Genomic DNA, 144179 nt, shown 5'->3' on the forward strand with positions numbered 1-144179 from the left:
CCAGTCAGCCAATAGGTTACAATCATGTTAATGAAATTAAGAATACAAAGTAACTTTCCACTGTTCTTTATTAGCGTACGACCGGTTTCAACGCTCAAGCGTCATCATCAGGTGTTGAGCGTTGAAACCGGTCGTACGCTAATAAAGAACAGTGGAAAGTTACTTTGTATTCTTAATTTCATTAACATGAATTTCCACAAGGTTGAGCCAGAAACAATTGAATAGGTTACAATCATTGCTGAGTGCATTAGAAAATCAATTTTTATGACATGTGGTGATAATCAATGCAAAAACTACATAGCTTATGAAGTTTTTGAGAAAGAAGAGGTATGAGTTAAAAATTTACATAAGAGGACAAAGACTAGAGCTGCTGAAACAGTTGACCTATCGTGGATGTGTTTTGGCCCATGATGGTCAAAGTAGTCGGGACAAAAGAAGTAGAATTTCCCTAAGCAAAGAACATTTCTTAAGGAGGGAATTGCTAAAAAGGACATTCAGGATGTTAAGAAAAGACTTGTTAAAGCTTTGGCCATGAATGTGCTTTTGCGTGACATGAAAACTTGTCAACTGAAGCAAGATGATAGGCATACATTTAGAGACTTTTGAGATGTGGGTATGGAGAAGGTAAAAGGGATAGAAAGGAAAACCAATGAAGAGGTAATAAACATGGTGAGAGAGGGAAGAAATTGGGAGAAATCTCAAGAAAAGCAGGAGGCAGGAAACTTGGATGCAGAGCATTTTAATTGGGGATATAATGCTGAAGACTGCTGAATGTTGGTAGAAAGTATGAAAGAGTTGAAGAACAGTCAATGTAGCATGGGGAAATCACGTTTTGCCTGCCATAATGCCATCCAAAATTTGCCTTAAATGTTAGATTACTTATAGTTCATACATTTAATCTGAATCTAACCATGCAAGAGACATATGTATTAAGGTGTACATGTACAGTTGACGAAAACATATCGTTATGTACTATCATACGTTAACTCATCCAAGGCTTTTTAGCAAATGTTAGCAATGTCTTAAATTGGGACATTTGGTGAGTATATTGCCATTGTAATAGTTGCAAAGATTCATTGCCCTATCTAGTAGAGTATTATTAATATAATTTGTTCTGTGCCTGTTAATATAGAATTGGTCATTTGTTCTTTTTGAGCTTGGGTAGGTGGCTAAGAAATTAATTCGTTCCCGAAGATTAGAGAAATCATTGTCACTGTTCACTTATTTAATAATTATGACCATGCTATTATTATACTTGCACCATAATGACAAAGTAATCATTCCAATTAGTTCAAGAAGACTTTTTTAACTAGGTTTTTTAATAAGACACGATAAGAATATAGTCAAAATTTTATAGAAATAGTAAGGTCCAAGAGCCTTTCCTTCTTATGCCAGATGGTCTGTTTAGATTTATTCACACAGGCTGGTTTCGTAAACTGTCTGAGCAATCCACGCTGGTAGTTGACTAGGCATAGTCTTAGTCTGTATTAAGGATCTCTAATCTAAATGAAGCAGCACCAAAACTTATTGTATTAACCCCGATGGCTACCAGTTTCTTTATCCCTTCCTCATCTGGAGACATTCCTGTACATTATTTTGACTGGGTTGCCAACGATGCACCTATATTTCAAAGAGACCCATTATTTTCAGATACTGAGCTATTATTTAGTTCTGTATGTATTTTTAGTATGTATGCTTAACATCTCCCATAAGGGATATATTTAGGATACATTAAATAGTAAATAAAGGTCACTTAGTGTGTATAAACCTACACACATCACTAGTTATCATTCTCTCTCTCCCACGCCACTTCCCATGTATAAGACTTTAACATACTCATGTAGTGGTAGTGTTAATGCATCTCAATTCTCATGTAGCATAGCCTCCAAGGCATTTTTTTGTAAAAATCTTGATGTCAATCCTGAAGAATTTATTGAAGCTGATTCTATAGCATCGCTAATAACTATTTATGTTTATTTCAATCTGGAAATACTTCCTGCTACATTAGTGAAACATTCCCAAATCAACTAACAAAACCAAAGCCACATGTTTTTAATGAAACAGTAAGATGATCTAAGGCAAGGTGAAAACTGCTGTAAAGGTAAACACGATTACTCTAAATGAATGAAATGAACAATATATGAAAAAAACTAAATAATTACAAACACATTTTGTCTTTGCACAACCAACTATCCTAAATCATCATACTTGGGGGATTACTAAGACTTTCATAATTGGCCTTTGTTACAGGCAGGTACAAAAGCATATCAAGTTGCCTTTCTCATTTTGAAATCCTGTTTGTTTAAAAAATATCAAAATTTCAACAATTATTCATTCAGCTTCACAGAATTTTTAAGGTGCTTCTACGCTGAGTTTTTCATGTAAAGCACTAATCAGCAGCAATACAATGTGTGTCAGTGAGCTTAAATCTGTGAATTGTTCACAAGATGGGTGAGCACACAAATTGCTGAATCCAGTTGTCTAGCAGGTATAAATGATTGAAAGTGCAGGACAGAGCTCTTTCCCCAAGCTGTGTCTGAAGGTTTGAGATTGGTATCGACTGAGAGAGGAGTATAAGACTGGTTGACATATCTTAAGAGACTTAAGTTGTTCAGTCTATGCAAATTCAAGGTTTCGCCTTAACAAAAATAACACTATGAAGCTACTATGTAACAGCAATCACAAAATTCTTACATTTGAACCCTCGGACTTGTTGAAACATGCGAACACAAAAGAAAGATGAGAGGAAGGTGATAAAATAAAACCAATGGCTACACAAAGTGAGTGTTTATGTAACTTTTATATAATATTTTCTTACACATTATGGTTCAAAACATTAAGTACATAACTTTATTTGTACATATATCTCTTTTGACTTTACATTTATAAATATAATTTTGCTATTCTCAAGAAGTAAATGGTGGTAGCCCAAACAATTCTGGGCGAAATTCCTCGAGAGAAGAAAGAGTTAGTGTTGCATCTTGAGTAAGGGCTTTGCTGACCAGGGGATCAGGAACCATGATCACCTGCATCCCTGCTCCCAATGCTGCCTTAACACCATTTGGTGCATCCTCGAGCACCAGGCACTGTTGAAAAAGGTGAACTTCATGAGATCAAGTTTGTTAAGAAGTACAAATGCCCCAGGGTAGAAGCAGTTCTGTACAACTCCATGTTTTGTACTAGCTGGAAATAATTTGCACCATTATCATTATTTCTTTGCATACTTATTTCATGCTAAGAAATTTATATTTATTATCAGAATAATATTTATTTTGCAACATAGTCAAAAATTTCAGTAATGTCTAGTATATCCCTTCAGGAATTGTATTCTTAATTGATTCATCAGCTATCTTTATACCTTAAATTGATAAGTTTGACAACTATGAATTAACTAGGATTCCATGAGGGGTAAGGATAATGAATATTCAATTGAATTAATGCTTAAGAGAGGTGTCTGTGTCTTAGGAGGATTCTTTGAAGGAGACCCAAAATGGATAAAATTCCTCAGTTAAAGGTTTTTAAAGTTAGGACTCGCTTGTGCTAGCACTTGTCCTATGAAAGGGATGAAGAGCAATGAAAAGATGTTGAGAAAATATGTAAAACTAGGAAAAAAAAACAAATTGTCAACGAGGAATTTTAACTTTTGAGCTACTTGCCAAATTTGACCAAACCTGTAGCATTTAGTTAAAGTTGAAGTTGTGTCATTGCTACTCATTTTGCCATCTAACCTGTTCTGGTGATGGCTTGTCAGCAAATCGAGAAGCACAAACCAGGAAAATGGAAGGATCAGGCTTTCCAGCTTTCACTTCGGGATCTGAGGATCCATTAACTATATGCTCAAAAAGAGCAAAGAACTCTTTATGATGATTTGTTTTCAAATTATATGACTCTATACTACTGCTGGTTGCCACAGCAATATGTACTCCTTCCTTCTTCAGATGACGAACTAATTTTTCAGCACCTATTAGAAAAAAGGAGGCATAGTTAGAGGCTTAACTCACTTGAATAGTTTATTAATAGTAATACACATCACTGGTGACCGCAGGTTATTATACACAGTGAAAAACATGGGAAATTTGAAAAAGAACTGCATGGATCACCCGAGAACACTAACAAAATGGCTGCTGTTTCATGTCTCCATAGTACATTTACACAGATTATCAAAGAAAAATACATGGTAAACAATATTCCACTCTATGCATATTGCTCAATACTGGGAGCATCCAAATTATATACATACTAATGCAGCAAGAAAAGTAATTAAAATTACTTAAAGTGTCTCCAAGAAGAATCATGTTCTTTTTTAAACTACATTAATTTTGGAAGCTCCTAAAAAGAAATATCAAACTTCCTATTCGCTAAATCATATGTGTACAGCAAACATGACCCAAACTTATTCTACATCTACTTAATATCTCACAAGCCGCCGCAAGAGCGTGTGGCGGGGGGCAATCTACCAACATTCACTGATTTTTGACTTAACCTAGCACTGAAAGCCATGGTTGAGCAAATCATGGCTTTCAAGACCTGTTTGATAAAATTATAGGTACATCCAAAATCCTTTTTCCTCCCCAGTCACTGTAAACAACAAAAATACTGCAAGTAGTTAAATCAATCAAATGTCATAAAGTCTACACGATTTGAGAGGGAAAAAACAAGGCTCGAGATTAACACTTGACTTGGGGTATATCAACCAGACCACTTCGAGCATAGGGGATTCTAAGGCCGCGAATGCTAACTGCCAGTCATCAATTGTCTTCTTGATTGTTCCAAAGAGAACTTAGGGAGAGAAAAACAATGAGAATGAAAAGCAGCATGGACAAGATCAGCAGGAATAGCTGCGGAAATCAATAGCATAAAATTGGTTGTCGATACAGAAGGAAGCAGTCTAGATATTCACTGATGTCATATAAAGGGTAAGTGCAAATAGTTTTGGGTGTAATTATGGCTTCACACAAGCAGATTCGAAACTTGTAAAATGATGAGCGACTGTTAATATTTATCTTTTTGCAGTAGTCCGAAAACAGCACTTCGGCCTTTACATCGGAATTTGAACAATGATTTCACAATTGCATACACCAACGCCCTAGGGGAGAAAAAAATCATCAGGTGGGAATCGAACCTACGACCTCTTGGTTGGCAGGTGAGGAACCACTGGGACCGGCGAGAACTCTTGGAAAACCGTCATCTCTTCCTTAATAATATTTTAGTAACACTTATACTCGCTTAGTGTTATGACTTCTTATTTATAATTTATGTGGACTAAATGAAGTACACAAACTAAACTTCTACATATTCATGTCCCTGGGAGCTCCTCTTTCAAAAATGAAATATATCGATGGTGCTTAATTTATACAATAATATATACATAAATGCCAATAGGTATTCACCTTCTCATGCCAATTCCTCTGTGCACCAGTTGACCGATAATGAGATATCCTAATATCATGAACCGAAGCAATAGAAAGTCACTCAGCAGCACAAAGCCATTGTACATCTCCCAATCAATGAAACATGTATTACCTTCATTACTTTGGATGCAAGTAAAAAATACTGAGAACTGATAGAACGAAACATCAATTCACGTTTACAACTTACCTGGCATCATTTCGGACTGAGGAAACAATTTTTCATATTTTTCCTGAGCCAGCTTCAAATAGTCTTCAGGCGATATTGGCAAATCTAATTCCCTCGTTATTTTCTTTGCAACTTCGAAGCCAGTCATTCCCATAAGAGTTTGTTTCAATTCCCAAGTGTATTTCTTACCATATGGATCACATATTTCTTGTGTTGCTCGGGTATACAAGTGCTCCGTGTCTGTAAAATTTATGACATTACGCAAAAGTATGCATATTGAATTCTTCGGTTCAACATACACGTTGAATTGCATGTTTCTTACTTAAGAGTAAGCCGTCCATATCAAATATAACATGAGTGACTTCTTTGAAAGCTGACATCGTCACTTGCTTATTATTATAGCAGAAAACACGAAAGAGATAAGCAAAACAATTTGTATATAGTATGAATTGAAGAATATATCGGTATTCAAGATATCTCGGGCTTGGGATGCAAAGTTAACTCTATTCTGCTTCCGAATTTTTTGGACACTCCCGACAACTTCAGTTACTACTAAGTTCCAGAAATAAAATTGCAATAAAAATTTATGATAAAGTACCGCCACATGCCGAAGTGCGCTCTACTGTCTTCTTACGGATGCGTGTAGTTTGATATATTGGAGATGAACATTATCATATTTCAAATTTTCATTTCTCTGACTGAATAGTCACAAAGATAAACTCCAAGACAATAATTAACATGTATGAAAAAGGTAATGTTAGGTGGATTTTTTCCAAAAAGATGACACTATGTTCAAATAATATATTTAATCGCACGCGTGTCTTCTATTCATATGTACGTACGTATTTAGTTTCAATAATTGGAGTAATTTTGTGCGATACTCAAAATTCCGCTGTGAATATTGGAGAAGGCGATCTTTGGAGAGAAAACTGGACATCTGGAAACATTATGAATGGTGTCATCAAAGAAACTCCTTTCAATTAGAGGTTTCTTGAACTTCATCAATATCGTATTCATTGATAAAATGGCAACATAGTCATTGTAATATATATCACTCAAACATTAACATCGACTTACTCAATGTAAATCAGAGTAATAATGGTAATAATCAGTCTTCATAAGTATATTCAGGTTATTTATCCTGTTTAAGGGGCAATAACCCTGTTTGTAGGGACGCTAATGTGCTATTGTAGTGATAAACATTTAAATAATGTTTTTAAGGGTAGCAGTTTTTCTGATAATTAGGCTCAATTAGGAATATTTTTAATTCTAGCGTATCTCAGTCAGCTACTTAGTCCACTGAATTAATCTTTCAGTAATTCTTTCATCTTTGGCGCCTTTCGCTCGTTCATTCCCATTCTATCCACAAGTGTCGTTGCAATCGTCATCGCTTTAACAAACATGGCCGCGTTGTTTATTTGTGGCCTGAAGTGCAAGAACATAAGAGGGAATTTTTAAACTGTTGCCACCCATCGACTGATTAGGGAGATATATATTACGTTATCATAACCATTATAGTGAATTATAGTACTAAAATTAGCGCGTGTTAAGCAGCATGGCTGAGGATAAGTTATTGTCAATGTCCTTAGGTATTGAAACAAACCCTTTGATTAAATATGTATAACATTTAGAAGTTTGTGTTTCGTTATAGTGTCGAAAACGTACATTTTTTCACAGATGACATCATTAGATTGAATAGGGCTTCTGGCAAGGCTGGAAGTTCTCGGAGTTCGTCCCAGACTAGATCAAATATTGGGACACGTGGGAGAGGCAATTTCTCGACTTACAGGAGAAGAGGTCGAATTGGAGTGGCCACAAATAGAAATTTAAGGAATGGTGGAGTTAAAGCAGATGTAAGTGTTACCTTCAATTGCGGTGCCTCTGAATCAACGCATCCTAAGGTAGTTTGCATTCAATTTTTTTGTCATCGCCAATGCTAATCGTATTTGTTGATTATAATTCTCTCTATTTAGCAATTTGGAAATCGAATATGCAATGCGGTGGGTCTTTGTGTTTTACTTCCTCGTCATTAACAAAGTGATGTCACAAGTAGTTCTGGTATCTTTACTTTATTCAGAGTGAATGTGAAATTGATCATTTCTCGGCAGATACTCGTTTATGTACCAAAATGTAGTAAATATTGTTGCAATCAGTTTGTTTACCATATATTGCATCCTTTTCAGTTAACTTAATTTATTTAAGGAGTACTCGAATTAGCTGAAGTGGTCTAAGGCTGTGTTGTGGCTAATGCTAAGTCTGTTGTGGAGACCAAACTCCGATCTAGGATATTCAATTGCGTAGTAAAATATTTTAAAGTGGGCATTTGCATGTATTTGAATAGTGATTGATGTCAGTTCTTCAGTCCGTTACATGTTTATGTTTCTGCAGGTTCCTTACCGTAATAGCAGAGGGACCTTTCGGAGAAGAGGTTACTATGTTGGGCAAAGAAACGTACCTTTGAGGATTCAGGTGAGTAGATACTATTATTTTGAATTGTTTTGTCGGTAGTCACCATTTACGGTAGGGTTTGGATGGATACAGACTACTGATCACTAGAGTTGTTTGCGTCGTATACCAAGACACAACCTGGCACCTCTCACTATATGAACTTATTCATTTCCGAATAATTTCAATCTCTCTTAATTATGACCGATTTACGAGAGAGCCAGGCAACCGTCACTATATGGACTGTTCAATTCCGAATAATTTCTACCCCCTTCATTATGTCCTATTTACTTATCCTTTTCCTCTCGAATGCTATAAGTCTGGTTACCATACACAGTCTTCTGCAGCCCATCGTCAGTCTCACGAAAACGCACACCCTGATAATCTGGAATGATGCTGGCTGTGAAGTATGGGTGGTTTCTTACTAGGTCACAAGATGGCTGCACTGTAGTACTGTACGTGAAATACGTTTTGCTTGCAGTGTCTCTGGGCGTGGACGAAAACTATTTGTGTCCATCTAATCAATCATAATTTTCGCTGTGTTATTGTAAATTATTAAATACCAGTGTTCAAAGTTAAGCTAACAGTTTACATTTTCAGCTGTAGAATGCTGCGCGTTGCGTAGTCGCGACACATTTGTTTACGATAGATTTACCTCTTTTATCCATTAGGTTTTGTAACTTCTGAAGGACACCTAATTGTTTAGGGTTCATCTGGCAGTAAAACGGTGCAACAAAATGCCATCGAAAGTGTTTGGTGCTAAAAGGAAAATCATAACTTTGAACATTTTTGTCCAGGTGAGGGTACTTATGCAGTTGGAAGCTGGGGTCCCTCTCTCTAGTTTAGTTCTTGTGTGTGTTCTAGCTGAACAGATTGTGTCTGACCCTAAAAAAATAGTAAATGTTAAGAATTCGCTCTCAAGTTTGATGTTAACGCCCAGAATGCGGACGGAGGTGCCAACGTCATACTGCCGATCGTTCGTACCTCCAGGCCAAACTGGCATTGAATGAGCCTCTTGTCCGGGCTCTCCGGAAATATGTACGTTTAGGTTGGAAGTTAGCCGTCGCGCACTTATGTCAGGAAAGCACGGCCCGAGAGGACGCAGGATTCTGGCCGGGGTGCCCAGGTCACAGTTTGTGGTCTTTCGTATTTATTTATGTTAACATTCATCTCAATGAGCTCTGGATGAGCACTATGCATAACACCGTTGCATTTTCTGTGAGCGTGCATAGTCGACTGGTTGCCAATAAACATATTAACATGTATGCAATCCAGATTCAAATAATTTAGTAAAAGAATAACTTGTAATAAATCCTTGAAGGCTGTGTACATATTCTGTCATTGATGTGTCAATCCTCTGGCACTGCAAGCTGTCTTGAGATGTCCCATTCTGGGACCAATGCCGCTCCTTGCATTGGTTGGTATCTGTATAAATGCATATTGATACCGAGGACCAGGCTAAATGAACTTCTTAAGCAAATACTTCAACCTCTAGGAGCTGCACCCACCATAAGTTCTCAAGTTGGAAAATTTGTGAAATTAGAAAGAACAGAAAGACCTGGTAAACACAAAGGTTACTGCAAGATGAAATGTTGTAGGCCACTGTCGTTCGGTGATATGCACAGTAGCAATCAAGTGGTGTAGGACTTTGTGGCACAGAAATTCAACATGCATCGCAAAAGCTTACCAAACAACTGCACGTTGCAAGCACCTTCATTGCAAAGAAGTGGCTGGTAATGGGGATTGGGATGGTGCAGTGGCTAATGTACAGGCTTCCCACCGAGAGGGCCCGGGTTCAAATCCTGGAGACAACAAATATTTTTCAGTGGTATCCCGACCCCCACTTGAGGTGCTTTGTGGAGAGCACTTTGAGTGAGTAAGACGACCATCGGATGTGAAATTAAACTGTGGACCCCTTGGCACCTTTCGACAAGATGCCGATGCTGGGCTTCTCTCAACCCTTCCTTTCCTATCCATCCCTAATGGTGCACATGACCTTAGCTGTCGGTCGCCTCCCCTAAAAACTACTACTACTAATGGCAGGAAGAGGCATAATTTTTGTGATAATAAAAGTCTGTTGAAGTCATGAGTGCTGATGAATATGCAGTTGAACTGTTTAGGATAAAATGACATGCACTTATGATTATGATTTACAATTGTCAACTGTATAATGTGGATGAAATGGGCTTGGAAGCCCATTTCATGGAGAAGGTTGCCAAAAATGTACAAGCTTTATAAAGTTAATCAAAGGTTAATGGCCAAAGAATCAGTAAGGGTGGGTCTCTACTTGTGTGTGCCAATACTAATGGTAGCCACAAGTTGAAGTGTTGTGGCAAAATTTCGATAACCCCAAGCTCTGCGGATAATAATAACTCCCAGTACTTGTAATAGGCATTCGCAAGTGTATGGTTTACTGATGTTATCACAATGGAATGGTTCATTGTAACTTTGTTCCCGAAGTTGTGAAATAGCTGGCTGGTTTTCTGGGAATTTCAAAGCATGAGATAAAAGCACTTTTGATTTGGGACAATGCACACACCCATCCTGGCAATGACAATTTGTATGGTGGGGACAGACAGGCAGAACAATAATGAATATTTTAAAAAACTATGATTTGAAATTTTGGTCTCTCTACTAAGCTGATTCTTGAAGTGTAGTGAAATATTTCGCTGTTTCAAATATTTGGGAAAATATGTATGCAGAGGAGGATAATTTCTCCTTTGCAGGATTTGAACTTGAAGATTATCTGGAACTTAGGCATTATGCTTGGGAAACATCCTTGACTATTAAAAAATGTTGTGGATAGTCGTTATGTTGATAAAGGGTATCAGGTTTACAAACATTAACGTAAGTAGAAATAGGTGATAGGGTTAAAGCTGGTAGGAAATGCATCTTCGGAATCTGAAGAAGGAACCTGCCTAAAAGTCAGTTAAAATCTCAAAGGTCCCCGAGAGCCTCAATACTATTGTAGATTTTTGGATGAAATGTTGGATGCAAACATGCAAAAATATTATGGACATTAGAGAACTCTACAGGAGATGGTAATTAGTAAGCAACTCCGGAGAAGGAATCAGAGTAAAATAAGTAGCTTTTGCAAAACAATTCTCTCTTATCCCCATACATTTCCACTGCCTTGCACACCATATGTTAATGATGCAATGCAGTTAGTCCATATGGATGTATGTATATTACAATTATTAAATCTTTTCCTAGTGTGTTTTAAAAATACATATAAACCAGTGCAGTAAAAGCGTAGGATTTGTAGGATGTAATGCATATTTCATTCTCAAACAAGCCCCTCTGAGAGAAAGTACGCTCTTCTTACAGGCCATGATTGCTTGCTTATTCACTAAGGGCACTGATTTATTTATCAGAGAGTAGGCATGTATATAGGGTCTCTCCCAAAAATATCTAGAATAAATCCGGGCAAAAAAATGTATTGCAAATCAAAGTACCAATTACTAGAATAATTCAAATTAGCACTCTTGTGTATCAGCACCTCTGCCATTTGTGGTACGTTTCCTGGAAGGCATTGACAGTCACTAAATTCAGGCATTTTGTCGAGGCCCCTTTGATGTTATCTAGCAATCCAAAATCGTTGCCTTCCTAGCTCCTTTGTGTTCTTTGGAACAAAGAGAAGTCCGGCAGTTCCACATTGGGGCTGTAGGGCAGCTGAGACAGCATTGCTACCTTGTTGCTGACCAGATACTCGGTCATGAAGGCAGTGTGGGAGGGCACATTGTTGTGGTGCAGCCTCCAATTAGCAAAGATTTCCTACTAGTTCTACGTGGGGGCTAGCCAGATCGGAGGAGTTTTTTATTCCAAATTTTGGGGCGAAGTAGTTGTGTTCCTTGAAGATGGTGTTTGCTCTTCTTGCCAGGTGGTGATTAGGGGTCGAAACGTTGGAACATATAAAGATATGTGGAAGAACAAAGTATTTTCTTTTCTGATATGAATCGCTCTCACATAGTGATGCCTCAATCCAGTCTATTCTTATTTTACATAGTTTTGGGACAGACCCTGTAGAAATCAATCCACCATGGGATGTAGTGGGTTGGTGAGATGGTTGGAGTAGCTTTCAGAAGAGCCCATAATCAAAGGAATAATATTAAGGGTTTGCACAAATAATGGTGTTGTATCAATTTAAAAATTAATGGCCTAAGCAAGAGTGAATGAATCTATCCACTGAGATAAGATAAACCAAATGCTAACCAAACACGTGCAAACATTTCTGGTTTTCTTTTAGTATTTGGAAGTTAGGTGTGTCAACAAAACACTTATGCATACAAATTTGGGGGGAATTCTGTAAGCCGAATAGTTTTTACATTTTGTGATGTTTCTTTTTGATTGCATATCTAATATGAATGAGATAAATGTGTAACGTTTGTTTGCCATTTAATCATTTTGTTGATACTGTCCTATTTTTTTTAACCATACTCCCTCATGCCATGTTGGTTAAAATTCATCTTAAATTGATACTAAATTGATTACATGAAAAATTTACATTTTTGAGCATGGAGGGGTGAGTAGTTTAAAAATGATTTTGAGGGAATATGTTAATTACAGAAATAATAGGTTTGTTGTTAAATGAAGTAGTGTGTATGATATTTAAGTTGGCGATTATTACAGGTTTTGGTGATACAATCAAATAACGAAGATAAACAGTGCATATTTGTGAACACGGAGTAAACCTTTCCTTTTAAATGAACAAAGGCTGGGTTTTAATTGGTGGTTTTGAATCCCCCTTTTTCTCCATCTGTTAAACTGTCTCAGATTGGTATTGATGATGTGAGCTGCATTGTCTGTTTAATAAATTTCAGGTCAATGAAAATGCTTGATAATGTGTTATCAATAACAATGGGAAAGGCTCAACCGAGAAGCTCTGGGACATAGCCCTAAAACCTGGTGCAGTCGTTTTCCTGCATTAAAGGGGCAAATATGGGCTTCATTGGCTGATATTTTAGTTGCTATATTTATACATAATGCATTTCTAGTTTAATTGTATTATTTTTCAAAAAAAACTTTACCTCTTACAGGATAGAATACTGCAGAGGCAGCAGAACATTGCTTTGGCCCGTAGTAGACTGCAAATGGCCAAAAGATTCTTAAACAACAGGCAGAGACTTAGAGTCATTGGCAGCAGAAATATGGTATGTTTTTTAAAATTCATATTTCATTCCAGTTAATCCATTGCTCTAATAGGAGTAGACGGTGTGCCATAGTGTACTAAGTGCTATGCTACTTCATTTATTTGCATTCTGTGGTAAAAAACATCTGTGAATTGTGACGGTAATGTATTCCTTGTTGTCTGCCTACCTTGTGACAGGTTTCCTTCTGAGAATCAGCTCTCTCCTTTCCCTACTGACAACTCATCCACGCCTCCTCTTTCCTTTCATTTTTTACGTTTCTTCCTTTCCACTTATATATGCAGTCCAAATGAGATAAATGTACGCCCTTGGCAGATGATGCAACATTGTAGCGAACCTAGTCAAGTGAATTTACACATGTGCTAATAGCAAAATGTTCATGTTCCCAACCGAAATAGAAAAAATTATCTTTAACAGTTGGCAATATAGGAACATACTATATCTGCCACAATAGAAGTTGACGCTGAATTTGAGCCGACACCCCAAAAATTACCATCATATTTTGGAAAAAAGTAACATAAATGTACATTTTTGAGGCAAATTTATCTTTCTCACCTATTGTAAATCCTTAAACCTCTGGAAGTCTAATTAATGTTTACCGATTGATTTTTAATAATATTGAGATAATGAGTGCTACAGTGAATAGAAGTTCAACCAGCCTCCAAGCCTGCCTGCCTAAGAAGAATGGTGATTGTTATGTAGTTTCCAATTGCCACTTTGATTTTAATTCAGCATTATTATTCCATTCCTTCATAACCATGTCCTATGGCACTCCTGCCTGAGTAAAATATTGAATGCTATTGCTTTGTGTAATCCTTTCTTTCCACATTGCAATTCTTCATCAGTATATCCTTTGCAAAGGATTGATTCTTTAGATCACATGATCTGTAAGTAATTTGTCACGAGTGCTCTGGTATTTCAGTCCAGTATTCTCAATCACCCCTCATATAATCAAGTATAAGCATTGTGTGTAGTGTCCATCTGTTCCGTATCAGAAAGCATGGGGTTTGTTGAACCCATGGAGTGCAAATACATGTATGTTTCATTATCAGAATTCAAACATCCAAAATTATTAGCAAAAATTTGCTCAGTGGGTAAATAGAATTTTCATAGAACCTGGGAATTAATGAGAAATGTAATAAAGCAATGCAAGAGAAATCAACTTAAAATTTCTAGATTTTTTTCTGCATTTAATGAAAACAATTATTAACCTAATGTTGCATTGAGAAATGGAAGAATTTTTTCAGAGGCTCAATGACAAGCCAGTCATTTTTTTAATTACAAATTGCAACTGGACTTTGGCTTGTGATTATTAGAGTAATGCAGTGATACCTTAAATGCAAATTATTCTTATTTGTGGTTTGTGTCATAAAAAGTTCACACCCCAAAATCCAATTCTCCATTTTATTATATTGGAAATCAATTAATCTGTTCTCATAGTTATACATTTTGGAATTAGTTATACATTTTAGTTTCCCTCACCGTGTCCTTTGCCCACTATTAAGAGTTCATCTGTTTTCAGGGTGTAGTCAGCCACTTGCAGTACAGAAGGACATTGGTGAGGGGTGCACGTCGGGGAATGAGAAGAGGAACTGGTGGTTTTCGTATGCCATCAAATCTTATCCTGAACTCTTTCAGGTCAAACCAACTGGCTCGTATAAATACATATAGGAATAAGGTGAACCGTACTCAAAGGTGAGTAATACTTACGTTAGCAATGTTCATGCTGAATTGCTTTGTTTGAACAGCTACATGATGGCTAATTGGGGGTTCCCTAATATGCATTTATGATGTTAACCTGTTCTTATGTAAAAAGACATACCCCCCATGTAATGAGATTTTATTTATCCCTTTATTGATTTCACCGTTAGCTAGTATTTAGCATCAGTAAATTATGAGATCCTATCTGTCATGCTATCCTTAGCAGGGTAAAATATTTAGGAATAAAAATTAAATATGCAGTATGCTTTGGGTGCTAACAGATCTTCATTACATACTTCCACTAGTATCGACTTGTTTACTATAGGCTTATCTTTTCAACACCATCCACCATGTTTTTGTTCGTAGGGCGAGAGGTTAACTTAATTTTATTGTCTTTTAGTTTTTAAGTTAATGTTAGGAATATATTTCATTGTATTTAGTTGATTGAGTAGAGCATTATTCACTTAAGGGTCTGCACCTGTGCATATTCTGAGACTTTAATAGCGTCTGGATTTGTCATCTCTTTCTCCAGTTAGCCACTATCTTCAGCAAAGTGTTTGTTGTAGCCCTTAGAATTAGGCCATAGATGTACCTCCCAAGGAAAAACTATCATTACTCCCACCAGCAGAACTCTATGGGTACTAGGAATATGCCTCTTCCATCATTTGAAGGATGTGGTCGATGTGGTGGAGGTGTTTAATAGATTTACAAATTCTGAGTTAAAATTTACGGGTTTATTATTTTTTGTAATTAGCTAAAGGAGCTTGTGTGATATTTTTTTGTATTCAATTGGCAATTGCAGGCCTTGAGGTAGATTTTTCACTATAAGCATTTTCCTTCATCTCATTAAATACAGCAAAAGTTCAATTAAGATTCATGTGCATATTCTTCAAATGTGCATGCTATGGAAGGGTTTTCAGATATGTTTTACTTGTTAATTTAGCTTTTTATTCATGCCATGTATCTTTGATTTGTCTTTTCACCAATGTGTTCAGATGTTAGTGTGTTGGCGTATGAAGCCTGTTTAATAATTTACTTTTAATCATCAATTCTTAATTCTTCACAGTGCTGTACTTCGTAACCAAGTTCAAGCAGCCCCAAGTTTGATTGTGAGCATAGAAAATGACCGTGCTGGCTCATCATCTGCGTCTTCTGGGTTGAGAGGCGGTCGAAGAGGAATGAGGAGGAGGGGCAATCTGAGCAGAGTCAATACACCTATACAGTATGTAATCATGTTTTCTCCTTAGGATTGTAATTACAGCGAAGCATCAAATGTACACACTCATGGGTAACTCGATGCTCAAATTTACATATGGTAAACCCTCCCCAATCTGGAATATATGGGCTGGTTGTTGTTAGATTAGTTAAATCTGGATCATCCAGAATTTTGGCCCACATAAACGAAGGAATCATTTTTCCAGTCTTATATTGTGTACTTCTAACACTCCACATCATGCATTAATGCATGCAAGATGATCCCCTTTAAATATGAAACTTATTTAATTGAAATACATAGCTGATTTTCTCTAAAAATGTCAGTGGTAATTTGTAAGTACTTCTGAAAAAATCAACTAATGTCTGTTTATTTTTCATTCATCAAATCTATTTCCATTATTAAGATAATTGCTGTGAATAAGAGTAACATTATTTTGAAACATTGGGTTCCAACATATTTTGGATAGTGTCACTTGAAGTCCCTCAGATTAAAATGAAGCTCTGTGAATTAATGTTGTTAATGGAGATCAGCCATTGATAAGTGAATATGTTTACAATTTTTAGTGACATAATTTCAATGGAAGTGATTAATTAGGAATTTTTTCCTGTTGCTGGTAATTGTAAAAAAGCACTTATTTTTCCTTAGATATTCCCAGAACATCAATTTGGTATTTCATATCTTAGGGAATGAAATAATTATGGAGCCAGTCCATTGTGTCCATAAACTATGTATTGATCAATTGCTTTCAAGAAAGAAAGACATCATCCATAACCATCCTCGGGAGTTTGAGGCTGTTGATATCATTCCATGGCAGCACTCTTTTAACCTCTGGCTATAATCAGTGTTAGGTCACAGAAAATTTAGACATCCTTAACCAATTTTTCATCCCAGAACCTTGGATTTACTTGGTAAAGCTCTTGTATTTTATGTCAGATAATTAGCACCATCTATTGTGACTAGATTTTATTTATGTGTATGTAACATACATATTTTTCAATTGAAGAATTTTTAGTTGGGATTTTTATTATTAAGCTCATCACTATTTTGCTTACTCCGCTTGAATTGCTCTCCTCGTAGCACCATAATAATAATAATAATAATAAACAATTTTTATTGCTCTGGGAGCAAAGTCCCTTGGAGCAGAATACAGGTTACATTAGGTTTAGAAACCTATGGAGTGAAACTGGTTTACATAATCCAAAGAATAAGGTAATTAAACCAGTCACAAGACATAATTTAACGTCAGTTGAAGGAAACATATAGTACAATACATACATACAAATACAAAGAACAATAGTTAAATATTTAGCCTGATAGAACAGTAATAAGGTCATTTTGGTAGTGTGGTAGACAGATATTCAAACATTTTCCTGTTGAATTGGGATGTGTTCCTGGATAATTTTACTTTATTAGGCAAAGAGTTCCATTTTAATAAATGAAAAAGAAACACTTTGTTCCAATCCACCACTTTATTACAGGTATGACTAGTTTCGACGCTACGGCGTCATCCTCAGGTACAAAGTTTAAAGTCACAATCATTGTACGAGGGTCATCCGGAAAGTAGTACCCGTTCGTGCCGCATGAAGTGCTGACGACGCGAGTAGCCGCTGGACGAGGTCAGATAGCTTCAGTGGCTTGTCTGCCTTCTCTGAGCCAAGTTGCGTGACGCTAGCATTGCCTGTGTTGTTTCTGTGATTGTTTACAATGTTTAAAAAAATTGAGAACGCCGCCAGTTGTGAAGTGAGGGCAGTGATTAAATTCCTCAATGCAAGAAACGTTCGCCCATGTGATATTCATCGCCAATTAAAGGAGGTGTATGGAGACAATGTAATGGACGAGTCGTCTGTTCGGCGGTGGTGTCGCAACTTCAACATGGGGAGGGGGAACACACACGACGATGAGCGTTCGGGGAGACCGTCTGTCATTACAGACCAACTGGTGAGCTCAGTTGACGAATTCGTGAGGAACGATCGGCGCGTCACAATTGATGACATCTGTGAGCATTTTCCCAATGTTTCTCGAACAATTGTTCATGAAATTGTTAAACACCATCTGCATTATGCAACAATTTGTGAAGATGGGTCCCTCGCGTATCTCAATGAGCTGGCGGCGAAGGACTATGCAGCAGGAATACAGAAACTTGTCACACGTTATGACAAATGCCTTAATTTGCTTGGAGATTATGTTGAGAAGTAGTTTAAAGTATCCTCTTTCAAATAAAATTTTTTATGTTTGTTAATATTTACTTTTGTCTTTTTATTTCACGAACGGGTACTACTTTCCGGATGACCCTCGTATATATACCCTCTTCTGGAAAGGGTGGGGGAGTTGTGGGAAGAGGGGGCGGGGAGGGGAGTACGGGGGGGTAGGTACGAAAGAATGTGGGAGAGGGTAGGAAACACCAGGAAAAGCGTTAGTGAGTGGGGGGGATTGGAAGGTGGGTTAAGAAAGGGGAAAATTTCATTGGTCGGTATAATTTGAGTCAATGGCTAATGGGGATAAAGGTACGGGTTAGGAGTCAATGGGAGTTAGGGGGAAGGGGTTAGAGGTTCTGTTTTTCTGTTATTGCTAGGGAGGCTTCCAGGAGAGGTGATACATTCTCAAACAGAATGTCATTGACTAAAGGATGTTTCTTCATTGTTCTCCGGATCTCCAACTCTTCCTTCTTGTCCAACCTCCTCCCTTTTTCTTCACGATGTAGAATTTTGGGGATGAAATCACTGGTGTGATTTTCCTCCCACAGGTGTTTGGCAAAGTGGGATTGGGCAAGGTTACACTTCTTGTAGCACCTCTTGTGTTCCTCCGCTCTGTTCCTGCGTAGCATCGAAACTAGTCGTACCTGTAATAAAGTGGTGGATTGGAACAAAGTGTTTCTTTTTCATTTATTAAAATGAACTTCCACAAAGTTGAGGCTGAAACTATTGAAATAATAAAGAGTTCCATAGTTAACAGGATGAAATACTGAATGACTTTTCATATATAGCCGTGCGGTATTTGGGAAGATGGAATGTTTTTGTAATGTGGGTTGATCTCTTTGTCGTAAGTGAATTGAATATAAAATTTTCATATAAATATGAAGGGGTTTTTGAATTCAGAACTTTAAATAATTGTGAGGCCTTTTGAAGCATTCTCCTCTAATCGAGTTTTAGCCAATTCAACATTTTATAGTAAGGAGTTACACGTATTTTAGATGAATCATAGACAAGAATTTTGGAGCCTTTGTAATTTTGTACTTGGCTCCTTGTTCACATCAGCGTAATTAACTGAGTAATAGTCGAGATGTGGTAATACTAACGTTTGAACAAGCTTCTGGTGTAAAGTTATAGGGATTAGGTGTCTGTAATGCTTCATTGTGTAAAGAGTTTTATGAACTTTATTAGAAATGGCATTTACTTGCCCGCGCCAGGTTAAGGTGCTGCTTAGATAAACTCCTAGGCTTTTCACTGTATTTGAGTAGTTAATTTGATTATTTAAAACACTTATTTTAGGGAGATCACTTGGAGCAGCATATGTACATTAGCGGTGCTTCCAAAGATTATCAACTCGGTCTTTTTGGGATTCAGATTTAGCCGATTTTCAGTCAGCCATTCACTGATGAGTTGGATATCCTTGTTGACCAAGTCAATGGCATGGTTAAATTCAGAGGGGTAGGACTCAAGATATATCTGTAGATCGTCAGCATAAAAGTGATATTTACAATAAGTTATTATGGTAGCTAGTTCTTTTATAAAAATAGTAAATAATTAAGGTCCGAGAGTTGACCCCTGTGGAACTCCACATAGGACCGGTTGGAAAACGGATACATTCCCATCTTCATCTTTAACAGCTTGCTGACGATTAGACAGATTGGAGCAAAACCAGCGTAGGATAAAGTAAGAGAACTTGAGTTTGCTCATACGTTCCAGTAGTATGCCGTGGTCTACTGAGGTCTAATCGAATTGGACTAAAACTGTTACTTTTTTTTTTTTGCATCTATGGATCTGCGTATAGCATCAGTTACCTTTATCAAAGCCGACTGAGTACTATAGAGTTTACGAAAGCCTTATGAACAATTCGTTCGAGAGGTTTGGAAATAGAGAAAAAAGGGCAATAGGTCAGAAGTCAGACATTTCTTTCGGAGTTGTTATTTTCATTATTGGTCGAACTAGGGCAAATTATTACCAGGTAGGAAATATAGAGTAATTGAGTTAACAGTCACAGATGTCTAGTATCATAGGCATTACAACTGGGAGAATAACATTTAGCTTTCTTGCAGTGATTCCATCGACGCCTGTTGAATTTGATTTTAAAATTTTCACTGGAGTTATCAGCATTTCGGGTGTATAGTGGGGGAAATAAAGCCTTCCATCATCAAAGTCGGATAATAATGCATGAGCTAATGAAGTGAGATTATTTTGGGTTTGAGTAGAATGTTACCATCCTCGACATAATGTTCATCCTTGAAAGCAGATGTGAGAAAGTAGCTATTTTAATCATCCAAGGGGAAGTTCATTTTGAATGGGTGATGTCTAGACTTTACAAGTCGGAGGCGCCTCAGCTCCTGCCAAGTGGACTTTGTCCCATTTATCGGAAAAGCATGAAACATAGTATTTTTGTTTAGCGGTTCGGATTCGGTGCTGCACTTGATTGCGAGCTACTTTGTATTGTTCGTGAAGGTTTGGGAGTTGAGTTCTTCTGAAATTGCAGCAAAGACGATCCCTAACCACCATGATGTTCCTAATTTTGGAGGTTAACCATGGAGCTGGATGATGTTTTGGCTGAATAACTTTTTTTTGGTGCATGTATAGCAAAGAGTTGCATGAGTATTGTATTGAAGATATTAATTTTTTTATCCATCAGGTGGGTGTTGAAAAGTTCACTTAGTTTCAAGTGAGTCTGCTGCAAATTTGGACAAATCAAAATTCTTGAAATCACGAAAACATATATATAATTCGGTTTATAAGTATGCAGTTTAAATCTAAATTTAATGAAAACTAGGTTGTGTTCAGAGAAAAAAGAGAGAGGGAGCTGTCCATACTCTTCAACCTTGGACATGTCGTCGACAATAAGGAGGTCTAGGAGGGTACTGCAATTCACAAGATTATGGGTGGGCTGGTAGGGAATGAGGAATAGGTTACAACTAAATAGTAGGTCACTGAGATAGGTGCTGTTGTGCATTTTCTTCATGATATCAATGTTGAAGTGACCACACAGAATTATGCCTTTGGAGCTTGGAAGAAGACAGATCAGAGAAGGCCCAAAGTCTTCAGACATATAGCTTTTTTTGGGGGATCTTTACACGACACAAAACAATAGAGCTTTTCATTGTTATATTTTGTTAAATGTGTGCGTATGAATTTAATGTGTGTACTATATTTTGTTGCAGAATGACGAATAACATATATCGTCAAACAACTGCCACACCTTTTCACACTGGAGCCCTCAATCCGGCCATACAAAAAATGATAGCGGACATTCAAGGGAAATCGATTCCTGCAAGTGAAAGAGTCACCGGCAGATTCTCCCAAAGAGGTGCGACAAGAGGTTTTGGTATGGTTCGCGGATCGCTTGGTTTGGGCAGAGGTCATATAGTTGCCAGGCAGCAGAGTAATCAAGCAATTGATGGCCTACAAATGGGCCATCCCATGGCAACTAGTTGCACATTAAATGAGAGGTTTGGAGGTAGGAAGTAGAAGGAAGTTGCCCCTATGTTAACCAAGAGATGGACAAGACTTAAGTTTTTCCAAGTGTGTTACATATGTACAGACTAGTTGACTGATTTTTTTGATATGGTGCAAAGTCTAATATGATGTTTAACGTGGAAAATTCAGGTGCTGTTTTAAGAAAACAGTGGTCCAAAGGATTGGCATGAGAGATGAAGTTGAAACAGTGCTGTGCCAGTAAGTGTTTCAATATGTATGTATGTTGTAGTACAAAAGTTAATTTTAAAACCAGTTGTGTAAGTTCAAGTTTTCTAATTACATATTGTGGCTAAAAGTGCAGTTCATGTGTCATTGATGAGAAATATTCTAATGCTTCTTATTGCTCTGAACTCTGTGGCCGTGCACATAATTGGTAAAATTTAATCTCTATTTTGAAAATATTTCAACTGTGATGAAAGTATGTGAGAAGAAGTTAAATGGTGTCCAATGAAGGAAACTCTGAGTGATCATTTATGTACAAAATACTTCAATTTTTGTAATACATTTCAGCATTACAACCAGGATTGTCATGGAAAGCATATATTTCTGCTAATCATTATTATTTTGCCTTCAATTAATGAGAAGCAGTTTTCTCCCATGAGGTTTATTTGCCTTCACTGTTTCATGCACAAACGGAAGAAGGCTTCACATTTGACGTGTGCTTGAATACTCAAATTAAACCCCTTTCTGTTTTAAGCTCTCTGTGTTCATAAATTGTGTTAAGAGTTCAGTGTGTCAAAAACCCATTAGGGGTTTTAAATGTTGTTTACATTGAATGGCAACTAAGTACTACTGTTGTGACATCATTCAAATTTGAATCTTTGTTTGGCTTTATGATTGTCATTGTGATTGTTTGTTGTAAAACTACAAATTTTAAGCGAGACTAAATATAACCAATCCTTAAGTTGTGGTTCATATGTTTTTTTAACAGTCATTTTTGTACTTAATGGAATGTCAGGATGTATATATTTTTTAGACCAAGGAGTGATAAGTATTGTAAGTAAATAGGATAGTATGGTTGTACAGTTTTTGCAAATTTAATTAGTTTCAATTTAATGTACAAACAAGGGGTCATACTTAAATTATCCAGGGCCATTACCAGTTATTTTTACTATTTCTCCCTTTTTGTTAAAACCACTTCCTACCCTGCCTTATGAAATTATTAGTGCTATTATGATAATCATAAAGATATTTAACCTGATTTGAAACTTTGATATACTTCTTATAAAATACACAAGTTTGAACTACCGCGCGTTTCTTTTAACACTGAGTACTGACCTTGGATTGTTGTAGACCCAATAAATATATTTTCGAAAATAATTCATTCAATGTTATTTGCAGTAGTTAAAACTTCATGCGTTCTGAGAGAATCATAATTAGAAAAAAAATCTACTTAACTTTTTAGCACTAAGGGTCCTTGGGGATGCAGCTCCATACTCTGCATCTTATAACTTGTATCACTGTTTTGACGGGATTGTTTAAAAGTTCTGACAAAGCTCCCACCAGCGCCGTCACTGTAATGCACTGTCTATATTCTCTAAAGTTTATATGCCTTGATTTTCAGTTTTCTTGTTGTGTCTCAGCCGTTCACATCATTGTTTTCCTCCTAAATTTAATTGAAATGTTTGTCTATTTGTGGCCCTAATTATTCTGAAATGAGGAATAATATATTTGAGGAAAAAAGAAAGTTTTGCAGAATTTATCCATCAAGAAATTGAAGAACTTTGTGATATCTTTGGAAGTAATAGTGATGAAAGTGGCTGAAGTGGGTGATATTGAGGGTGAAATCAACTTGAATGTGATCTTTGGGTGTGAAATGAACGAAGATGTGATGCTGGGTCGCTGTGAAGAAGTAGAAGGAAGGCTTTTGAGGTGTGTTGCCCCATAACATGCAAGAACTATACCCAAACATTTAGTTAATAATATCAATAAAGTAACTGGCTACTGCTAAGATGCTTAATCAGATTGAGTTATTTCAAATGTTATATTTGATAATCTACATTTAATGGCTGCCAAAGGCTAATATAAGGGCCCATGCACATTTCTCCAAACAACTACATGTGGATCATCAAAAGGTATGGACTGATATTGACAGTGTTGAAGTGAAGACCTTCATTGACATTTTGTTATAGATAGGATAGTTTTGTGAATCTAGTAAAGATGTTCAGCATTTGTGGAACAAAGACAATGCTTTTGCAAGTCTAGTCTAGTATATACAACTGACTTGTCTTATTATCGCCTCATTGCTATGATGAAGTTAATTTGCTTTGATGACCAAGATCTGAAATATGGGAGGTCTAGGTCTAGTTGCCAAAATGTGTACAGAGAATTGTCGAAAAACCTAATACACTTTAGCATTTGGAAGCATCAAGGAGCAGCTTTTGTCCATCCGTGGATGGTGTCCTTTCAGTGTCTATATGGCAAACAAACCTAAGCAGTAAAAAATTGAAATTAGAGGATTTTGCAATGCAGAAAATTTTTATTGTTTTAATTTTGATGCTTGCCTTGAAAAGTTTAGCTGTGTGGTCGGGAGAAGTAACTGTCACAGTGAGTAGTGAAGCAAGTGTGAGTTTTGGTAAGCAAGTGGCCGCAATGCCACAAGTGGCAATTTCTTTACAAACTCGTTTCTAGTGAAAGAACTTTGGCTAAAAGAAATAAAACAATGGTTGGAACTGTTCGAAAGAATAGAGGTGGTTTGGCACCATGGTTGACTTCCACTTATGGCAGAGAATGGAATTCCTCTATGCTCTTGTTTATCATACCTCACCCTGGTTACATAAATGGCAAAAATCAAAGAATTATGTCCGGAATTCTGCTAAGATCGGTTGTCACGGCCTGATGTAATGCTTCAACCGAGCCGTGCTGATGTACTTTCAGCATGGATTTGAGGCGGGGGTAAAGGAAGTATGTTTTCGGTCACAAGTCGATGCAAATCAAGTTTAGGGATACTAAGGCCATCAGATAGCATGCAAGCACAATCTACGCTACCTGTTCAACAAATCCTTCACTCTTAACAAGATTTTTTCACTTTTTGAGGTCAAAGGGCATCCTGAACGTTAAGTGTTTTCAACATCTGCACCCTCCCGAAAAACTTGTGCCACTCAAAAAGAACCGATCTACCCATAGTGTTATCACCATAAGTTGCCTTTAGCATGGGCATGAGAATGGTGCGAGTGACTTTGATGCCGTGAGTCCCCTCGGAAGAACAAACGGAAACTCGAATGCGGATGTGCCAAGAGCTACTAGACCATGCCTCTGCCACCCTATAACTCTGATGTTGTCCCACCAGACTTCTTCCTCTAACTCCGCCTCAAATCCGTGCAGAAAGGATGTCACCACTGCTCGGTGGAAGCATTACATCAGGCCATGACGAAGGATCTCAGCAGCATTCCGGATGCCGCGTTCCAGAAGGCAAACTAGGCGTAGAAAACCCATTGGCAGCAGTGTGTGAGCTCACAAGGGTGCTAATTCGAAGACTTGAGTGAATGTATCAATTTTGTCAATAAATTATTTATAATCGACTAAGGCCTACTACTTTTGGGACAGATATTGAAATTAAGGTTTAGGAACACTTGAGAGCAAGAGTCTTTATGGACTAATTTGTAGCATTTATGAGGGAGGGTTTGCAAGTATATTCTAATATTTCAGGCTTCACTTCGTGGAAGTACGGACGAGGGTTTGCAAGCATTTCTGAACGCATTGCATAGTAAGTATTATAAGAATGGTATGAGAATTAATGTCAGCAAAATCAAATTTAAATCTGTTATCGAGAAAGAGGAGAGCCAAGTTATACATGAAAATTGGAGCTTTTAAACGTAAGCAGGTTGAACATTTTGACTATCTTAAGGTGTTTTGGACCAAAATAGACGAATTGGTGGGACAGGAGGAGGTTTGCAATAGGTAAATAAGAGTTCACATGGAGGAGGGGATTAATGACTGGGACGCTAAGTAAGGATGATACAAAAAGGCGCGTCAAAACTTTGATATGGAGCATGATTTTGCATTGTACCGAAATATGGTCATTGAAGCAAGATGACGGGCATAGATTGGAGGCTTTTGTAATTCGGATGTGGAAAAGATGGAATGCGCCGACATCCATCTCAACATTTTAACTGGTAATGGGGTGTTGAAGACTGATAGAGGGGAGATCGTTAGGCTAGCAAGGAATGGATAGGATAGGCATGTTGGACGGAATGAAGGGAGGAAGGAAGTATGCTGGATTGAAGGGGATCTTAATGTGGAGAGGGATGTCAGGTTGCGTTTCTTGGGAGAGGCAAGGGAATTGTCACTACCGTTTGGTAACTTTTATGTATCTATCAACTTAAACCAGAATATCAATAATAATACTAAAATAGCACCCTTTACTATTTTTCTCTATCAGGTACTAGAGGGATTTGTAAATAAAAATGTACGCGAGTGAAAACGTTATGTGACGATAACATCTAACCAACATGTCAAATTATATGGTAATATGGATATATAGGGTAATCTAATGGCGAACGAACTGGTTTCTTTCCGTGGGAATCGCATCGCACACAGTTCACATCCCCCGTTTCTGTCGTGAAAAAAACGATCGAATTATGGTATCGATGAAAACAAGATCATGTGGAGCATCTGATGTTATGATCCTGTGCCTTGGTATCGTTTTGCAACACCGAGCCGCCCGCTTCCCTATTTTCCAATTTATCTGGTAATTTACGACAATTCCCAGACAACAGCCTGCCGCAATCAGCGTTCGTTCCGCGATAGCCTGGGCAATGACACGCGGAGTGGGAAATTATTGCGGGAAAGGGAGAATGTTTGTGTTTTGAGGGGTAGCCTGGACGCGTAAGCCCAACGTCATGCCTACTAGTAAGCCAAGGTCATGCACAGAGACTGATTCGGGTGAGTCCAAGTGCAGAATGTTGCACATCGAAGGGAAGTTTTTTTTCTAGTGCTCTACGAGTATGCATTTCTCTTATTATACGCCTCTTTACTCCACGGTAGTGCTCTCTTCTTACCGGTTCGAAGCGAGGGTAGATTTGATGCTGTTAACAGAAGTCTACCGGGTTAGGACAGGTTTTCGACGTAGCTAAGCACTACGCATTTGTACACTTCCTCACTCCTAATAGTCCTGCCTAACACGACACTAAATATCCTCAAACCCCATGTTTCAGTAACTCATTCTTTAGGCCTGCATACTTTCTAGTGCCCTTATTTCCATCCAAAATGCCTATTCTTTTCCTCCTCTTCCTCATTTTTCCAGCGTTCTCTCCTCTATTACCATCTCCAGCATCCGATTTCTTCTCAGTAACTCCTGCATTCACTTACCCCGCCATCTTCGATTTTCTCCCAACAAACTTCTTTCTAACGCTGCTATGCCTAGAAATTTATCATTAATTTTCCTTTCCGTCCATAGGATTTTGTTCAGTCTACCACACAGCTACATCTTATAAGTCTCCAGTCTACATTTATCAAAGACTAAGTAAAGATCTAATATATTCTCAGTTATGGGATGTCTTTATGCTAATTTACAAACTTAAATATTTAAGTATTTTAAAAATGTTAATTTAATTAGAAAATTAAAAAGTTGGCAAGTTTGATTTGGGTAACCTGAATTCCCGACAAGTAAAACTTTTCTCTTAATTGTGCGATGAATTCGTGTTTTCAGTAGTTCCGTCACCAGACCTATAAAGTTTATACACCAAAAAAACCCTAGACATGTGCGCAGCTTTTACTCTCAACTTATGGGAAAGAAATTACGAGACTTCATATGACAGTAAACTATTACGTTTTCGTATTCTCTGCCTATTGTCACTTAATGTAAATTTATGGGCCGATAATAACCTTTCAGCATCATACATGGCTAAAATTTAATTTGGGATAATTATTAGCGTATAGCACTTCCGGAATATCACTACTTTTCCGGGGAGAATATCACTCTTGAGTAAATTTTTTTTTTCTAATGATAGGATTTTTTTGTAAAATCCCTAGATGAACATATTTTTACCGCGGCATGACCAATCAGTCTAGGAATTATCTCAAGTTTATCAATGATAACCCGCAGATGAGCAGCGGGTGAAATAGACCCATGGACTTCCCTTCTCCTGAATTTTGCTGAGGGCCATTCTTTGAAATGAGCACAAACGTGTGACAGCTTTGTATTACCGGGAGCCTATCTTCTTTGCCTCAAAAGCAGTTTTCATCTAACTGATCAACTACATGGAACAAAAAGATAAGAAATATTGGTGTTACTTGCATTTATTCCTTCAGTAATATTGCTATGGTACGATTTCTTTTAACACGGTTTTTATATATCTTCCACATGCTCAGCATAAAATAGAGCCTCTTAAAACAACGGTCTCCATCTTCGGAAAAGAAATAATTAGTCATTCCGCATATATTTTATTAAACACGGCATAGGAAAACGGAAATAAACCTAAACAAACATAAAATTAAAAACGGAAATATTTCTTCCAATTTTGCCCAGCACCTTATAGAAAACAACCACTCCAGTGGCTTTGTCCCTAAAATTCTAAATTTAGAGAAAAAAGGCTTAAGATTAGATGCCTTGGAACGGTTTGAAATTTCAAAGAACAGTCATCATAAGGGTATGTTAGTTAATGACCTTACAGTTTATGACATCAATAAGTTAAAACTTATTCCTCCCGTTCCCCCCTCCTGGACCTCCCTTTGTTCCACAGCCCCTCTCCCCCCCTGACGCCATACCCGACCGCCTTCTCCCCCTCCCCCAAAGCATACGCTCAAGTTTCCCTTCTCTTTCCCCATCTCCCACTTCTCAAACACCTCCCCCCTCCTCTTCCCTGTATACTATTTTAAGTGTCTTCTGTACTTTACCTGATGATGACTTTGTAAGTCGAAACCTAGGTCGTGTTTAATAAAATATATGTGGAATAACTAAGCATTTCTTTTCCGAAATGAATCGCTTCCACAAAGTGACGCCTGAAACCGTTATATTCAACGGTCTCCATCTTATTTTAATAGGCTGAAGAAGGAATGGCAAAATATCTCTGTAAAGTTCGATTACAGGTAGAGCTGTAAGAAACAATTTTTTTTCGTCTCATTTTCCGAGATACTACTTTGACTTCTGGGAATAATCTTCTAATGTAGTATTCTGATACACTCCACATGGATTAATTAGCTCATGTCTTTAAATATTCTTTCGAACTATCACACATGTTCCTGTTGTCCATTGTTAACAAGTTATCGAGCCAGCCATTCGCTGGGCAATATTAACGTGCCCGATAACTTCCTCCCCTCCTCGCTTTCTCCCAGTTGTGAGGGAAGGAAAAAGGAGGGCACTGGGAGTACATCAATCAATACTTTTACAAACACCAAATACATCCAACAGAGATAGCATTTCTAGAACAAAGGTATGCAAGAACAGGAATGCATCTGATTCATGCTAACATAAACTGATGTGTGTCGTGAATGACCTGCAGAGCACGCAATTCTCGGTGGAGTGGAATATTAGTCATGTAATTTGTAGTATCTGTTTCATATAGTATGTATAAACGAACATATCTTGACGTTTCTTATGCACACATTCATTACAGTTAGTCTAACTAACAGCCGTACTTTTCTGGTAAAATATCTCATAATTAGCGAGGGTATACTACTTGTATGGTGTGAGTTTTAAATAATTCAGCCTTGCAAACTTAACTATGCAAACATTGGCAGAAATATTTAAAATATGCTACACGACGCCGAAGCTCGCAAAATGTGCAGCTTAGTATCTGGCTTCAATGGCGTGTTTTTACTTGAAATAGATATGAAGAAATAATCATGGAGTCATGATTAATGCCGCGGAAGTTGTATACATCCATAATAATAGGAGCAACGTAATTTTCCACAGAATTGTACTACTTGTTGCAGCGATTATCGCGGTGATAAGTATGATGATGTAGATGATCCCGGCGAAACAAAGTTGTACTAAATAGGAAAAATTCTTTGGAACGGTTTGTATTTATTTCTGTTCATATCTTACGAAAATATGAATGTCCAATATAAATTTACTATTACATGGAACTTTCGGAGTCCGGTCATCACTCCCACAGGTCCTAGTAAACACAGAACCTCTAATTTGGGACTGAATTTGGTTTTACCAGTGGTAGGAAAAGCGATGATGTGATAAACAAAAAAATACTTGATGAAATTCCAAATATTTCGGAGCTAAATCGGAAAAAACGGGTCATTCGTCGGGACAAAGTGGACATTTTTAATCCTTTAAATGGGATGCTTCCGGCGTTGGAGATTTTGTGTGAATACGAATAAATCGAACATAAAATGTTATCATCGTATAGTTGATATAAAAATGGCACCAAATAGCCTGCATTTTGCAGGCATTTAAGCAGCTGTAAACAGGCTTGCCTGTTGTTCCTACACTTCACGATGTCCCATTATGATTGCAGTTCGATGGTTTACTCCTGAGTAAATAGCATCTCACCCACTGTGAACGAGATGAAGCATATATCCCCCCCACTCAATGCTTGTACCTTAATGAGTGCTGAAGAGGTTATCTGGGCTGTCCTTATACTAAGTGAGGCTTTTGGATGGGGAAATGGGAGTTCAGGAGGAAGCTTAGATTACGATATTATTGAATTATTTCAGCAATTGTTAATGAGGATTTTTTCAATAACTCCTAATCGTCTAAGGAGAAATCATGCGCATTCAAAGTCTGTCCCAAAAGTAGTACGACTTATTTTTTCCCGGATAGACGGACGGACGTGCGGTGGTTTCTCTGGCTGGGTTCGAGGGAGGGGAGTCGCAGGATAGGCTGGAGGCCGGTGGAAATTGGGTCCAGTCTTTGCGGAATGAAGATTGTTCGTTTGCGAAACCTCTTTAACATGAAACGTTACGCTCCGCCATGAATCAGTTATTAGATCAACGCTACGCCATCAAATTTTGCGTGAAATTGGGCGAAATCGGGAAAGAGACTTATGCCATGCTCAAGGCAGCTTATGGTGATAACGCCATGGATAGATAGGGTGTTTTTGAGTGGTACAAGTTATTTCAGGAGGGGAGAGAAAATGTTGAAGACGCCGAACGTTCAAGACGCCCTTCGACCTCAAAAAATGACGAAAATCTCGCAAGAGTGAAGTTTTTCTTGGACAGAACTTTCTAGACCAAATTTCTTACAATTAAAAACTATAGGTTTGATTTTTACATTTTCAGGAAGAAGTGTCACACAGACGAAGTTATTCACCATAATTCTAGGCACTACTTCTCTAAAAGATTATCGGCCTTGCACGTCATGTTGCACCGAGCATGCTCTATCCCCATTCTAAAGAGAACTCAGCATCATAAAACAGATTGCAATGAAAAATGGATACAGAGAAGTGTTAATTGAAAAACCTTAAAACAAGAAACTATCCCGTTTAGCCAAGTTAGCCTTGTATAGTTCTTCCACATCTACAGAAAACCAGCCACAGTGGCGGAGATTCCCTTTTCTTGGCCACTTGTCATTAAAAGTGCAAAGAATCCCCCCAAAAGAAAAGGTGAGACCGGCCCTCTACAATAAAACAAAGTTAAGCAACCTGTTATGCCACACGAATGACCAAGATAAACCCATTCACAAGAGTGGGGTGTACAGACTCCTCTGCCAAGACTGCGACCGGATATACATAGGCCAGACGGGAAGGAGATTTGAGATGAGAGAAAAGGAGCACCGAGCATGCTTTAGAAACAACATCCCCACGTCACTCTCCGTCTAACACCTGATTAATAGTGGCCAGAGAAGCGATTTCATCCCCGAAGTCCTCGATGGAGTCGAACCGATATCCTTTGAGCTCCTTTTGAGCTATCCTTTGAGGTAATAACGTTATTGAGAGAATCTTCATCTTCCTGGACGCAGTCCAAAATTTCTTGCGAAATTTTCACCCGCGACAGAATTTGTTCCTCGCTCAAGACTTTCCAAACAGCTTCGCGCACACTTTCCTCATCGCAAGATCCTCTGTTACAATGGTGGGGACGGTTCCGACTGAAAGGCCGGTCTCCTCGCTGATAAGGGCGATGGTTAAACGCCTGTCAGAGTCCAAAACGTAGTTCACTTTGACCACCTGAGCATCGGTTCGAGCGGTCGTCGGGCGTCCGACGTGGTGCTCGTCTTCGACGAGCTCCTGGCCTTCCTTAAAACATTTTGTGCCACTCGAAAACTTTGTGCGGCTTAAGGCATCATCCCCATAAGCCTATCAATGAGTTCAGGGGTCTTCGACGCGGATTTCCTGAGTTTAGCGCAAAACTTCACAGCGTAGAGTTGCTCGACGGTGCGCTCCATGCTGGCGTGACGACACCACAAACAAACACACGTCACAAAAATCCACCTCCTGTCTCAACGCATGCCCGGACTTGACTTGTATTTTACCTGATGATGTAATACCATAACGAAACCGAGGTAGTAAATAAAATTTTTTCTTTGTGGAAAAGCCAAGTGGTTTAATTTCAATTTCAAAATGAAGATCTTCCACCAAGTGACCCCCGAAACTGTTTTCTTCTTAAAAAGTACAATTTTCTGCACATGTGACTCACTATATTTTACTTCTGGAAGCACTTAACTCACATGTGAGTATCTCACAATCAGGGCCGAAAGGCGAGACAGCACTGTTCATTCCCATGAAGTTTAAATCGAGCTCGATACGGAGGCCAGCATGCTTTAATCTGCGGGATGTCGGAGAAAGTACGTTAGGGGAGGGGAGGAGATGCATATGGTTGAATCACTACGTCAGGCTAGCTGCATGAGAGTTTAACTTAGAAAGGTGCCCGCCTAAAGGAAAATGAAGGCACAAAGGGTTAGTGGAGTTGGGGATCTTGTGAGACCAGAGTTTAATGGCGGTCAATGTTGTAACATTGACACGGTGATAACTGACTTACCCCTTGGGCCAAAGGCAGCTTAGGACGAACTTTGACAACAGGCCACCTTTACACTCGAAAATTGATTGGCAAATTTATGGCACGACGGCTCAGACGAACTGCGGGCGTATCGTCGCCGAGTAAAACGCCGAGAATAGAGGAACTAGGCAACTATCTACCAAGGGAGTGCCATGGTCACGTATGCGGAAATGTTGAACCCGTTAAATTCCGCGCTCGAATTGGGAGGAACGGCAGCATAGCCGAAGGCAGTATGCGAGCATCCTCTTCGAGGCCAGTGAAGTAGCATGGCAATATGCTCTGGACTGGGTAGTCGCGGGGCTTGAGATTCCCCTGCAGTGGATGGGGAGTAGGTAGATTTTTCCAAGCAATTAGGTTTCGAAATAAGGGACCGAATGACAAACAGTACCGAAGTCAAAGCAATAAGTAAAACATCGAATACGATTTGTTACGATCTGCTTTATGTGTTGGGATTCCTGTGAACCATTACCCACGGAGAACTAATGTAAATGAATGGGAAAGTGCTGTCAACAAATTTCCCACCACACCCTAGCCTTCTCCTAAGATCCTACCCCGCCCCCTAATTATTAGCCCCGTATCCAAAAAAAGCGCAAAAGGTATCAGATTCCACTCGCAGAAATGATAAAAGGCTTCAAATTCAATTGAATCAACTTGGATAGCTAACTTCGGTGCCCATACACATGCCAATGGTACATTGTATCGACCCTTTTCTTGAAGGCACATGTCAACTTACGTATATGTATTTACGAGGGCAGTCCAGAAAGTGACCTCCGTTATTCTATGAAAAAATACACTGGAATAGATACAGAAAATTTATTATTTTAATCTCATAATTTCAATATTTTATAATATGTTTATTCTAACATATCTCTACCATTTTATTCATATTCGTCAAACAGATTTAAATGTTTGTCATATTTCGGAACTAGTTTTCAAATTCCTTCAACATTAAATTCTGCCGTCTGAGATCGCAGCCAACTGATGACGGCATCTTGAAGTTCCTTATTGAGACGAGCACAAAACATGTATTAGTAGTTCATGGAATGAAGAATACAATGTATTTTTACACTGTTCTAAATTTTTGTTTGATGACGCCTAACCTTTGAAACCAGTATTGCCAAAATAAAGGACAGTAGAAAAATACTTTGTGTTCTTCATTCCATGAACATGAACTTCCACAAAGTTGAGCCAGATACCATCGATTACATATAATAGTAGCCTAACTTTTCATTCGTGCTCCCATGTAACATGAGTTTTAAAAATCTGTGGAAACTTTCTAAAAATTTCAGAGATCATAAAACGCCGGTTTTTGCATACTTTTCGTCAATTTTCAGTTGCAGTTCACCTTTCACCACAGACGGGCGGGGTGACTCTGCAAGCAGCGTTTAAAATTATAAGATGCATTCCCGCCCCTAGGGATTCGCATTTGGCGCTCCCCCGCCATTTTACCGCCGTATGCTGCCGTCCCGCTGATATGCGAGAACCTTCATTTTGACAGTTCAAAACTAATCTAAAACACTCTTAATTATTAATAAAAAATTCTGAAGCGCTTCCCATGAAATGTAGGCATGATGAGCGTTTGAAACCAATATACTCTTGTCGGAAGGAGCCATATGAAAAACTATAAAGACTAAAACATTAGTTTTTAGCTTTGAGAAATAAGAAAGCCCGTGGGTAAGACTGTTTGATTAGCTCCTAATAAGTATAATTACCATACAATTTAGCATTTCAAAAATATCTTGACAAAATCATCTATCGGCTTAAGGTGAATCACTGAACTCAATTTACCTAATATTTTTTATTAGTGGTAGTCTACCGCTTTGAATGAGAAGATAGACGGGCCCTGGGACTACACACTTTTTTACTTATAAGCTCTAACTAAAATGGCATGTCCGTTAACCCCGTACTACATATTAAAATAAATCATTCATTAGATCTACATATTTTCCACCTCCCTAAATTACAATTAAAATATCTAATATTTTCCTCCCCCCACCTCTTTCTCAACATTCTACCCTATTTTGTTGCATTAAGCATCTCATTGTCTCTCAGTATCCTGGACTCACTTATCCTGACTGCCTCGAATTTCTCCCAACAGCCGTCTCTCTTCCTTTATCATGCCTAGAAATTCATTGCTGTTTTAATTTACATCCCTATTTTTTCCATTCTTCTCTACATTCACATCTCGAAAGCCTCCAATATCTGCTTATTTTCATGTCTCATCGACCAAGTTTCCGAGACATATAAAACTATTCCATATCAAAGTTTTCCCAAGTCTCTCCTTCTCATATTTAATTTAGGCGCCTGTAATCAACTCCCCATCACTTCACAAATACTTCCTTATGCAAAGTAATTTTTCTTTTTATGATCTCACAACTTCGTTAAAGCTTCCAAAACCTTCACAAAATATATATCCCAAATACTTTATAATCGGATTTCCCTGCTGTTACTGCTTTATTAAGAAAGTAATTATGCCCGAAATATTGTCATCTACACATTAGTCTCCTCCGAAATACTAGCCCCGCTTTCAGATCTCTTTGGTTCTCAATCTTTCCCAGCCTCTTTCAAATGTGCAAATTTTGCATATGCCGTCGAAGTCACAGCCAAAGTTTTACTCTGCTCTAACAAAATCTCTAATCTGATCTCTAGTAGCTCTGAACAAAATATCAATGGACAAAAAACCGGTAGAAAGACTTTCTTTCCGTCCGAGTGTTTCATAACTGCTGTATTCAAAGGTAATGACACAATGTTTAAACTTTTAAGAAAAATATTGTCTTATCAGGAAGAAGGAGCTGATGAAATGCATTCTTCCGCGTACCAACTACGTACTATTCAATTAAAGCAGTCATACGGCAGGGATGATCCCACAGCGTAAAGACATCTCAGCTCAAAACGCTAATATAACATCCACGAGATGAGTAAGGCCATACGGGAAATCCGATTGGAAATCATTTCAACACTTTCAATATTTGAGGTTTATAAACTGCCTAGGACGGGTAGGCTGATTCACGTCCGTGTTTAATGCAACTTCCATGAACACGCTTTGGGCAAAAAGAGCCCACTCATGAATGACAAATGAAATATTCTCTGACGTGTGCCAAACATTATCATCTGGATGAAGTGCTTTGAATTGCGATTATAACGAAGTCGAGACTCTTGTGGTGTTGCTCCTCATATAAGCAATAAATGCTTTCGCATATCATGAAAATAAACCAAAAAAGAAGTAAACTACAAATAAGGGTTGTTTATTCTTCCAATAGTTTCTTCGGCATCATCGTCATTTTCAAATTTCAAGAGTGGTCTGCTGCAAATCGAATCACTCTGTTTTCTTCCTCTTGTTTTTTTCATCTATTCGTGATTCCTTATATTTGCATCCTTTATTTTTGCTTAAGGTATTCCATCCTTTTCCTCCCCCTGTAGTTCTTCCTTTTCATTCTTCCTCCTCCTACTCCGTTCAGGAGTGAATGACTAGCCCGATGTGCATACCCAATTTGTTTGTTTATTCTTCTTCTCATGATTTTTCAAGATTGTTTTCGCCTTCCCTCTCCGACTCTTCGCAAACATTGATGATTCACTCCGTCCATGGGATCTATTGTGAGGTCACTTCCTTTGCTTCGAGTTTCCCTTCTTTGCCTTCCATCATTATTCATTCCCAACACAAAGAGCGAGAGCGACATCTCCGCCATGATATTACGCTCAAGATCCATGTTTTACCATCGCTGGTGATCCTTTTTCCTAGACAATCGAAGACAAAGCACATCCTTGCCGTACCGCTTCCTTTGCTCCTGATTTGTCAGTATCGTGACCGAGTACCTGGCCAAGTACAAGGTGGAAACGCTGCTCTAGGCGCCCTATAGACCTGATGTTGCATCGCTTGACTTCTCTTTATTCCCAAAAATAAAAAGGAACTTAAAATGCAACCATTTTGGAACGCTGGATAACGTAAAAGAGTCTATGACGAGGTGCCTGAACGAGGTTACCGTCGACAGGCAGAGGTGCTGGCATCGGTGTGTCGACGCACAAGGATGTCATTTTGAAGAACTTTTAGTAATTGTACTTTGATCTGCAAGAATTTTTTTTCCTGGATTATTCTACTTATTTTTGGGAAAGACCATGTAAATTAGTCCCAATAATTTAATCCAGGCACCTTCACATTCATTTTATTCATTTAGCACATTCATTCAATAGGAAAAGAGCCAGGTTTAGCATTTTACATGGGGCTATAATCATGAAATAAAAAGTGCAACCACAAGTATCCAAGCCCTAGGCGGGGGAAAAAATCTACCCGTGCGCGGATGAAACCCACGACCTCTAGGTTGTCATGCGTGGACGTTACCCCACCGTCCATGAGGTAGACCATTCTTAGTTCTTCGTGCATGTATGGAGACATAATCCTTTGAGAAACACGAAGTAATGATTAAAGCTACTACCTAGATCAGTGCTCACCAAATTGGGAGACGTCTATTGACTGATGTACGGTAAGTTTAAATATGTGTGCAAAGAAGAAATATCGAAGGACAGTTAGTGTGCGGAGAAGATTACACCAAAATTTAGTAGTTATGGTGACCTTTAATTACCATGTGATTGGCAGTTGCTCAGTTTCTTATTCCGTACAATGTGAACATTCAATTCCAATCTCTCCATTCCTTTTCTGCCTAGGATGTTGCTCGGAATTACAACGGTCTGGGCTATCACCTGGCGAAAACTTGGGAATTTACCGTGAGACGATCGTTTCCAACGACACACATTTTTATCTCCGTTTTTCTGCAATTATAAAATATTTGATCATTATCACTGATCAATTATTTCTTCCAATGGCATGAAAAAATACGTGAAAGTTGATTTTACCAGTATCACCAGTCACTTCCGGCAGTATTACATTTATGTATAGTGTCTATAAATATGCATTCACCCCTGAAATCCGAGCTCTATTCAATTTCCAGCATAACTTGTTTAAATAAGTTTCCCTGAAATCCACAAAGTGACTCGTGAAGTTTCCAAACACACGACTAATTTTGGTCAATAAGAAATGCAAATCACGCTTAGCTCAGCAGTCGCTTCCTCTCTCCAAACTACTTTTATTATGTCATTTTCATTTTCGCATTCCGATTTCCCAAATTTTCCAAGCGAAATACACCTGAGTACAGTGTTTCATAAATTTATATCATTTCATTGTCCATTAATTGATTGCAGAAGGCTCCATTACGAAACACACTATAATAAACATTAATTAAGCGTCATGATCAGTTGAATAATTTTTTGGCAACGAGCACGAAGCGTTCGTTCGGCTGCAAATTTTAACCTCCGATGCATTCAATTTCAACATTCACTTTCCGTTTGGATTTAATTTGTGGCGTTGGCAATACTTTTTAATACGAACCCCTTAATGCACGCTTTGAATTCGTAACTGATAATAATGTGATTGCATTGATTCTAGTACATGAATATGGCTGAAATATCACTCATTTCCACTGTATGCATCTCAATATCTAGTCGTTTTAGGGGAGGAGACCGACAGTTAAGGTCATCTGCACCACTAGTGATGGATAGGAAAGGAAGGGTGGAGAGAATCCCGGTGTCGGCATTAGCCTACTCTTAACGAAAGGCGCCAAGGGGTCCGCAGTGTAACATCCCATCTGACGGACGTCGGACTCGTTCAAAATGCTCTCTACTAAGTACCACAAGTAGGAATCAGGATACCAAAGAAAAATAAGCTATCTCCAGGATTCGAACCCCGAACATCCCGGTGGGAAGCCAGGACGTTATCCACCGCACTATCTCAACCCCCATCTCAATTTCTTCTAAAGGTTTTCTGACTAGAACAAATGGCACAATCAATCTATCATAGTTAACTAAACTGAACGTAATGCTGCGATATCCTAATGATGTTCTGCAATGCCGTAAAAAAGGCAGTAAATTAAGGAAGAGGGTAAAAAAGAGTAAATTATGATGAGACAGAAAATGGAGAAGGAGGTGGAGAAGGAAATAAGACGTTAGGAATAATTTGGAACACCTTTGGCAGACATAAGTTATTATTTATGGTTATTCGAGCTTATGATGGATACACGCATTACACGTATTCGCCGAATTCTATTCCAGGATCCCATTACAAGCTACGAGTCTACGCTGAAGCGGATACAGAAAACTTCTGGATGCGGGAAAGAGAATGTGCAGGTATATTTTCATACTCGAACAAAAATAATTTTTAAAAACTTTTTCCAAGCTATAAATCACTTCAAATTTGAAAATAACAGCCCTTATTTAAAGAATAAAACCCACCCAAAGATGTAATAATGGAAGGATATTTTATGCTCGGGGGGTAAGTATTCAAAAGTAGCACGGGAAATTTAAGTAATTATTATTGGTAATCTACCGGTCAAGGTAGGTTTTGTAAAGGTTCAGCCTATACAGCGGTACAACGATATATTTGCTCGCCTCTCCTAATAATATACACCCTGACATCTGAAAATACAATAAGCCCCTCTTCAATTACGCATACTTCATTCCGTCTAACATGCCTTGTCTATTCTCTCCCCTTCCTTACTTGCAATACTCCTCCCCTCTACCACAGTCTTCAACATCCCATTGTCGATAAAAACGCTCTGCATCTATCAATCCTGCCCCCGGATTTCTCTCCTCCTTCACCATGCCTAGTATTTCCTCGTTTGTTTTCCTTTATGCTCCTTTCCCATCCTACTCCACACTCACATGCCAATAGAATCCAATCTACCCCAACCGTCCTCCTTCAACGCCCGTACAATGTTTCCGCGCCGTACCAAAACACGCTCCATATGTAGGTTTTGAGAAGTCTTTTTTTTAACATCACTCAACTGTTATGCCATCATTTCCCTCATTGTGAAAGCTAGATACGAAAGAAATATATAATTGAGGGAAAGTAATATATTATTGAATTTTATTAGAGTCAAAAATATACCCCAAGGGGAATATGGACCTCTTGTCCCTTGGTTCCATCCCCGGTCACAAGCCCTTATATCTTTATTTAATTAAACTTTAAAGTTCACTTTCATTTCGGAGTGAGCGTCTGAGTGCGAACGGCCCATTTGCCCTTCAACCACCGAGTCTCCTTTCGCCTCATGCATCTATTTTTTTCTCTCCTCGCAAACTCATTCGTCTTCGGGATTCCCTTCGACGCATTCGCTTTCTCCTCCACCTCCCACACTTTCTCTCCCTCCTTTCTCGCCCATAGGACGCGCCCACTCTAATCGAGACCCCCATTTCCATCTTCAGCCCTTGGGACTCCGGCGTCGTCGTTATGTTGTAAGGGCAGAGACGACTTATATGTGCGGCACAAGTGCTTTATTTACTCGCGTCTGCCTTGTCCCCGTTTTCATTTGAGCAAACAACGGGACCGCTGGAAAAACTGGACGGTGGGATTGTTTTAAAACTCGGGTCGCACGGAACGTTCTCGAATGTGCGAGTCCCAATCAGAGGTGACGGGCGACTTAGCGAAGTGATCCCAAATCGAAAAAAAGCTGGCAAATATTAAAATTTTGAAAATTTAATTCAGTGGTTTCGAATATTTTACAAATACTCTATAAAATTCATGATTTATGTCATAGCGTACTATACGAGACCGTAAATTTGACCCGAAAACGGGCATTAAACACAAAAATATGTCCGAAAATGGCAATTGCAAAATTGCAATTAAAAATTTCACGCACAATTTTGGACATATTTGTTTCAACATACAGAAAGTTTTCGATTGTAAATTGACTCGAATTATAAGACTTATTTGACCGCCAAGCCCCTCAGTTTTAACCTTATACTTTAGATTAGGTATCATTCAAAATTTTAATATCACATTATCATTATTTTGGTAAGGAATTTGAAATAAATTGGCGAAAACCTTTTGAACTGCGCTGGATTTTTGCACAGATCCGTAGGACAGGGTATGTTGGACATGGTGTTGAAAGATATTCCCGAGAGATTGAAATTTATATTTGTTTTTAGTGGGACCGTAGGCTTCAATTCATTGTCTTAAGTACTTTCTTGATACATTATTTCATCACGAATCTGATGATCTTATATTCTCGGCTATATAGTAAACTTTTTATACCCATTAATACATTTTAAAACCCATTTCCAAATCAAATGTATGGTACCCTATTTTTTGCTTTACTTATTGTTGAGTGTTAGTAAAGTATTGCAGGGTATGGAATAAAGAGTTCAAATTTTGAATTTTGGTCAGGTATTTTTCGATTTCGGATCCCCATTTGACTGCTTCGAATCATACGACAGAACTATTTGATCGAAAAATATTGAGTGAAATGGCGCCCAATATTGTTGCATTTCGACGGGGAAACCTCTTTGGTGAACTCTCCCGTCACCTACGAAACCGACCTGTGAAATTATCTCCTGAAAAAATAACCGTAAAACGTTTTTCCATCGGTCAAAAAATAGCCGAAGAAAAGAGCAAAAACGTATCGTTAATTCATAGCAGTCATGATAAAATTACCCAAGGCCGTCTGCTGCTAACCTCATTTTCTGATTGCTGCGTAATCATTACTCTCTTTAAGGAGAATGCATAGCTACAAATTGAGCTATTATAATCTGTACTAATGCGTTTAAGGATTTTTCAGGTCACGCTACTTACGGCTTACGAGTACAGTAGTTCTTCGTGCAGTCTGGGTCCATCGAATATCTTCCCTAAATTGATAAGACTACTACTTTTAATACTAATACTTCTTTAACATTGCGTACAAGAAAAATGCATCACATACAAGCCAATCGGTTCATCTCAGGAGTCAGGAAACTATCAACACATCCACGTCAAATCTCTAGAATGAAAATTAGCTTTCGGATTTACAAGAGAAATATTTTTATTTTTCTTCCGGAAACTTGTCACGTCAAATCCTTATTTCTCACACATTTTCCCTCGAAAATAAATATTCTCCCCTTTTCCCTATTTTACTTCCTCAAATTTCTTACGTGAGAACGCTACTGCTTCTCAGGAATTTTGCAGTCATTCGCATCCGTTTCTCGCTTATACATAAAGCGTTATTCCGGCGACGAGAAGGTTTCTATAAGGTTTTACCCATAACTCACACCCGTGCAAGCACGCATACACTCACCAACGCCAATTATTACGTTCCGGGGAATGTGACTGCAATGTTTGTATAGTTCTGAGAGCTCCGCCTGTTGAGAATAGGCAAGCTTTTGAGAAAATTCGCATTTTAGTCCTCCGGAGTTAAACCAACGACGTGGAATTGGAGGGACCGCTGCGTGATACAAGACACATGCCCAATGTTAGGGTGACCTTCCTGGGGAGTCGACAGCCCCGTGACCATCACACTGCTTCTGCATTCAATTTTTCCTTTTCGTTCCGCGGAAAGAGAACTATTAGGAATTGCGACTTTTACATAAATATATACATACATACATGGCACCCTGCTATGGTGTGTGGCGGGGGATGATTACACACACCAGTCTACGCTTGTCGAAAGTATGCGACATTGTGTTACTTCCCTGGCTCCTCCGAGTCTCCCAAGTGACCAAAAACACCCTTCTCGCTGGATGATCGCTCCCTTGCAGTTAGGGGTGGACGTGGCAGGATAGATGCGGTCACGAGACTCGTAACCCAGGCAGGGCCCTCATCCGAAGGTAAGGTCCGATGAGGAGTGAGGGAGCGCCGAACGCTATCACAGACACTGTAACACGGGCAAGGCCCTCATCCGTTGGAAAGACAGCAATAGACCACACTGTCGCGACAAGCGCAACACAGCCGAAACCTCGCGTCCTACCGGTCACCACCAGATAACCAACTGACGCTTTTCGTCCCGCGATCAGGGCTTTTATACCCTACTTCAAAGCTGCACTTTACCCTCTGACGCCGGGCCCAGTGCGCTCCCCAGTCGAATGACTCATCCACCCCTTACTGCAAGGGAGCGATCATCCTGCGATAAGGGTGTCTTTGGTCACTGGGAGAGTCGAAGGAGCCAGAGAAGGAACATTATGCCGCATACTTGCGACACGCTTGACCCAAAACACCTTTCCGTGTTAGCGCGGTCGGACAACGTTATTCTGATCGCTTGTCGTTCGTGGGAAAAATGACATCTTAAATCCATCTATTATACAATTCAGCTTTCTAATTTTGTTTACATGATCTCTCCTATCGTAGTCCGATGGGGCTAATAATACATTTTTAACATCATCACTAAAGAGGCCTCCTTCCGGTTAATGCAATAGATTTAATCTGTAATTTAAACCTTCGCTGTGTGAGTGATTCCCAACCTGGCTCATCTAAACATTTTCATAGCCCCTCAGTTTATCATAGCAACGTTTTACAAATTTAACACGTCTACACTGCACGCGACCGGCAACCAATCCAATTTCATGAGGATCATATTTAGTGGCACCATATTCTGTATGAGGCATAACCAGCGAAACTTTATACCACGCACAAAAAACCCACGAGAAGAATAATTTAATTAAGGGCATCCCACTTTTCTGGAAATTATATACCATTGCGAATTAAAGCATACCCGTGATAAACTGAATAAAAACATACAAATGGTGACATAACAACTTGAAGAATACGAGAGGAAGAAGAAGATTATTAGACCAGTATTCGGGATATGTGATGAGAATGTTTTCGCTGTCATTCGAAATCTTTGGCTGGTTAGGCCTCATTTAGAATATGTTGCTAGTATATGTGATCCACATGAAGCTGGATTGATTGCCACGATTGGATTTTCCAATCCAATGTCGCTTGATTGAAATCCCAAGAACAGCGTAGTCTGAAGTCAACCGACTAACGCCATTGCTAGGGTCATAGTTTTCGGACTCCTAAGGAGAGAAAGTTGACACTCCGTTTCGAGGTCTCCATGTGGCTAGGGCATTGATGAAAAACATCAGTTTTTCTGGGAAACTTTCTTCTTGTCACATTTCGTCACAATAGAATATAAGCCTAAAAGTAAAATCCACAAGGCTCTTATAATCTGGTATGGAGTCCTCGATATTATTAGTCCGCGCCAAAGACTTCCTCGAGAGAAAGCTTTCTGCTTTTGACGATTTTTCCCTTTTCCTAGGCTGCGGAAGTGTCGAAGTGTTGTCACGTTGAAATATTTCAAAATGCATGGCTTTGTCGACATTGATATCATGGGATAGCAAAACCCGTAGTGTATTTATGTTTAAAAGAAAGGAAATGTGATAAGCGACGAACCATTGGGAAGGCTCTCGTAGTATGTTGTAAAACATGAATCAATGTGCCCAACCGCGCAAAAGCTGTCGATTTTGATAGTCGGAAAACTACGAGACAAAAACCAGATATGGAAGTGAGGTTAACTTAACTTGGACCCGGAGAAATGGGAACAATACAAGTATATGGCAACCGCAAGTGTGAGCGCAGCTTGGGAGAGTTTGAAAGGGAGGATTGACGAGTTTTGGTCCAATGTGGAAAACACCGGTCGTAAGAATGAAGAGTGATTGGTGCTTGGTGGAATGAAGAATAGGCTGGAACTGAAGAACCTCGGAGGATAGTGTTTGGTGTCTGCAGTGAGGAAAAAATTATACAAAACTGCTGTGAAATAAATTAAGGAAACAATGCGAATTGCAGCAGCATAAAGTACACAATGATTTTGTAGGAAATGGGTTGGTGGGAAAAATCAAGGAGAGGGCAAGATTATGAAACCCACGAAGATTAAGAGTAGGGCTACTGTCTGGGGTGAATGACGAGTTAGATAATGTTTGAAGAATATTTTGATAGTTTTTTTTAGCAATGGTGAAGAGCATGAATGTGAAGCAAATGCAATACACTGTTCGAAGGGAACTTGGTGTAATGGGAAATGAAGTTGCAGCAGTAGTGAGAATCCTGATAATGGAAAAGTCTCAATTGCTGATGATTTATTGAGCAAAATATTGAAGTGTACTCGTCACCTTTCCGCGTTTATCGTTTAACCTATTCGTATGCTCGCAAACTTTTGCTGGACCAAAAATTTTTATGGAATTCAATAATATTGCTTTCGCATGAAGGAATGGGTAATAAAATGGAATTTAAGAATACTGAAATGTGTTTATCACTTATCTGTGCCAATTGTTTAACTTATGCTTGCACAAGTTAGTTGCAACAGATGACTGTAGGAATGCGATGATTATGCTTTTGCATGAGGGGAAGGTGGAACGTAAGAATTAAGGAGCAATAAGTCTTTTGAGTCTACCGGAGATAGTGATCGGTGAAATATATATTGACAGAGAATGGTTGAAAACTTTGGACAACATTTTGGAAGTGCAATGTGATGTTATGCCTGGTGGAGAGTAGACGCAAATACTAGAGACATGTATGGGCGCGCGAGAGAAAATTTATCATGCGTTTTTCGATTAAGAGAAAGCATACGTCATGATGCATCAAGACAATTTTTGGAACGTTGAGTAAACGTGGAGTGAACGAGCAGTCATTGAAAGCCATAAAGGCGATGCATAAATGTAGTTAGGTAGGCGTGAGAGTGAACAGGGCTTTGATTGACTGATTTGAAATAAAGCATGACGTAAAATACGGGATGTGTTCGGATAAATGAGTGAGGGAAGGATGCAAAGATATTAATTATTACTATTATATCGAATCACAAAACAGATAAGTAAGAGGAGAATATATGACGTGATGGAGGAAGGGGCAGTCAGAGAAAATCATGAGTGAATATCATCGAGATGACTATCAAGACATGTAATAATAACAGTCTCAGGGACAGAGTCACAGGGAATGAAAGCGATTGCCGGACAAAGAAAAAATATCCATTTAACATTATTAATATTAAAGTTTTCTATAAACTTAACCGTAGTGATTACAGCTCATATCACTAAATGTTGGATTTCACATAAAAGATGGCGCCTCGCTGTCTCAATCTCTCAATAAATATAGGACTCACACATATTTCAAAGATATCATGAATATGATGGAATCTCAAAATAATATGTGAAAGAGTAAGGTGACCTCATGCTAAGTTTGATTGGGCTTTCTCCGTAAGGCCTTTTATTAGCAAGCAAACACGCGACTTCTTTAATGAATAAATTTGCCACGTTAGGATTAAATGAGCATATGTGTGGCCTGTAATTTAGTAATCCTACGCTCATTGTCATCTCGTATCCTTCGTATTTGCTACCTTCCTCGATGGCTATTACACCGGTACACATTCGCGAAACCACGAAATAGGATTATGAACCAATTTTTGAACTGCCTACATTGATAGTATTGTGTTTTAGTTTTAAGTACTTAGACTCCACAAACGGAAATCAAAACAACCGGAAGCTTTTTCCGGGTAAAATAAACAAAACGTTATTTCGAATAAATATAAGACCCGCAAAAATGAGTGGCCATCTTGTAAAATTCACCCTGACATCACAAGATATTTCTACATCTACACATAACCCCGCCAGCCACTGCAAGGGCATGTGTTTGGATGCGTAAGGTCTCCAGTCATATATGCAGAATTATTAGTTTATTGAATGCAATTTATCTCATGAATTCAATTGAATGCAATTTATCTCTTGAATGCAATTTATCTCTTGAATGCAATTTATCTCATGCTAAAAAAATATTTCGTGCAAATATAAGCAATGTATCAGGCAATAATTGTTACGTACCATTCTGGTAAATTAATATTTTCCGACTCTTGGGCTCGATTTTGTTACGTTTGCGTATCGCAGTAGGGAAGAACGCGTACCTGAATCCGTCTGTGAAGGGGTCTCAATATAATTTGGTGCCATAATACAACCTTCTGTTACATCTCACATAATACTGCGTTCGAATGCATCTCAAACTTCATTTTACATGCTCGATATCAACAGTTTTTCATAGTAATTAGTGACAGGACGCGAGTGGGATCGGTAGTGAACCCGAGCATGAGGAATCTTGCCGAAACACACAAAAAATTCTTCGCTTCCGCCAAAAAAATATACCTGACCTGCTACGCGAACACCGAATACGGTCACGCTTTGGTGCGAATTTGTTTCACGTTGATGATTTTCAGACGGGAAACCACTCGGGCCCTTGCTAATCGTCACATCGAAGGTAAGACATCTATCGTACTTCCTGCGATTGAATAAATCTCGTCGTTGAGAGGCATCCTACAAGACTACTGATTGACTGGAATAAGAAAAGAGCAACGGAACACGCACACACACACACACACAACCAGCTCTATCAGATATTGCAGCCCATTACACTGGAACCGCGGGAGTATCGCAATGGCGATAAAATCCGTGCATTCGGATGGGGAAAAAGATAGGTGAAATTTCGGCTCGCCGCCTCTACCGCGCGCCTTTTCGACGAATATGACCCCGAGCAAATGCTTGCTTTCCAGGCCGTAAGTAATTACCCTCTCGGTTTATTTCCGTGCCCAAACTGAGGAGAGAAAACGGAGGATGGTGTGGGGAGGCCCAAGAGAGGAAGAACCACTGGTGTTTTTGGGCCGATAAGAGAGATCGTGCTCGCCCATTGGGAAACGCAGGCATTGTGGCAATTAATATGTTTCATGTTTCGTTCCAGTATTGCCATGGAAACGACTGTGGTGCAACCATTTGCTAAAGCATGTACTTTCGAACGGACGAGGCAATAAAAACACTTATTAACGGAGAGAACAATCAAGTAAACGATATTAAATTCAGTGAATATTTCATGATAGATTAAAAAAATTAATGATGCACAATCTAAAAATTAATGGCTTAAATATTAAAATTACCGTACAAATTCAGTAATGACAAATTTAAACCAGATTTAGAAGGGCATAATATAACATTTATTATTACATGTGGTGCATTTTATGTGTAGGGCCGTTGCTGAAATCCGATGAAATATAAAATTGATTATTATAGCTTCCGCAAGAATTCCAACTTGGGCTACAAATGACTCAATGCGGAAATTGGTATAGAGTCGAAGTACAGATAAAAATCCACGAAAAAATGTACAATATATTTATTTAATAACATTAGTACAAATAAAAAATACGTCTCATCAATTTTCCTGACGACGTTGGTGGTCGTTAGAATAAACATTAATGACTCCAGAGATTCAATAATGAAAGTTGGGAAACGTCTATAGACGCGATGATCGAACATAATGGACCAATTTTAGCCTCTAAGAACACAAGGTGGTTTTAAAGTGAGAAGTCACATAAACCCGCCGTGACCTGTATTCACGGACGTATTCGGCCACCAGAACGACGTTAACATGAAAGGAATTCGGGCCCAAAGATCCTATTGAAGAATATTTTAGGCGCCACCGTTCCGCTTCATCGCTTGACGTTCCGTATTTCCGAAAACCACAGTGACGGTAATGTCCCCAGGTTTCATTGCATCTTTCATTGCTCCTTAATATTATAAAAAAATCTAGCAAAAGAATAATGAACTATTAAAAAAGATTTGTGAAGCTTGGCCTAAACTAAATGGGTTTAATGAAATCAACAAAATAAAAATATTTTACGAAAGGAAGTGTAGAATGCAGCAAGAGAAGAGGTCGTGAAATTCCAAAGAAAGGGGGCAAAAAGTAATTAGGAGTTACTGAGAGTCAGTAGGAATTTATTATCACGGGAGGCAGGATAGGAGGAGGAAGAGCAAAATATTGTGCAATTCTGATGGTAACGAGGGGAGGAGGGTGGAAACTCATCAATGGGGAACTGGAGAAGGCAATAGTACTTTATAAAGTTGTCTGCATCGGTTATATGCGTCTCACAAATCTTCGAGGATGACAATTTTTTCCGAGAAACGTCTAAAACCTTCCTCTTCATCGCAGACGGCCTGTGATCACCAAATAGCACATAAAAACGTGTGCCATACATATGTATGACGCGATAGAGGTGACGTAGGTGTGTGTTATTCTGCGGGATGCCAAAATTTCCTGAGCTACTAGATATGACGCAGCGAAATGAGTTGGTCACCCAACCTCTTTATGTCGAATCAAATTTTGTTTGGTTTTGTTAACGCTGACTCAGGATACTCGCATCTACCTGTAGACAGTGCGTTGAATCGTATTTTATTGACTTCCATGCTGTGGGACCGATTGCCGACCTCATTAGCCACTTAAACAAGTTCAACAACCAACATGGTAGATGGGCTTCTTCTAAACCGGGACTCCGGGAGCCTTGTAATGAAAGCATGACGCACTTGCAACGGGGAGATCTATATACTTACGCTACGAACGAAAATCCCGTTTTAGGTACCCTTTTTCGCGACATAATCTCGTGAAAGACGCCAAAAAGAAAAACCGCCGTTGCCAAATTTCACGCTTTACGACATCTGGCTTCACGAGCGGATCAGCATTTCCACTGGAAATGTGACAACGGACGCCAATTCAACCGAAACATATAGATAGAAAAGTTTACTAATATAACCAGGGGCTATTATCCACACTGTCGGTCAAGGGGTACTTAAACTTCTTAATCTCATCTCCACAATCGAGAAGGATTTAATTCCGTATCTCCACCCCAAATAAGCTAGTGATACAGACAAGCAATTGCACGCGATAACTACTCAATACTTACACCTAATATTTGGATTTAAATGGTTTATAAAGGTATAATTATTCACAAATGCAATCTTCTCATGAATTTTGCAAAGAACAATGGAAGTTTAAGGTCTGGGAAGAGCTTCCAACGATAATTCAGGAGTTTGGGTCGTGACTGATTGAGTCAATGTGTCAACTGAGTTCATATGCCAATGAAGAGTTGATGCAATCATTCATGCGATTCAAGAGAGCAAGGAGAAAGTGATAGAATGTGAGCAACAGTCAAACAGGAGTGACGTAGGCCTAAACAGATGATATACGTATCGTATAAAGGCCGTGAGGTGGTGCCTGAATGAGGGTCCCCGCCAACGCCTTCCAAGAAGCGTTCCGCGACCGGCAGAGGCAATGACATCGGTCTGTCAAAGCTCAAGGATGCTATTTTGAAGAATTTTAGTTACCTGTACTTTGATCTGCAATAAAATTTTCCCAAACTCATTCTACTTTGATATTTCAATGTAGTGGCGCGCAGAAAAACACAAATATCACTCATACATGGGAGCATCTCATGATCATACTATATTTTACGAAAATATCGGGAATGCTTATGTCTATAGAGTTGCCATAAAATACACAAGGAAAACAATCTGATCAAATGTTTATTGATACCTATCAAGTTAGAGCAGAGTTTCATAGAAAATAAACGCCATATAGATACACACATGGAGAAATAATACAATGGAGAAATAATACAATATTGGAAACGGAAGTGAAGGGGAATTTAGATACCGTATAACATGAACCTTTTGTCAAAAGATAGGAAATGCAAGCACAGGAAATTCAAATTTTGTCACTTTCAGTTTTATTTGTTGCACTTTTAGTTTTATTTCAGGAGGGGAAGGTTGGCAAGGTGCCCAGAGGAAAAATGCGGAATGGAGACTAGTGCAAGCGGTCGCGCGAGAAACGAGCATTTATGCATATTTATTTAGGTACACAGCTGGGAATTGGGAATCCGTTTCCCTTCCCCTCCGATCCACTTGAAATTGACGGCGAAAGTGAGCACTATTTCTCGCGTTTTCGCTTTCTTTCGGCGCGGATTCACGAGGAGGTGAAAGTGATTTTTCAGAAAATTTCGGAACGGGGCTAAACGAAAGGTTCTCGTCGGCCGTAGATCACGGTCGATGGGCTGTCGAGATAGTCGACCGGAGGGGTGGTGGCGACAAAGGCGGAGAGAGAAGTTTATATGGGGATTGTCCCACGACGCTTCCTTCACTACTCCTCACCCCCAGTGAGGTCTCGCGAAGCAGTTATATTGAAAGGAGTATTACAAAATCGGGTCTGCTCGGATGATGCCTTCCTGATAGCATGACCTTATCCCCCGACAAGTCACGACCAGCTGGGGAACTGAGCGTCGCAGTTGCATCGGCGTTCAATTGAGCGGGAACAATGAGAGCACCACTGCCCAATTTGACGCTCCGCGACTGCTCCTCACTGCGCCCGCTGTTAAGCTATTGTCGCAATCAGATATTCAAAACAAATTTGTGCAAAGGACCATTTACGTGATAGGTTTTTTATTTACACAAAAACCAAAAACCCGTATCCAAGTGGAGACATTATTCACATAATTTAGCATAACATCAATTGAAGTTTTATCGAGTTACTGAAATGTAGCTGGATATTTTTTTAAATTTATTTTTTTTTAATGTTGCAATTAGGCGATTTTCCTGGAGGCAACGGTCAAGTTTGGTCAATGCACACTCTTACAACGAAAAATACATACATACGCGCATTAGAAAAACAGATAGGAGACAAAATATTCTTACATACAATGACACTTCTACATCACATACAAAATGCCGTCCACATCACATACAAACCATATTTTAATAACTACAATGAAGTTTATTACCCAGTGGCTGCTTTACATTTATACTTAAAACTTCTAAAATTGGATGGAAAGGGCTCAAACAAACCTCCAGGCAGCTGGTTCCAATCAATTATAGTTCTATTTAAAAAAGAGTATTTTTTCTTATTTGTTTTTGCGTCCTTATTTTTATTTTGAAACTATGGTCGTTTTTTCCCTTAAAGTTAGGCTTTTCTATCTCTTTCCATAAATATTCCCACGCTGCGTCATTTTTAACAATTCTATGCATCGCGTCTAAGCTACTCCTTTTTCTTCTATTTTTCAAACTCTCCCATTTCAGAATATCTAACATTTCTGTGACACTATCTGTTCTTTTGTACCTTCTGAGTACATATCTTGCTGCCTTTCTTTGAACTTTTTCTATCTTTTATCTTGAGTAATGGCCCTGCCTTGTGGACATATGCCGTGATACAACAAGGTAAGATTACCCGAGCATGTTGTCATTTTACTTGTCAACATAAATAAATGAAATTCATTAATAAGTACCTTAAACATTTGTCAAAACCTATTGTTAATGTCCACCAACGTAGAAAATATAATCTGAAAATTTTTCAGCGACCCTATGAAATGCTTAGTAATTTAAACCGGCCCTGTCTCTTCTGATATTCAAATGGAAAATAGTGGCGTATAGATACAATGTCCTAGGGAGGGGATCAGATAAGAGCAATACTAATTTTTTTATTTATTGCACGAAGGTACATCCTAATTATGGGTATTATGATAAACTTGATATTGTAACAAGGGAGAGTAAGGAAATAAAGAAGTGTTAACGGTTGAAAATCGCCTATAGGAAAAATACCTATATTCCGCCTTCCTTTACATACTTTTTCAAAACAAATACTAATAATGTTTATTACATGAGTTTAATGTTAAAACTTTCCAGGATCATGGTCATTTAAAGAAACCCTAATTACATCTATGGCTCTTTGGGTAAGACCATCAGAGGCCCAGAATCCTTTGCTATGATCTACGTGTGTTCTCCCGATGCACCTGGTGGTCCGTACTTCTTTTGGGATTCTGATAATCTCCCCTGAATTTTCATCAGATCCCCCCGGGGTCTATATATCAAAGTTGACATAACATTTATGCAAGAGGCGGGACTCGAACCCACGAATTTTGGGCAAACGAGCGCGTTATACACTGGAGTGACCCGGCCGATATGGTTTACTGATTATGGCTATCAGAGATGGGCATACAAATGTGTATTATTATTATTATCGACTTAATTGGGCGAGGTTGGGACTAATAGTCACTTCTTCCACCTAACCCTACATTACAGACATTTGACGACAATCACATACAACCAAGCCCTAGATGGAGGGAAATCCACCTAGGTGGGAATCGAACCCACGACCTCTGGGTTGGTAGGTGAGGACGTTACCCCGCCGCCACCGAGGCCGGCATTATTAAAGAGATAAGTAAACGTAAATATTGTTTAAAGACAGCGAAAACATCAGAGCACTGTGCACTGGAAATCGTATTGAAGATAACAACCATTTTGCCAGTAAAAGCCATAGTAATTTTGATTGTTTACTTTAATTCGTGCTTATGACGTCAATTGCACGATATACGAGAACATAACATTGTTCGTAACATTGTTAATCCGAAAATGTATATTACAAACAGCTAATGGGAAAAGGACAATGAAACCATGGATTATAGACGAAATAATTAAGAAGGGAGACGATAGGAGGAAATAGAAGAATGTAAACACAGAATTAGGCGGAAGAAAGCACAATGAGATATATAATTAACTGAGGCGGAAAACGCATAAGGCGAAAGAAGAGTGATGGAAGACGCAGTACGAGGATATGGAAAATTTATGAAGGATGAAATTGGAGCGCTGTATTGATAGGTAAAAACGATGTCAGGAAGTGAGGAAAAATCCGTGTGAGCAATCAAATATAGTAAGTCAGGAATATTACTAACTGAATCAAGGAAGATTCATGAGAGATGGAAAATATAAAGAGGAATTGTATGGTAAAGAGACTAGGCCAGTAAGTTTCGAATTTCTTGCTTTCAAGCTTCCCTTTTCATCCCTCGAATCTCACTGTGGGGTGGATGCCCCACGCCTTCCGTTGCTGACAGCGGTGTGTCACATTCCCTACTTGTGACTTTGGGGCGGAGACCAGTCAATCCAACTTCGTGAGGATACCATATACTAGTAGAGTATTCAAAATGAGACCTAGCCAGCGAAACATAACATTTCTCTTTGACTTTTCTATCACATTTACCCATAACGGTTCAAATAAATCCTAATTTTTTGTTAGATTGTCCACATATTCCGCGTATGTGTTTCACCCAGGAGAGATCGTGAGTGAGGGTAACACCTAGGTATTTAATTGAGCCTACACATTCCATTTAGGTGTTCCCAATGGAGAAGGCGTTCGGATGGGAATTGCTCTTTTTCCAAAAAATTATGAATACGCACTTTTTTAAGTTTAATTCTAATTGCCAAGCGTCGCAGCAGCGTTGTATAGCATGAAGGTCATCTGATAAAGCTGCTTTGTCTTTAGGATTATGGATATCACGGTAAACCCCTACATCGTCGGCAAATAAACGTATCTTACTAGTGGCTACGGAGTCAATGTCGTTAACGTAAAGTAGGAATAAAAGAGGTTCGATAACACTTCCCTAGGGAACACCTGAAGTAACATCTACTGCATTTGAGCTAACTGTGTCAATCACTACTCTTTGTACCCATACCTGTCTTTAATCCAATCCAGTATATTTTTATATATGCCATATGCTTCTACTTTTGTGAGTAGTTTACCATGAGGTACTTGGTTAGAGGCTTTCTTAAAATCTAGGAAAACAACGTCCACTGGAACATTGCTCTCTCCTGAAATAAGAATATCATGAACAAAAAGCGCAAGTTATGTCTCGGAAGATCTACCCAGCTACCATTAAAGAGCCAGTGTTATAAGTATAGGATGAAGATAAATGTAAATAAAAAAAGGTTATGCCGTTTTCTAGAAAGGGGAAAGTAAATTAAATATTATAATAGGAGTCCATAAATTAAGAATAGGTGAAACATGTCACGTGTACCGGAAGTGTTTTGGATCAAAGTGGTCAAAGTAGTTGGGACATAAGATGGGCTTAGGCAAAAAGGTTTTCTCCAGGAGGTAATTGATGGCAGGGACCTTGACTTAGGATGTTTAGAAAAGGCTCGTAAACACTTTGATATGGAACATGGTTTTGCACGGCGCGGTAACATGGTCGTTGAAGCAAGACGAAGGGCTTTGGAGGCTTGTGACATATGGGTGTCGAGATTCGGTTCGGCGTGGGAGGGGAGGGGCTTGTTGGAAGAAATACAAAGGAGGCAGGAAAGATGAATGCATTGAATTTCTATCGGTAATGGGATGTTGAAGACGGTGATAGAGGGGAGAACGTTGGGCAAGCGAGAAAGGAGCAGGAATAGGATAGGGATGTTGGACGGAATAAAGGGAGGAAGGATATATGCGGAAACTGCTCCCCATCCTCCAATTGATGATTCTGATATCCACTTTAGCTGCGTGCGAAATCAGGTTTCATGGTCTGTATCCCTTAAATATTGCGGCCTTTCCCTCCAGTTAAAAGAAGTAATTATATGATTTCTTGCGAAATTGAAGAATCCTTTTAATTTATCTGCCAAACATTGAATGTTAAGACGCAACAGTTTGTTTAAGTGCCTAATCAGCACTTTTATAAAACTGGGCATGAGTCTAACTAAACAGGCAAACACCTGAAATCATTCTCTACAAACATGAAAAAGGGGAAATGTTGATCCAAGATGAAACACCACCCAGATTCTCTCTTTCTCTCCAAGAAAACCTTTCCTTGCTCCAAATTTCGGTCCGGTGATTAACGAAATTTCAAGAAAGGAAACGTTTCCTTTGAAATAAATTTGGTAATGCTCAAAATATCAGGTTTTTTTGCTATAGGATGAAACGGGGAGTACTCCACGGGTGGCGTACGGTCGTTACAGTCCGGGGCTCAATTGCTTAACTTTCCATTCGCAGTTCCCGTTTGCGAATCTTAGCAATATTGGAATAATTGCGTTGTAGACTGTTTAAATTAGTTTTTTGAAAGCCACAATATGAAACCGCGCGCGATTTATAATACGTCCTTAGCAACGATTCCATTCGAATGAGTGGAATCTGAATTAGCGGGAATCATAGTATTCCCATTCCTGGAGAGTGAAACACTCCAAATTGCTTTTGTGTGTCAATTTGAATTTGAGGAAGACTCCGTCGTACTCCTTAGGCATGAGTCCTTTTTACTTCGCATTAATTCCTAAAAAAAACCAACCTCTCCGGGGATAGTAGTTTCTTAGGTTGGCATAAATGTCGTGCCTAGTGGGGCGGCCCCTCGCAATATTATTGACAATGAACCATCGAGACACCATCCCCTCAGACTCCTACATGATTGGGAGAATACAATAAGAGTATGGAATGTTATTTTCATGTTTAAAATGTATCTATATACGTATAACCTTAATAATTTGATTGCCTCACTCTTTCTGACTTCACCTGCGAAAAAATGTAATTTATAATGTATTCAAGGTCTCCTTAACATGCTCGGAGTTTTTCTGAATTAAACCTTATGAAATTACTTTTTCTTCCAGACGTGTCGGTGATTTTTTGGGAAGTTGGTCTTCATTCGGACTCGAAGAGCCTCTATTCCAGCATTCATATATTTCCTCCAGCTGAATTCAAGTTTTTCTTCCGCCAATTCGGGAAGAGCCCTCTTTTCAGTAAGTCGCGCAGTGTACAAACTGACATCTGCCAGAAGTTGTTAATATTTTAACCGAAGATTGAAGCTTTCAATAAAACTAAATCATGTCATAATCGAAAAGGATGTTCAACGCAAAAGAATTTAGATCTGAGGTTATTTTTATGGCAAAGCAAAATGTGAATCAGAGAGAATACTGAGAGTTCTCTCCGTGGTATTAAAAAACCAGAGCAACCGATTAGGATAGTTTGATATGTTGTAAGGTGATTGAAACAATCGAGCTGCTGAATTGACTCATGTAAATCTTATTCAGAAAGCCTCAAAAGAGGACTTGTGGCTTGGAGTTTTAATAGATCACCAGCCATTTCAAAAATTTTGGATTGATTTTTCTTAAGTTTTATTCCCCACTGTTGTGGTGATCTCTTAGGCACGAGGTCGAGCGTGGATTGGAAGCCTTTCGAGATTCGAGTGAGGCGAAGATTAGAGAAAATAGTTGGACAGAGCGGGGTGACAGACGATGAAGATTTAAATGGGGTAGGTGAAGGAGAGCGGCAATGTAGAACTGGGACATTGCTCAATTAATATTTTCGGCGTAAAAATCTTGCATGACTTTATCATTACCGGAGTTAAAGATCAGTTAGAAAAGGATTACTTTAAAAAACCAGTGTACATTTGCACGTGCTGTGAAAAACCTGCGAAGAAGGGGATAATTAAGTTAAGCGAGTGGAATATCACCCTGATAGAACGGGCACTGTGAAAACGCAATCAAGACATTTCATGTTCCGTGCCGAGAAGTTTTATTTAGTCTAATGACAATCAGAATATAATCGACTTATTATTGAGACAAACAATGGAGATCTCGAGTGCGAGGATAATGAATTGTCTCCGTCGTGTGATTAAAATGGATATTTGACCGATTTAATCTTATCCCAAAATGTTTGGTATCCTACAGTGTATTATTCCTCACTTAAAAATAGTGGCGTGACTATAAATTACAGGAGAACGTGACCTCACATTCGAGCCTTGATGATATCACGATTGGGGTGGGGGGAGAGATAGGATGGGGCGGGCGAAGGAGGTTGCAGGAGTCAAGCGAGTCTTAGTCGCCCCGGAATTCGCTCGAGTGGAACCAGACTATGTTAATGGATTCATGGTTCAACTCACTAACTTTAAGTCTCGCGATCTACAAAAAGTCTAATATAACGATACGGTGGTGATATGTATGATACGACTCCATAAATTGTTCAGGTAATTCTCAGGAGTCTATCATACCACCGGATGAAGGATTTAACTGCAAGCCCAAACAGTCCTGTTCTTCCCAATGGGGATAATTTCTCGGTCCATTATAATACGTACAAATTTAGCAGCACGTGATAGTTTCCCTTCGATGTATTACGACCATTATTGTCCTAGACGGCCTTCATTATTGCTGTTGATGATCGCTCATCCGTCGGTCAGCAAGTGTAACTAACTAACTCAATACCCTTGTTTGCTGGGCAAACACTCGAAATTTAGGAAAAAAATATCATAAATTCATGCATGCTAATGAATGTAAAAATGCACACCTATGACTTAAGTCTGTGCAATGACGCAAGATTGGACATAAAAAATGTCGTACAGAATTAAAACAGCGTCCTTTGTTGTAAGTATTACTCACGGAAGCAGGATTCTATCCTCATTTAAAAATCAATCATACCCTAATCGAACCCTAAGTCTGCTATAATACCGGATCATATATTCTAAAAGATCGACCTGCAAGCAAGAATAATAAGCATTGAAGAAAATCAAACCTGAAGCAATCCAACCATACATAATTCAATTTCGGTAGCTATTCGGCATATATAAATTTAATCGTTCTTCGGGATCATTTCTAAGGGGTTAATTACAGGTCAAAAGGAAAATATTTGCGCTTTTGCACGAAAAAATGTCGAACGTGCATATTTAAGGCACATCATTGCCATTGATTACTCGGCTCATAACTAACCCGCCAACGAACGGACTTAGCAACCATTAAATCTAAATATTGCAAAAATGTTTATGCCGCTTGGAACAGAAGACTGATTTTCTGATAAATAATTGAACGCTATAGAGAACTAAAATTAGCTCTTTATTTTCGCAAGTCTACCATTTCGGTTCTTGCTCCGTGTCGTGATTATAATCAATTATAAAACCCGACTTGATAAATCGCGGAACTGAATCCAGTGAGGTGTCGAAAGAGCTTCCATGAAAAAGAAATTATGTAACGTTTTTTCTTAACTTTAGCACCGTTAAAGAGCAGGAGATTTCCAGATATTTGAAAATTATAGATTAGGAAAGAAGTTAAAACAGCCATTGGAATCCAAGCGTCTAAATTTTTTGATAAAAACCTCAAGAGGAGATTAGAAAACATTCAATCTTGACTTTTCCAGTGTATGCATACTCGCAGAATTTTCATACTACCTTCTTAGTGGAAATTTTATTTTTCTACGAAGATTTTACTGGACTTTCAAAATAAGAAAGAATCGCTCGAGCAGAGAGGTTACTGTTTGTACTTACATACAAGCACATGTAGATGCGTAGGATTTTTGGATCTTATATTTCGATGTTTTGGCTATTGCAAAAAGAAATGGAGACGACCTTAGGAACGGTTGCAAGCAAGATAATTTACTCGGGAGAAATAACTGGAACTTCGAAGGTTTGAAATATTTAATCCCTGCGGGGAAGAATGTACCAATGAGAGGAAAGAGCTTCCTGCAATAAAATACGGGTATCGTTATGGGCATATTTTCATTTACAGAACCCTATGATAACGTAGAAGTGGAAGATGTACATGGTCGGAAGTAATTACGAACAAAACAGAAGAAATAGATGTAATAATAATGCTGGAATGCAATCTTCAGAAAAAAACAAAATGTATAAAATAATAATAAGATGCAGACTAGGGGTATTAACAAAAAGATAATATCAGAGCTGAGATAGCAATATTAATTTGCCGAGGTAAACATACTGTTTCCAAACTCCGAGCGTCCATTTTTAATCCCGAGAAACTAGCCTGGAAATGGTCAAACAATCCATCAACGCACCTGCGAGCCCCCACCCCTCTCAAATCCTTCCAACCCTCCCCGCCCCTACTCTGTCCTGAGGGTATATATTCTTGCTCTGTCTGTTTTGCAAATTTGTACCTGATGATGCCGCAAGTCGGTGAAACGCGTTGTACCGTATAATAAAATCTGTGGAAAAGAACGAGTCTTTCTTTTTAGTATGGATAAGTATAATGTCGTGGAAATCCGTCAGAACCGCAGAAAAAGCCTCATTGGACATTCTTCTGAACCAAAGATTGAGAAATCAATTACATCACCGCAAAAGTCTAGCGCCAGCTATTAAGAGTGATCACATTTAGAACCCCAACAATTAATATTGGAACCCCAAGAACCCTTGGGGTCCCAACATAAATTTGAGAAAAACTGAGGAAAACAATGAACAATCAATAGTATTGAAAAAACATGTACTCACGAAAACCTGGGGGTGACACTACATCAAGCATTAGGAAAATTATTGGAAGAGCTTCACAATTCAGAATAGATTGAATAAAGAGGAAACAATCTCATAAGAAAAGTAAAATACTGGAAGTCACAAAATAAGTTGTAAGATGAATAAAACCTTGAACGAAGCAACCATTTCAAATAAATGAATACTGATCCCAATAGAAAATAATATGTAAATTATAGAATTGAGAGACTAAAAATGCCACAAACGAATAAGTAATCAAACCATTGGAAAGTGTAGAAACAGTAGACTGTTCATGACCAAGAAACGGGAAGTGCAGTACAACCTTGGTCCAGGAAAGGTTAAAGTGGCTTAGAGAACTCTTGAGATAGCACTTAAAAAACGTAGAGCAAAGGGCAATGTCAATCGAGATGGAAATGGTGAAATTCTTACTGAAGATATTGTGAAAAGATGGAAAGTCTCTTTGGAATAACTCTGTATAAAAAAAGTAAACGCAAGCAACCCAACCCACAGAAGAGAAGGCGGAGTAATGTTGATGAAGATGATCCATACTCGAGACTATATTTGACGCTATGGAGAAGGACAGGCGAACGCATGATATCAGATACGCAAGTAACTTCCATTTTTACAAAACCCATGATGCAATATTTCAGTTCAGCTCTTCTAAGTAATCGAACATACGCATAAAAATAAAGGAAAACGTTGGATCCACAGAATAAAGCAATTTTCTCTATGTCTAAAAGGAAAACAAATTTGTAAATTTTCCAATATTCAGCCGTTCCCAGCATCAAAATTAAATGGAAAAATTTTTGGAGAAAATCAATATTAATTTGGTAGCAATGACACAAGACAAACTATTACTTCTCTCAAACTTATCGCAGAGAAAAATACACAAATGGCAACCGACTTTTAATTTGAATAAACTAAAATGAAGAAAGGTTAATTATTGAGTCTTTATGTTCGTGATGAGAAGGGAATAAAAGAGATAAAGTTAGAGAAGTTAAGTGATGCATGGATATCTAGAGAAAGGGTGCAGTGGTTTTAGTTTGGACGTAATAGATGAACCCTCACAGGGGAAAGAATATCTGATGAAGAAGAGGCCTCTTAAGGAGGAAGGTATGAAGAAGTAAAAAACAACAATCAACCCAAAGGTCGGTTTAGTAGAACTAGCTAGACATAGAGTTCACCCAGTACGACGGCGTGTGAAATTCTTACATCAGGGTAGGGGCCCCAGTGCATTTCCCAGTGCTACGGTTTCCCAGGAAGTTCTGGTACCCGAAAAACCACACAGCTTGGCTGCCCAGAGAGGCTTGCCCGGGAATCAAACCCGCTTTCTCCGGTTTTTAGTCCAACGCTCCACCCCTGGGCTACCACAACCCTGAATGAAGAAGTGCTACCTCAAAATAAACAAGTGAAAACAAAGATAACGGCTCGTAGCCAAAGAAATGAAGACAGTGCTAAAATAAAAATGACGAAACATTTTCCTAGTGGATTAAATGGGAAAAGATTCCAATATCACGCAGTTAGATCACAAGGGATGGGGGAAGATGGAGGGTAAAAAGAAGCTGTTGGATCTTGTGAAGAATACTTTGTATGGGGCATAACAATATATTTTGCGCACTCAGCACATCGTATGAACTTAGTGGAGTTCAATAAAAATCTATCCATAGAGTTAACTTTCTGTCTCTGAAGATTGCTGTGGCAAAAAAAGTATATGCGATGAAAGTGTGGTTGATACAACACATGGATGATATTAATGAAAAAGTTCGAACTGTGTAACTGACGAGGACATGATTCAAAGCGTGACTACGGAAGAAGACTAAGGATAACACAAAAACGAAGAGGATGAAAGCTATTTAGATTTATTCCGACCCAAAAAAATCTATTAAACACTGTAATGAAATGAGCTAGAGAGGGAAAGAACAGGAGAGGGTGAATTACGTAACGAAAACATAATTTCAGGGCAAGGAACAGTATGGAAATGAAGAACATTTAGCGAGATACTTGGAGAGCTGCCATGAACGAATACTGGGATTTATAATATGTAATGATCACGATAACAGCAAACGAAAGCCAATTGGCATCGGCAAATACAGTTGAATGGGGATAAAAAAAGAACCAATTTTCAAAGGGCGTGTCAAAACTAAGCGTAGTTAAGTCAATAACGCTGAATCTGGAAGCCTGAGAGAACGCTGCTGCAATGGTCGTACCTTACGCTAGCCTACCTCTCATTCCCCATCGGGGGTTACTGTTGGTTTATAAGGTCTATCAGCCTGACTATTATGGAATACATCATCTCTAAATTAAGGATCAATTTTGGAATCGACACTCAAAATGCAGAACAACAGGGATGCTCTACACTAAGTAAAGGCTGCGTCGTAAGCCAGAAGTAAGAGGAAAGAATATCATATTATCATGATATGCATTGCGAGAGAATGGGCATGCGTGAGAAAGTATTGGTGTTGGAGCGAAAGTTTTCGAAATTTTGGTATTTTAATGAATAAATATGATATCCAAGATTTTGGGCATTCCGTCTGCCTCCACTCCCATAACGATTCCGTTCCTTCAGAGATTCTCAAATGATTGAACGCTACTTAATTCAAACTATAAATTAATTTAATATTCCTATAAATACATAGTTAAATTCATTTTTATTAAACCAAGACTCTAATCGGATGATTACGCGAAGATTTTATGAAATTTGAAAATCATGAAATTATTCCAAGGAAGTTTTCCAATTGCTAAATCTCAGATCAGACATGGCATGCTTTAGGATGCCGTCCGAAACCCGTCTAGGGTAAAATAGCATCTAAAAATCGAGTTCTGGGCAGGAATTTTCATCGATAACAAATTGTTAATTTCATGCAACCATTAGCAGTTAAGTTTGCTTCAATATTGACAGATTAATAGCATTACTAAGTGCAATTGCAAAGGGAGGGTTATATTGTATAAAGGAGAGTTACCGTTTTAAAACCTGACAACAAAACATATCTTCAGTTAAAAATACAAATGTGGCGATTTTCTCGGGAGGTACAAGGAATAAAGGGAACCGACGGAATAAGGAAATGGCTACAGTATATGACCATGTGAATTTCACAATCAGTACGGAAAAAATGAGATAAGCCCTAACTTCAACCAAAACACCAACCTATGCTTTTCGAATTATTGTCACAGGAATAATGCTCTTCAATGTCGACAAGGATTGGTGAAGAGTTTTACAGTCTTCCTGTAAGTAATACTGATACTCATTATTTCAGAATTCTTGTTCTCTCATATTGGTTCTGTAGCCTAGTGGGCACAGTGTTCGACTGGTGACTGGAAGATCCTGGAGGTACCTCTGGACACACGACCTAAAACTCAAAACTTGTGTTTTACCGGGAAACAGAACTTACTGAGAAACCACTGGAAGAGCAGGGAAAAGACATTTCACCGACCTCCACTAAGCTGACGAATAATAAGCTCTAGCTAAAATAAGGGACGTGGTAGTCCGGTGCACAGAGCCATAGGCTACCGAACTGGGAGTCTGAGTTCGATTTCAAGCGAAGTCTTCGGGCACCCACAAATGTGTGGCAAACTGCTTTATGTTTGTGAAACAGATTATTTTTGGGAAACCTCAAGCGGCAGAAGGAAAGGAACTGTCCCCCACCCCCTATCCCGATGCGTGAATTTCACGCGCTGTTAGACTTATTCATCGGTTAGGTTACCCTCACCCATCAAACCAACCTTGGGATTGATTAAAGATATGATATCCGATGCACTTTCGAGGAACTGCTTCCTGATTATGCAAAACAAAAAAAACACTTTACAATTCCACTACTTGATATATTTTTTTACTTTCCTAGACATACGTTTCGTCGGGATGAAGCATCTGCAATTTGGCTACTGTGCTCCTTTTACACCTGCACTACAGTCAAACTTTTTCAACCAAATGTCGGATTAAATGATAAAAGAACGAGTGTATGTTTATGTGTGAAACGCTAATCAACGGTGCAATATCAACATTTCGATATACGTGGTTTTTTTATAGGTGAACTATATTACAACATTTCAAACCAACCTTCGGGTTGAACTCGCAATTGTGCATATGCGGAAAACCTCAAATTGATCTGATAAATACACGAAGGGAACGGGTTTTGTTTTGGCCCGTCCGAATTCCCTCCCGGTCGGAGGAGAGGTCGGCGAGAGTAAGAGGTGATGGGAGGAGAGAGTCTCTCTCCCCATGCATCTCGGCTCCCTCCCTCCGTCTCACCCTCCCGCCTCGCACTCTCCAGCCGAAGCTCTCCCCGCCGTCCGAGGCATAAGTCAAAAGCGCGCATATTTACACACACACACACATATATATATATAGAGGAAGGGGCACGAGGAGGAGGGATCCAGTACGCGACGAGAAGCTATCACTTCTGTGTCGAACAGTCTTGAAGGTATTGTCCGGGCGTCGCCTTCGTCATCTGTTCCCCTCGGTTCGCCGACACCCCACCGTCCTCGCCCGCTCGTACAAGAGGGAGAATAGAGGGAAGCCGCGGGAGGCCGGGTGCCGAAGAAGCTCGGGAGGAAGCCAAGCTTCGTTCGTTGGATGACACAAAACAGGTAAAGCAGTGTCGCACGTTAACACCCATTGTCCGAGGAAATATTCCCCTCCAACCACCTACGAACGCAAAAATCCTCGCGCGAATGTCAACTTCGTCAAGTGCTCCGCGGTGTGGTCATCGAGTGACTCAGTGGGGAAATTTCAAGGTAGGATTCGTTCGATTGGACGGTTTGGTAACGTCCGTTGCATTACTGAAGCGTTCACTGAAAATGTTAAAATTTTTGCCATGGATTTGTATGTTTTTAATTGGTTATTCGGACGTTTTGATTTGCGATAGAATGCTGCAGGCTGTTACAAAGGGGAGAACGTTAGGAACGTGAGGGAAGAGAAGGAAGGGAATAGGCATGTTTGAGGGCAAGAAGTGTGGCAGGGTGAAGTTAAGTAGAATGTGAAGGGTTTACTGTAATGCAGGTTACCGGATTGCTTCGCGTTAAATAAGGCTCAGAAGTGTGGTCCCGTGTGTTCATCCAAAGTAAACGGTAGAATATGAAATAATTAAGACAGGCAGAAAGGAGGAAATCACCAGATGTCCTAATTCCTCCTTTCCCGTCAATAATTCGTCTGGTTCCGGAGCAGGAACGAAATATATCGGTACTATTTCTAATAATATATCGCGACTGTGAAATCGTCTCCGTTGCTGCCTGCGACTAGAGCTAGATTTAAGCACTGAGGGCGGTAACGGCTCTAAAAAGATTCAGGCGCCGAAAGAAATTGGGAATACCCTCGTATTTATATCGCTTTCGCACTTGATCATGATATATATGGTTATTACAGTGAAAATTGCAAGGAGATTGACGAAACACGACATTCATTCCGTGTATTACGTTGTAGGATTGTATTGTATTCAGAGAAGGGATTAAACTACTTGCGTCCAGGGAAGATCTTACCGGCCGTGTCCCTTGGGGGTTGAGATTTTTGCTATTACCGAATCAAAAATTATTTTTTTCTCGAGGGTTTGAAACTGTTCTCTCTGGTGAAAGGCGGTTGTTTTCACTTCTCTCGTAAAATATCTCCCGAGTTCATGTAACATCAATTTCAAGTTGCGCGGAACTGTAAATTATCAGCAGTTTCCCCTCCCCGGAAGGTATTTCTTAATACACGATCAATATCACATCATGTTTTCGAAGGAATAATTTATTGTCCATGACGTGAATTCCGAAACAGGTTTTCATCATTTCAGATCATCGATTTTGTTGGCAATGCCATAGATTAATAAGCATGAACGGGAACACAAGTGAAAATTACACAACACAACGTACACAACACAACTTTTTATTTTGAGTGTATTCCACCTTTGAACACAAAGCTGACCTTGGTGCAGCATACCGTAATTTTCTTACATGAGTGGATATTGCTACCAGTTGTATCCAATATTAATTAGCGCATCTATGCGATTTGGCGACTTAAACAGCAGGTGAAAAGGCATAGGATTCAATCCAATAATGGGATAAAAAAGACTTCTGCTTCTTACTAATTCCGGAAAAGAAGTACTAAGTTATTCAACATATATTTTATTAAACAAATGAGGTGTTTCTCAAACACCACCTCCCCCCCTCCTCTTCTCTGTCTACTATATAAACTTTGTACTTTAACTGATGATGACTTTGTAAGTCGAAAACTAGGTCGTGTTTAATAAAATATATGTGGAATAACTAAGTATTTCTTCTCCGAAATGAATCGCTTCCACAAAGTGACGCCTCAAACCATTCTAATCTTACTAATTCATCAACGCTAGGAAAATTTCTAATGGCGATTAATTTCCCAGCGCTACCTCGAAATCACTTGGCAACCCATCAAAGGATAGCCACTAACCCGCACCCATTTTGAGTTAATCTCTTACCTCTCGTTTCTATAAATTTCGGTTTTGCTTAGACTCACGCCTCGTTGTCTCCCTTGAAAAAATAAATATGTATCTACAAAGCTTCCAAGTTACACGAGGGCTCGATAAAAGCTCCTCGAAAAAGGATAAGAACTATCAAATGTCATTGTAAACACGTCTATTCTGTTAAATTGCTCGTATAGAAAATGAAAAATATGCTAACATGAAAACTGAACACTAAAAAGGAAATTCTTGGTCAAAACCTGATCCATATTGGAGAATCTTTCTTTTGAGCAAGTCTAGTTGATAACTTAAGTTGGGATCTATTTTGACAGTCTTGTAGCCTGAGTTTTATAAGATTAGAGAGTATGTGTTCTTTACCATATCTTCAGTATATAAATGGTTTGTCCCAAGTAGGACTGAGTCCATGAAAAAATATGCATTGCCAGAATCCATACATTCACTTAAAAGGCCTTCGAATTTGCAGATGCGAGTGGGTAACGGCGAGTCCAGATGGGGAGTGTTAGGGAGAGGTGTAAGGCAGGGTTGCCCATTATCACCATTGCTGTTCCACGTATATGTGGAGGACATGATTAAAGAGGCATGGGAAGAACTGGTGGTAGGGATGAAAGTGGGCGGGGAATTCGTAAAATCAGTTAGGTTTGCTGATGACCAAGCTTTAGTTTGCCAGTCAGCCAAGGGGTTGCAAGCATTGCTTAGTGAATTGGAAATTCAGTGCGACAGATATGGGATGAGAATCAATATTAATAAAACAAAGGTTATGCGATTTTCCAGAAAGAAAAAGGCTAAGCTTAACATTAAAGTAGGAGGGCAAAAACTAGAGCAGGTAGAACAGTTTACGTATCTCGGTAGTGTTTTGGACCAACACGGTCAAAGTAGTAGGGACGTAAGGCGAAGAATTGCGCTAGGCAAAGAGGCTTTCACAAGGAGGAGGGAGTTGATGACAGGGACTTTGAGTAAGGATGTTAAGAAAAGACTCGTAAAAACTTAAATTTGGACCGTAGCTATGTACGGCGCGGAAACGTGGTCATTGAAGCAGGAGGATAGACGTAGATTGGAGACTTTTGAAATATGGGTTTGGATAAGAATGGAGAAGGTGAAATGGACAGAGAAGAAAACAAATGAGGAAGTACTTGGTATGGTGGGCGAAGAGAGGGGTTTGTTGGGAGCAATCCTATGGAGGCAGGAAAAGTGGCTGAAGGGGGTATTGACCAGCAGCGGGATGTTGAAGACTGTAATAGAGGGGAGAATGTTAGGCAAACGAGGGAAGGGGAGGAACAGGATAGGGATGTTGGATGGGATGAAGGGAGGAAGAAATTACTCGGAGATGAAGAGGGACCTGATGTAGACTAGGTTGCTGGATTGTGTTTTATTAGGAGTCACAAAATATTAATTTGGTAGTTGTGTCCATCCGAAAACCTACCTTAACCGGGAGATTACCTTATAATAATAATAAATAATAATAATTTTAGCTATTTTCATTCCCCGCAAACCACGGCTAGGGTGTGTGGCAGGGGATGAATACGCCCCAGACTAATTCCGACCCGAATATGACCCCTACCGACAGTGTTATTCTGATCCCTTATCGTTCGTGGAAAAATGACACCTTAACTCCATCTGTTCTACATATCTCTCTAATTTTAATAACATAATCTCCTACCGTAGTACGATGGGGGTAATAATACATTTTCGACATCACTGCCAAAGAGAAATTACCTTCAAATTTATGCAAGACAATTGATCTGTAATTTAACCTTCGCTACGTGAGTGATTCCCGGCCTAATTCCTCTCATATTTTGGATACGCAACTAAGTTTATCATAATAAAGTTTTACAAATATAGCTCCTCTACGCTTCACGCAATCCAATTCGGAAATCAATCCAACTTCGTGAGGGTCCCATATACTTGCAGCATATTCTAAATTTGGCCCAATCAGCGAAAGATAGCATTTCTCTATGACCTTTTCATCACTCACTCCGTTACTCAGAGAGCATTTTCGGCACCAACTTCGCACACACCTTTCTCATGCCCATGTTTTCGCTCACAAGTCGATGCACATCACTTGTAGGGATGCCAAATTCATCATAAACCATGTGAACACTTAATCTGGGATCCCTGCCCAACGAAGCCTTCACCATTGCAAGATTTTTGTCACTTTTTGAGGTCAAAGGGCGTCCTGAACGTTCGGCGTCTTCAACGTCTTCTCTACCTTCTCGAAACAACTTGTGCCACTCAAAAACACCCTATCTACCCATAGCGTTATCACCAAAAGCTGCATTGAGTATGCCATGAGTCTCTTTTCCGGTTTTACCCGATTTCACGCAAAATTTGATGGTGTAGCGCTTTCCCAATAACCGATTCATGACGGAGAGTAACGAGGACATGCTATAGAGGTTTCGCAAACGAACGTTCCGCACTCTGTAAATGCTGGGAACCAACTGCCACTGGCCTCTAGCCGTTCCTGAGACTACCCTCCCTCGAATCCAGTTTAAGAAACCACCGCCCGTCTCTCCGGGAAAAAATAAGTCATACTACTCTTGAGACATAACTTGTAGTTCATCTTCTACGTAATATTTAACTTAGACAATTTCCTTGAACTTTGTAACTACGGAAATAAAAATAAATGAATGAAGTAATTAAAAGGTCGTATGGATAAATGGAATAAATCAAGACTGAAATATTTATAACGTTTCTTTTCCTTGGGCTCTTTTAATGATTAAGCAAATCATTTTTTTCGCTATTTTCTGGGGAGGACGGGATATTATAAAAACGAACGGCACAAATGTATTGGGGTATGTTTAGTTTCATCCGAGTGACTATTGCATGAAACGTTTCCACACGCAACGTTGCGATAACTCATTTATTTAACAACGCTATTAGGTAATTGAGGATGGCTGTTAGTATCTCACGATAGCATTTCGACGATGTCCGGTTCGAAATTTCCCCAAAATGAAGCTGTAACGAACAATAGTTTCGGGACCTATTTCCCGAGGGCCGAGAGTTTACTATATTTAATAATGGGTCGCAATGTAAACCTTGGGTCGAACGACAGGTTTTGGAATCCGTTACTTCAGAGTTGTGATGTTATGAAGACTGCGGAGTTAATTATTACGACGCTATAGGTTTGAATTTCTTCCTTTGATGCTCAAATTAGGCTGTGAAATTCCGCAAGCGTACTCTACATTGACTTTCAAATACGTACTTATTCACAGAAGGTGCAAATGGGGTAGATGCAGCGGCTAGCCTGGACGGGAGACTTAAAGATTACGCTGAGTGTACACAAGAAAATAACCACGATAAATTGATTGAATAACAACCGACGCTATCAATTAGATAATCAATCGAATTGTTTCCCAAGCAACCAGCAGCACGCAATTTTTGGTGATGAATTGATGTTTATGATTCAACGACATTTCGGCTAACGTCTTTCGGGGTACCCACGTATTGTGTCACACCCAAAAGTGGAATAGGAGGGTGACCGTTAAGTGGGACAAATCCCACTCTTATATTGAGGAAGGGAGGGCAATGAACCCTAATTTTGCATTATTCACACGAATAATGGCCATATTATGGCTTACTTTCGAATGCCAGCTCCCCAAAGTACCGATATGTTAACTGTAAGAGGTACTAATGCGTTCGGTCTTCAGGTCCAGCATATATCCATTTAAATTTGAAATGTTACGCGGTACTAATGGCGCTAACTAAATACGCGGTACTAATGGCGCTAACTAAATACGCGGTACTAATTTAAAATATTACAGATGTGGCGTTATACTAATTGGGGGGGGGGATTAAAAATTGCTATAGTGAAAACGTGACATAGCGGGAGGACTAGAAGTAGGAACAGGTCGAAAAACGATGAATATAAAATATGAATTGCAACTTATCACGAATACAAGCAGTTTCAATTTTAGGCAACTTAAAATATCTCTATCATATAGGGAGTAATACGAACAACTAGTAGAGTGCTACGAATACTATGAACTTCCCAACCGCTGTTCTACGTGAAGCTGGTGTTTCGCGTTACTTCAGAGAGGAATCAATGTTGTATGCGTTTCGTTAAAGGGTATTAGAGTTTTGGGGTGGCGTGAGTCCTGAGCAAGTATAGCCGTGCGTCATAAATATGAAAAGTTTGGAAATCACTGTGACTATTCATAGGACATGACATTTCGTAGATGAATAATAGCTCCATTCCATACACGAAAAAGAGGACTACCATTAATTTTATGCTTCGGAAACTCGTTCTCAGTTACACTTAACTACTGGGGTAGAATTGTGCGCGCAATCAATTTTTTTACGAAAAAATGGAAATTTGAGGGAGTTAAAATTCGCATCTTGCCGAGATTTTTTTCACACACAATTTTTCGTGAAAAATTGAAAACACAGTGCCTTGTAATATGCTCTTGGCCTCAACTATTTTGCGAACTTTGATTCGTCAATCACTCAAAACCATATCGTCGATTTTCGCAATCATTTTGGAGGAACTAATTTTACTGTAGGTCCCGAACAATGCCCATGATGTGTGGATGTACGGCCACGTTTTGAGGGGATATCGTAAACTATTAACTATTACTAAAAAATAATCGAGATAGAAACTTAATTTTTACTTATTATTTTTAAGACTTTTCCACGTGGTCACTATCTAGAGTTACATATTTCTCTCAGTGTTCCTTGACCTTTTGAAGGCCGTTATTGTGTAACTGAGCAGATTGCGTCGAAAACTATTGTCCCACTCTTGAATGACGTCATTCGTTTGGTAAAATCTTTGGCACCGAAGTGGTTTTTTTGAGTTCTGGTAATAAGAAAAAGTCGCTTGGGGCGAGATCGGGAGAATAGGACGGATGTGGCAAATCTCAAAGCCACATCGCTTTGATTGCCGGTCGCGCCGTAACCGCGATTGCAGGTCGCACCGTGTTTGCCTCTGAGTAAGAGTCGGTAGTCAAGGAACCCAGCGTGCGGACACCTTTCACATGTGCGGTTCTTCGTGAATAATCTTTCAGATACTGCCGTAACTAAGATCAGTCTCATCCATGATCATTTGGATGGTTGCTCATCGGTCTAATTGGATAAAGTCCTCCACTTTCTTCACGTTGGTAGCATCGTCCGTGAGTGATGGTCTTCCACTACTTGGATCGTCAGTGAGGGACATTTGACCAGTTTGGAAATCCTTTCCCAACCCACAAATGTGTCATATGAGCATCCAAAAGGAATAAAAAATGCATAAAATATTATAAACAATGAAATTAAAATGAGAGTAACATCAACATGTACGAGAGCAAGTGAGAGTTCAGTCTACCTAAATAAAACTATTCCTGTGATGCTTCTGTACATTTTTACACTTTTCATTGAAGGGAGTTGGTTAGGCGAGGTTGGTGAAAGAAAAAAGCAAGCATATTGGACGGGAGGTAGATTATGTGAGGAGCTGAAAAAAAAATGATTCGATCGCAAAGCAGATAGTGGGAGTTTCATTTTCTTTAGATGATGCTTAAAAGTGCTTATTTCCTAATTGCCAGGAGACCACGACACAGAGAAGCAGTTTTAATGGGCCCATCAAAAATCTATTGCTGGTGGACAACCGCCAATAAATAATAAGAACTATATAGTTTTTTAATAGGGCAATGGCCAAAACAAGTTTCAACTAGATCTATCGAGATAAAATATTCCGGCCATTTCAACCCTCCACTCACACATTTACCGAAGAGGAATATAAATCTCGCAATTTCATCTACTAGCACGAAAATAAAACAATCAAGAAATAATGCCTAAGCAGAGGTGGAGTTGTCGCGTTGGGGACAGTTATCTGCCCACTCTTGGACACGTTGATGAATGTATTTATCTATATATAACTACAGTTATCGCGAGTGCTCATCCACCGACGCATGGCGACCTTTTTTTTAACGATGGTAATGATTGCTCTAAGACGATAAGATGTAACGTATTCCTCTGTAGTTTGTGAATTTTTATCACAGTGCTCCCGCAAAAAATGCTTGATAAAATGCACAGCAAAAGAGTATATAATTCCCCGTTCCAATACACAAATGTTATCAAACATCATTGCCACGACACGCCAGTGTGGTAGTCTAGCGGGGTACAGCATTGGGTTATCAACTGCAGGACTCTCGGTTCGAATCTTGGAAATGCCTTTTGATAGCCTCATTCAAGATTACAAACGAAGTATTTAATGAGTGACGGAATTTTTTGGGGCAACCGAATGGCGTCAAAGGGAAAGGAACCTGGCCCTCCGTTTACTAAATTTGTGAATCTCGTAATTCGAACGGCTTACTTCGAGGTTTGCTCTACTGCGTCTATCGAAACATGCATTTAGTTGATAATTGCGGTGATTAAAACACAACCGCTGAGCCCACAGATTGAGAAGATTATTGTGTTAACCGAGTGGAAGCCACCAAATCAACCCCAACGCTAGTCTACGGATGAGTAAAATACCTTAATGACCAAATGGACACCCCATTCTACACACACTTAATGTCTTTCAATGTACAGTCAATTTTCTCAGTTGAGTAAAAGGCACCAAATATAATTGACGTCACGTTAAATGGCGAGGGGCGAAATTGATCCCGTTTCGTCTAGAACTATATATCGGAGGATCTCAGGCAACTGATTGGCCCTGGATTTGGAGATCATTTTGAACTCAATCAAGAGCTCAATATTGTGGCAAGATGCTCCCAAAATTACGTTGCTCGGGAAATTTTAGCGTTTGTCTAGTTTATGCCAGCAAGTGAGCGACACGAACTGTCTTAAGGACGACATGATACCAGCAAGAAATGTCCGGCAAAATTTTATCACCACGCTTCCCCATGAAATATTTTCGATTTGTCAAAGAGGAGGACATTGAATGATAGACTTTCAAAATTTAGAAATATTCAATAATTTAAACCATCTTTTTTCCTGGTTTTTTTGGAGGCTTAATTTTTATAATTTTGCCAGAATGGAAGGATATCAAAGTATTGTACAGCTATTATAGAAATAATAGATACTTCATGCTTATTTTTTGTAATATACGTTGAAGTAAAAAACATAAACAGGCATTTACATCAAACGAGCGGTGAAACATGCTGAGAAAATGGGCTAAGGTACCTGAAAAAATTATTAAAAGGAGGAGTTATGGGAAGAGAATGATTATCATACTTATCTGAATATAAACAAATAATATATAACGACATTGATCGAGGTACTAATTGTTTCACTCACTTTGCCAATGACCTTAAGGTACCGATAGGAGTAAACGAATAAATTCAATTCATCACGGAAAATTATTGGGAGGAGAGATATAAGGAGGATGGTCTCCAAACAGGGGTTCGAATGCTACCACAAAACGTCCACCATAGAAATAAAACAAGGCCTCGCGAAAGGATAAACACACAACATGTGTATTCCTCAAAGCTTTACCGCAATATTGAGCGCTTCCGAACGCCGGCCTTGAATTCGTTTCATGATAGCTACCGCCTAGCAGATAAATAAAACTTCAAGCCAGGAAGGTCATCTTTCTTCTACGAACATTTCTTATGAACTTGTCCTTTGAGGTCAATGGGACTGCGATAGGAAAAGGGTCCCTCTAAGATTATGTGATGTAAATGATGCTCACGAATCCGCATGCTAAAAGGAGGATTGCTCAAAAGGAGAATTAAAATAACGCCAACGCAGCTCAATACACGGTGACGCTATCGGCCTGCGATAAACCGCGCATTTTATTCACATTTATTGAAGATTAGAAAACATGCCTCGGGGAAATGGAGAACTAAATGCTTGACTTTATGCTACAAATATCAAAGAGTGGCGTTCATAAGCTTCACCATATCTGACCATTGATATCAGGCCATGACACAGACATACCACCCTATTCAGTATCCAACAGGAAACACTTTTGCGACTGTAGGTAAATGTTAAATGCGAAAATATCCCTATAAAGACAGTCTTCAACCAAAAGGTCCATTAGATTGGTGCGAGTTGGCCTTGCAGTAATCTTCAAAGTGCATTATATCCATTCATTCAATGCAGGAAGGCTAATTCCTTTCTCACTGTCACTCACGACTGGAGTTAAGACTGTTTTCCTAAATATATTTAGGGGAAAACTTAAGTGGAATGGGAAATATTCTTATTTATTGCCCTGAAAACTATCTTTTGCTTGCCAACAAGTTGGTACAATCCTTTTATTCTACCTGATCTAGTGTTTTCTTTTATATTATTGGAATTCAAGTAAGCCTAGAGGTGGTTTGATCATGGCATGCAAGCCTACCTGATCTGATTGGTGAATGGAACCTCTATTGAAAATCTGTCAGGATTTGAGGAAAATAAATATGCATTTATACCACTTTTAATGTGCGATTCTTGTTTTGATTTCATTTTTAACATTTTACCAATTCACCCAGTTAAGAATCATGTAGAGAAAACTTTCACCATGAAAACCTTGAATCAAGCATCGGGTAGTGTTCTTATATACCTACATTCATCAAGACTGTTGATGGAAAAGATAATTAAACAGAAGACATGTGGGAGGTTAACCTCATGATCCTTGAACTTAGTAATATCATAGTTGGTCTAAGGTTGGTCCAGCACCATTCTAAATGTGCGGCATCCATCTTTCCTGACTTTTTTGGGTTTATCCCAATAATATATTATTCCACCACAACCAGAAGTTCTTAATTGTTTACTTTCCTGTCCAGTTTAATTTTTCCATCCTTCTCCACACTCTTACATCTGAAAAACCCAATCCACTCATATCTTTCTACTTCATTGACCAAGCTTATGCACTGCAAAAAAGCATTCTCCATGTCTTAGTTTTCATCAACATTTTCTTAGCATACCCACTCAACAATCAAATCATCAAAATAAATATGAAAGAAAAACAATTTATTGGTGGCATAAGTCTGGTAGACTGGCACGTACGATCTTGTCTCATAGCTCAATGGTTATAGTCCCATTTTGAACTTGTGTTCAGAGTAAACTAAGTAACCTTTTGAGTTTAATACATTGGAAATTAAATGTGGCTAGTAGATATTCTGTGACTCAACAGAATCATTCAGGTTCAAAAATGAGATAAAACTGCCAACAACCGAGTGGAATCTGCCCGATAACTAAATAGAATATCTTCTGAAAGTATAGTCTTATAGATCAACTGGTAATGCTCTAAATGTTTGATTCCAAGGCTAATTGTTTCCCTCAAAGTAATTCCAATCCAGCCTTTAGTGCTGCTGATTCCAATCCAAACATGCCCAACATTATTCAAATTTCAAAAATGTTAAACTGCAAACTTATATTACTAAAATAAAGACACCCAGAAAATCTGAAGCTTCCTTTACGTACTTTACCATATTCAAAAACACACATGAAGAGTTAGAGGAGGCATGCTCCCATTTTGAGATGCTATCTTTGGTCGTTCTCCATAACAAAGGATCTATAATGGATTAAGAAAGCTTTTACTTCAAATATTCATTATCGTGAGAAAATGAAAACCTTCAAAAATAAAACTAAGTCAATAAGTTCATATTTAGGTGCATAGCAATGCAAACAGGAGTGTCTCACCTATTGATGCAGGATGTCTCTGTCCATCACCAACAATATTTTGTTTTGACCAAAGCAAAATTCTGCAGTAAACGCACATGTTAACCAATTTTTACTTCAGTGTATTTCTACATGCAAATGATAAATTGAAATCCTTAACCCTTTCACAGCAGTTCACCATTCAGAATCCTACTTCTCAAATGCGGATCATTTCTCCATAACCTGTATTACTCCCAAGGTAATAAAATAATCTAAACAATATAAGTTATCTAGATTCACTGTATATTTAATGGAAAATGTTTATTAATTTATTTTGGTGGACATGATTTTTATAAAATTTCAAAGCACACCATGGAAAGGGTAAAAAGGTATGTTCCAGCTGCCTACAGTGCAAGCGTACTAGGTACATACACAGCAGCAAAAGATTTAAAATTATAATGGAAAACCTTCATCTAGGTCTGTTACATGATGTCATTTCAAAATGATTGATAATGTTAAGGTAGTTTTGGAGTACTGCTGAACCCTAAAAATCCACCTCAGCATTTTCAGCAAGGTACTTAGGTGCCCCTTTTTAGTCTTTTTCAAGGAATTTTGGCACAAATTGTCATGAACAAGTGAATATTCGACTCAAATTTTTTCTTGGCAAGAAAACTGGTCGAATGATTTTCAATTGTAAAAGTAATGCAAAGTTGGGAATACATCAATGAGACAAAAGTATGATTCCTATAATTATTAAAAATCGTAATTCAACATTTTGAAACTATATACATATGTATAATGATATTAGTGCAATTGAAAACAATATATCTGGTTTTGGGATTAACTGGTAGTCCCTGAGAACTTAATTGGCTTCATCTACATGCTACTTAGTTTCAACTTAAACCTTGCTTTACATTCTTGTCGATAAAATAGTGCATACGCCAAATATTTTCACTTGTCATCATCCTTCTCTCAAATTTAGTGCGTGAAGAGACAACATGATGGACTTGTGGCCCAGCACCCTCTCACTCCTCCACTCCCACTCAATGCCAACCCTCATCACTATGTTCATCACCATCACGCTGGCATGTGCTGCTGCATTATTCATCTTCAGATACAAAAGGAGAAGAGCTCGACTTGTTGAACTTGTCGATAAAATCCCAGGCCCTCCGGCACTCCCCATCATTGGAAATACATTGGAAATAAATGTGGAACATGATGGTAAGATTTAGTCAACCTGTTAGTAAACAGTAAGCCTAGCCAAAAGAGTCAATCTGGATGAATTCATGGGCATTGAATCATACATTGCTGTAACTTTCAAACTTACGCAGACTTATTTTGATAAATATTACTTCATCTGGCTTTTGATTTAATGTTTGTGCCGCAAAAATATGAAAACAAGGGCATGCATCTGAAAGCTAGAAGTCAATTTAGGAGTCCCTATGGTTTGTCATGGGGATGAGGTAGTCCAGTGGGAAGAGCATTGACCGGAGGACCTGGGTTTGATTCCTGGGGATGCCTACGGTCTCAGTTTCATTCGAGCTGTGTGATTTTTGGGATACCAGTCCTTCCTGGTAAACCATATGTGGCACAAAGAAAGGAACTGGGCTACCCCTAAACTGACATATAAATTTCAAATACTGTTGGGCTCTACTACATGGGCTATGCCTTCATCTATTAAACTAAACTTCACATTGATTACTGTGTTTAGTTTTTGTGGCAGTTGGTCACACAGATGTTTCTAATGACATTAAATTTGGTTCGACACTTATTAAAATCTACATTGACTCATGCAACTTAAATTTCCTCAATTAAAATTTATGACTGTTTGTAGAAGATTTTGTAAATTGACTTTTAGCTTTGAGAAATGGGCCCCAGGTTGTGGTTTATGAACATTGAAATAATTAGAGATAGAAAATCCCCTATTCCTTGAGTTACTAAGTAAGACTTAACATAAAATACCTGAGAGATTAAAAAATAAATAAATAAAAAAGTATTAAAATATTTGTTTTGTTTGATTTTGACACCAACCTTATAAAGCTACCATAAATTGAGTGTTAAAAGATCAACTTGAATTACTTTTCATCACCTATGCCATATGTATTCACATATTTAAATTTGAGAACACTCACTTAGTTTGATTTTGTAACTCACTTGTGTTTGCATACCATATGTGAGTGTATCTGCTATTTTCTATTTGTCAATTGCTTTGTGTTTCATACCATTTCTAATCTTTGCGGACTTCACAAATCACTACTTAATGATCCCACACATACCCCGGCCTAACTAAATTGAAAAATAAAAAAGGATAAAGGAAACTCCTTTTAGTGCTTTCCTGGGAATTATATATGTACCTAGCTGTTATCAGGGTAATGATAATGAGAACCCCAACCAAATTGATGATTTATTATGAATTCAGTTAGAAGAAAATCACCATAGCCTGGTATTCAATCAAATTTGATTTTATAATTTGACCATATGATCTTACTTTCAATTGAAAAAATAACATACAAAATCACTATGCAATGGCTAGCAGATTATAGTATTTATTTGCCATTTACTTCTACCACTCGGGCACTAAACCTCAATATGGAACAATATATCAAAATATTATGCAATAGTAACAATAATAAGTCAATTTTCAACCTAAAATTTTCACTTTCTTACCTCCAAGCTATAAACTATGAAATTCAGATTGCATTTGCACATGTTTGTACTGAATAAAGAAATCATGTCAGGAATCAAAGTCATTAGGTTAAATATTACAATACCATGAATTATAATTTCTGAGTCATCACTATTTATAATCCAAGTGCTGATCCAAAAATAAAATGTTTACCGTAGGAGTGATTCCAAGCAATCATAGGGAGGAAGAAGTTGATAGGATATACGATCAGTTTGAGGACATTATTGTGTGTGTTCCTCCTGAGAATTATTTGATAGTGATGGGGGATTGGAATGCGATGGTAAGGTAGGCAAAGGAAGAGATAGTGATAAGGTGAGGGACTACAGTTTATGCAAGAGGAATGACCGCGGGGAGAAAGCAATTAAATTCTGAAGGAGACAGTGGTTAGTCATCACCGACACTTGGTTTAGACACCACAAAAGGAGTTGGTATACATGGAAAATGCCAGGTGACTCAGAAAGGTATCAGTTAGATTATATTCTGGTTACGCACAGATTTAGGAACAGTGTGATCAATTTGCACAGCTAACCGGAAGCGGATGCGGACTGTGACCACAATTTAGCTGTTATGAATTCTTGAGTTAGTTTCAATTGAGCAAGGCAGGAGTAGCAGGTTAGGAAATAGAATGTATAAGCATTAACTGGATTGACAAGCAAGGAATATCAGTAGGCTGTAGAGAAAATCATGAATGAGGGTAAAGATCTGAGTACTATCAAGGAAGAATGGAAAAAGGATATTGAAAGAAACTATAGGAACTGTTAACGGGAGAAGGACATAGAAACCATGGATCACAGATGAGATGATTACAAAGATAGATGAGAGAAGAAAATGGAAATATAGTATGCAAGGTTAGTCAAAAGAGTAAGGCAAAAGGAAGTGCAAAGAGTTGAATAGTAAATTGAGATGGGCAACAAATAAAGCAAAAAAGGCATGGTGGAAGATGCAGTGCAAGGATATGGAAAGTTTGCAGAGGAAGAGTAAAATTGGTGCACTATACAGCAAGGTCAAATCGGGAAGTAAGAAGGGATAATCTGTGTTAACAGTAAGAGATAAATTGGATAAGATAATAGTTGAAATGGAAAAGATCTGAGAGAGATGGAAAGAATATACAGGAGAAGTGGATGGTAAAGAACTTAGACGAACAAGCTTATATATAGAAAGTGAATAGGACGTAGATGAAGATAGCTTAGGTGCAGGCATATTAGATGAGATAGAAATGGCATTAAGGGAGATGAAATCAAATAAGACTGTGGGGGTAGACAACATTCCTGTGGAACTCCTAAAAGGTTTAGGAAAATGTGGTAGGAAGAGACAATTTTGACTAATTCATAGTATCTATGAGGAAGGAATTTGGCAGGCAGACTTTGTGAGATCAGTGTTAGTTCCTGTTCCGAAAAAGGTAAAGGCTACGTTATGTGAGGACTACTAAGTTTATAAGTTTGGTTTCCCATGCAGCTAAAGTTGTTCTCAGGACCATCAACAAAAAGATAGAGAAAAGGGCAAGCAGTAATGAGATCACTAATCAAGAGGAATATAAAATACAATCAGGACGTATTAGCCTGTTTCGTATATTTCTTAAAGGCCTTTGATAGAGTGACTTGTAAACAACTAATGAGTGTATTGCAGAAAATATGAATAAGTTGGGGGGACAGGAGGCTAATCTGCAACCTGTACATTTCTCAGACTGCTCAGGTGCGAGTGGGTAATGGAGAGAGAGTCTGGATGCGCAGTTTTAGGAAGAGATGTAAGGCAGGGTGGTCCATTATCACCGGTGCTGTTCAATGTATATGTGGAGGATGTGATTAAAGAGTTTTGGGAAGAACTGGAGGTAGGAATGAAAGTCAGAGGGGAATTCGTAAAATCAGTTAGGTTTGCTGATGACCAAGCTCTAGTTTGTCAGTCAGGTTGCCAGCATTGCTAAGTGGTAATTCAGTGCGATAGATATGAAATGAGAATCAATATAAATAAAACAAAGGTTATACAATTTTCCAGGAAGAGAAAGGCTAAGGTTAACATTAAAACATGAGGGAAAAACTAGAGAAGGTGGAACAATTTACGTTTTCTGAAGTGTTTTGGACCAAAATGATCAAAGTAGTAGGGATGTAAGGAGAAGAATTGCACTCGGCAAAGATACTTTCACAACAAGGAGGGAGTTGATGACAGGGATTTCGAGCAAGGATATTAAAAAATGGTTCGTGAAAACTTTGATATGGAGCATAGTTATTTATGGAGGGGAAACATGGTCACTGAAGCAGGAGGATAGATGTAGATTGGAGGCTTTTGAAATGTGGGTGTGGAGAAGGATGGAGAAGGTAAAATGGATGGAAAGGAAAACAAATGAAGAAGCGTTGGGTAAGGTGGGCTAGGAGGAGGGGTTAGGAGAAATTCTAAGGAGGCAGGAAAACTGGATGAAAAGCATATTGATTGGCAATGGAATATTGAAGACTGTAATAGAGAGGAGAATGTTAGGCAATCGAGGAAAGGGCAGGAGCTGGATTAGAATGTTGGATGGGATGAACGGAGGAAGGAAGTAAACAGAGATAAAGAGGGACTTGCTGTAGAGTAGGTTGCTATATTGTGTTTTGTTAGGAGATAGTTATTAGGTGGTTGAGTCCATCCAAAACCTACCTTAACTGGTGCATTATCTTAAAAAAAAGTGTGATTCAAGCTGTCAGTTTTGGGAAAGCTAACTTTGATATTTAACATTCCTCTTGCCATAAATTGCCAATTAATTATCATATTAATGAAGTTTTCTCGGGTTTTCCACCGGGCCTGGGGTTCCATATTGGCTGACGTTATGATGCTTGACTTGTGCATCGTCCTCAAGGTAAATGAGTACCACTCTGCATTTGGCCATCTCATAAACATGAGCTGACGGGTCAGGTGACTCGTGTTTGGTCAGTGGAGGAGGAGCCTCCAGGTTGGTCGAAAGAAAAAAAGGAAGAATAAGGAAGGAACACCACTGGGAGGCTCCTCCTCCACGGACCAACCACAAGTCACTTGACCCATCAGCTCATATATATAAGATGGCCAAATGCAGAGTGTCACTCATCTACCTTAAGGACGATGCACGAGTCGAGCATCGTAACGTCGGCCAATATGGAACCCCAGACCTGGTGGAAAACCCGAGAAAACTTTATCAAGCAAATACACCAGGAAAGCACCAGATCTTTATATATTGTTACTACCAAAATCTTTTTTCTCCAATTGAATTACCTATATGTAGGAACTATGCGTATGATACATTTCAAACTTTCTTCCCAAGTAAACTTCAAAGTTAAAGTGAATATTTCATAATCTAATTCTTTCAGGAAATGTACATTATATTACATATTTACCTACTATTTAAGTAGTCTGCAAAATACCATCTCTGTACTAATGAATGCAATCAACGCTCAATATAATATGGTAATTTATTTAAGCCACTTTGTGGATGATTCATTTGCCAAAATCTTGAGTTCATTAAGCATGATCATTTTATGACATTTCCTTAGGCTGACTTTCTGTTCACTCCTTTAACTATCCCATCATTTTACTCCTCCACTAATGTAGATTTTAGGCAACATATTTTTCAATATGGGTTTCCTTTAATGACCTTTTTCTCTTTCTCTCTTCCTCTTTTGGCACAACCTACTCCTATTGAACTCCTTTCTTCATGAAAATGTTCTCAAATTCTGATATCCTCTCATGCCACACCTTCCCATCAATTCTTAGAAATATTTGACAGGATCGTTGCCGGAGGAGTGATCCACAATCCAGAGGGGGGTATTATGAAAGGTTGGCTTGGAAAAACACCCTGGGTCCTCCTCTATGACGACAAGGCTGCAGAGGTACAACCAATGTCCTTATTTCAAGATCACAAATAAAACCATAATCTCATTATCATGTCTATTCTGACTCATAGTTGCACTGTCATGTAATATCCAAACAATGTCTTGGGAAAACTAGAATATAGCACAAAGAAACTGCTAGAAAACCACATATGATAAAACTTGAATTAAAGAGAACAAAAATGTAATTAGGCAGTAATATATATCAATCATTTCTCATGAATAAAATATAAAAATGAGGCTAATCAAATGCTTAAAGGAGACACAAAGGGAAATAAAAAATATTTATTATTATTTAAAATTTTAGTGGCTAAATCACTACTTTGGTTATCAACTCCAGTATATGAAGTTATCAGATGATAAATTCTTTGATGTGTACTTACTTACCAGCTTCATTCACTTGATTAAAAGTATTCACAAACACGAGTTAAAATAGACTGGGAAGTATACCTGAAGGACAGCCAAACGCGAACAATCAAATGAAATTTTCATGCTACTGCATCATAGTTTTTCCAAAACTTGAACATGGTCCACAGAAATAGTGTGACAGTATAGATGCAAGTGTTGTTGAAGAGGATGGCTTTTGAAAGTGGATTTGTAGAAAACCGCAGAACTGAACACTTGGAAGATTTTGTTGTTCCTGGAAGGTGGACGATGGGTAGTAACAGATGCACAATCCCACTTACTGGCCAAGGAAAGGGAGAATTTCCATTTTGAGCCAGAGTCAGTCATGCATTTTGGATCATTTCTTGAAAAAAGTCTATAAACACAAGGGATTTCTTTTATTAAAGAAAATATAGCTAATAGCAAAAACGTTTCAAACGAAATACCTATCTATATTTAGCAAAATTTTAAAAGACTGTTTCAAAGTTGCTTTCATTTTCTCTCTTTGGTATTTTTACGCCAACCATTATTTTCATAGATTTTATAACTGGCATACCCCTCTATTTGGTAAACCACATCTGGCCCCACTGATCACATTTTATTCCCCATGACCTATGCAATATTATGACTTGATAAATAAAATACCACCTACAATAATCAAAAATGCAAAATTCCACCACAGAATTGTTCCAGAGACTTCAGGCTACTACTCTTATGTATGGCCGTCGCATTGGAATGGCAAGGACTTGGCTAGCCAAATCGCCATATGTGTTCATCTCAGAGCCAAGCTTAGTTGAGGTACCATATGCTTTGTGAGACAAGATCATTCTCGTGATCTTGATCAAGATGGAAATGTTCATTATGGTGATGGTAATATTTTCAGGTGAAGGAATACAATATGGAGCATGGATATCTATGTAATTCTTTTCTCTTGAGATCCCATCTTTTCCTTGGTGAAGGTTGTTTAAATTACAAAGGACGTTTGCAGTAGTATCTAGGTGTATTCAGGATTACAAAAGGGCAGTAATTTAACAGGATGAACTCTTGAGAGTGACAAAATATTTCTCTATCATTTCTATGACGAAACAAACCTAGGCAATAAATTTCCAGGTCATTTTTATATGAGTTCTCCACCTAATTGAAACTTTTTTAAGATTCTCGAGTTATTCTCAGTATAGAAACTTAAGCCTTCAATGAAACTAATTGTTTAAAATTTAAAAGAGTTTAAATGATGCACTTTTCCTTATGCACGATCAATTTTTTGTGGATTTCAAACTCTAAAATGTTGTGAAACTTTTTGTTGAGCCTCAAGGATGTTCCAGGCCAGCATCCGCCCTGATAATGTATTCATCATCCTAGACTGGCATAATTAAGATTGCAAATACTGAGTCAGTTAGTGGACCAGTGATCTTTCTGTCCTTCCTTCTGATGGATTGGTAAATAAAAATAAATCTAAATTATTTTTTAAAAAAATCTCATTTCCACAGTGGAGAGCTTTTTAAAACAATAGTCTTTAAATTATAGACATTTTCACTATTATGAATGCAATCCATTCATTTAAAGTCTGCAACACACGAAGGAAAGACAAATAATTTAGCTAATCAACTTCAGCTTCACTAATGACCTCAGTCATTGAGCCACTTAATAACTAAATTACAACTGCTAATTAAGCTTAGTGAATTCACTAAATATGTACGTGATCTGCTATACAAAATGAGTGAAACAAGTAGATTTTTTCGCTGGTCTATAAAAAAAACAATAAAAGCTGTAGCATACAAAGAGGGTGTGTAAAATAATCAGTGTTTTCAAGCAAATCTGACATTAAACATTCAAGCTGAATACATTTCCTAGAGTTAGTTTGCTTTCGCATAGAAAGGAAAAAAATTGTTCACTTCATTCCCTCAATGTGATAGCCTAGAAATAAATATAAAATGGCTCAATTGGACATGTATACTAAACAAACTCACTTTAATCAATCATAATCATTGATGAAAAGCTCTCAATATGCTAGCTTCATGATATTAATGTATAACCTAAAAGTTATTACATTTTTGAGGCAGAAAAAGACCAATAAATTTATATGATTTCAAGATTGCAGTTGACTTATGTGTCTAGGACCAGAGCAAAACAATAGTTTTTGTTTACAGAAGTTACAGAAATATATGTATACCTGAAGAGTCAAAAAACTATATCATGTCTCTATTTTATATACTGATTAACATGATTTTTACTTCATGACTTCAATATTAGGAGTACTTTAGAATTGATTTTAAATTATTTTCTTCAAAATCTACACAGCAAAATCTGTGGCTTGTCAATTCAACGTCAAAACCATGGCCTTAGCATAAGATAAATAGAGGTGTGAGGGTCCAGCTCCTACTATAAATATATCCCATAGATGCAATATAAAATCTCATATACAAGTATGAAATTGTATAAAAATTAATTATTTCATACTTATTCACAAGTAAAATATTTGACTGGTGGTCATATGCATATGTTTGGAAATTTTTAAATCACTACTTAATCCAAAAAATGTACAACTTTCTCTTGCTCCTCAAAAGAACTTGAACTCTGTGACACAAGCATCTATGAAACAAGGTGCTTACTTATCTATAGAATACTATTGATTTGCTTTGTTTCTGAATGAAATTATTATATTTTAGGATAAAAATAAAATTTCAGTGTCAAATTTCCAAAAGGAACAAGAGAATCGAAAAAAATATAAAGCATAAATACAATGGTTATCCCTGCATGTTTAACCAAGAGCAATCTGTCTAAAAATTAAAAATCCGATATAGACATTTCAGCTGAATGTGGAATATCATTTATTTCTTCAGTTAAGTGGTGTGTGTATTCCAAAAGCAGAAAAAATGTAAAAATATGCTTTTACCCCTTCAATATCTGGGGTTGTTTACATAGATTTATAATGGCATTATTAGCTAAGACAACTGATTAATGGGGCATGTGAATTATAAAATAACCTTCTTTTGGTTCACATATTTTATCCCATAAGTATCTGAATAAACTATTTTGGATAATAAAATTCTGTGGATTTTGCATGCAATCTAAATTCATAAGGTTACCTAATTTTCAATGAAAGTGTTTCCAGGGAAAAGACAAGTTATATTTTTAAGTATGGCTCTTGGAGAACTTTTTTAGTTATTAGCCAGAAATGATATTACATTCCAGCAAAACTATTGTGAAAACTAATGACTTTTGAATCTACAACCAATAATTGTGGAATGTTAAGTGATTGATTACCCAATGATTTGCAAAATTTCATTTCATTCTAAATTGCTATTTCTTAAATAAATTTTTTGTACACACATTCAATGGCACTTGGGTATTTAAGTATAATAGTTAACTATTTAGAATGAATAATATTTTGTATGCAATGGAGACAAAAACTCTTGAAACACTAATGGTTTTATTAGAAGTACTTTCAAAAAGATATAACCTTCTCCAATGCAACAAAGATTCCTTTATTTTTAAATCAATTGGATCAAAAACCTAAAACGTTTACAAATCACATGCTTACAGATAATCTTGAGCAGTAACAAACACATCGACAAGAGCCCTGACTATGAATACCTACGTCCATGGCTTGGAACTGGGCTGCTAACAAGTGCAGGTAAGTTACCTTACCATTTTGTTAACCCACCCCAATAAATCAAAGCACAATGTGCCATCCTTAATTATGCTATACATATATATTTAGCACTGGATCACAATTTAAATAACAGAGAGGCTCAGAGAATTTGCAAGGCTTCAAAACCATTTTTTCCTCCAAAAATGACAATCATGGACACAGCAAATAAGCCCATGAATTTCCTTAGTTAAAACTAATTGAATTGACTTTCAATTTTTTTTAATTTTTCACCCTTGGATTTATAAAGAAATACATTGTTCAGGCTTTTACTGTGGTAGTGAAACTGATCCCCTAAGGTTTCAGAGCCTAGTCACCTTCACAAGAGGGGCACATTGACCTAGATAGGTAAGCAGTTGATAGGTCTACTTCAGCTTGCACAGAGTTAATTTGAAATTGAATATTCACATAATGCATATATTTATACCTTCCTTCAAAAACCATGCGGATCATAACATATGTATTTCAGTGATCCTACAATGTTTTAATTTACATGCTCCCCTTGCCTCGATTGAATACATGCCCAATTTCAATTTATAAAAGAAATTTCTTATAAATTTTCAATTTATAAGAAAATTTATATTCTACGGTATTCAGCTAAGCTTTGTGGAACTTCATGATGAATTGTGACAGTCCAATTTATACTTTGTAAACTCAACTCTCCAAAAATAGATTTTTATTTAAAAGGTCATACTCAATAAGAGAGGCAAGTGTTTCAGACCGAGGCGATAATATGTTACCTTGATATGATTCGTCCATGATTTAATGACAATTCAAAGTTCCCAATTTCATTTCTTTCTTTTAATGCTTGAGTTATTTTTTTTTTACTTTTCTCAACATTTATATACATTTGAATTTTCTCAAGAATAAATAAAACTTAACTTCCTGTTACAATTTACTGTGGTCTGGTTAGTGGTACTTACAGATTTAAAATACTCACACTCAGTGCACATTTTCTAGCATGATAGTGGCAAATTTTCATTTTTGTTCGTTATCAGTACATATAATAATCTGTGTTATTGATTCTGATTTCCAGAGCAGCTACTAATATATGTTTTAAAGTCTCTTCATGGTCATTTATCAACTTAAATCAACTGCCATTCATCACTTCCATGTTCATTTTCTGAGAGAGCTTAGCATTACATGATTTAAAAACTTGATCTTTGGGAATGACAGATATATGAGATTTTGGAAATGGACAAGGGTGAAGAAAATAATTTAAAAAACCAGGACATTGAAGAAGATGCATAGTTCATATAGTGTAGGTATAGTAGAGGGTATTCAAAAATGGCATATTTTTCCAACTGGTATTCATAAACTTACTTATTTGTTCAACCTCTTTCTCTTTTATGGATTCAAAATAGTTCACACAAATTATCCTCAGAATTTCCTATTACATTACCCTCTACTATCAATGTAAACTGGATGCTTCTGAGACGTGGGTGTAGCAAAGAACTGACAAAATAACCTGTACAGAGAGGAAGACAAAAGCTGAGGTTTTACATAGGGTGGGCCAAGAGAGGAGGCTGCTGGGGGAAATTCGAATATTGCAGAGAAAGTGGATGGAGGTATTGCTGAAAGGTAGTGGTATGCTGAAGCCTGTGATACAGGGGAAAATGTTGTGTAAACAGGGTACAGAAAGAAAGAGAGTAGAATTTTCTAGACAGGGTGAAGGCAGGTAGAAGTAATGATCAAGAAAATGATGTACGGCAAGCAAGAGAAAGTTCTCATTATACATAGAAGTAAGCAGTTGTAATGGATCAGGAAAAAACCTACCTTATCAGGTAGAAAATCTTCAATGAATGAAATACCATCAATGACTCAGCCCTAATGTGGTTGATGCAAAAACTATGGTTCTGGGTAACGACACTTATGGGAAAAATCTAGATTTTTTCATTCCAACTGGGACTCTATGTGAAAGAAAAGATATCAATGTAATGACAGTCTTAAAGTGGTCCAAAGGCTGAGATAATTTGCTCTGTGGACTAACGCATATAGAAATAAGTTACTTATGGAAATAGCAAATCTATAAATGGGGCAGGTAAAGTCAACCCTGCGACCTTCCTGTGAGACATGAACTGAATGGGGAACTAAATTAATATTTGTCAATTTGAAAAATTTTAACTGAAAAAATTTTTTGATTTTAGGTCAGAAATGGCACAGTAGAAGAAAGATTCTAACACCTGCATTCCATTTCCGTATCCTGGATGACTTCATTGATGTTTTCTGGGAACAGAGCCAGGTGCTAACAGCTAGGTTAGAGAAGGAAGCACTGGAAGGGAAAGATTTCAACCTGTTCCCGTACATCACTCTTTGCACCCTGGACATCATTTGTGGTAAGGAATGCATAGAAACTAGATGAGGTCAAGGAATAGACCTGCTACCTTTGTTGAAAACTTTGTGCCAACCTCGCTTATTTATTTTTCACATAAAATGCATACTGTTAGGGCCAGTTATGTATTTATACCAATTCCTTTCAGAAACTGCAATGGGCCAGTCAGTTAATGCCCAAAAAGACAGTGAATCAGAATATGTGAAGGCCATTTATAAGTAAGTGTGAATGATATTCCAAGATGATATGAGAATGGATGCAGAGAGAACATACCCACACAAAAAATTTCATTCCTCATTTCAGGATATCAACAATCATCCAAAACAGACAATCTAAAATCTGGTTACAGCCAGATTGGCTATTTAAACTTACAAAATCCTACAAGGAACATGAGAGATGTATCCAAATACTACATGGGTTCTCAAACAAGGTACCTATTTAATATCTAAGAACTTGAGCTCTATGACCTCTTAAATTAATAAAATAAAATAAAAACTCTTATAGCTGTAATAAGTTCTTACAGCTTTGGGAGTTTTCATTGTATTTTATTTAGGTACCTATTGAGCATTTTACAACAATTTGCTCATCAATCATCTTATCTTAGGGCATGAATTTGCTCTGCACCATGAGAGATGATCTGAATCAAGTCGGGTGTTGTGATGGATGCAAAGGGGACATGTTCTGGCATTGCTGTATAGTAACTTGGTTTGGTAACCCAGATGGAAGTTAGGTTCACCCTTCAGGGTGACAACTAGTATTGCCCAGATGCAGGAACAGGATTTATAATATTTTGAATGTACACATAATGAAAATGTTGCAAATAAGTGTCTCAAAATTAATAGATGTTCTGTAATCCACCCATAGACTGGGGACTTTGATTAATATGTATACAGTTGAAATCATGGTTCACACTGAGGCAGTGGTGGGAGCCTCCTATTACAAAACATTATGCCATTATGTTCCCTTCCAATATGCCATCAAGATACTCCCTAACTAAGTCATTATCAACATACACATATACATGCTATGGATTTTTATTGGGTTACAAAATATCACACTGGGTATTGCGCACATACCTGATATGCATTGGCATTGCATTCCAGCACATACTAATATTCACTTTGATGAGACGTCAGGGGAAAGGTCAAATGCAGTGGCTTCAGGCAATGGTCAGGCTTCTTATGTTGAGGTCACAGGATGGGATAAATTTGCCAGTGATAGTCCAGTTTTTCACAATGCTTGTAAAACCATGAACCACCTGCCTATTTTGCTGGAGAATGAGAAACAATTCATAACAATGATGCATTAAATTTACATTCATAGTTGAATTTTTTCATGTATCTTAAGCATAGATACATAGGTGGGCTAAACTAGTTTCACACTAAATTTTAATGAAAAGCTCCAAATTTAGTACTAACAAATCAAGGAATGAGTATTACTATTAAACATTCTTGCAGAGCACTAGGTGAGAAACATTACATGCATTTTGAGCTCACAGCATGTAATGAACACTGAATAATGGCCCCCCATAACCATTTATACAGAGTAGGCTAATACTATTGAGGCACCTCGCTATCCATCCATCTTTAACCAATTCCTACCTTTTGTTGTGGGCTTAATTGTGAATAGTGGTAATGATTTTAGTAGTAATATGCCTCTTCCTGCACCCTTCAGCTCACTCTTGGAAAATGCTGAGGAACTAACATTAAATACACCTAAAGAGTTTGCCTGAACTGAGTCTCAGAGGAATTCTAGCAAAGAAAAACCTCATTATGTTCTTACAATTTGTTGATTATGACATTCAGGGTTTCAATTTCTTGAAAAGCATCCTTAATGGTATTCAAGGCCAAGCCTACTACATTTAAATTGGGTATATTTGAGAGATGTAGCCTAGAACATTATGTAGAAGACATTGAGAAGGAAACCATATTCCTTCCATATGCATGTTCAAAGCTAAATTAAATTAAAGATTAATATTGATTTTACATTGAGCTACAACTATTATCAGGGAATATCTGAGAACGAATGAGGTTGGGAATGCTTATTACATTTATGTTTCAACTACATTAAAAAATATGACAACAATATTGGCATTTTTCTCATGTCAACAATGTTCATTTCTATCGGATATTCTAATGGATAATTTTTTTGCATTTTGTACTTTTGTTCAGGTAATAAAAGAGAGGAAGGATGAATTAGTTAAAATTAAAGAGAATGGAGCTCAGAAAGAAAATGATGAGGAATCAATAATTATGGGTGAGTACTTTTTACAATTTTACTTGGCTAAATCATTAGCATGTTATGGAAGTAGTTAATTACTCACAGCCTCTCTCCAATATTAAAAGAATTAAAAAAAATCTTTTAAGGGCGAAAGAAACGATTGGCTTTTCTTGATTTGCTCATTGAAGCATCGCAGCATGGCACAGTGTTATCTAATGAAGACATTCGAGAAGAAGTTGATACCTTCATGTTTGAGGTATGCCATTTTCCAGATATCTTAACTCTTGAAAACCCATTTAAAAAATCATAAATCTATAATTCATTTAATTTTACAAATTTCTCATTCTTATTTTTGTCATCAGGGTCATGACACAACGTCGGCAGCTATTAGCTGGGTCTTGTTTCTTCTTGGGTGCCACCCAGAAATACAAGTGAGTCACAACAAAGTATTATATTAAAAATTTGTTCCATCATAATCCAAACTTACTCTTTTTTTAAAAGATGTTTTTTGTAATTAAAGTTTCCTTAAATTAACTAATATATTATTAAGTCACGTGAGGATTTCATTTAAAAACATTAAATTTTCTGTCTAAAATATTTTTTTCTCTCCATAATAATCTAATTTTGAGAATTTAAAAATCCAATTCATCACTCCACCAGCACATTACTTTAAATTGAACTTCATAACTTCTTTAACATATAATGACTTCTAATCCAACTATTTATTACAGCTGTAGAAAATTCTGAATTTTCTCATAAATGACAAATTAAACCACATACATTTTGTTGTGTGGATTCAAAAGTGAACACTCTACTGATCTTATTTTCATCTTGTTTTGAAACTTTTGATTTGTCAGGACAAGGTAGTGGAGGAACTGAATGATATCTTTGGTGATGATGACAGGAAAATACGAATGAAAGATTTGCAAGAGATGCGATACCTTGAGTGTTGCATTAAAGATGCCCTACGACTCTATCCAAGTGTACCTCTAATTGCCAGGCAGTTGATGGAAGATGTTGATATAGGTGAGCATGGGAACTCTTATCATCTAAAAACAGTACCTGTCACAAAAATTAGTGAAAATTTGGTGAAAGGAGGAGATGAGATAGAGATAATTTTCATTCACATACAGAATTAAAACTTGAAGAGATTTAGTGATGACTATGCATCTATTATATCCCGGCCTTGCATTGACTGATTTGGCTCTTTACTTACCAGCATGCTAGAAACATGCACCTCACAACTTTGATCTAATTTCATTAATGTAATTGACAATGCTTACATATTTTACAGCTGGCTACACAGTTCCTGCAGGAACAACCACCCTCATTGTGACCTATATGCTGCACCGAAATCCTAAGACTTGGCCTTCTCCAGAAAAATTCAACCCAGATAATTTCCTCCCAGAGAACTGCCAAGGACGAAATCCTTACGCGTACATCCCATTTAGTGCAGGGCCAAGGAATTGCATAGGTGAGTGCATGATGATTCATTTTACATCCATTGGCTTCCGAGTACCAGGAAAAATTATTAAAATGCCTATGAGTAAAGAGATTAGCAATAATCTGTTTTATACCTCCAATTTTATTTGCCCATTTTTCCTAATTTCTTGAGTAAAAGAAAAAAAATATGTATACATATACACACACACATGTGTCTGTGTATATATATGTATATATTTAGCAGGAGTGCAACATCTGGGAGAATTCCCAGTCTTCTCTCTTTCAATGTCATAAGTATTTAGCTGTCATTACCATTACGAAAAACGGTGGACCAATAAATGGTAGTAACTGAGAATTTATCAAATAAAAATTCCATAAGAGTTAAAACATGGGGGAGGAGCTCTTTGGTGATAACTGCTTTAGAAATTGTCTATTGTTAAGCTGAGTTACCGCACTAACTGTTTATCTCCTTTTTTCTAACATTGTCAGAGTTATTATAGCTCATTCAAATTTTAAATATCTTCATTTAAATTCTTGGAGTATGATAAGCATTGGTTAGTCAAAGATTTTGTCACATTCATCATAGTTACGTTATGGTTGTTGTCAAAATTATTTGTTTTGTGAAAAAATATAGTCTCTTTGGTGGTTGATTATTCTCATATTTCTAAATAGTGTCATTTAATTGAAGTATACAAAGAAATATTAATGATGCTTGACCATCCAGTCACAAAAAAGAATACATTAAGAAAACTTATTTCCCTTACGTAAAAGGATAGTGACAGTATGTATGAGAACAGACCTTGTATTACTACGTAAATAGTGGTGACTGCTGTGAATGTATTTTGGAGGTGGAAGATATTAACTAAATTGAGAGTTGTAGGATTTTCAAGAAGTTACTTTATACTGAGGTAAACTCATGAATATTTTGGGATCAGAAAACATTTCCTCTTTAGACACAGTATTCTGATATCAATATAAACAATAGTGAAATTTCAGGCATGACAAGTATAGAGCATCTAATTCAATCCACGTGTAGGCTAATTCCATATATACTTTCACGATGAAATTAGATGACTATCTCAATTTACCTTGACTTAATGACATTTATTTGTTAAACAAAAAAACTTCTGGATTTCACAGTACATATTTGTAAAAACATTTCTGACAGAATAAATATCCATTGAAATCATCGTCACTTAAAGTGGACTATGATTACATCATCCTCAAGTAGTTTTATTTCATAATTTAAAGCCTTAGGAAATTTCAGGTATTATTCAGTCAATAAAAAAAATTTTTAAACGCTTCTAAACCATTTCATTGAACTCAAATTTTACAGTATAATACTGTGCATTAGTACAATAGTACCTATTATGCTATCAATAATTGTTATTGTTCATAATGTGGTCATGTCCAGTAAGTAGTTCTAGACAAAAAATTGCAGTCCACCATAATTTTCCTAGGCATGGCATCACTGTTACCTTAGAAATAACATGCAAGTACTGGGAGCAGCTGCTTACCCTATCTCTTTGAGTTTATGCTCTTATTCCATCTATGATAAGTTGTGGATCAATATTATGTTGAATTTTAATGGCATTTATTGATAGCATAATACAATGCTTGAAATATAATTGCACAAGTTTAGTACCCTATTTAATTTGGAAAATCAAATCATTAAGTCACCTTTCTAAGAGCCATCACCGTTAACATGGACCACATCCCCATTTTGGTAAGACAACATTTACAGATATACATTCAATGCAATGGTTTCAAGGCAAATCTTTTTTTTTCTCACAGGTCAGAGATTTGCCATGCTCGAAGAAAAAGCTGTAGTTTCTTCAGTCCTCCGAAAATACAGGATAAAGGCTGTAGATCGAAGGGAAGATCTTACACTACTGGGTGAGCTCATATTACGCCCAAAACATGGACTCAGAGTTCAAATATTTCCGAGGAAGACTGAGTAAAAAGGATGATCCAAAAACGTAACATGAATCAAGTGCAAATCTTCTGGAACAAAAATGAAGTTGTTGATAATGTGACCCGTCACTTCATTCAAACTGTGATATATTGAATAGGTATGCCAAGAACTGGCTGTTGTTATAAACATTTGTACCTGTACATGGACTGTGTTTTAAATATCTAAAAAGAATTGAACTGTGCAGAAATGGAATTGGTGAATGCATTATAATTTCAACAACATGAAATGAAAGATTGTCTCCATGGTTAAAACCCACCGGTGACAAGCAGTACATTCTTAGGAGGAATCAAAACCATCCATTGAAACTTGGGTCTCCACTTGAACCAAAAGCTATCCTCCTTGGATTATAATTATGGAAATGTGTCAACTTGCTCAATTACTGTATTTATGATGACATTATTGTTAAATATTACATTTTTTTAATATTGAAATAAAACCTATTGAAATTGAATCAACTCCATACTTTCATTTACATGTCCACCAGCCCACAAATAAAATATTAAAACAAATATCCCTTCAAATCTTTGATTCCAGACTAAGATGGGGTTCTACATATTTCTTTGATCGACCACATTAATTGATAAACTCAACCAGCATATACAGTAAACTCTCAATCATCCGTGTCACTTTATTCCCAGCACCTCAAAAATTTAATAAAGTCAAATGTTAAGATAACTAAATGCTTTGAAATTTCTGTATACTTTTACAAAAAGGCAAGTTTTGAAATACCTCCACTTTCTTAAAAGTATTTAATGTCACAAAATCAAAAGCTGTGCATGATATTCATTGATTTAATTTAAATATTTTTCGACTGCCCACTCTTTCCCCATTTTCGTTTCCCTGGCATTCATTAGAATTCCAGAAAATTTTGTATTCTCCTCTAAGGTGAGCAAATACATAGTTTTACCATGCGACAAATTAGTCATAAACTATCTACATTTCATTATTCAAATCAGAATCATGTGACGAATATGAATCCATATCGGCGATCCTTTGTTAATATTAGTCTTTGCCAATCATTTGTTTTTTCCCATTTACGCAATTGGTTTAGCTTTAGAAGTGAAATACATCGTCCTATTCACTTCACGGGAGCTCTGAGTTCTTGTAAATCTATCATTCTACCCTAATAAAAATGGCAGAAAAATGAAACAAATGTACTTTCCATTACCAAAAACTGAAATTAATCACATGTTAAGAAAATGGTCTTCCTCATGCATCCATTGGCACGGATAATCAAGAGTTTACTGTACATTCATTATATTTCTCTCTTTCAGGAGAAGTGATAAAACTGACTTTCAGGAGATAAATATTTGGGGCATTTTTTCGCACCAAAATTACATGAGAAGTAAGATGGAAAGAAGAATGTCAAAGCCAGCCAACTGACAATAGATTTAAATTAAAGGCATTTTTAGTTGGATATGGCAAGGCTAATTACCCTCCATGACTAAATTCATGAGTGCGAATACATTAAATCACACAATGACTAGGTATGCTCATGCAATGAGCCCATTCAAGTAATTAGAGTTTTAGTAACCACATTTCAAATTGCAAAAACAATCTGATAACCATTGGATGAAAAACATTGGAAAAGAAATCAGGCTGTCATGAAAGAGAAAGGCTAAGTTTAACATTTAAGACAGCTATATGAGTTTTCATTTTATCTTGTTAATTTAAGAAAGAATTAATTACAGCAGGTAAAACTTATTATTGCAGTCATATACAAGAAGTGTTTAAGAAAATATTGGATATAGTATTAAAAACATTAAGAGAAGAATAGCAATAGGTAAATAAGTGTTTATGAGGAGGAGGCAATTGAACTCAAGTAGTAGTAGTAGTTTTTAAGGGAGGTGACTGACAGCTAAGGTCATTTGTGCAATTAGGGATGGATGGGGAAGGAAGGGTGGAGAGTAACCTGGTGTCGGAATTAGCCTACTCTCGTCGAAAGACACCAATTGGTCTGCAGTTTAACGTCCCATCTAAAGGACATCGTGCTCACTCAAAGTTCTCTCCAAAAAGCACCTCAAGTAGGGATTGGGATACCGCTGAAAAATATTTGTTGTCTCCAGGATTTGAACCCGGGCCATCTCAGTGGGAGGCCTGTATGTTAGCCACCGCACTATCCCGATACCCAATTGAACTCAAAAACTATAAATAAAGGTAAGTGATGGCTTCAATAAGGAGTGTATTTTTGTATGATGGAAAAATTTATGTTATTGAGACAAGAACATAAGTGTGGATTTGAGGCTTATGAAATATAAGCGAGGAGGAGAAGGGAACAATTAAATGTACAAGAATGTAAACAAGCAAAGAAGTACCAAGCATCATTGCATGAGAAGATAGAAGGTTGGAGGGGATTTAAATTATGCAGGAAAGATGAATGATGGGCATATTTAGAGAAAATGGAATGTTGAAGACTGTGATACAGGGGAAAATATTGGACAAACAAGTTAGGGGAAGAAAAAGTATAGTCATTTTGCACGGAGTGAATGAGTGGAAAGTTCACAGAGTTGAAAAATGATCTACACCTGCAATTTGCCATTCACAAACATTCATTCATTCTTTCTCTAAATTCAGCAAAAAAATTTGATTTTCATTCAAAATAAATCAATTAAAAACACATATTTGAGAATATAAAAATGAAATAATATGCACAATGCAAAAACTTCAAAAACAAATTACTTCACACAACAGGAAATTATCAAACATTCCTACTTTAGTGAAAATTTTATTTGACCTGACACACATACAATACCAAAAGTAAGCACACACAGTTTTACATTGAATACACAAAACGCATTGAAGGACTCTTCCCACAAAGATATAATTATACACGTAGTTTTGCTTTAAGAGACGGTTGCCGCTGATACTTAGTGGAAATTCATTTGTAAAGCACGAAGAAAGAATCAATGACTTTGTGTTTTCACAGGAAAGAATTCATTGTCCCGACTAGTTCTACTACACTGTTTTGCTATAGATCCAAGATGATGCTACAGTGTAGCGAAACTAGCTGACGCAATAAATTCTTTCATGTGGAAACGCAAATTCATTGATTCTTTCTTCGTGATTTACATAGTCTTACTTATTTGATATGGATACATACATTTAAATATGCACTCTTTCTTTCACAACTGAGATCAAATTTTTATTCCATCGATTTATCAAAAAAATGAAAACTGAAATAAATGAAGCTATGAACACATTACACTTCATAAAAACAAAATAAATGAAAACACCACGTCCCTACATATAAAACCAATGGAGATGAAACACTCCAAATTTTACAAACCATGTTGCTTTAAAATGTGAACATCCATGCACATACCTAGTCCATTCCATTTTGAATACTTTTATAATGAAAATGCTTTTCTTAGAAATGTCTTCTACCATGGAATTTTTGAGTTCCCTTTAGGTGCTTGATAAATAAAGAGATGCAATATTTCAGGAGCAGAATTAGAAGTTAACAAAGGAGTAACTGAGAGACAAGGATTTTTTTAATTAAACATTAACTAGGTACCTAATTCAATCCCCTCTGGCCAAAGTAAAGCTATTCCTGCTTCATAATTTTCAACCAGTTTAAGTAATTTCACAATTTTAAGAGCATCTATGCTGGCATACTGCCATTATAAATGAAAAATGGTACCCAAATTCATTTTGAAACAAAAATAATTCTTCTTGAGTGTCACCGCTACATGTCATGCAATTAGAGAAAAAACCAGGTGTGTTTCTTGAAGAGGCAGCAGCAAAGAAATTATTTACTTCTTTCCTCTGGTTTCTTGTATGGATAATTAATGTATTCAAATATGTCCTCCTCTGAACTCACAGGAACGGGTTCACCAGGGATCCCTAAACAAAACAGTTTTCTTGTAGTTCATATCTGACAAATGCCTCATTCAAAAGCATACAATAAAGGGAAATAGCAATAATAATAAATATGCCATCAATATAATGGCATGCATACATGAATCATTTACTAAATACCCAAACAACTTCAGCCATATTAAGGCATTCTGTATAAAGTTCTTACCTGTAGATCCAACTGGACGAAGACTATATTCATTGAGAGTGAAACCCTTTTCCAGAGCATGGGCACGCATGTCTTTGTTGAAGAGATCACTGCCAGTGAAATACAAAATGCTGCAGAAGTACTGATCATGAGGTGTCAACCTTATGTCTAACCTTCTCCAAGGCCCCTTCTCTTCTCCTTTCATGGTGTTCAAGTTACACACACCCTGTTGGAACATTTTACAGAGTACATATAGGATTTATGGGGTAAGGATATTAGGCCAGCAAGTTTAGATACTATATGTAGAGAGTCATGCCAATAATCTGAAGTTTGAATTTTCATATACATAGGTTGTATAAAAAGTAAGGGGAAAATTGACGTAAAAATAGATTTATTTCAGACTGCTACAATGCCTCAAAATTCTTCAAAGCACATCCCTCGTGCACCGACACACTCTTTCCGGTGGATTTTCCTTGACTTGAAGGCTCCCTCGTAGGCAGATTCTGGAAGGTCCTTTAGGGTACACATGCAAGCTTCTTTAATGGCACTAAAGGTCCCATGATGTGTCCTTTTAGGGAGGATTTCACTTTTGAGAAGAAGGAAATATGTAGTCTGCTGGTGTCAAGTCAGGACTATAAGGGGGTTGGCAAATTGTCGCCATGCTGTTGCAGAAGGTCTTCACTAGCAGGCACTAGACTGCTTTTGGTCGTCTGTCAAGATCTTTGGGACGAGTTTAGTGCAGATCTTTCATATATCATCAACTTTTCAGTGATAATGGTGTGCACTGTCATCTTATCAATACCAACACAATCTGTGATCATGCACACACTTAACAGACGGTCTGTATTCAGCACTTAATGCTCACATCAGGAAAAAATTGTTGCCGATACATTTCATACAAACCTTGTACAAAGGTATACACTATCATCAAAGCTCCTCAAATTCATGTATATATATTATTTGAATTTCCAATTCCCGCTAAATTTTGAATTTTAAAAATTTCTTCACTCTTCTAAAAGCAATATTAATGTTAGTAACCTACAGTTAACGTCAGTCATTGCCTGGGGTAAATTCTTTTCATATTTGCATCACAAAACAGTATAAATTGAATTTCTTTTATGCTCTAAAAGTTCTTCTGTGCCATTGTGGTATATGAGGTCTGTCCAGAAAGTATCCAGCCATGCAATATTTTGAGATTAATAGCCTACATAGAACAATGAGGCATTAGTCCCCTTTGAAGTACTCCCCTTGGAATCTCACACACTTATCCCATTATCACTTTCACAATTCAAAGTGATCGGAAAAGCCCTTTTCGGAATTGTCATCAGCTGCCTCATCACATTCTCCTTTATTTTGTCAACCAACTGTTGGGAAGACAGGGTTTTTGTTTCAGGGACATAGTCATAGACCCCTGAATCATCTCCAGTTATGACCTTTTTTAGAAAACCTGGTGCATTGCTTGCGGCTCGGAGCAAGTTCCCTGCAATAGCAGCATGAACTTCTTGATGTTGACAAGATAAAGGAGATTGTGATGATGGCAGCTGATGAACATTCTGAAAAATGACTTTGCTGATTGTTTTGAAAAGTAGAAGAAACACTGGAATATGGGCATGAGGTCCCAAGTGGAGTACTTCGAATGATCCTAAGGCCTCATTGTTCCAAGTATACTTTTTACTTAAAATATTGCATGCCTGGATTCTTTCTGGACAGACCTCATGTAGTTCATTTGCACCATTAATTATGGCTTCCCTAAGAAGAACCTACATGATATAAACAGGGTGGTAGAGATAAATGTTCTCTCATTTATACAAGTATAAAATAATAAGTGGTGAATAGGAGCTATTTACCATAAACTTGGTGTCACCCAAAGAGATAGTATCGGTGATCAGTTTCCTTTCCTGTAGTCTTGAGACGACATCCTTCAAACGGTGAACCTTAGACTTCTTGCTTTCAGAAGTAAATGAGGGATGAGTAAGCAGAACATCAATGTCTCCACTTTCACTCTTACCACGCCTACAAAATCAAAATATATATTATTAGAATGGTTTCTGAATATTGTTGCACAGAGTATAAAAAGATCCTATCAATACTAGATGCATTCAAGTTCAAAGGTCACCAAATATTTTACTTGCGATTAGTAGTAGATAGAAGGATGTGGTTGAACTTGAAACATGTGGGCACCCTTTATAGATAGAAATATAGATACCTGCACTGTACAGTGCACAGAGTTTGTATAGCTGTCTATAGGATGAGAAGCATTTGCAATAGTAAAAATGGCATCATTTATTAAATGAAGAATACAATGTATTTTTCCACTGTCTTATATTCACGTACAACTAGTTTCAAGTACCTGATGATGATGCCTGAGCGTTGAAACAAGTTGTATGAATAAAGGACAGTGGAAAGATACACTTTATTTTTCATTTAATAAACATGAATTTCCTCAAAGTTGAGCCGGGAACAATTGAATATGGCATCATTTGTTGTAAAAAACCAGAATGTCATCCTCCTTGTTCACCACTCATGTGGTTTAACAACAATTGAAATTCAAAGCCAATATAGGGAGACATGTAGAGGTGATCATTTTATGGATGCAAATGAAATGTGAGTTCGTGGGTGGGACAGCTCAAAGAAAGCTGGATGTTGCATGGCAATGAACCCAAGAAGCCTTGACCATAGGGGTAAAAGGACCCCAACAGAAGTATTCTCATTGGCCATGGAATAATCAATAAATTATAATTAAATGAAAAATTAGTCAGAAAATAAGTATGAGACCTTGGAACTCGAATGCACCTCATAATTATGTATATATGCATTACAGGAATACGTATCAGAATAAATCAACTATGTGTTTCAATGAGTCCATGAGTGAAAAACTTAAAATCATAAGGACTGCATTCTAATATGTGCATCAAAGTGAACATTATTTACCTGTAACTCCCACAAATCGTCAGCATATATTCTGGATCCAATTTGTTCACCTCGTCTTTTAACACTTTTTCAACTTTTTCAATTTCATCTCGAGGTATTTTTTTCTCAAAATCCTCAAAGTACCTGTTTTAAAAAAAAACCATAGAGGCATAAATATCAGATTTGAAACAGAGATTAATATGGGATGTGGGAGGAGGTAAGACGATAGGTACAATAATCCCCATGTAATAAGTATAATACCATATATATATAAACCATAAACACAGTAATCAACCCTTAGGTCGGTTTGGTAGGTGGTGATTGAGTTCACCCAGTACTAAGCCCAATAGCATGTGAAATTCACACATCAGTGTAGGGGGGTCATTTCCTTTTCCTGTGTCAGTTCTGGTTTCCCAGGAAGATCTCGCACCCGAAAAATCACCAAGCTTGGGTGGAGCTGATGGTGTCCAAAAAGGCTTGCCCAGAAATAAAACCCGGGCCCTCTCGTCAATAGTTCAAGGCTCTACCCCTGGCCTACCGCGACATATATATATATATATATATATATCCCCGGGGATATATATATATATATATATATATATATATATATATATATATCCCCGGACTACAACCTTGACGTGATGGAAGGGCTTGTGCGTTCCGATGACCCCTAGTTGGCTGGAGTAATAATTATCGCTCCCGGTAGGGTCACCCATGCCAGATAGGTCGAAGGTTAGGAGCCAGACGAAAGGTATTCCACGCAGCGTCTGTTCCTCAGTGAGGCGGCTGCAATGGCGTCTGACCCCAGTGGGGCGGCCAGTAAGTGATGGTGTCACGTTAAAAACACTATTGAGGAAGGCAACGGGAAACCACCTCAATTATCATTCCCAAGATTAAAATGATGGACTATAGAGATATTTTGAGTCCTGGTAACTACAGGGCTCGGCCCAATCAGCCGTGTGTCGCGCCCGGCAGTGGGGGAGGCAAGGCTTCCGCGGTCGTCATCCCACGTAACCCTTGCAAGGGAAAACCAGCAGCAGCAGGACAGAAGACGCAGGAGAAGAAGACCACATTAGTTAGAATAGGAACGTGGAATGTTAGGACAGGGAAATTGGAGAATGTTAAGCGAGAGATGGGCAGGGGAAATATAGATATTTTAGGTCAATGCAAGGTGAGATGGAAAGATAGCGGGGATTACTGGAGCGATCAGTATAGAATCATATACAGTGGCGGGGACGAGAGCCAACGAGGGGTTGCCATAGTATTAAATGAAGAGGTAGGAAGAAGCGTAGTCAACATAGAGAAGGTAACGGATAGAATACTACTAGTAGAGATAAAAGCAGAACCAACGAACTTGGTTATTATTCAGGTATACATGCCACCGAGCAACCATAAAGAAGAAGAGGTCGATAGGATATATGATCAGTTAGAGGACATAATCGCGTGTGTTCCTGCAGGGAAACATTTGATAGTGATGGGGGATTGGAATGCGACGGTAGGCGAAGGAAGAGATGGTGATGAGGTCGGGGAATACGGATTAGGCATGAGGAATGACCGCGGGGAGAAAGCAGTTGAGTTTTGCAGGAGACAGGGCTTAGTCATCACCAACACTTGGTTTAGACACCACAAAAGACACAGGTATACATGGAAAATGCCATGTGACTCAGAAAGATATCAGCTAGATCATATCCTGGTTAGACACAGGTTTAGGAAAAGTGTGATAAATTCGCACAGCTTCCCGGGAACGGATGCGGACTCTGACCATAATTTAGTTGCTATGAAATGTAGCGTCCGTTTCAAAAAGATAAGGCAGGGGTGGCGAGTTAGGAAATGGAATGTAGAAGCATTAAATGGTTTGAAAAGGAAGGAATACAAACAGGCGGTAGAGGAAATCATGGACGATGGTAGAGAGCTAAGTACTATCGAAGAAAAATGGGAAATGATCAAGAAAGGGTTGTCTAAAGCCGCAAAAGACACTATTGGAACCGTTAACGCTAAAAGGACTAGGAAACCATGGATCATGGATGAGATGATTACAAAGATGGATGAGCGGAGAAAATAGAAGAATGTCAATACAGAATTAGGCAAAATGAAGTACAAGGAATTGAACAATAAATTGAGGCGGGCAACAAATAAAGCAATGGAAGCATGGTGGAAGACGCAGTGCGAGGATATGGAAAGTCTGCAGAGGAAGGGTGAAATCGGTGTGCTGTACAGCAAAGTTAAATCTTTATCGGGAATTAAGAAAGGGAGATCAACGATAGCAGTTAGAGATAAGGCAGGTAAGGTAATAGTTGCCGCAGGAAAGATCCAAGAGAGATAGAAGGAATATGTAGAAGAACTGTATAGTAAAGAGCTTAGACCAACAAAGTTAGACATAGAAAAGGAACATGACGTAGAGGAAGATAGCTTAGGTCCAGGCATCCTAGAGGGCAAAAACTAGAGCAGGTAGAACAATTTACATATCTCGGTAGTGTTTTGGACCAACACGGTCAAAGTAGTAAGGACGTAAGGAGGAGAATTGCACTAGGCAAAGAGGCTTTCACAAGGAGGAGGGAGTGAATGACGGGGACGTTGAGTAAGGATGTTAAGAAAAGACTAGTAAAAACTTTATTTGGAGTGTAGCTATGTACGGCGCGGAAACGTGGTCATTGAAGCAGGAGGATAGACGTGGACTGGAGGCTTTTGAAATGTGGGTGTGGAGAAGAATGGAGAAGGTGAAATGGACAGAGAAGAAAACAAACGAGGAAGTACTTGGTATGGTGGTCGAAGAGAAGGGTTTGTGAAAAGTGGCTGAAGGGGGTATTGACCAGCAGCAGGATGTTGAAGACTGTAATTGAGGGGAGAATGTTAGGCAAATGAGGAAAGGGAAAGAACAGAATAGGGATGTTGGATGGGATGAAGGGAGGAAGAAAGTACTCAGAGCTGAAGAGGGACCTGATGTAGAGTAGGAGGTGGTGTTTTGCTAGGGGCCACAAATTATTTAATTAGCAATTACGTCCATCCAAAAACCTACCTTAACCGGTAGATTACCTAATAATAATAATATATAGATATACATATATATCTATATTTTTTTTTAAGGTAATCTACCGGTTAAGGTAGGTTTTTGGATGGACACAACTACCAAACAAATATTTTATTACTCCTAACAAAACACAAAATCCAATATATATATATATATATATATATATATATATATATATATATATATATGTGTGTGTGTGTGTATGTATGTATGTATATATATATATATATATATATATATATATATATATATATATATATATATATATATATACATACATATATATATATATATATATATGCGTGTGTATGTATATATATATATGTGTATATGTATGTATATATATATATATATATATATATATATATATATATATATATATATATATATATATATGTGTGTGTGATATGTATATATATGTATATATATAAAATTATAAATAATGTACACAAAGATAGCACTAGCGAACAAAAACAAAAAAAAAAGAAACTCACACATATTCCAAATTTTTGGTGGTGATGCCACCTTTCTCAAGGAAGGGAAGGAACTGAGGAGAAGGTTGCAATAGTGGGGGACAAGGAAGTAGGATCAAGGGGGAAGGCAGGGAAAGGTTTACAAGGGGAGGGGTGGGGAGGGGAAGCTTTGGATGGGTTGGATTAATATGTAAAGTTTTTGGAGTGGCCAGAGGATGAAAATATCTGAAGATCGGAGTAACTAATGTCTGATATTAATGCCAGGCTCATTCTAGGAATCAAGGAGCTTGATATACACCTGTTCTATTGTTCTGCGTTTGAGTGGATGGTCGGTGGGTGGGAAGGGTGCTAGAATAGAGACTCTATAGATTTTATCAAAGGGAGCGCTATATTCAGAGGCATTGGGAGCATTCTAATCAGGGAAGAATTCTTGCAAATAGGACATGTTTTGCACGGTCATGCAAAACATGTCCTATTTTTAAAACCCACACCCCATCCCTCTCCCACTTGCTTTTAAACTCTTTCCCACCAATTCCATACTCCTCATGCACCTCCAGCAAAGTAGTTCACCTTCTGAAGTGCCAACCATGCCCTGCCTTCTATTTTGGACAGTGTACCACACCTCTAAATATTAGAATCAATAACCACCAATCTTATTGGGTAATTTCAAATGCTGCAAAAAATATTTTTGGTACAGCCCGTTTACTCTCAAATGTACTATTGAACTCTCTCTTCAAAATGCTTTTGAACTTTCCCCATGATACTTGTTCGCCATCGGTCTTCTGTGCCCATACATTTATGCATATTCTAACTTACCAACTTGAATTCTGTATCCACACTTTAAATTAAGACAATATCAGTCAGATGTTCAACCATAATTTGAAGGATTTACTTACTTTAATCCGATCTTCTGATGATGATTCAAGATGTCTTTCTTTTCCTCCAAGTCTTCTAAAGTTTTCAATCCACTATCAAACAGTTCCTTAGCCTTGGCAGGTCCTATTCCAGACACTCTGGTAAATAAATTAATGATGGTAGTATTATCATCTGCATGTATCTGAAAACAAATTTAGGATGATAGGTAATAAGCTCTGAGTAGAAATAATTTAATTTGAATTTCATATAAAATAAATGATGATCTTTGCATTTGTGAAGTTCATACTTGCTAACTATACATGATTGAATTTCATAATTTTAAAATGTAGATGGGTTAGTTTTGTCTGGGGAAAATCATGGTGGAGGATTCACGAAGCAAGAAAACAGTATATCACTTGAATGTCTTCTCATATCATTCTGGGGAATATAATGTACCCACTTTTTTAGCTTAAGCCTCACAGTACTAGGGAAAATAGATGCTGACATCTGAGTATTAAAGGGAGGTGGAAGATATTTGCCCTCAATAAACATATTCAAACATAACTTCCTAGAGGAGGAAAGATATAAGTAAATGCAGACTAAGTTATATAATTGAATTATATAACATAAATACATATATTTGGATGGCTGAAAGCTAATTAAGGGTATAAATTCACTTTTCCCCCAAAAATAAGCAAATTTCAATAAAAAGTGGTAACTTCCAAAAGACTATGAATCATTCAGGTAGAGAATTATACTACCTTGATCAAAAAGTTCCCGGAATAACCACCGTGTGGCGCTCCCATCGTTCCGATTTGAGTTCTGTTTTTTTGTTAAATTGGTACATCTGTTGTTGATATTCCCTTTAAATCTTAGTGTCATAACTTGACATTTGCAAAAGTTACGTAGCCAAGAGTACATCTATCTCTGTGAGTGTTGGCGATTTTTTACAATTGCAGAAATGGATTTAAATTTGCAACAACGAACTTGTATTAAATTTTGCGTAAAAAACGGATTTAGTGGCGCACGGACGTTGGAAATGTTGGAAAAGTGTTTCGGCAACGATTCTCTAAAAAAAACGGTTGTTTACCAGTGGCACGAGCGGTTCAGAAGTGGTCGTGAGTCAATCGAAGATGATGAACGCAGTGGCAGACCATCGACATCGAAAGTCGGTGAAAAAATTGATAAAGTAAAAGAAATGTTGGTCAATAACCGCAAATTAACCATCAGAGAAATAGCGGAGGACTTGAACATTGCCTATGGATCCGCCCAAGACATTGTGGTTAATGATTTGGGTTTCCGTCGTGTAGCAGCAAAGTTGGTGCCAAAAGACCTCAATTTCATGCAAAAAAGAGACCGTGTTGACGTCGCAAAAGACATGATTTGCGAGGCTGAATCCGATCCCACATTCATCAAAAGGATCATTACTGGAGACGAGACGTGGGTTTATGAGTACGACACGCAATCCAGACATCAGGCAAGTGAATGGCGTTCACCAAATGAGCCGAGACCAAAAAAACCACGTCGTTTTCAGTCAAAAAAGAAGGCAATGCTGACGGTTTTCATGGATTACAACGGTGTAGTGCATCATGAATTTTTGCCAGAAGGCCAGACAGTAAGCAAAGAGTATTATTTGGGCGTTATGAGACGTTTGCGTGAAGCAATTCGCCGAAAGAGACCAGAAATGTGGGCAGAAAACTCGTGGATTTTGCACCATGATAACGCACCGTCGCACAGTGCTATCATTATTCGTAATTTTTTGACGAAAAATGCAACAAATACCATCCAACAGCCACCGAATTCACCTGATTTGGCTCCCTGTGACTTCTTTCTGTTCAATCGAGTTAAAAAACCATTACGGGGAACGCGTTTTAGCAGCCGAGAGGAAGTAATGGAAAAATCGCAGGAAGCACTGATGGACATACCGAAAACCGAATATAAAAAATGTTTCGAGGATTGGATCAAGCGCTGGCATAAGTGTGTTGCAGTCGATGGGGATTACTTTGAAGGGGACAATATAGATTTAGATGAATAAACTTGTATTTTTAATTTTCCGAATAAATTCCGGGAAATTTTTGATCAAGGTAGTATAACTTTTACAAAAAAATAAAAACTCAAGGAGCAACACAGCACATGCCCACAGCTATGATGGGTTGATGTCCAATTATTTGTGCCCATTGGGGTTAAATATATTTCAATGGGTTATGGTGGGCAGTGAGAGAGTATTCATCCTCGGACTGCCCCCAGTTAGCCTGATTTTTGCATACCTGTTCCAGGTATACATACATGCGGCCAATAGGGGCAAATTGGGTTACCTAGAGAACTACACCAAAAAAGAAGAGTGCATTCAGACTTGCATTAAAACCATGCAGTTCTACCACTCAGAGACCCCTGATGGGTTATGGTGAATCTTAGGACTGGATTCCATTCTTTCTTTAATCACTTGAAAGCAAGTATTGAAGATAGAGCGAAGCAAGAATTGGATAAAAACAATGAGTATTTACGGAAAAATATGCACTAGTCGCATGTCAACTTCGCAATGTATTCCAAAATTTGATATTAACTCTCTGGTCTAACTACTAAATTTGACTTATATTTCAAATATATTTTTTTAAATGCTGGTCAATTATTATTCGATGTCATTGATACAATTAATATCCTTGATATCAATGAACAGTGCGAAGGCAAGACTGAGGAGAGGAGTTCACAAATAAACAGAATAATGTGCGATTGTTTTTTTCTATTAACACTTTCAATTATGATTCACCTGTTTAAACACTCTTTTCCTCTTTACTGTCAAAAACCGTTCTCAAAAAATAGACTTTTGTCCCATTTTTTTTAATATTTCAGAATACCTTTTCTAGTTTTTGTAGCTTTCCAGTTTGAAGAAACTCGTCAATTTTTTTGGATATTTTATCCCCGATTCCAGGAAGTTTTCTAGCTTCATCGCCTGACTGAATGCGTTTCCCATAGCTAGCCAATGCACTTGCAGCTTTTCGGTAGGCGTTATATTTATAAACATTTCGATTTACGTTCCTTTCGTAATTTGCTAACTCTGTAAGGCAAGAAATGAAATAAATAAATAAAGTATTTAAGTTGAACAGCAAGTGATCAAACGAAACAATCTGTGCACCTGTTAGAAAATCGCAAAAGTCGTGGTTGGGATTATTTTCACTCGATGGAGCTTTCCGTTTACTCATTTTATTTCGTGAAAAAATACACGAAGCATTTCCACATGCACCTAAACAGTAAGTTGTATATTTTGACAAAAGCGCATCTTAAATTTCTAGGGATTTTACAGCCTCGTTCAGTGTTTGGCGTAATAGATGGCAGGAACGTTGTTCATAGTTAAGAGTCCTCCGCGGACCATAATCGAACTTACTCAAGCTACGCCGCCACCAAGGAGGTATTTTTGAAGCTCTCAAGCCGGGACTTCCAATTGCTCCAATTTGAGAGTGGTTATAATGGCTGCATTTCAACGACAGGGTTCTAAAAGTGCTAACCTAATGCCGGCCTAAAATTTCCTATGATTTCAAACGTCGTTGGAGTGGTTCTTACCAACTGCTCCCAATATATTACATTGTTAGTAGAGATAACAGAATGGATTTTTAGCCCAATGGTCAAAGTTTTGAAATAAAGACTGTGCGAGGGTCAAAATATTCGATAAAATAAGATGAAATATCAGGGTGACGTCAACCTCAATCAACTTACAATAGTTCAGTAGATTACCCATCCTACCTAAAAATTATCCCTGATACATTAATTAGAAAAAAATTCTATTGAACTTTAAAATGCTTGCGGCTTTTTTATTTTGATTTATTTTTATATCTGTTGAATTTTCAACATAAAAGTACAGCGTCAAAATAAAATTGGGTTAAATACACGATGTAAATATATTATAATCACTGTTTTTCTCATCTTATGCTTCTGTTTTATTATAATACATGGATTCATCATCCGTAATTTTTGTGCCACTCATTACCGTCAATAATGGATGTATGTACACGTGCATACAACCTAGGCAGGGCACACTGCATTACTTCTTATCTGGAACAAATAAAATGGTTACACGCAAAAAGTGAGGAATATGCTTTCTGGATGTGATTTTATGCAAAATGTTTAAAAGTAGAAATTCACATTACCTTCTAGACATTTTTCTAAGAAATCCTTGACCCTGATTGATTTCCCTCGATCGAATTCAGTCCTGTTACGTTCTCCCAGTCACCACACCACCCTTTTTCAAAAGTCCCTCCAAATAATGTCCATTGAATCCTGAAATCCCCTCTTCACACCTTTCAGGATTGGATCACCCAGGAGAGGTGTTAGTTAATAAATAGTATTATTTTTTGGTTCCACGCCTTTAGTTCTTTTATGTAGTACTGCGGCTAAACACTCATGTTTTGAGTAGAGAGTTTTTCTGCTCATGTATTTGTTCTCATGGGGCGTGCCCCAGAACAAAAAATTGTCTATCTATCGACGATAGTTGGGAGTTGTCTTTATATAGTAGCCAAGGAACTTGTGAATCGCTCATTATGACATGCCAAGGACACTGGCCGAGTGAGGGATAAACGAAGGCACCATGATCACAGCATGCATCACTGCATCTATCGGAAACGTTTGCTACTCCCCAAATAAATAAGAGAGGTAAGTCATGAATCTCGGTGAATGATATAGGTAGCGACATCATATATTCGTTCGTGTAGGCTGAACACTTAAACGGAACGAGTTACCTGTAGGTAAATTAAAACCAATAATTTACGCGGCTAATATAATTCTACGTACTATTAAAATGAAATTATTTTCTTTCCTTCAGTTTCACCCGCTGATTATAGAGACATATTCCTAACACCGAAATCTGATGGTAACTGTGGTATCAGAGTATAAAAAATTTATTTAAGTTTTGTACACATTATCCGTGAGTTCAAGCTTTAAATGTATCACTTGTGTACAAAGAGGGCCTCATAAGGTTAGAGTAACAATTAGGAGTGAATTCTGCGGTTCAGCGAAGAAATAGATTCCATTAGCAAGCATTCGTAATATTAGTACTTCGATATAAAGATTTCCGGCATCAATTTACGAAAATATTTGCAAAATTTTAATGAAATTCTCCTAAACGTTTAAGAGAATTCAATTTTTTCTAACCGGCTGTGAACCAAGCAGAAATACTTTGTCCAAAACTTACAGCAGTTTTAGAGCTCCGAGTAGGACGACATTAGTTTACATACATTTAAATAGGGGGAATCATTTAGTCAAATCTGGGGCTACATAGATTCAAAACTTGGTCTTACAATTAGTAAAAATGAGTAATTAAGGCTTAACTATGGTAATTTACCCAAGATTAGGTGTTACGTAAGGTTTTTGTCATCAACTCCCCCTTTCGGTTAAAGCTTCTTTGCCTAAAGAAATTATTTTTCTAATTCCTCCATCAATTTGACCACCTTCATACAAAACGCTTCAAGCAAAATACATTTACCGCTGCTAATTGGAATATGCAGCGAAAAGTTTAAAAAATATATTTTCAGTGGTTGATTATGACGTCTTCTTCTTTCCCAAGAGTGTTTCTACCTGTTCTGTCGGGTGTTGCCCTTTATCTGATCAGATGATCAGGCACGATATTACGTACATCGGAAGAAATAATTTTTGGTAATCTTAGAGCTGATAAAGCGAATGCATCTTCTTAAATAATATTCACCCTTCGGATATTTTAAATGTTCAATGTTTTGAAAACCATCAACACAATTTCGCGTTGGCCGCTAGGTTACGTGACATCCGCTAAAATCCAATCCGACCGAAAATTAGCGAACGAAGAAATTCCACGAAGACACTGCGGTCACCTGAACGAATCGCGAGCGCACTCCGCACCCGGCAAAAATGGGGTAACGGACAAACGATGAATACACGTAGAAGACAAGATACACAAACATACGTGTACACAAGCTTTCCGCTCATCCTTTATTGCATTTATTTTCAGGTGCTCTTCGATGACCGGACCTTGTGATCTTCTCCATCTTAAGCCCTCATAAGAAGGCGAGCCCTCGACTTCCCTCCACCCCGCCACTTTTCTTCCTTCCACCGAACAAGACGCTTCCTTCCCAAGACGCAATTGCGATTTAACTTTTCCCCACCCGACCAATCTTTCCAATGGCGCGCATCATGAGAAATTATGGCGGCATCACTTTTTTCTTCTCCTCCCCGGTTTTCGTTATTTTTTTCATATTTTCACAAAATTTTCGGTCTCAATTTTCTCCGTTCTAGACGATACGGTAACCGAACCGAATGAATAACCTTCCTCTTGAAACCTCACCCCAAATTCCCATCGATGGATTCCTTCATCTCCCAACTCCATACGCCTCAATAACCTCCATTGCCTTTCATCCCCTCGGCCTATCTCTCCGACTGTGCCTGCGTGTATATATAAATACGAGGTCTATTCAAAAAGTATCCCAACTTTTGTGTTCTTTCAAAAATTATTTATTCATTCATGAATATCTTTTTTTGTCTCCTTCAAAGTAATTCCCATCAGATATTATACACTTGTGCCAACGTTTTTTTCAACCCTCGAAGGACTTCAAAAAATCATTTTTTGGGATCTTGTTTAGCTCCACCTTCGATGCAGTCTTTATCTCGTCAATCGTAGCGTAGCGTCGTCCTTTCATTGGCCTCTTCAGTTTCGAGAACAAGAAAAAGTCACTGGGGGTCAGATCTGGGGAATATGGTGGCTGCGGTATCATTAGTGTGTTACTTTTGGCCAAAACTTCGCGCGCAAGTAACGATGTGTGAGCAGGGGTGGCGTCATGGTGCGAAAGCCAATTTTTGTTCTTCCACAAATCCGGGTGTTTGTGGCGGATTGCTTCGCGCAAACTGCGCATAACTTGCAGGTAATATTCCTTATTTACCGTTATACCCTGAGGTGGGAACTTGTGATGCACCACGCTCCTGCAATCGACGAAAACTGTAGCAAAACTTTCACATTCGACCGAACTTGGCGCACTTTTTTCGATCTTGGCTTGTGCTGCAGCTTCAAGGGATTATTGAGCTTTAATTTCCACGTCATAACCATAGACCAATGATTCGTCAGCAATTGCGACTCTCTGGAGCAAAGTTGAGTCGTCGCGGACAGAGTCATTAACAATGTTAATGCGTTGCTGTTTTTGGTCGAAATTGAGCAATTTTGGTACGAATTTCGCGGTGACCAGTGTCATGCCCAAATCATAGGTAAAAATCGAATGGCACGAGCCAATCGATATGTTTAGGTCTCCAGCAACTTCTCTTACGGTAATTCGACGATTGGCCAATACTATTTTCTTCACTTCATTAATGTTTTCGTCTGTTGTTGACGTGCTCTGGCGTCCGGCACACTCTTCGTCGTTCACATCTTCTCGGCCCTCGGAGAACATTTTGTACCACCGATAAACGTTGCTTCGGTCCAAGGTAGCTTTTTCATATGACGCAGTCAACATTCGGAATACGGCCGCGCACTTAATTCTGTTTTTCACACAAAATTTGATACAGATTCTTTGATCCATTTTTCGGGACAGGCAAAAATCGAAGATAAGCCAAAACACGTCAAGTACAACAGCTGTCAACAATTAAGTGATCATTCAAAATGGCCGAAATTTTCGGCATAAGGGAGAGACATAAGTACCAACATAACGCCACAAAAATCAAAAATCACATATACGTATCCCGCGGAAATTCAAACTTCGCGATACGTTTTGAACAGACCTCGTGTATATATATATTTCAATAACAAACACCCAAGCCCTAGGTGGAGGAAAACCCATCCAGGCGGGAATTAAACCCGTACCCTTGGGTTGGCAGCCAAATACGTTATCAGCGTGTCTCTTAGACCATTTTCTGCACATACACGTCAAAAAGCACAGGTGATAATGGGCACCCTTCTTACCCCTCCTTCTGACACTGCCCATCCCAATTCTCCATCCTGCGCTTGCACCTGAGCAGTCTGAGACATGTACAGATTGCGGAAAAATCTCATATCCCACAAATCTAATCCTATTTTCTGCAATATACTCATTAGTTTTTTCCTAATTCACTCTATCAAACGCCTCTTCAAATTGTTAGAATCTGACAAATACATCCTGTTTGTATTCTATGTTCCTCTCCATCAGTGACTGCTGTTACTGCATGGATCTCGTGTGCCTCTCCCATTTCTGCACCCAAACTTATCATTTGTCCGACTCTCTATTCACTTTCTGATGATCCTGAGAGCCACTTTAACTGCGAGCGAAATCAAACTTATTGTTCATTACTACCTTTTCCTTTTTTTCGTGGGAATTTCGTCAACCCCCAAGGCCTTATTTGATTTCAATTCCCTCATTGCCCTTTCTATCTAGACATTGAGTAAGTCTGGGCCTAAACTATCTTCCTCTGCGTCATGTTCTCTCCCTTTGTCTAACCTTGCTGGCCTCGCGACTTTACCATAGAGTTGCTTTTCCATCTACTTTTACTCTTCCGACATACATATAATCGACAAAAAGGTAGAAAAAAGGGGATTGACAATACATTCTGCGCTTCGGCAGTCAGGCTGCCTTCGTCAAACTAAGAAGAATCTCCTCAGTAGTTTTTCTTGTGAGAGGAAGGCGGCCTGACTGCCGAAACGTGTAATTACTATATATTATGTATGGGTGTGTATGCATGTGTGTGGGAAAAAAATATATATACACACGTACACACACATATACATATACATACATATAGGTATATATATACACATACACACACATATACATTTACATATATATATATATATATATATATATATATATATATATATATATATATATAAATATGTATATCCAAGAAAACTCTCCAGCGCTCCTCCTTCCGTAGAGGAAGGTGATTGTGTCACCTAAATATTTAAAAACCAAAACAGTACCTCTTTATTATTTATTTATAAGTTATATATACAGGTTATGGTTACATGGCTGGGGTTATATATACATATATATATATATATATATATATATATATATATATATATATATATATATACTAAGTTATATATACGTACACATATGAGATATGTACATACATGCATATATATAATATATATTCCCATTTTATATGAGTGTAAGTATATTTAACTTCGAATGATGTCACTCTCTCTCTCTCTAACACTCCTTTCGCCCAAAAACGGTAGCCCACAGACCCTCTAAATCCCCCAAAACGGAGAAAGATCTGACGCCTTCCATCCCTGGAATTTTATTTATCCCACCACTCCACTTCCCCCCCCTCCCCGAAAATCGTTCCCCTCTCACCTCCACCCATCGTCCCTCCTCGCTTTGCTCCGTTCTTTTTGCCGCGCTGAACATAAGAGAGAGGGAGATTGGAGAGGGGGGGTGAGGGAAGATGGAAAGGGACTCGGGGTTCCCCTGGGACTCGATCCCTCTCGGGGAGCGAGGAGAAGGAAGGAGAGAGGGAGAGTGGGGTGAAATAAAAAATATATATATCTCCCTCGATCGTTCGGGGGACCTTTTGGGCGGGATCAACCCCCTTCTTCTCCGGCTTGGAGGCGCGACGAGGTCAGGAGAGGAGGGGAAAAAAAGCGACGGAAAGACTTTATTGCCTCCTTTGTGGCGGCGGGCTTTTTCGGAACGGAGAAAGATGATCGCGGGTCGGGAAGCTAGTGTGGGTGGCTTGGCAAAAAGATTGGCCGAATGCACACAGAGAGGGGAGGTTTCTTTCGATATCGAGAGATAACGGGGGGGGGATCCAATTTGTAGATATTTCCTCCCATCTAATTTCTATCCCCCCTCATCCCTCTACCCAACCACATCCCCCGTACAAACCCTCCCCACACACTTCTCTCCCGCAGACCGTGAACCTCAAAAGGTTTCGGATCCGAGAATTTTCAAAATGCTAACGATACGCGGGAGAACATATCCTTTGCTCCTGGGATAAGAACCCCACCCAACCCCTTCTCCCCGCAGACCAATCCACAAGACCGTGTTCGTGGGGGGGGGGTGGGGGTAAGGGCTTCCTCGTGATCCGGGTGGAGGAAGTTATCCCCCCGCCCCACCCCCCCCGCCCGCTAATGCACCACGTATGTAATTTTTATTACACGGCGCGCACAAAAAGCACGCATCTTGCACGTGCCTATTGTCTTTACACATGGAAGAAGCCGACTCTTCGCTATATCCTAGAAGAAGAGAACGGAAAAAGTTTAATTCACAATTGGCAATGGATTCATGTACGAGAAATGCATCGCATAAACATCATTCGATTGATCGAATCCTTCGTTAATGCGAATGATTTTTAACACCATGAATTTAACCAATTCACGCACGTACATTTTCGAGGGTGGCTCCGCTAACGTTAATGTTTGTGTTATTTCAGCATTCCCAAAGGGAAAGTAATCATCAAGAATTAACTATATTAATATAAAATTTGGCTATGTAATCTGATTTCTTCGTTTAATATGTATACCCCTTGTACGAGTTATGTTGTATATATTACCCCTTAGTAGTATATGTTACCCCTTGTAGTCGTATGTTATTTCTTGTGTTACAAGGGATTTCACAAAATAATAAAGGGTAACATATTAAATGAAGAATACAATGCATCTTTACACTGTCCTTTAATTACGTGCAACTAAATTCAACGCTCAAGCGATGATGGCGTAGCGTGTTTCAAATAGTAAGCGCACATTTTAAATTTAACTTTGATCATTTTTTCTTTAGCTCGGATTGCCGAGGACAATATGTAAATTGCAATTACCCTTATAGAGTATAAGGAACAAATGGCTTAGGGTAAAATCAAATTTTGGAAGGGGTTAGGGGAGGGATGCTAAGGAAACGAAGAATCGTGGAGTGATAACTGGCGTCGGATTTAAACAACTGTTAACGAAAGGGCCAGGTAGTCCAAAATTTAACGCTTAATACAGGTGAATTGACATTTTATTTATTAAAATTTGAGTCTGAGACCGAGAGGATTGCAGACCTCGGTACGATGAGACAAACTCTACGCATGACAGATTGGAGGATACGGGATAGAAACCCGAATATATGAGTTTCTCCACAACTAGGATATCAATATTTTGCTTTGTCGCCTTTTGCCAACAGTGTTTGTTAAAATGCATGTAATTGGATACATGAGCTTGCATGCAATTAAGAAAATATTTTTATTAATAAAACATCGTCATCTCTTTCCCAGTGTACTCGATATTCCCTCCATTACATCTCCTTAACATGCTACATTTGCCAAATTCCAAGATGAACTTCTTTTTGCATACACTCGTAGGTTTAGGCCTGTATATTCACCAAGTAATACATAAGAAGTAAAGACAGCTCTCAGCAGGGGTTTGATTTGAGGTTAGGACAGGTTGAGGCGATTGAAGGTGTCATGCTAGAGTCAGTAGTGTAAGGGATTTTGGGGGACGATTCGGTTGTCTGTCGCTCCAAGAAAATTATTTTAAATACAATAAATCATCTATCATTTAAGGTAAGTCATTGATGAATATGAAATACAAAATAATATGTTTCGTCACAGCAAAACACATGCATTACGAGATATATTTAATGCATGAAATGAAATATTGATTTTTTTATTTCTTAATAATGGACACGATAGACATACAGGAAGTTAGGACATAAGAAATTAGCAAAATGCATATTCAATATTCAATATGGACTCTTGTGAAATATTTGCAAAAACATTAGAATTAGTTTGAACGAAGATCTTCGAAATATGTGAAGATTTAAATCGATATGTGCATGTCTTGTTGAGGAGGGTGTTTCAAAGATTTAAATGCTGCAACACCGAATAATCTCTAGTATGTTGTCAATCTGTGTGAGGACCAGTAAAAATTGCCTTTGGAATATCTTGTGTTTGGGCGGTGGTCCCATGAAGGACGTGGAACGAACTTATAAAGCAAGTAACTTGGTCTCTCGTTGCTAACCATTGTGCATACAAATACCCAAAAGAAGTATTACCGCCTCAATGCAGTCGTCAGCCACCACAGTTGTCGTGAATAAGGACAAATGTGGTTTATTTTTTGGCATCGAAAATTAATCTCGCGTAAGAATTAACAAGGGGTTGGAGTTTTATATGCACTGAACCCCTCAGTAGGTTCAATTTAAAATAGACAGCAGTAATATTGATAGAAATGAGCTCTTGCGGCTAGTAATATATAATAAATGTGAAACTCCAATAGCCGTAAACAGTTTACCTTTCTAAACAAAGTAAAAATGAAATTAGTTGGCTAGCGCCACAAGTCAAGAAGGGGTAAAAGGTAAAAAAGGATAATGAGGTAGGTAAAAGGGGTAAAGGTAAAAAAGGAGAGGATAAGAAAGGTGAATACGAATACGCGTATTTCGGCCACAAAGTAGCCCTCTTCAGCGTACTGAAGGGTAATCGTCACTACAACACAAGTCGAAGTGTGCAGACCCTCGAACCTCGTCCATTGGCTTTTGTCTTTTTCACCACCCCCCCCTCCCCCACACATGTAACACTATATATTCTTCGGATTGCCCTTACCCTTTCTCACTTCGACTTGTGTTGTAGTGACGATTACCCTTCAGTACGCTGAAGAGGGCTACTTTGTGGCCGAAATACGCGTATTCGTATTCACCTTTCTTATCCTCTCCTTTTTTACCTTTACCCCTTTTACCTACCTCATTATCCTTTTTTACCTTTTACCCCTTCTTGACTTGTGGCGCTGGCCAATTAATTTCATTTCTACTTTGTTTAGAAAGGTAAACTGTTTACGGCTATTGGAGTTTCACATTTATTATATAGACAGCAGTAATCAATGATTGGAAAACAGAGACATAAAATTTTTACGAGGGTGTCCAGAAGTGTGTCACCTTACTTTAAGTAAATATAATGTAGATATGATCTTGTTCGATATATACATGCATGATACATGATCAGAAATACTATAGAATAATAAATAGATATTGATAAGTCCATTTACGTGCGATAATATATGAATTACTCATGCATTAGGATAATTGCAACCTTCGGGCGACCAGAAAGAATTCAATTGTGAGATATAATCACAAAACACAAGAAATAAAGCTGGGAAAAATGTTAAGATTACGGAACCAGAAAATTTCACAATATTAACCAATGTAAAAAGAATTGAATATTACTAATGAGACCACCAAAGTAGTGCAGGAATAAACGCATACATATTTTACATGAAAACTGGTCCAGATCAGATATATGAAGGATAGCTATTCATTCTCTGGCATAACTTCTTCTGACGCAGATTTTTCCCATGTCCATGTCACAGTAATTCGGTTTTCTTTTCCTTTTAAGAACACGAGAGCTGGATAAGAGCACTCTGTTGCGAATGTGAGGCGTTCGTTTAGATGGATGGGAAGATTAGGCGTATGATGACCCCCCTAGGTCGAACGTGTGCAGGTCATCCTTGACCCGAGGGTCCTTTACGAAGTCAGATGCATGCATATCTATGCATATCTGAGGAAGGGCAGGGGGAAGAAATCGGTGTCTATTGTGTCACTGACTTCGTCCACACACAAACAATTAGGGTTACTAGAAGAGTGTTGGGGAAAATATGATGAAAAGGTTGAAGAGAAATGTTATCTTTCGCTTGTTAGAATATGCTACTACGTAGTATATGGGGTAATCATGAAGTTAGATTGATTGCCGAATTATGAGCGCAGAGGAGCTAGATTTGTAAAACGTTATGACTGAGTAGTGCATCTAAATCATTAGAAGAACTAGGTTCGGAATCACTTACAGAAGGAAGGTTAAATTACAGATTAAATCTCTTACATAAATTGGAAGGATACCTCTTCAATGATGATGTTAAAAATGTTTCATTAGCCCCATCGTTTACAACAGGAGAGAACATGTCAATAAAATTAGAGATTAAATGTATAACGCTTGACTAAGATGTCATTTTTCGCACGAGCGATTGGAGATTAGAATAAAGTTGTCCGATCGCGCTTTGAGGGATAAGTATATGGGGGCAAAAGTAGTCTGGTGTGTAATCACCCCCTGCCACACACCCTGGTGGTGGCTTGCAGGGTACTGCATTAATAAATACAATATATTAATCGGAAATATCATTTTATCACTGGTTTACTCCAAGAGCAACACCAGTATGACATACAAGCGCACTCTTTTTAAAGGGAACATAATGGATCTTAATCATATTTTTAGCAATTTCTGCTCTATACTATTAACAATATTTTCGAGATTCATTACGATATCTTTAAGATTTTACTCCACTAAATATGTCATTCACATTGCAACAAATATTCATAATTTCTTCATTTTTTGTATTTCGACAAATTTAGTTAGTGTCGTAATTGTATTTTGCCAGGAATTCGATCTGCTCGTATTTTAATTTTTCCTACCTTTCAAGAGAGACACCACCTCTTGAAGTTCCTTGACTGTCTGACCGAGGGAGATGTCAGGTGATGAGGCTTGAGATGAAGTTATGGCAGGAGTTTGTCACTTCCATTTGCACATGCCACCGAAATGTAGTCGTTGCAGTTCCAGGATTGTTGTAACTACTCTAAAGAAGTTAAGCCCCCCTCTTCCGGTGAAATGCACATTAGGTGAAATACAGGTGTATGTAAATGACAGCTAACAAAAGCTACTCCACTTGACCGCTTGAGAATCACACTGTATTTAGTACAGTTGCTCGGCATCGAGGGCAAGCGCTCCATGTGTGTGTGTGTACACGTATATGTTTCTTCCTTCCTTCCCTCCCTTGAGAAAGGTGGTATCGCCACCGAAAATTCGGAAACGTGTGGGTTTTTTTTCTTTTTTGTGTGTTTCTGTGTTTTTGTTCGCTAGTGCTATCTTGATACACCTTATTTAAATAAATACATATACACACATATATATATATATATATATATATATATATATATATATATATATTTATATTAATTTATTAGTTCACATGGAAATAGATAAAAGGAAAAGAGATAGGAACATGTATAAAAGGAACACAAAGGCGGAATCGAGCAGATCACAAGTGCAAAAATATTTCCTTGACCGGGACTTGAACCACGCATCTTTCCAGGCCGATATATGTTTCCATGTGAATGAGTATATATTCACCATATGCGGGTTTTCGTGTTTGAATGTGTGTGTGTGTATATATAAATAAATATATATATATTTATAAACATATTTTTTTTCAGCTTTTAAATATCATTTCGTGAGCCCTTCCATGTACCTAGGTTTGCTCTAAAATATATACGCATAATATGTGACTAATAATGAGCTATTCTGTTCATTAACACTCTTCCAACTAACGGAAAACTCCCTAAATCTGTCCTTCTTCGACTATTTTTCCGTTCAGTCATTTCTCTGGATACTTACCGTCATCATCGTCCGCAGGAAAACAGATGCCGACGGCTCTTTGCAGCCGAGGAGGATCGAATCTCCAAAAAAAGACACGGGCGTCAGCAGTCTTGGCACCCCGCGGACATTTGGAAGACACCACCGTCCGGGTGAGGGGGCGATGTTCTTTCCTCGTGACGGGAGCGAGTGCACTTTGCTTCCGTCTCCAGGTCACATACATGCCATCAAAGATGCGCGAGAGATGAATACGGCGGAGGTGGGAACGTCACACGTTTCGATTCCCACTGAATTTCCTCTCCGTTCCTCTTTTTTCCCCGACCGATCTAATGGGATGTCGATGAGGAGTCGGAGAAGGGCGGAAAGGCTGGCTGAATGGAAAGAGTAAGGCGACGGGGAGAGAGGGAAAAAAAACCTCCAACCTTTTATCCTTCAGTCGGGAGCGCGATTCCCTTTGTGACGCAAATCGACCAATTCCGCGCGAGCGGAAGCCGCATGATTGAGGGCCGAACGCATTCCGAGGGGGCGGCCCGATCGGAATCGAAGGCGTCCTCCTCCACCTCCCGGCCCTTGCACAATCAGGGGTGGCGGATCGGAAGGGGAAGAAACTGCGGACGGACGTCCCGGAGCTGTTCTCCCCCCTCCCCCCAGCTCCCATCACCGTCCCGCCACCATCCATTTTACATTTAGCCCCACCCCTGCCCCACTTCCCCGCCTTTCTTCTCCGGGCAGCCTTCCTGGGAGGACAATCGCCATTCACATCCGCCCGACATGCAAAACCCGCTCGCTCTCAGCCGAAACCGTCGCGACCGGCCACCCCAGCGATACGACAAAGTGTATTTTCCAGGGGTGTGAAGTGACCGTTGAAAAGATATGGTACTGGAATTTGGCCACACCTACGGTGTCACCGGGCAATGGATGTATGACTATGAATATGTTTTGTTTACGATAAATTTTTTTTATACAGAATTAACGGAAATGTCCTTTTTTTAATTTAAAGTTACAAATGCAGAATAAACTAAGGTTCAGCAATAATATCACAGGTGCAACCAACACTTATTTTTGTTATTACGCATTTTATTTAATAATACCCTGCAAGCTACCTTTAGGGTACGTTGCAAGGGGTCATTACACACCAGACTAACGTTGAGCTAAACTATCTATCTCTCTTAGCGCGTACGGAGAATGTCATTCTGATCCCGTAACGTTCGTGGGAAAAATGGCATCTGAAATCTATCCGCTCTGCACTATATCTCTCGAATTTTATTGACATGATCTCTCCTACCGTAGTACGATGGGCCTAATAAAACATTTTCAACATCTTTCTAAAGAGACATCCTTCCAATTTATGCTAGAGATTTAATCTGTAATTTGACATTCACCCCGCGAGTGATTCCCAACCTTCTCATAATTTCGAAACGCTTTTCAGATTGTCATGACGTTTTACAAATCTAGCTCGTTAAACCTCAAAAAAAACAGGCAGGTCAAATACGGCGTATGGATTTGTAAATTTTATATGACGAAAATTAAAAAACATATATTATTATTTCTAATGTGAAAATGACATGTTTTTTAAAGGTAGTCTAATGATTTTGATACACTTTGGATGGGCACTCAAACTAACCACCACTACATTTCAAATCATCGTCGAGCAAGACACGAGACAAGAGGAACAAGGGTTGACACACTACTTTTCAATAAACCCCTCTTCAATTCCGCATTCTTTCATATTCCTTTCATTCCGTCCAATATACCTATTCCTTCCCTTTCCTTATCTCACCGGCCTAGCGTCCTCCCCTCTATCACAGTCTTCAATAATCCATTTCCAATCAAAACACCTTTCATCTACTTTTCTTGCCGCCGAAAACCCCTTCTGCAATCCCTGTATGCCTCGAATTTCTTTTTTGTCTCCCTTCCCGATGACTTTACCTCTTTTTCACACAAGAATACTAATTTTAAATATACAGCACCAATGTACTAGAGTTCACAATAATATCAAAAACTACACTGACAAAGTAAGCTACTTCTATACAGCAGATACTTCTACACATTTTATAGTATGAAAAAGTAAAAATATATGAAATTTTATTTGAAATACGATGATTAAATGCTAACAAATAAATGAAAACAAGATTTGTAACTGATTTTTTTCCGATTTTTTAAATATGAAGAAAACAATGCATGCCATAGACACCATAAATAAAATTGAATTGCTTTAAGTATTTGAGCGTTACTTTTGAAAATTTCCAATAAATTAGGTGGCAGATGTGACATAGTGGCATAGAATTCTGTAAAGGGGGGAATTATGGAAGAAGTATTTTGTTTTACTTTCCGCGAAAATTATGCAGGTGCGTCTGGTAAAGAGCCTGGGGGTCTTTATTATTGTCCATTATTGATAAATGATAGATATTTTGGGAAATTGATTATGTTTTTAACTTAATTGTAAAGAAGTACAGTTACACAAGCTGAAATATTGACTTTTTCCCAGAGATATTACACACACTCCCAAAAGGATTAAAAATGGACGCTCTCGAGCAATTAGAGATAAGAAGGCACTTGGTAAACCCTAACAGGACGCTTTGTAATGAGCAATTGTTCCCATACCCCTCCCCACTCATCTCCGAGAAACTAGCCTGGAAATGGTCAAAACAATCCATCAACGCACCTGCGAGCCCCCACCCCTCTCAGGTCCTTCCAACCCTCCCCGCCCCCACTCTGTCCCGAGGGTATATATTCTTGCTCTGTCTGTTTTGCAAATTTGTACCTGATGATGCCGCAAGTCGGTGAAACGCGTTGTACTGTATAATAAAATCTGTGGAAAAGTACAAGTCTTTCTTTTTAGTATGAATATAGAAATATTTCATTCATCTTTGGAAGGAGAAAAACAAAACTCGCTTCTGAGAATTTTTTTGGGATCCTATTGAATTTTATTGATTCCAACTAGGAATTTTTAAGTGAACTTGTGACTCTGAAGTGAATATTTTAATGCATACCTTATCTCGTACTTTAATTGATCGTTTGCAGCAGTCATGCAATAGAGTATTTTCTCGTACTTTTCTCTCGCTCTCTCTCCTTAACCCAGTACATTGTTGATTATGTTAATTAAAGGCTATAGCGGGATAAGATGGTAAAATCTACACTCCGCTGGATTCTTATTTTGGATTGGGCACTCGAAAGTAAATATTTAGAAACACCTTTAGCCGAATTTTAGCTCCGTAGGATGCCCCAGGGGTCTCCTATCGCAAAAAATGTGTTTTTTCGAAAAAATATTTTTCCTGAGCGATTCTTTGCTTTAAAAAATCTGACAACATTTATGAACATACATTTTTATGCTTAAAAAACATTACAATTTTTTTTAGATTTTAAAAATTAAAATTCAGCTCAGGAACAATATTTGAATTTTTGCAAAAGATTTTTAGGTGATGTAGTTAATTTTTGGCAAACTTCTAAATAATTAATTTTCGTGTATTTTTTACCGTTATTTTGAATGGTGGGGTTAGATTTGCCATTTTCTCTCTGAAACATTCGAAAAAAAACCATTTTTTTGGCGTTTTCCCCATGTGTTTAGCACATAAACTCAACTGCATGGCAATAAATAACGATTTTTGATATGTTTTTCGTTATTTCTAATAGTGGGATCAGGTATTACCTAGTTGAGCTTTTAAAAAAAATATTAGTTGTCTTCTTAATAGTTATCTTCTTAGTTGTCCGAGGACAACTAAGAAGAAAGAATTAACTAACATAGTAACAGAGAGATTTTCAATACATGATCATATCGAATGGTAGAATTTTTGGGAATCCATTTATTTTTTAAGGTAATTTATTTTATTGAGGAAATGCCAAATCCTGAGAAAGTCACAAACGGAATAATTAAAGAGACGATAATCTGAAGTATCGTTTGGAAATTAATGGAATTATCCATCAAGCAGCTGATGAGTTAAAGAAGAAAATAGTTCGTCTGTACCCATCTATGTCCACAAAGCACGCAATTTGATTTCATTACCAAAAGAATATTTAAAGTCACTAAAAGATTTAATCATCATCGCAACTCATTTTATACGACCACGAAATTTTCGGTTTCATATGCGCTACGAACTTGGGATATTTCTATTCTTCCACTACCACCACTATTAGATGCGGAATATGAGTATGAGTATTGATGCTTGTATATTAAGATGTAGTCGGAATAATTACACATTAACACGCTGAATATTGTTAAATCATAAGGCTATACTTTTAAAACTGGAGGAGATGGGAAAAAAGAGGTGATATTTAGAATGATCATTTAATGGAAGGGTTTTCCATCAGTGAAAAAAGTATTTAGGTTAACTCTTCTTAGTCTCCATTCTCGGAGGCTGTTGAATTTTCATTTGAAATCAGGAAGCGACAGCACTGCCTTGTCGACTACGACATCTCGGCAACGAAACTTGAATTATAAACCAAATGGAACCCACTCGGTGAAATTGGAGTCGGAGAAAAAAATTTGCCCATTCTGAAAACTCAATTCTGCCGCTTCGGAGACGGATGGGAAGAAGAAGAATGCTCACTGCTGTCCTTCCCTCTCACACCCTGCCCCTTAAAACCTCTTTTCCTATTGCACCCTGCTGCCTTTCGAAACAAATAAATCCACACACACTCCTTTCCCATAAAGTTAAACAAATATCTCATTTTGGCAAGAGTCTCTACCCTCTGTCCACTTTTAGTCGACCGAATTTTTCAAGATGATTATTAAGGCTAATTCTTTGTTTCTTTTCTCTCCGCTAAAAGTATTGAGAGTGAGTTACCCACGCAGATTTGAATTTGTAATGTGATAAATTTATTCAAGAATTAAAAATTCTTGAATTATTGTATCACTAAAAATTGAAAATTTTGAACTTAGTTCAGATTCGCGTAAATATTTCATGATGGAGAGGCAAAAAATAATGTTTTTAGTAGGAAGAATTGCCAAGTATTTCTGGGATCTTCAGTAGTCTACATATATAAATATATTATTCTGCAAGACGTCACTATATGTTATAAGAGACCAAAATGATTGTAGTCGAAATCAGTTAAAATCATAAATCAGTAGGAGTCAGTTCGACACAATAAGTATTAATCTACAAGGTTGGGACTGCGTGTAATTATATATGCATATATTTTTTGTAGGTTCCCCCACTTTCTTCCACCCATTTTATAAACCCTAACCCCCGCACCCCTTACCCTTTCCTCCTGGTGCTGCACCCTCTGCCACACACCTATTTGGTTGCTCGTACGGTATTGATGCAGATGTCACAAGGGCGCACTGTAAAGGATGTATGGACACTAACTCCCAGGTGATCTTTGGTAGTTTTATCACGAATATTATAGGGGCAGTATTAGAGTAGTTTGAATAATAGGGTGCAGAACTTATACTTCTGCGAATTCTGTTAATTCATGAAACAAGGATTCTTTGTACCTGCAGCTACGACCTTTAATTTTCTTTCATCTTCCTGTCATGTTGCCCAACTGCATATGAACCTGGAGTTAGTTCCTCCTGTGTCAGTATGAACCTCGTGTGATTTTCATTGCTGCAGTATTAGAATTGAATTTGAAATGAAAGAATCGATTGAACTCTATTTTAAAAATTGAAATACTATTGAAATTTTTTCTGTTCATCCATAGCCATTTCTAACGAATCCTATGACTTAAATTTTGTGTAAGGCGCACCCTAAAATCATATCCTCCGTATTCTTAGATATGACGTAGCCTAATAAATTTCATTCGTGACTACGGTTTTAATTAAGCGTTTTTAAGTTCAGATAACTTGCACAGCATACATAAAATTAATATCCTGGAATATAAATGACCATCATTTCAATGGTGATCAAATATCGGTAAGAAATTTAAACCGGCAGTCCTATATTTCTTTCCACTGAAGATGATGTTGGTGGTGACACCTAAAATTTAATTCTTGGGTGAGTTCTTATCTTTGTTTGTATTATTTTGAGTTTCTTACTTACTCTTGTACGTTACACCAAATGTCAGTCATATGTATATGCATACATATTTGCATACATAACAGGTCCTATGCTCAATGTGGCATATTAAATGCAATTATAAAATTGTAATCATTTCCCATACCTTGGAATTCACTCATGGTATGTATTACTTGACCACCCCCACCTTGGCCCATCAGTCAGTCGCCTTATAATAACTTTGAAAGGATATGTACGTAAAATTTGACACTATTGTCTTCAGATACTTGCTAAGTCGGCAATAATAATAAACATTACTTAGCAAATATTTCGATTTTTAATATGTCAAGACTTTCACTTTGAAGCGATCTACTTTGTTTGCTTGCACATTATTTCAATAATATTATCAAGGTAACGTTTTACGACGAGTTATAAATTGATGAAGACATTTTTCGTATTATTTAATAGTAACTACAATTGGTACTCTATTCTTAATCATAATGGGACGCGCTCAAACTCAGTGAAGTTTTTATAATGGTAGTAGTTTTTAGGGGAAACGACCGTCAGCTGAGGTCATTTGCGCCATTAGGGATGAAGGGTGGAGAGAAACCCGGCGTCGTCATTCGCCTACTCTTAACGAAAAGCGCCAAGGGGTCCTAAGCGCCAAGGGGGCTTAACGTCCCATCCGACGGACGGCGTACTCCCTCAAAATGCCCTCCACAAATTACCTCAAGTAGGGATCGAGATACCACTGAAAAAATATCTGCCACCGCCGGGATTCGAACCCGCGCCCTCTTGGTGGGAAGCCAGTACATTAGCCAATCCACCATCCCAATTCTCAGTTTCTATACATTCCAAGAAATGCGTATTCTGAATTTTTCAATGATAGGTGACAGTATGTACTTGAGTAAGTAGTAAGTTTCGACTTCGTGTGGCGAAAGAGCACCGAATTCAACTGTTTAGCTCAACTGTAATAATAATAAAAAACTATTCACGGAAATCATTGCGCAGCGTTTTACTCCCATCAACACGCTGCCTACCAGCTCGGAGAGGCATTTGAGACGAGTCTCCCTCGGAAACCGACACTCATCCCTTTTATTTCTCCCTTGTTGACCACTTTTCGGTGTAGCTGGGGTGAAACTCGACGAATTTTTGTTTTGGCAACACTGCCCGCATTACCACCCTCGGCCACTACCCGAGACAGTTCGCCTCTCTCTTTCTCTCTCTCTCTCTTCCCCCCCCCCCTCCCCACCCACGCCCGCAGAGCCAACCTCCCTCCTCTCCTCCCAGCCTCTCCGCGCCGGACACGCTCGTTTAGGATTCAGGTCGACAGATTTGCTGCCCGGGGTGACGAGTGTGGGAAGGGGGAGGGTGGGCGAAGCGGGAAGGCGGAGGGGAAGGAAGGACCGGGAGATTTCGGACGGGGGTGCTGCGCGGGCATCAAGAGAGAAGATGAATGCGAGAGAAATATCATGAATGATAAGGGACCCCCTCCCCCTACTTCTTTCTTCCATCCTTTTTCCATTTTTTACCCACTCCCACTTTCCCCACCCGCTCCTCCGCCCGCAAACTCTCGCGGTGATGAATAAACAAACTTAATCGTGGTCGGGAGAGAGGGAAAAAATCACATTAAAAACATAAATAAATAAATAAAAAATTTCCCACCAACGCTTGCCAACCGGCGGCGTAAGTAGAAGGAAGAATTCCGTGGCGGGGAAAAAATGGAACCCTACGTCTGTCCGTATTTTTTAATTTTTTAAAGCTTTTGGGTGGATTTAGAAAATTAAAAAAAAACTACTCACCCGTATTTTCGTATCACAATCCATTCAGTCATGTTTTAAGATACGAGTGAGGTGATTTCGAAACTTTGGATCGCTTCGAAAGTTCACTTAATACGCTCACGATTTTGTCAGACAATCGTCATCACCCTTCGGGACAATTCCCGCAACGAAGCTGGGGTTCTTCCTCCTTAAGGCGGCGATTTCAATTACCTTCCATTGACTTCCTTTTACTTCGATTAAGAGCGATAAAAAAATACAGCTTTCACACCAAAATTAGTCAACAAGCAACATCAATCCTATCTACACTTAAAGCTGAGTTTTAATGAAATGTGAAAGATCCATTCTGCGTACTCAAATCTCAATTTTAGTCTCGAGCATGAATCAATTTGTGCCCGGATCAAAGAAGTTAATTTATGATGCGTGCTAGTACCACGTCATGAAACTGAAACTGCGTGTCCTTGCCTAGTGAATCCCGCTCCTGGATGTTTCACACGTATCCAGAGAGCTTAAAAAAGAGATCGCTCTATTAATAGTCTTTCCTCTCATATGAAATATGTAATGTTTCGCTGGAAGACCTCATAAAAATTTATTCATCGGTATGTTTCTTTTTTGCCAAAATTTAGAGAAGTGATGGCATATACACTTTGTAAAGATGCGAAGAAAGATTATTTAAGGCTTTATTATCGAGCGGTTTGTGTATCTGACACCTGGTCTTTGAAAAAAGAGGAAGAGCGTAGATTGGAGGCTTTTGATGTGTGGGTGTTGTAAAAAATGGCAAAAAGGTCAGCCAAAGACGCTTGACAAACGCCAAGGTTTTAATCATGGTGAGTGAAGAGGGGAAGTTACAGGAGGAAGTCTAAAAATAGGCAGCAAAAGGTGGATGGAGGAATAATATGGAAAGGTGGTGGCACGTATGTTGAGGGGCCATGTTTGAAGGGAGATATTGGGTACGCGGTGCAGATGAAGGAAGAGTGGGGGCATTTTAGAGTCCGTGTAGCCAGGCGTAAGGTACGAATAAATGAAGGTAAATACGTATAATGAAGAGCAAAGATAGAGAAAGTTCTCACATTACTTATAAGTAGATATTCGTTGGGAACCGTCCAAAATCTACCTTTGAATGGGTAGAAAACCTTGAATGAATCGATATCTCTCTGCAACGACCTAAGCCATGAGGGATAATTTTGCTAATAAACAAATTTTATCAGCTTGTTTTTCAAATTGTCGCAGATTGATAAAAGTATAAATATATTAAATATTAACTAGTTTTGAAGATATTTCATCGGCAATAGTATGAAAAACACCTAGCATATAAAATGGGATACTCGGTGTATACTTCGGTAGCTTTGTTAGTAAAATTTGCTTACACGATTGATATATTTATAAATGGCAAAACTACCTTCCGTTTTTTATGACAGAGTAGTAGCATTGATAGATCGGATGGTGTTAGACCATTGGAATGTAATTGTTAGTATTTTAGTCATGGAGGTGATCATCTGTTTTGATTAAAACCAGGTGAAAATATAATTAAAAAATTAGAAAACTGGAGAAAAAATATACTAAGGGGAATTTAGTATGGGAGAATATATACCACGTTAAAGAACAAATACTCGAGGTACCGACGAATTAATAGCCTCTGAAGAGCGATTTACTAAATACCAAATACTCGTTACTAATACTCAAACAGAATTTTAAAAGTTGGAAATCCAATGAACTTAAAAGCACATATTATTAATAGAGGTCACTAATTTTCAAGAAACTGTAAAATTTTTGACAGTACAATTATTAGTTTATCTGCATTGCAAAGCACGCACATGATGGCACTGAGTCTGAGTCCAAAATTGATTCGCAGATGGACTCCTACGAGTACATCTATTTACTCCTACTGGTAACTAAGATTCAAAAACGATCCGTACGATCAAGCGTGTTTACGTATTTTTACCTCAAAATATTTTAAGTCAACACGAGGGTAGAAGAAAATAGAACGAGACGTAGAATATGGTTTCCAGGGTGAAAAACGTTTTCTTTTGAGGGGGAAGGGGTATTTTGACCCCTCCCCAGCGCGCACGCACACACACACACACACACGGTTGGTATCGGGCCCTGAGAGTCCATCTCCGAAAGTTATAAGCTGTCGCCTTATACGATAAAGAAAGTCCCATTCTGCGAAGGGAATGAAATAAGGGGTGATATGCCGAGAGGTGGACGGTAGGGAGGGCACGGCTTGGGGGGTGGGGGTTGTGGGTTGGCGGGGGCAGGGGGAGAATGACGCGGAGAACGGGAGGATTTGAAAAATAAGGGTTCAGGGAAGCGAAGAAGGGGGGGAGGTGGACATCAAAAAGGGAAGGATGCAAGTGGACTTTGGATCTCCAAAATACTGAATATCGGGCGAGGCTGGAGAAAAATAAGTGGGTAACCCGATTTAAGACATGTTTATCATTGATATGCGAGGGTGGAATCGTGATAAATTCTTATGGTTTAGGAAAGGTAAGAGTTCGCGTCCAAAGCTTCGATAGAGAAAGCAGTACCGGCAAAGTAACGAGATCTCGGCATATTTTTGATCGGTGGTGCAAAAATTGCATGCGTTCAAAAGTTATTCCACGCCAAAATTACGATCAACAGCCAACTGAATCGTCATGAAATTGTTTAGCTACTCATCCCATTAATCGATTCCCGAATTGAAAGAAGTAACGTTGAAACTGGTCTAGAGTAAAAATAACTCGGTAATTAATAAATTTTACGCTGCAATTAGAGATTATTTTATTTTTTCATATTGAGTATATCAACCGCTTTGGCATTAGTATCAAAAATACTTGAAAAATTGGTAATTTCATTCATCCTTCCACTCGCTAAAACTCTTAATAACTACTCGTTCGATTAATACGCATATCATAAAAGTGAAAAAATGAATCCTGACCATAAAATAAGTAAATAAATAACTAAAATAAATAATAAATAAAATAAATAAAATAAATAAAATAAATAAAATAAATAAAATAAATAAAATAAATAAAATAAATAAAATAAATAAAATAAATAAAATAAATAAAATAAATAAAATAAATAAAATAAATAAAATAAATAAAATAAATAAAATAAATAAAATAAATAAAACAAATAAAACAAATAAAACAAATAAAACAAATAAAACAAATAAAACAAATAAAACAAATAAAACAAATAAAACAAATAAAACAAATAAAACAAATAAAACAAATAAAACAAATAAAACAAATAAAACAAATAAAACAAATAAAACAAATAAAACAAATAAAACAAATAAAACAAATAAAACAAATAAAACAAATAAAACAAATAAAACAAATAAAACAAATAAAACAAATAAAACAAATAAAACAAATAAAACAAATAAAACAAATAAAACAAATAAAACAAATAAAACAAATAAAACAAATAAAACAAATAAAACAAATAAAACAAATAAAACAAATAAAACAAATAAAACAAATAAAATAAATAAAATAAATCAAATAAATAAAATAAATCAAATAAATAAATTTAATAATGATTTATAAAATTAATAAAGTACTGAATTATATATTATAAATTTGTAAAAGTGATAAGAAAGTAAAAAGAATGCCTTCCAAATTATTTACGATAAAACAAATAGCGATGACCATATTTTTATCTATAACCTCAGAATGTATATAATTATCTCAGGCTGTAATTTCTACAAATCTCATCCTTTACTGGGTACTTACTCTCATAATAAATCCAACCTTTTGCAAATTGAAACCATTCATAATATATTCGGAAGCATTACCTCCTATGGCTTCGTACAATTATTTGAGAGCCGTTTTAACGCTAATTACTCTTATCATAATTGATTACCAAATTTATCATTTATATTAAACACTAAGTCAATTATCATGCGTCACAATCGACTGAATATCACAGTACTATATTTTTATCTTCAAAAGATTAAAATTCTGTAATACATTCTTGGTCCAACAAAACTGCTTATTTTTACAACAACTTATCGTAGCCAAGAGTAGTAAATATTAACATGATTCTGTCATGAAAGTGGGAATTTATTTCAAACAGGTGCAAATTTAAACAAATTCAAATTTAAATAAAAAAATTAAACAAATAAGCAAATTTAAACAAATAGGTTCAAACATTTATTAGATTTCGCAAAATTATTTTTTTTTAATTCCAAAATTTGCATAATTCCATCAACCTTTCGACTGTAAATCACCAAAATGTTGAATTCTGAAACCAATGACGTCCACAACTTTTTCAGACGAAGGGCGGGGGGGGAGGGATCATTCTCATTGAGATAATTTATCGCTAAAACTCCTCCGGTGCATATTGTTCATTGCGGCTTCACCACCCATTTCGTCTCCATCGATTCCGAACGTCAGGGCCGGGCGCATGGACGTAACAAGCTCCATTTGGCGGGGGAAGGAAGGTTGACGGGAGAAGGAAGCCTAAGGGGCGCGTGTGGAAGAGGGCAGGAAAGGGTGGGAAGCAGAGGGATGGAAAACGGGCAGCGTCGACGACGAGGGTGGAAGGGGTTTTCTGGGAAGTGATGGGAAAGGAGGAGGAGAAGGGGGAAGGGGCGGAAGGGGGGGGGAGTGGAGGTGTGAGGGGGGTGCCGTAGTCTGGGGTAGAAGAGAAAGGGGAGAGGGGCGGTGGGAGAGAGATGTCGCAGTCCCGAGGCACAGAAGGAGACTTCGTTTGCAGAAGAGAGAGACTGAAATGGCAACCTGGACGCCCTTAACTTCGTTTCGCAGGTGACCCTTAAAGGAAAAGACTGTGCGTTGCTGATGGAGTCTCCCAAAACCCTCCCCCTCCCTCTCCCCCTTTCCACTCACCCTTCTGTCCTTCCAGCCCCCGGAAAACTAGCTCAATACCACCACCACCACCGCCACCAACACCTAGTCTCACCCAATCTCACCCCCCTCTTTTCACGTCCTGTCTACGTCCCCACTCTTCCTCACCTCTCCCTCGTCCGAGATAGAAAGAGGGAGAGAGAGAGAGTTCCAGTTCCTTTTAACCCTCCCTTCCCCCAAAACCCCCCGTTTCTCCACCCTGCTCCATATCCCCACCCCCTTCCCCGACAGAGTCACTTCGATTTCGTGGCAATTCCGCCCCTTTTTCCTCTCTCTTTTCCCCTTCTTCCCCCCCCACACACACACACGTCTCACACCCCATCCCCCACATCCCTCCCACTCTAGGCCCCTCCCCTCCACCCGCTTAACCGGTCGGGTGAACTTCATCCACTTCTCTTGGGAAGAGAAAAAAAAATGCGACTTGCCTTTCTCGCGAAGCGTCGAGTCGTAGTGGGGGGGGGGGGAGAGGAGGGGGAGGGGACGTGGGGGAAATGGCAAACGGGGGGGGGGGTGGAAGTGGACGGAAAACTTGGTCGAAATCCCTTTACGGGGCGGCAAAAAGATGTCCCCGAATCCCAATCGAGAGTGGACGGTTCTGGAGGGTCGAGGGGGGGGGGGGCGGAGGTGGTGGGGAGGAGGAGGTCAGATTCACGTAGATTCGGCTCGTTTCCTCCGAGGTGCATGTCGTCGAAGGAAAAGAAAAAGGAGAAGTTTGTCTCATCTGGCACCAAAGGAAGAATGCCTTAAAATCTGAAACTGCAAACATTTTTTCGCGGCACCTGAATGGAAAATAAATCAACACTGATGTCACTGGATTTAAGTATAGACTGCACAAATGAAAGTAATTTTTACGCCCGAATTTTATCATTTGGATTTAGCATGCATAGAAAAATGAACACCTCGACAAATATTAATCCTGAATTTCCATCTATAACAGAGGGAGCGTCATTAATTTTTCATACTATTTCGAATGAAATTTCTCGCAAATGATTTGACATGATAAAAATTCACGATGAGCCAATTCTAAAATCATAGGCCAGAAGGAAAAATATCAATATCAACTTTGCCGCTAAAGCATTACAAACATAGCACGTTTCATTGGGCTACCAGGAAGAAGCCATGATGGTTGATGAACAATGGAGCTTATTAAAAAAATAAGTAGATCTAAATTGGATTAAGTCAAAGTTCACCAAGTTCATCGAAGTGTACCAAACCGATCAAAGTAAAACTACCAAAGTACCATTTTGGCATTTTAAGTCGAGCAATGGCTGATGAATCCAGTAGAACGAATGTTTTAACCCAATCAATAGTCAGTGAATCTAAATAGGGTCACGTATGAATCAGAAATCATCATTAAAATAAAACCTGATCACGAGGATTGCACTTTCATGTAAATTTGTTGAATACTATTGTTGAAATATAGTTTTACGTATGATTGCATATTTAGTTATATTTAGCTAGTACAGTTTTTATAGTTACAGCTGTATATTGTTGAAATAATTAGCCATGTGCACCGAATTCAACATATAATGTGATGCCCCTAGCTTTCCTTCGAAGTCAATAGTTAACAAATTAATATTCGTGAATGGACTTAACGATTTTAATCAGGGGACTAGGGGTCATATGTTAGTCTTAAGGGAAATATCAAAATCTTCTTCGTATAGTTATATTTACTTCTTCTCGGTAATAGATTGAAAAGTGGACTTAGTTACCAAGCTTGAATATATATCAAAAACCTCCTAAACGTTTGTCTATATCTCCAAAATACTCATTCGTTGACAACACATAATGTTTTTCGAACGAGAGCTTTTATCAGCGTGTCTTCGCAATTAAAATCGCGACTTTTTTCGTCGGGAACAAGTCCACACCAAATTTGGAAAAACAAAGATGGCGAGATGCAACGAGAAAATCTCAACAGTTCATGTGTAACCTCAGCATTCCCACCGAGGATATTTTTCTCATTTTCAGAGTCCACCTCACGCGAATGTGGACGACCTCCCCGACCATTCCCCGAAATTATTTAATTCCCTCCTCGTTGTTGAAACACATCTGAACCAACCAACTTGCAAGCGCGTGTGAACGAAAATGCCTACTTCACCTTCTGTGCGTGAGAGAGATAGAGCGGGAGAGAGACGAAGAGGGAAAGGGAAAGAAAAACGATTTTTATTTTTAAAAAATCACGACTCCCACACTCTCCTCCTCCCCCCCTCCCTTACGCCTGAAGAGTAACGAGGTTTAATTTTAATGGAAAGGATTCCCCCCGCAAACACACTCGGATAACTTTTAAGCGAGGAATTTTCCCCGGATAATAAATTCCATTACGCCGAACTATATATAAACTTATGCAAGGCGGAGAGAAGTGAAAAAAATGGCGAAAATAATAATGATGAAAAGATTAAAAAAAATAATAATAATAATGGAGAGAAAATAAGCTCGCGCGCGAAATACTTTCGCAGATTTGCGACCGGGAGGGTGAGGGGAGGAGGTTGGGTTGAGACCCACTTCATCATCCCACCTCCCGGCGGAATGCATAAGATAATTCGTGTTCCGTCCGCGAGGCGTTGTTAATATTCTCCTCCTCCTTCTTAAGGGTGGGAGATTTCCCGGTGAAGGGTGGGGATGCTAGGGGGTGACGTAGTCTGGGTGGCACAAAAGGGGGGAGGGAGGAGAAGGGGACGTGTCCTTCCCGACTCCGTGTCGGCCGAATATTGTCTCTCCCCCACTGCTGATCGGCTTATTTTGAGGCCACGGAAATTGGTATTCAGCGGGGCGCGGCCTTCATTTTTTTTTCTTCCTCCACCTCCTCTTCATGGTGCTGCTACGGCCAAGGGGCATCACAGCGCCGCCGTCCACAGCTGCGGCTCTCACGAAATTCCCGCTGCGAAAAAAAAAACCCTGATGCTCTCTTTATACCCTCTTTTCGCTGATCCCACAGGGTGGGGCGGGGGTGTTGGGGGGAGCGGTGTGGGTAGGAAGAGGAGTGGGGGGGAGTTGGCCGGCGGAAGAAAATAAATAAAAGCGTTCCTTCCCGAGCCCGCCCGCCCGCCCACCGCCATCCCCACGGCCATCCACCCACAAAAGCTGTAACTTGCAAACTGCAGCCTCCGACCTCGCCTCCCTCTCCGCTCGTCTCACCTCTCTGAGGCTCCCCCTCCTTCCAATTACGCCCTCACCCACCCACCTTCTTGCCCTCCCCTTCACCCCATCCCTCGACTCCCGTCCCTCCCTCACGCGACACCTCAGTCTCCCGGGAGATATACGTTCGTACTGCGCTACTGCTTCCGCGGCGTAACGCGGCGCGACGTCAAATAGACGACGAGTAACGCAGTGCATCGCGCAGCAAATTCAAGATGTGCCTTATTCCACCTTTTTAAATTAAACCTGCGTTTTAAAACAAACATCAAAGTGTCGGGGACAGTTTCGGGTGAGTCATGCAATACCAGCCGATTAGGGGTGAGTGTAATCTATTTTTCTGTGGTGAGTTAAACTCAACTTCAGCTTAATATTATCTTCTCAGATGGAATGTCAAGCAAATTTTAGCCCATATACGAGGTGTGTTCAATGAATAACGGGAATTGCAGCCATTTCGTCATAATTTACTTAATTCGTTTACATTAATGTTATCCCCTTCGAAGTAGTCCCCCTTAGATATTATGGTATATATCCACTAATGCAAGTGGTTTTTTCAATCCTCGAAACACTTCTGGAAATTGATGCTTGGCATAGATTTTAGCCCTCTCGGCGATGCCTTTTTAATCTTTATTTGAGAACTAAAAAAATGTCTCATGTTCTGGCGAATATAGAAGCTGAGAGATTATTACAGTGCTGTTTTTGGCAAAATATTCACGAATAAGAAGTGAGTAGTGTGAACAGGTGCATTAACGTGGTGGTGCTAAAGTTATGTATTGTTTCGCCAAAAATATGGGTGTTTTTTCGTATTGATCCACGCAAACAGCGTTGACCTTGTAAGTAGTACCTTTTGTTGATTTTTTGACCTTGTGGCAATAACAACAAATTGCGTACTATGCCGTGCACTATGCACTATACTAAATTACCAAATTCCCGTTACTTTTTGAACACACCTCGTGTAACCAACCTTGACCATCACTGGGCAATTCATCAATTTGGAGATACCTGGCGTACTTCTTCTGTTCATTTATACCGAACGGGAATATATTTCTACGCTGAGTACTTGATCTCACAGTGTATATTTATATAGTTTTTCTAAAAACATTCAATATGTACGGAATGAACACAACACGAAACTTTTTTAGATGGAGATTTTTATATAAATTTATATATATATATGTGTGTGTGTGTATACTAGGTTTTGAAAACTTTCTTTCTTTTAGCTGGTTCATTCCTCGCTGGGCCAGCATCTTATAGGCAGTACACTGGACAAGAAGGATCAATTTTAACACATTACTAAAAGGTGACTAACTTAAATGGTCTTAAATGGTCATGATATAAATTGCTCGTACATATTATTTAATATTTATATCAAAATATATTTACATTTTCGAAATTAAAGTAAATTAAAAGCGACGGTTTTAGGTAATCATACGGAAGAACCATTTTAGACTCCTCCGGCCGATGATTGTAAGCTTAGATCAGAAGCAACACAAATCCATGAGGGGTGTCTCCTATCTTTTGGTTCCGGATATCCACGAACTATTCATCATCACTTATACTCTTCACATCATCTTCACACTCTTACGTGCCTTTCAAGCACAAGAGATAAATTTTCATCATTCTGGCGTATGGCGAATTCTGGCGTAATTCTATATCACTCTACTTCCAACGAGATTAGTAATGCCCTAATCATTACGGTTTTAGAAGTCCCAGAGGACAGTGAAAGAAAGATAAAAGTTAAAGTTTCAGCATTTTTAAGACATAAATAACGTATAATGCCGTAATCTTTTAATTTTAGTGATTGCTCTAAGTTAATACTGAAAGTTAAAAAACAACTGCCAACTTCAGTAATTGGGAACATTTCCAACTTTTTCAATCCAGGAGAGGTTTATTAATAAAATTCTCTCGTATTGTGACACTTTATTTCGATGTTAAAACAAAATTCGAAGCATCGAATATGCCAAGAAATCAAATATTTTTGAATATTGATAAAACTATTGAAACTTTAACTTGGAGATAAAAGCACGCAACAAAATATCCAAATTATAAAGGTGACTGGATAGAATCCACTAAAAGTTTGAAAAAAATTACCTTGACGATAAAAAACTGCCACTCCTGTGAATATTCCTACTTTGGTAATCTGTTAATATTTATTCAATCCTTGGCATCACCACCTCACATGAAATATCTTCGGTTAAGGTTGCTAGAGACAAGGAGAATTAGGCAGGAAGCCTTCAGGCACCTAAGATGTTTCAGAAACCACTCAGCGTGTTAATTAGTCGGCTTCACCCCCAAGCGTGGCGGAGGATCACATACCTGATCCCAGAACCTTTTGCGCTCGAATCGGATATGGGTCTACCATTACGGTGAGAATTAAACCATTCCATCACTGGTGATACCATTATTCGAGCACGACCGAGAGAGGGTTTTCGAGTGGTTGAACTTAATTACACCTCTTACAAGTCACTCAGAATCCATTAAAACATGAAGGTGGGAACTCCAAAACACATTGTCATTTCTTCACCGAAGACTGATGAACTTTCCTTTCTCTCGAATCCCACCGTGACATTATGGGCAAACGGCTTCTCACATGTGGTATCAATGATCATCTCGTGGTTTTAAGCAGCGAACAAAAACACGACAGAAATTTCCACTAGAAGGTTAATTTGAGTGGTGAGGGCAGGTGGTGGGTATCATACCTCGTGCTATACCCTACAGCGTGTGAAGTTCACACGTTCCGGATAGGAGAGGCAGTTCCCTCTCCTGTGCAAACTCCAGTATTCCAGAAGTTCCATTATCCGTAAAAATTAGAAGTCTTGAGTTTAGCCGGGAATGTTAAGGGACATGACTCGATTATGAACCGAGGACTTTCCGGCGGACGGCTGATCATTATGTCCCCTTGGCGTCCAACTTCTTTACGCATTCTGAAGCTAATAATTTCTTCTTTACTGAATAAACCTGCGCAATCTTCACCTTAAATCTTTTAAGTCGTACGCTAAAAGGTCGAATGTTTCGAATGGAGGATAATTTCCATATTTATAAATAAAATAACATTTTTAATTTAACAAATAAAGTAATCTCTTTTTAATAATTGTGAAATTCCACAAAGTTAAGACATGTATCATGAGCTACTTTTCTTGTTATTAAGTGTGCACAAATGATTTTTCTTGGATTATAATGCAAATATTCCCCGGGAGGTGGCATCCTCCCGCTTTCACGTGAACGAAGGTGGAATTTTAAGGGGTGATGAACGCTTGTTCCTCCGAAAACATGGAGAAAAAATGTTTCTAAATGGCGTGATATGACATGACCGCATGAAAGGGAACGGGAAGCCACAACATAATCTTTATTATTCTGAAGAACAGAGACTCATGAGTTCCTTTCTTCATGAATTTTTGTTAAGAAAGGGGACCAAGTAGTGAGAAACGCCGCATGTATGGACACATATCGCTCTTTATGGCTAAGTTCTTGAAGTTTGTGCACGATACCAAGTCTCTCTCTGTCAACATGTTTAGATAATGTAGCTGTGGTGGACCCCTTGGTTCCTTTCCTACCACTTATCTACGAATAAGTTTATACCTTAATATATAACCAATCATTTTTGCCCTTCATTGCCCTAATGTTTTTCTTAAAGATATCTATTTGTGTCAAGTATGTATTCTAAAACATTTTCATTACCTTTTCTTTTACGCCAGCTTGTTTTCATCAGTTTTCTCCATATTTACATTAACATCGCCCCAGACTTAATTTCTTTTACTTTCCTGATGATCCATGTTAAATCCCTTTAATAATACACGCTAAACGAACGTTTTGTTGAACTGATTCCTTGCTTCCATGGTTGGTTATTAATTAATTTATAAGTTATTTTTGTTTAGAATTGATTGTTTTGCTCAGACTATTCTCCTTATAATCTCTGTGTTACATTGTTTTCGTTATTAAGCTTTCTCTCTCTCGATATAAAAAATGTCAACCAGCTCCAAGATTGTGTTGTCTATTTCTATGTCAGTTTTAGTAATTTCTTTTCTCTTTCTTATTCCTATTGTTTTGGGTTTCTTCTTCTTTATCTTTAATCTAAAGTTTTCTAAGTATTTTGAAAATATTTTGAGCATCTTATTCATGTCGTTTCAATAATCTGCGAATTCATCATACATATCATCTGCAAAGAGGACACTGAGAAAACTTCTTCCATTCACTTGGATGCCTTTAGCCTCTATTTCATTCTTGTGATTGCTTTCCAAATAAATAAAATAATTAGATAAGATAAAGATCTTTATAAATCACAAGTAATAACCATTCCAATTTCACTCAGAGTGTTTTCCATAGTAACCATGGCTGAGAGCAAATTTTATCGGTGCTAATGACATTTGTTTGAGTTGGAAACGTGTAACAAAACATTAATACATTTCTGTTCGGGTTTAAAACGCATTTAATGATTTTTTACACTACAGTTTCGCCGACGTTCCAGTCGGCTTCCTCAGGTCAAGTACTTACATAATAACTAATGTACTCGTTAAAATAAATACCATCGCATAACCGGCCTACTTCAAACTCTAATGAAAGCCATCAACAAGTATTTGGTCATAAACAATGGCGATAATATTTTAGACTTAAAGCATTTTGTTACACACGCGGTAATTACTTCCAGTGTGTTATTTATTCGGCGAATGTGAACACAGCAATAGAGGGTAACGTAATAATGCAAGTGTAATAAAACAAATTCACTCAAAGCCACATTTGGTCAAGTAAAGTTCCCTCCTACCAGAATTGTAACTTTATATTGAGACGGAATTGAAGAAGGGTGTAATATAGAATGCGGGATATTACGAGTTGATGCCCTGTTGTATATGGGGTCATTCCCCACATGTTAAACAAATTTTGCTACTACATAAGAGAGCTATTCGCTCTCTTGCTAATATACCACCATGTGATTCCTGCAAACCTTTTTTTATTAGGTACGGAATCATGACTGTATTTAGTTTATATATCTTTAAGGCTCTTATTCATGTGAAAGTCAATATAGAAACTTACCAATTAAGATCTAATTTCCATAACTACTTCACAAGAGGTAAATCAAATCTAAATATTACTTATTGTAGATTGTCATCAACTCACAACACATTTCATAATATGAACATACGACTTTATAACTAACTGCCCACTCATTTGAAATCTGACGGTATCCAGAGTGTCAAGAATAGGGTATATACCTGGTTACTTGCTCACCCACTTTACTCAATTGATGAACTCTTTTGTGATAATCTTCATGGCATTTAAGAACTTATGTTTATATATTAAGTGATATTTATATTGACGACATTTAATACGGTTGTACCATTTTTCAAAAGAATAAAGTATTATTATTATAGTTGTTGAATTTGTTTCCATTTTAAATCTACCCTAAACGGCAGACTATCAAGTTAATATTTAAAATACCTTTGTGGTTTCCTCACCTTTTTAGTGAAGGTACATGGCACAAAACCTTTCGCTAAACTGTAGCATAATCGCATTATATAATGTGACTCCAATAAAAAAAAACGAAGAAACTACAAATATATTTTATCAATCTGGGTACCCATAATTTTCACCAAATCTGATTCTATTTATACGTTTACATATAATAATTAGTTATTATTAACGGATGGAACTGAGGAGGTGTTTGCGGTCACGGATGGATCGAATCGCGCGCATTTAAGTAAATGATTTATATTTCGGAATGCGATTACCCCAAAGAGCCGCCTTCACAAACCACAGGCCATCACCACCAATGCGGTCAGGATTGTCTCCTGAGAAACCTGGTGTGGGTGGCACCACCGTTAATTTGCGATTCAAAGAATGCAGCTCGCCCTACGGAGGCGGCCTAGGGACCCTCGAATAGGGAGGGCGAGGGGATTGAGGTGGTTAAAGGGGGGGGTGGATACACCCTCCGTCTTTCGGCTCCTGCGACACCCACACACAGCACCCGGGGGGCAGACCCCTTCACCTTCTCTCATGTGCAGCCCTCCCTACGTACACCTTCGTCCCGACCTCCCCAACACACCCATCTTCCCCCTCTCCACGGCCTCCGGACTTCCTCCCTCCCCCAAACCTCTTCCTCACCCCCCTGCACACCCTACCGACAACCCACACCTTCGTTTCTCATCTAATTTGTCACTCCAGTAAGCCTAAGCCGGTTGCCCTGCCTTTCATATCTCGTCTCGAAAGAGAATTATGGCGATCCTGATTATGATAACGGACGTTCCCTGAGGAGAGGATGCGGGAGGGAGGGATGGTGAAGGGTACTGCGTTTCTAGGGTGCGCGAGTGGGTTTCGGGGGAGGGGTGCCAGGGTGTCATGCTGGGACCCCCAAGCCCCTCGACCCCTCCCTTTGGGGAGAAAGGGGGAGGGTTTTGGTGGGGAAGGAGGATGCGGTGTGTATTTTTTTTCTCGGGACCGGGAGGGTTACGTATGAAAAAAATGGTAAAAAAGGGCTGGGATCAAGGGGGGCGAAAGAGCACGTGTGGGTTGCGATGGTGTTGTGTGTATGTGTAGGGAAGAAGGACATGTGAGGGAGATAATGGGAAGGGGAGGGCGGCTTAAGCCTCCGTACACACCGCTCGATTCCGTGCGGTTATTAAATAAACAACGGGAAGTATCCCACGCGTGAGCATAATTTGTTGAAGATTGAGACGGCGATAAGGCTTGTGGAGTCAAAGGAAAACGGAAGAAGCAGGTAAGATATTAATGCTCCTTCGACGAGGCGATGAGAATGGCACGAGTCCCATATTGGACAGATCCTTCTCCCTTTAGCTTTCGGCATCTGCTATCCATTAAATATTTATCTATATTATCGAGTCATATAATCATTATTATCATTAATTAAAATCAAACAACGAAAGGTTTGGATGACCATTCTAACTGACAACCACACTATTGCTGAGCCTCACTACGGGCTGCATGATATAACTATTTTAAGATAAGCAGTGGAACGTTCTATATTATGGATAGGTACCTTGGATGGCCTAAACAGTTCAAGGTGTACCCATCCAAAATGTGTGATGTAGCCCCTTGGATTTCAATCACGTATTTATATAGCGATAAATTTTCGATGATCCTGCCTTCTCTTATTCAAGAGAGGATAAGAATTCACATATTTTTGTTTGATAACCCGATTATGCCACTCCAAGTTTTGCGAATTTATTTGGCTTACATTTAAACACTCTACTGCCATGAAATCCAAAACATATCCGTGGATGATTTACGTTTTCAATCTTAACACAAAAAAAACCTTAATCCAGTGATTATATTTTTCCAATTAAAAATGTATGCATTCATTGAAAATTAGGATTTTTACACACAGGAACGTGAAATGGAATGTACAAAAAAGTCTGCTTTATGATTGACTCTATGCCAATCGAGAGAGTTCCTTAATTTTTGTTCATTTCTTTTTGCGATATTATTAGGACTTACTTAGGATTTTTGGAAATGGAGCAAAATAGACATCTTGATTTCTCTGGACTTGAACCAATGCGATTTCTTTAACTACTTACAGGTCAAAGCCCGATTTTCCTAACTCAAAAAAATTTATCTGATTAAACGCAGAACTTATCACCAGAATGGTTCTCAACAGATCTAGGGCCTGAGCAAAATGACACTTTCTCAAGTTCCATTGTCTATTAGCGCGTGTCTCAGAAGGGCTTCTTAGCTCACAACTCATCACGGACAGGCATGCCAATTATATTGAATGCATTTTTTCATCTTATCTTTAGCTATGACTTATGGGGATTGATCCTATAACCATTACATAATGCCTGCTGATGTCCCCATTAGTCAATACAAGGCTATATGCTTGGTTCTTTGATCGGAAGCTGAATACATATGTATCATAAGAAAACAAAATGGGTGATCGTTATAGGTCCAAATCAGCTCTATAAACCCTAATGGATCAAGTATTGATTAATGCTCGCGGGTTGGCACCCGATTCAAAAGCTACTGTCTTGAATAGAATCTTGAATATAATCATTGTAACCTCGGGTCAGATTCAGTTCAGCTCTGGGCTGCTACAAATACAAGGGCTTCAACGCAGCAGTCTGCCAATCCTCAACAACCACCTGGTCCACGTTTTGACAATTATCTGGCACCTTAGTATTCATGTTTTTTAATGATGACAATAAGGTAAGCCCTATGGGTTTCTCCGCAAGTGCCCATATCTTACATTTTGTTCGTGGTTTTCTTCATATCTACAGGCTGAACATCA

At 38.3% G+C, this 144179-nt stretch overlaps 4 protein-coding genes across 5 annotated transcripts; 2 read left to right on the plus strand and 2 right to left on the minus strand.

Annotated features, from left to right (window-relative positions):
- Nucleotides 1-2781: 2781 nt before the first annotated feature.
- Gs1l (pseudouridine 5'-phosphatase-like Gs1l) lies at nucleotides 2782-6194 on the minus strand. The gene is made up of 4 exons (XM_071583917.1): nucleotides 5900-6194; nucleotides 5599-5817; nucleotides 3729-3961; nucleotides 2782-3086 (listed from the first exon to the last, which is right to left on the minus strand). The coding sequence occupies exons 1-4, from the start codon at nucleotides 5955-5957 to the stop codon at nucleotides 2907-2909; spliced, it is 690 nt and encodes a 229-aa protein (XP_071440018.1). The 5' UTR covers nucleotides 5958-6194; the 3' UTR covers nucleotides 2782-2906.
- Nucleotides 6195-6954: 760 nt separating this feature from the next.
- On the plus strand, nucleotides 6955-23727 carry LOC139686764 (uncharacterized). Its single transcript, XM_071583799.1, has 7 exons — nucleotides 6955-7166; nucleotides 7255-7430; nucleotides 7966-8046; nucleotides 13059-13172; nucleotides 14692-14864; nucleotides 15937-16092; nucleotides 21452-23727. Exons 1-7 carry the CDS (start codon nucleotides 7133-7135, stop codon nucleotides 21756-21758), a joined length of 1041 nt encoding a protein of 346 aa, XP_071439900.1. The 5' UTR covers nucleotides 6955-7132; the 3' UTR covers nucleotides 21759-23727.
- Nucleotides 18428-108234, minus strand: LOC139686766 (DNA polymerase beta-like). 2 transcript variants are annotated; one of them, XR_011700559.1, is made up of 7 exons: nucleotides 108075-108234; nucleotides 107797-107996; nucleotides 104983-105143; nucleotides 100607-100729; nucleotides 99523-99688; nucleotides 89111-89304; nucleotides 18428-18925 (listed from the first exon to the last, which is right to left on the minus strand). XR_011700559.1 is itself a non-coding variant. In XM_071583800.1 (7 exons), the coding sequence occupies exons 1-7, from the start codon at nucleotides 108139-108141 to the stop codon at nucleotides 97421-97423; spliced, it is 1017 nt and encodes a 338-aa protein (XP_071439901.1). In that variant the 5' UTR covers nucleotides 108142-108234; the 3' UTR covers nucleotides 96411-97420. The 2 variants fall into 2 exon arrangements, 1 of the variants encoding a protein (XP_071439901.1); XM_071583800.1 differs by lacking the exons at nucleotides 18428-18925; nucleotides 89111-89304 and adding exons at nucleotides 96411-97515; nucleotides 97697-97901.
- On the plus strand, nucleotides 63615-94121 carry Cyp4c3 (Cytochrome P450 4c3). Its single transcript, XM_071583798.1, has 13 exons — nucleotides 63615-63814; nucleotides 76136-76374; nucleotides 81554-81669; nucleotides 85597-85687; nucleotides 87850-88038; nucleotides 88183-88252; nucleotides 88338-88464; nucleotides 90206-90290; nucleotides 90401-90510; nucleotides 90617-90685; nucleotides 91112-91280; nucleotides 91549-91728; nucleotides 93492-94121. The coding sequence occupies exons 2-13, from the start codon at nucleotides 76152-76154 to the stop codon at nucleotides 93656-93658; spliced, it is 1596 nt and encodes a 531-aa protein (XP_071439899.1). The 5' UTR covers nucleotides 63615-63814; nucleotides 76136-76151; the 3' UTR covers nucleotides 93659-94121.
- Nucleotides 108235-144179: the final 35945 nt, after the last annotated feature.

Source organism: Hetaerina americana, unplaced genomic scaffold, assembly GCF_022747635.1.
Source record: "Hetaerina americana unplaced genomic scaffold, ioHetAmer1.1.p SCAF_15, whole genome shotgun sequence".
Classification (NCBI taxonomy): domain Eukaryota; kingdom Metazoa; phylum Arthropoda; class Insecta; order Odonata; family Calopterygidae; genus Hetaerina; species Hetaerina americana.

Coding starts and splice junctions, on each gene's coding strand:
- LOC139686764 (XM_071583799.1), top strand. CDS start 7,133: ATGGCTGAGGATAAGTTATTGTCAATGTCCTTAG. Junction 8,047..13,058: donor ACGTACCTTTGAGGATTCAG/GTGAGTAGATAC, acceptor TACCTCTTACAG/GATAGAATACTGCAGAGGCA. Junction 14,865..15,936: donor AAGGTGAACCGTACTCAAAG/GTGAGTAATACT, acceptor AATTCTTCACAG/TGCTGTACTTCGTAACCAAG.
- Cyp4c3 (XM_071583798.1), top strand. CDS start 76,152: ATGATGGACTTGTGGCCCAGCACCCTCTCACTCCTCCACTCCCACTCA. Junction 76,375..81,553: donor AATAAATGTGGAACATGATG/GTAAGATTTAGT, acceptor ATCAATTCTTAG/AAATATTTGACAGGATCGTT. Junction 91,281..91,548: donor GATGGAAGATGTTGATATAG/GTGAGCATGGGA, acceptor CATATTTTACAG/CTGGCTACACAGTTCCTGCA.
- Gs1l (XM_071583917.1), bottom strand. CDS start 5,957: ATGTCAGCTTTCAAAGAAGTCACTCATGTTATATTTGATATGGACGGC. Junction 3,962..5,598: donor TCAGTCCGAAATGATGCCAG/GTAAGTTGTAAA, acceptor TTTTTCTAATAG/GTGCTGAAAAATTAGTTCGT. Junction 3,087..3,728: donor ACAAGCCATCACCAGAACAG/GTTAGATGGCAA, acceptor CTTTTTCAACAG/TGCCTGGTGCTCGAGGATGC.
- LOC139686766 (XM_071583800.1), bottom strand. CDS start 108,141: ATGAGTAAACGGAAAGCTCCATCGAGTGAAAATAATCCCAACCACGAC. Junction 107,997..108,074: donor CTTTTGCGATTTTCTAACAG/GTGCACAGATTG, acceptor CTTGCCTTACAG/AGTTAGCAAATTACGAAAGG. Junction 97,516..97,696: donor TCGTCCAGTTGGATCTACAG/GTAAGAACTTTA, acceptor TGTTTTGTTTAG/GGATCCCTGGTGAACCCGTT.